Here is a 144,179-nt window from a genome sequence, read left to right as displayed (position 1 = left end):
CCAACGCTTTCCTTACTGTTGCACTCTCTGGAGTGGGAATAGTAATTTTTACCGCTACGCTATCCAACGCTTTCCCTACTGTTGCACTCTCTGGAGTGGGAATAGTCATTTTTACCTCTATGCTATCCAACGCTTTCCCTACAGTTGCACTCTCTGGAGTGGGAATAGTAATTTTTACCCCTACGCTATCCAACGCTTTCCCTACTGTTGAACTCTCTGGAGTGGGAATAGTAAGTTTTACCCCTACGCTATCCAACGCTTTCCCTACTGTTGCACTCTCTGGAGTGGGAATAGTAATTTTTACCCCTACGCTATCCAACGCTATCCCTACTGTTGCACTCTCTAGAGTGGGAATAGTAATTTTACCCCTACGCTACCCAACGCTTTCCCTACTGTTGCACTCTCTGGAGAGGGAATAGTAATTTTTACCCCTACGCTATCCAACGCTTTCCCTACTGCACTCTCTGCAGTGGGAATAGTAATTTTTACCCCTACGCTATCCAACCCTTTCCCTACTGTTGCACTCTCTGGAGTGGGAATGGTAATTTTTACCCCTACGCTATCCAACCCTTTCCCTACTGTTGCACTCTCTGGAGTGGGAATAGTAATTTTTACCCCTTCGCTATCCAACGCTTTCCCTACTGTTGCACTCTCTGGAGTGGGAATAGTAATTTTTACCCCTACGCTATCCAACGCTTTCCCTACTGTTGCACTCTCTGGAGTGGGAATAGTAATTTTTACCTCTACGCTATCCAACGCCTTATCTACTGTTGCACTCTCTGGAGTGGGAATAGTAATTTTATACTTCCGCTATCCTACGGTAATAATATTGTATATATTTTAATTATATTATGTTACTATATATATATATATATTTTAACAAATATTATTGTAAAAACATTTTTTTATAACTTTAATTAATTATTTAAATATTATAAGGTAATATAAGTATTTTTAAGTAAATAATTGTTAATATTAATTTAATTTGACATTGTTTTTAATAAAGTCGATATTTTTACAAACTATATTTTTGTAAACAATATTTTTTACTCGATATTTTTGTGCTTACCTGTTTGTAGATACAAAGTCGATATTCTGTCTGTCGATATTTTGACACCGATATTTTAGGTACTTGATATTATGTCAGTGATCCCTAACATGAGAGAAATTAGGAAGTCTAAGTGCGATCACTTCTTTTGATGACAAGGAAGTGCAGTTTGTAACATCACTTTCTGCTATGTCATCATGAGGTCAAAGAGCAAATGATGTCACTTCTACTACCCTTGTCATCTTGGTGTATCAAGGTAAGTGTTTTTAACAGTCAACACAACAGAAACATGAAAACAAAAAGAAAATGCCAGTTTTCACAGCATATCTGATAGGACAATGTTTCTATCAAAATAAAAGATTTTTCAACTGTTAGCAGAATAAACAAAAACAATTATCAAAATTCATTCCACTCTCTCACGGAGCTGCTACACTCAGGGGAAGATTTACAAGAAACTAACCCAGCGCCTTGTGCTGCGTTAGTTTCAAAGGGCAGTGATCCAACATATCTACAACAATATGTTGCATCTCTGTGCTTCCCCCTGCACTGGTGCACAAACTTCTGCCATGTGCTGGCGCAGGTACCCTTGCACCATGGTGCAAGGATGTCTGTGTAGTGGGGAGATTGTCTAACCGCTTCGCCGTGGTGTGCAGATCCGATGGCATCCGATGCACGCGCCCACCGTGACGTCAGACGGCCAGAGGCCATCCGACACATGGAAGAAGTTAAAAGCAATCAATTGAGGTGATTTCCTCTTGCAATGCGAATCCAACACGCATTGAAAGAGGAAAAAAGCGAGGAGAAATTAAAACATTTCTCCTCGTTGTACCCCGCTACACCACCCCTAGGGTGTAGCATTCTGACGCATTTCCAGATTTATGATTGCTCCTAAATCTGGAAATGCATTAGTGGAAATGGGTGTAGCGTTGGAACAACCACAGCAGCACCCATGTCACGCCCCTAACACGCAAAGTGTTGTGTGAAAAGGGGCGATATTTACAAGCACAGGTAAAGTCACACAGTATGACTTTACATGTGCTTGTAAATATCACGCAGCAGGTTACGCCGCTGGTGTGCCACGCAGAGTGACTCACCAGCAGCACAAGGGGCTTGTAAATCTACCTCCAGTATCGTACCTTCGCTTCTGGATTAACGAGAGAAGAAATCGCCTAAACATTGTTCCCCTCAATTTTATTCGGGGAGAGATCTCAAATGCAAAATACATTTGCGTTTGGGACATCACATATCACTAATGTGCAGATCTTTAATATCTCATTAGTTGCGGCACAGACAGAAGCCGCGGAAGCCCAATGGGTAGCATTTAAATGGGCTCCCCTTAACATATCAGCGACAGTTTATCTGACAGAGATACTGGCATCTTCCTTGGATGCTCTCGCAGCGCGCTCGCCAGAAACAAAATAATTGTGAGCTTGAGTGACAGGGCAGAGTAACCAACTGGTACCGGGTGCCGGGCTGATGCCAGTTACAACAGCTGCCACTGTCTGAACTGTCTCCAAAACACATTTCAGAATGGCGTAATGGCTTTTCCTGCTGATCCCGTGTAACATCTCTTCAGACAATAGATAACAAGCGCCCTCGTAGTTCTGAAGGAAATTAAGCCAATTGGTGCACTTTTTATCTCTTAATTAAGGATTCGGAGCATATTTCCCCCATTATCCAACTGTTCTGTTTAGGTGCTGACTGATGAGGTATTTTGAGCGGACCCAAACCGGATTAATCATTTAACTGCAAACAGCTGCCCCTGCTCAGCACATTAGATCACATCTCCAACTGTTCAAGCATTTAACTGCAGGAAAACCATTCATTGAACCATTATGCTTGATGTGCTATGGTTGCATAGAGCGATACAGTCCATGCACGTGTTATTATTTTAATGCAATGAAGAGAGAGCTTGATGTTTCATTGATTTGCTCACATTCGTACAATTTTAGAAAACATTTACCAGGGCCATGAGGGCAGGTAAGTCAACTGCCTTATGGTATCACCAGTAATGGGCGGCAAAGGGCTCTACACTATACTAAAGGAGCTGTAAATATACCCCTTTTTGAAGCAGGGTACAACATTGGCAACATCTAATTTTGCCTGTGCTCTAAAAATCTCATAGCGTTCCCAGTCCCAAGTGCCCGAATTCACAAATCCTTTTCTATGCCCTTGTGACTTAAATATGGGAAACAATCGGTGGTGATTCCTCTTCAGGGGCATCAGGGCACAGCCCCGACACCTGTGAGGTGCAGTGTAATCCTGTGAACCTCTGCACGTAATGCGAATCATGTAACTGACCAGTGTGTTCATAAAAACAGAACGTTCGTGTTTCCATGAACATTGTCAGTGTGAAGGTCAGTCCTCCCAACCTCATCTCGAGAGTTCTGATGACCCGAGGATTGGGCTGAGGAGGCTGAGCAATGTTCCATCAGCGGAGTGTTGTTTAAAAACACTGAGCTCTGTAGAGGAATATCTGGATTGCGCCTGTCTGCGGCTGTGGTCCGTGCAGGTAAGATCGGTGGGGCTGGGTTTGAGGGGATTGACGAGGGAAAATGAAATAAATAACTAATTTTCCCTCGCCGTCGTCTGTCAATCCCCCCCCCCCCTCCCCTTCCCAACCTGGCCCCACCGCTCTTATCTGCACGGCCGCAGCTGCATGTGAGGGTTGTCGTTCAACGGTGATCCTCTCTCTCACAGAGTCACAATTCAGTTTTATTTAGCAGACATGCTTCACATGACTGAGGTAGCACAGTATATCTGCTAAAACGTTGCTATCAGGGTGCATATGAGTGCATGCCTGATAAACATGAGAATCCACACACAGAGCTGCAGGGGCAGAAGCCCAAGCACTGTCCCAGGTTTTTATTGGACTGGTCTTCCATTACCATCAAGATGCTGGGAGAGGACTTTGTTGCGTGCTTATCTAGGTTCCTGATCGATACTGTGACCTTATGCCCCTATTCGGCTATAAATCCATTTATTCCCTATATTGGCATAACCGTTCAAGTGCGATTTTCTGAAAAGTCATCTCTGGCCTTCGAACAGAGCCACATTCCAGCATGACTCTCTGCTACTTCCTTTGCGACCAATTAGTGCAATGACAGAGCAGCAGTCACTATCTGATATTCCTAGATAACACTCCGAGTTCTTCAACAAGATAAAAACTTAGCAAACCTGGAAATCCCCGCTTGCTATGTTTTGATTAGTAATGGAACTCTAATGAGCAACTGATAACTGTCACTTCCTAGTGACATCTTTAATTGACGTCTTATGTCCAGCAAACTTGCGTCAAACCCGGCACCTGTCAGGTATAAATATTACCAACGTTGCCTTAAGCAATGTGAGTTTGTTGCCTGTTGCTGATGCCAGCTGCCTGCATGACCCTGTGTTGGTAAAAACTAGCACTCTGTCGCTGCAGCCTGCTATCCTGTGGTGGTGAAGCTGCTGATTACCATTATCGCCGCTACAGCGCGAACTATGGTGCAGTACGCTTAAGGAGCTGAAACAGCCGTCCTCTGCGAAGACATCCAGCAGATTCCAGCTGCCCGCGGACGCTGTCACCCCTCCTTCCTCGACGCGCTAAAGAGAGCCGCTGCCTTTCTCGTGCAGAGAAATCCAGTCCCGGCGCTTCCGGTTTACCCTCGCGGGTGACTGGGATATCGAGAGAGACCCCTGAAGGAGATACCAATCCTCCATCATTCTATTCAGAGGTATGGTGTTGACTAAACCCTTAGACGAGAATTCTTGAAACAAACCTTGGCAAAACCAACTTAACTTAAAGCTACTTACTTGCTCCCCTTTTCACGTGTTAGGCTTAGGTCAGGCACACTGGGGTAGGCTTAGTTAGAAGCACCAGTTGAGTATGTTAGCCTAATGTATATATGACTGTATATATGTTTTATTACTTTTAAACCATTGTATGGCTAAGAAACCATATCAATGCTTTTACAGTTCTATTTCGCAATACTTATCTTACTGTACGTACTTTTTATAATAACAATTATTGCAATTGTGGCAATACATTTCTCTTGTACGAGAAGAAAGACTGTTCAATAAATGTTAACCCTTTATTGACTAACGCCCGTCTCTCTATTCTCTACATCTCGTGAAAGTAAACTGCACTAGACTGACTGAGTGAAATCTATGTCTATTGTTTCACACGACCCTAGAGATTGACTCTTGATCTGAGGAGCAAAGTTGTCATGTTGCACGGTTGTTGGAAAACTGAATTCTATGGCAGGACCGGAGGCTTCTGATTATGCTTTCTCTATTTCTTTACTGCACAAACAGCAGCCAATGAAATTACAATAACAGTAAAGAAAAACAACATTTCCCATGAGGCTTTGAACCACGCCTCCAGTAACATAGCCAATCACAGCAATCATAAGCATATAAGGAATAGAGACACTAATCTGGCCTCCTCTTTCTTTGCTGCTCCGCAGCCCAGATAAGTGCTCCCTATCCTTATATGCTTTGACTAAATGTATTTTCGCCTCTGGCGTATGCTTAGTGTGCCTATTCATAATTGTATTGCATAACGTGGTTGCGTTATTGATATTGCTGGCTTTGTTTGCTTTGTTTCACTGTGGCGCTCCCCCTCCTCACGGAGGGCTCAGGTCGCTGTCAGCCTCCGGGTTGCATCCCCGGTGCGGCGCTTTGCCCGCCCCCCCCCCCCCCCCGCGCATTCTATCTCCGGTGTGCTGCGAACGCTGCCCACGTCTCGCCTGCTTCCCCCCATCCCCTCCGATATCGGAGCTTCACTCCGTGTCCCTAGATTGCTGGTAAAGAGCGCGTGTTGCGCTGTTAGGCTTACCCCTTTGCTGCCCGCAGCGCCGGCCGCTGCTTCATCGCGGTCACGGTTGGTGAGGGGTTTGGCCCCCCCCTTGGGGAGAGGACGCACGCGGGAGCCCGGCCGAGGCCCGGCGTGCGTCTGCAGGGGCTCGCGCACGCAGTGTGCGCGCGCAGCCTCGTGTAGTGCCGTGCATGACGCTCTAGCCCCGGCTGAAAGGGGAATACACGCAGTTTCTGGCCAGGAGCCGAGGGCCTTTATTTTGACCGCAGAGGCAGCGTTTTCACCTCTTTCAACGATCGAAGGTCTGGTGCATTAACCCCTAGCTTCCCTGCGACAGAGGAAGCAGGATAATTTTTGTGCACCCTATTTCAGTTGATTAGGGTTGTTTCTCCCTCCATTAGTCCTAGAGTGGGACTTATTTCTTTCTGACATTGATATTTCCGGCTCCTGTGCCTGGCACTTCCCCTACTTGACGCCCCTGCTTGGGCTGACGCTTTTGGCTTCCCTCTGGGGATTTGGAGTGGGATTTCCTTAAATCCCTTATGATGATGGCAGACAATGAGTACTGCGATGAGGAGGGTACTGCGTGCGACTACCAGGGCAATGATGATTACTACGGGGAAGAATCTATGGAGGATATCATTGATAAAAAGCTGGACGCCAAGCTGGATAAGGCTCTCTCCTCCGCCCTGCTCCCACTAGCCAAAAAGTTAGAGATGTTGGTCCCTGGTAAGACACTTCCCATTCCTGGTCATGGTCCCTCTCGACCCCCCCCGCCTAAGAAAGTGGCCCTTGACCCCTCCTGGCCCCACGCCCACTCCTATGAGAAGATTTACAAGTCCAAGGAGTCTTCTTCTGGTGACACTGCCTTGCCGGCCCGACCCCCTCCCTCCCCCCCTCTGCAAGACACCACCACTGACACTGACACAGGCACTGATTCTTCTGACGCCGCTCCCCGCAAACGCTCCAAGAAACGCAAGCATGCTTCTCCGGCTGGTACCCCTTCGCCCTTTTCTTTTGAACCTACAGAGATTGTGCATCCCAGATCCTCGGACTGGCTCCCTCCCCCGGCTGTAGCCGAATATCTAGAAGCTCACCTCCGGAAAGGTTTCGACAAGGAGGTGAGAGCCCGACTTAGATCTGAGTGCCCCCGTCCCGACCTGGCCCACAAAGTAGCCCTTACGCCCGACATTGACCCTTCTATGACAACTTTCCTGAAAAAGTATAAGAAAGACCCCAAGAAAGGGATTGATCGCGCGCTCAGAGCGTGCCAGGATAAGGTCCTTGACCTTTCAGGGCCGTTAGCAAAAATTCTAGAGCTTGCCCTCCAGGCTCAAGAGACTGGCGATGCTATCCATCCGGAAGTCTTGGCGGGCTGGGCTCAACGCGCCATCTGTATGTTGGGGAACGCCAACTGTGCGTTAGCGGCGGAAAGACGGAAGTCAGTCCTGCTCCGGATTGACCCTCAGTTGGTGGAGCTGGCCTCTTCTGAACCAGGACCTTTGGCGGAAGGGCAGTTGTTTGGGGACAACTTTGTAAAGGACATTGCCAAGTTCGTTAACACTTTTGCATCTCTTGATAAGTCACAAGCCTCTTTGAAAAGAGTGTTGCACCAGGTCTCCAACAGGGCCGGGCGTGGTAGAGGACGCTCGACCGGCCGCTACTCGAATACCAGTCCTCAGAGAGGCTACGCCCCTAGACGGGGCAGAGGCTACACACGAGAGCCGGACCAGGCCGGTTTCTATCCATCAAGATCACGCGGCTTCCGGGGCCGATATAATCGAGGAGTCAACAGAGGTTACAAAAACTTCGACAATCAGTCCTCTGGTAAGTCAAATGTGTCCTTTGTTTCCTCTGGGTGGAAGGTTGCGTCATTTTGCAATGAACTGGTCAAATCTTACTACAGATGCTTGGGTCCTTCGGACCGTCAAGGGCTACGAGATAGAATTAGTGGAATGCCCCCTACAGCCATTCCCTCCCAGGCCTCTCCTTTTTTCCCTTCTCGAACAGAGTTTTATCGACTCAGAACTGGAGGAGCTTTTGTCGAAAGACGCGATTGCAGTCGGACCCTTCACTCCAGAGGGCTTCTGCAGCAACGTCTTTCTGGTACAAAAGAAGGGTGGCGGTCAACGCCTTGTGTTAAATCTCAGAGACTTCAACCCCTTTGTAACATACCGTCACTTCAAGATGGAGGGCATCCATCTTTTACGAGACCTTCTGTTGGAAAACGACTGGATGGTCAGATTAGATTTAAAGGATGCATACCTGACAGTCCCCATCTGCCCCTCTCATCAGAAATACTTGCAGTTCCCTTGGAAAGGGTGTTGGTATCGTTACAAAGTTCTTCCCTTCGGACTGTCCTCTGCCCCTTGGGTGTTCACCAAGCTTCTCAAACCGGCGATATCTCGTCTTCGAGAGATGGGAGTGCGTCTCATCATTTATTTAGACGACATGCTCATCCTAGCCCAAGATCAGTCCCTTCTCCTCTCCCACTTAGAGTGGACGACGTCCTTACTAGAGAATCTGGGTTTCGTGATCAATACCAAGAAATCGGTGATGATTCCGAATCAACAGATGGAGTTCCTGGGCTTCATGATAGACTCTGTCTCGGCCCAGTTGCTTCTTCCCCTTCCCAAGATCAGGTCAATCAAGAGGGAAATAACTTCCACCTTGGCCAAGGACAAGATATCCTTACGGGTGCTAGCGAGGATCGTGGGCCTTTTGGCTTCGTCGATCCAGGCTATTTTCCCCGGCCCTTTGCATTACAGGGCCCTGCAGAGGCTGAAAATCTTTTACTTACAGAGGAAGTTTCATTACGATCATCTTATCCCTCTTTCCCCCGAGGCGCGAGAGGAACTCCAATGGTGGCTAGAGCACATGTCGGCCTGGAATGGTCGAGCCATCTTCGGGGCGGCCCCAGATGTGATCATAGAATCGGACGCCAGTCAATGGGGCTGGGGCGCTCGCTGTGGAGATTTTTCCACAGGAGGACGATGGTCAGCAGACGAACTGTCCTTACACATAAATTGTCTGGAGTTGTTGGCGGGGTCCTTTGCCATCAGGTCTATCTCACCGCTGAAGAGCAACTGCTGTATCCTCCTTCGGATGGACAATGTCTCAGCGGTGAGATACATCAACAGACTGGGGGGGACGAAGTCCCGGATGCTAGTCCTCATTGCGAAAGAATTCTGGCACTTCTGCCTGGATCGCAAGATCTCCGTAGTGGCGGAGTACCTCCCGGGCAAGTTCAATCAAGTGGCAGATTGGAACTCCCGTTTTCTTCAGGATTTCAGCGACTGGAGGCTTCACCCATCGCTGTTCTCGCAGATCATGACTATGCGAGGCCCCTGTCAGATGGACCTCTTTGCCTCTCGACTAAACTCCCATCTCCCTCTTTTCTACAGCTGGAGACCGGACCCAATGGCGGTGGGGACGGACGCGTTCCTTCACCATTGGGGGCATCGGAGGAATTATGCATTTCCACCGTTTGCGATGATTCCGAGAGTAGCGGCGCTAGTACGCCGGCAGAGGGCGACGGTAGTGTTGGTGACTCCGTTCTGGTCAACTCAGTCATGGTTTCCCGCACTGCTGGAGTTGTCTGTGGATCTCCCCTTCCGGCTCCCAGTCTTCCCGACGCTTCTGCAGGACCCAGTGGGGGCATGCCACCCCTTGGTCCTGCAGAACCAGTTGACCTTAATGGTGTGGACGCTCTCGGGCGACATGAACGCCTTGCGGGCCTTTCACGAGAGGCTTCCAGCTTTATGCAGCAAGCGTGGGCTCCTTCCACCCGGAAACGATACTCTGCATCTTGGAAGAAGTGGGTGGGTTGGTGCCTTTCAAAACAGGTGGATCCCGTGGGATCAAATGTAACTGAGGTTCTAAATTTTTTATCCCTACAGGCGACCGCTGGTCTGGCTTACCGGTCGGTTAATAACTTCAGGTCTGCAATTTCTGCAGGTCACGACCACATAGATGGTAAGCCTGTGGGGATGCATCCCCTGGTTTGTACATTGCTTAAAGGTGTGCGGGTGGCCAACCCTCCTCGGCCCAGGTATTCCACAATGTGGGATGTTAATAAGGTGCTTAATTTGTTGGAATCCTGGCCCGATAATGGTGATTTGTCATTGAAGCAGCTCTCCGCCAAGCTCACTATGCTATTGTGCCTCATCTCATGCCGCAGGGTTTCAGATGTTAGGGCATTGGATCTAGCTGGTAGAATGTTTTCTCCTCAGGGTGTTTCATTTGTTATCTCACGACGGACTAAGACCATGTCTCGTTCAGTTGAGTATCCTGCTTTTCCGCATAACCGCAAATTGTGTGTGTTGCAATGTCTTAAATGTTATGAAGAATGTACTATTGCTCACAGGCTTGATCCTTTAGGTCAACTGTTGATCAGTGTTCGAAAACCCTTCAAGCCGGTCGCGGCTGCTACCTTAGCAAGGTGGGTTCGCTGGATCATGTCTGAGGCAGGCATTGATGTCTCTGCTTATGGGGCTCATTCAGCGAGAGGTGCGATGGCTTCCAAAGCCTATTTACTGGGTTCCCGATTGGAGGATATCCTCAAAGCAGCTGATTGGTCTTCGGATTCAATGTTTAAAGTGTTTTACTATAAACCTATTCCTCACGTTTCTGATGCTGTGATTGATGAGCTTACTTGATGAGCTTTGAACCAGCATAATCAGAAGCCTCCGGTCCTGCCATAGAATACAAAATCTTCTAGCTTTCGCGACAAGAATTTTAGATTCTATTAAGGACACGGAGGCGAGGATTATCCCACCCGTTGGGACAGTTTGATCACTGTAAAGTTGTTTTGCTATAATGTTGTTTAACAACTTTGTACCCACCCTGTGAGAAATGCAGTTGGTGAGCTTCTTTTCTCAGACTTCCTTTTTCTGTTTCAGGAAATGACTCTAGCAAGAGTTGATTGCCTTCTTTGGATGGTGCTGCCCTGCCTTCCTGTTGGAAGAGGATTCCCCGTGGTTATGGATCTTCTCTGTTGAGAATCCCCTTTGGAACTGTTCTCTCCGTTGAGAGTTAAGACTGTGTTTCACTTCATACAGACTGTTTGCGCAAAGAAAGAGGAGGCCAGATTAGTGTCTCTATTCCTTATATGCTTATGATTGCTGTGATTGGCTATGTTACTGGAGGCGTGGTTCAAAGCCTCATGGGAAATGTTGTTTTTCTTTACTGTTATTGTAATTTCATTGGCTGCTGTTTGTGCAGTAAAGAAATAGAGAAAGCATAATCCTCGCCTCCGTGTCCTTAATAGAATCTAAAATTCTTGTCGCGAAAGCTAGAAAATTTTGTATCCCTTCTTGTCTGTGCCAAGGAAGCTGATCACTTCCTATGCAGAGAAGAAAGTTTCCAGTGACCTCTGAGCTAGTTGGTAACACAACCCAATTAAGTTTAGCATAGTCAGTGGAGGCCTGGAATATAAGCAGTTCCACGTCGATACTACTGTTTATGTTATTCCAATGCGCAGGGCCTAGTGGGAAACTAGGAACTACACTACATGGCGCCCAACCGTTTGGTAAGGCGATAAACTAACGCAAGACTTGTAGAGTAACTCAGTCGTGCATATTTCACACCCCTTTCTCCCGTAAATACTCCAATAGACGTCTGGAGTGGGTGAAAGGTTAAAATCCGCCCGACCTTAGTTGGAAGAGATTCCTATGTAAAGCTCTGGTTTATTCAACGTTGAAGGATACAGTGTTCCAAAATATTGTGCACCTAATCTTTGTCTCCTTGGAGACCTACTCTGCAAAAACTGCATTTATACAATGTCAGTAGAAAACAACGGCACCACTGGGGCCGCAGCAGATGCGACTCAGCAAGGTCCCGAATACACAGACCCGGGTGCTATTATCATCCCGGTCCAGTTAAGAAGATCTATAACTTTAAAACTTATAGAAAACGGACTGACACCTCAAGGTGGTACAGTAATTTTCGTGATAGAGGCTCACGAATATCGGCAGACAGAGGTATTCTATTCATGGATAAACTTTCCAGCGGTAAACGCTATAACACAAGAGTTTCACTATTACAAAATAGAGAAACCTCCGGAAGAGTACGCTCCTTTCGAGGAGATTGAAATTCCTCTTAAATTTCAAGAGCACCTGCTCTGGTTTAATGGCGCCCTAAAACACAATGATCACATTACTAGGCTCGGTCCACTAGGTAGACCAGGAGCCACGTGGCCGGTTCTAGCCAGCTACACACCTCATCCTGACATTGCAAAAATGTCTAAGGAAGAGCTGTTAGCACAGCTAAACACATTAATAAAAATACACAGGCAATTAGTCCAATATGTAATACGGACTGCAACAGTCCAGCCAGCTGTTAATCCTCCACAGCTGACCCCTCATCAGGGGAACACAAATAAAATTACACCACAGAACATACAGTCATGTCTTGGTAAAACACCCGTAAAACAAGAACAAATTCCTTTCTGGTTAGCCCAGAAAATCACTCAAATAGAGGCAGTATTTCCTGATACTACCCCTATTGAATAACACAGAATCTTGACCATCTGCCTTCCTATGGGAATCGCACCACACGTGGAGGACTGTGACACTTGGGGTACAGTCTTTGCTTCCATTTACACAAAAACACACGGTGTTCCGTCTATGGCGGTAATACCAGAAGTGCTAAAACAGATTCAAAATGAATTCGGTCCAGAGCCCGCTTTAAATCTAGGTATGAAATTACTGAAAGATTTCAAGCAGGTCACGGCTATATTATTAGCCAACATAAAGGGAGAAGCAGCATCTGTGGCGATCCGCCAGAAGTTGAGGGAAACAGATATAAAAGATCCTGTTGAGCTAGCAAAAATCATAGAAAAATGCTATGAAGAATTAGGTAGAGACAGCTTGGGTGGAAAACCGGTAAAGCCCCAACTGCTTGAAAATCCTGAAAAATTATTTATTAAAAATAATTCAAACACTCCTAAAAAGAGCTGGGATGGAAATAAACAATCCACTCCCAAGGAAAAAGTTTTCCAGTCCAGAGGAAGGTCTCCTCGACGGAGGGAAAGAACTCCGACTCGAGAACGCCAGTCTCCCCAGCGGGAGCCCTCTGAGAAAAGATATAACCTTAGAAATAGGGATAATATAAAAAAACCTGATAGATATCAAAGTATTGATACACGTCCCTCTCAATCTTTTCCACAGAATTCGGAAAGAAGAGGACGGTCAGACCCAGGAGAGCACACCAAGTCCAAAGACAAGGAACCTGCTCAAAATAGGAAATCTCAATTTCAGAAAAAGAAGGTAGCCAGTATTAGAGTAATCAACCATGCCGAGAATACTGAGGACACAGTTGAAAAACGGGGAGTGGGCATTGACAATGTTGGACAGTGCAGCAGAAATCAGTATAGCGCGCAAGATCTTGATGAGTCATCTGGAGACAGTGGACACGAATGAATACATTCAGGTTGAAACTGCCGACGCCAGACTTAGCGAGCCCCATAAAATATACGAAATAACTTTGCGTATAGAGGGAGATAAGACTAGGAAAATTAAGGGTCTATTTTGGGATAAGCTCTCAAAAGGCTATGATATTCTGTTAGCTGAAAAAGATTGGCCCCCAGAGTTTGTCAGGGAGTGCCCTCGTGGCGAAGAAGTGATTATGCCTGCCTTCTCGAATCACATACCGATTCATAAAAAATACACATATGCAAGGAAATGGGCAGTAGCCCAGGCACCTGCATTGTATAAAAATCATGTAGGATGGGATGAGGATTCACCTCCTCACAAAATCCAATTAAAAAGTGAACCAACTGCCCAACGGCAGTATCCCATAAAGCAAGAAGCTAAAAAACAAGTCAGGGAGATCTTAGATCAACTTGAGTACCAGAGGGTGATTGAAACATGCACCTCTCAAATGAACAATCCTTTGTTTCCTGTCTCCAAGCCAGACAATTCATATCGTCTAGTTTTGGACTACAGACATCTTAATACATGTTGCAAAACTTTTGCAGTACAAAACTCGCATAGTGCAGCCCTAATGAACAACATAGTTAGGAAAAAATATAAAACGACATTAGACATTTCTAATGGTTTCTTTTGTCAAAACATTGCACCGGAAAGCAGATATTTGACCGCTTTCTCTGCATTTGGGTCACAGAAAAAATTCTGTCGACTCCCACAGGGGTTCAAGAACAGCCCAGGACTATTCTCAGCTAGGGTAACAGAGTTACTACAAATGTATGATGATGAAGCATTATCTTACGTAGATGATATTTATCTCACAGACGACGACTTGGATACTCACTTGAAAAGAGTGAACACCATTATACTTGGGTTCGCAGCAGAGGGTTACAAATTCAACTTTAAAAAGTCCCGAATTGCCCATCTGACAGTACTATTTTTAGGGTACGAATTATCAAGTGAAGGGAAAAGCCTAGCGGACAACTTCTTAGAGAAGTGCGCTGTACTCCAAGCTCCAAAAACGCTGAAGAATTTACAATCCATACTAGGTTTTCTGAATTTCGGAAGAACTTACATACTAAATTACGCAGAGAGGGTTAAACCTCTCTACGAACTAATTAAACCTGGTTTTAAACAAATCAATTGGACTCAAAAACACACAGAAATTTTGAGATCACTGCAAACAGACATGTTAGCAAAAACAAAATTAGATACACGTGACAACACAATCGATCTTGTAATCCGAGTCATCCCAGGAAGATGCGGATTCACGTACCTAACCTCTAATGAAGGAGAAAAGGTACCTATTTCAATTAAAACTCACTTGTACACACAAGCAGAAAAAACATTCAGTCCCACAGAAAAAACTGTGAAAGCAGTGCAAATCGCATTAGCAAATGAACGAGAACTAGCACACGGCAAAAGGATTAATGTCCTTACAGCGGAATCCGCCTTCGAGGCGCTATTCAGCCCAGTAAACCTGCCTACAGTGTCACTGGATCCGAAATGGATACAGTGCATAGATTCTCTAGGAGCGGAAGACGGGAAATACTATTTTGCCCCGCAATTTGAAGAACTGAATGATTTAGAATATGAAGAAGAATATCCTCTGCCAATCGAAATTTTGCCTCTCCCACAATATGCCTGTATAATCTACACAGATAGCTTTGTACAGCATTTCAACGTAGAGAGAAAATCCTACGATGCAGCATGTGCGATCATTAAAGGTCGTTGGCTGTGCGGTAAATTCAGACCGAAAGTAACAAAAACTGAATCAGTAAAGTACTGTTCGGCTCAAAGAACTGAAATCAGATCTTTAAAGATGGCGCTCGAAAATGCAGAACGCGAATTCCCCACACTTATAGTGTGCGATTCTCATTTTTGCGTCAACTCTTACAATAACAAACTGCAGAGTTGGATCGAAAACGACTACAAAGATGACACAGGTGCCACAATAAAGCATAAAAAGCTCTGGAACGAGGTAGCTCTTTTACACAAAGAACTACAAAAGACTCACGTGATTCACGCACAGAGTCTTCAACGTGATGGCGTTCACGTTGCAGGGAATTCATTGGCTAATACAGCCACCGCGGAAGCAAGTAACCCGGCTTCCGTAGCCACAAAAAAGCGTACAGATAAGTACATAGACGGGGAAACCATGCTGGCAGTACAAACAACCGTAAAAGGCGACTGTGCAGCACTACCCGTAAACTATCCACTCAATTATGCATACATAATCGATGCAAACTCCGTTCCTTTTGCTCGAATCCCTGGAGTGGGGGACAGAGTAATTCCAAACATGAACAGGAGAATATTTTTAATAGCAGACGCACACATGGGTTTGGGTCTTAGGCACAGAGAGATCAAGGAATCACTGACTGAATTACAATCAGTATTCTGGTGGCCGGGAATGAGTGTAGAACACCAAATATATGCAAACAACTGTGAAAACTGTAATAGGGATCGCAGTAGCGAACCTTGCTACCGGCTACCAGTCAGAAAGAGCGTAACGCTGCCTACACCCCATCCTGCGTCCTATTAATAGTTAAGACGAAAAGCACTTAAAAAATGTGGCCCCAGCGTTTGGCTGACGCTAGAACGGTTATAAAAGATTTGCGAGTCTTTATCGGCACATACGCAATTACCACGTTCCATTCTGACCAGGGTCCTGCTTTCAGCTCTCGAGCCTATAAGGAGGCCATGGCCAGCATGGGAATTGGGTTGCGGTATTCTTGTCCGTCGCACCCCGAAGGGAATAGTGTGGTAGAAAGAAAAAAACGGGACATAAAGCAATCTATAACAGCGAAGGTATTAGGTTCAGGCGCTGGGTGGGTCAAACATTTAATAAGTGTCCAGACTAGTCTTAACAACATGCCAAGAAATTCTCTAAAAGGTTTCAGCCCATACGAACTATTGTTCGGAATTAGAATGAACGTTCAGGACCTCGATAGTCAGATGTCAGTGGTACAAGAAGAAACAACGCAGTTTGATGTAAAAGACCGTTTGGCTGTTTTACAGGAACTGAATGAAACAAGAAAATCATTAAGCAACATAAAGTTAAAGCAACAGCCAAGTACCACTGACGAGGCACCACCCGCAACAGCCCCAGCAAGGCCTGTCTGGATTCCAAAGATTGGGGATCTGGTCAGGAAAAAGATTGCGGTTAAGAAGGAATTTGGGCCTTCTTACAGAAAAGCAGTACCTGTCTTAGCAGTCAACGGAACAAGATCAGTTGTGCTACCGCCCCTTGCTGGTAAAAAGGAGAACAGAGTCGTGTCCATCGATCTGGTAAAACCACAAGCATGTGGCCTATAATCAACAGTAGGCCCAGTGGACTCCCAAGAAACAACAGAATACCCAAACTTGCAACAATCCAAGAGGTTCAAACTGAAAGACTAATCACATTCGATCAGCCTGCAGTGCACAATGAAGGACTATGCAATAATGCCATGGAACTCGTGCCTCTTGAAACACAGATTGAAACAGTTCGTCAAGAAACAGCACCAGTCTACAATGATGTGGCATCAGAAAGTGCTACCGAGAGACAGATTGAAAGAACAATCCCATCAATTGACAGAACTGCCTCTGGTTATTTCATCAACTTCGACAACTTCTCTGAAGATCAAAATGAGCCCGAAGTGATGCCAGAAACTAAAAAGACTTTTAAAGAATAAGCAACGGAACTCTTTCATCAATTGAAGGAAATCTACCTAATTTCCCCTTGGATAGAGTTCTGATTCGGTCTAGGTGTATTTTTCCTCCTGCTTTGGCTCATCATGGTACTGTGTTTGGGAAAATTCATTGAAGGAAAATATATTACAATGGACACAGCAAGTCAGAACATCAACCTAGTCCTGAAACCACACAGATCATCCCACGTGAAGAAAAGAGAACTGTCAACAGTAAATGTCACAGCAATTCCAATACCTGGTGGGGTAGTATGGGAGAAAACAGACTATGAGATCTATGGTCGGGTCGAAATCCTGAAGTATTCCCATCAACTAAAAGTTTCCTTAAGTGACTTTGTGACACCTAGTACATTCTCTGATGATTGGGACTTTAACAGTATTAATGACATGATGTCTGATTTAGTAATGTCAGCTAGATTCACAGATCATGATTATTTACAAGGTTCATCTAGTTATGAGCAGTTATTCTGTTACACCCACTATGGGGATCATTACTTGCATAAATCTGCACAGCCTAGAAATGTTTTTATGTATAATCAATGGGAACATTGTGCTACACCACCTAAAAGCAGTTCTAAAGCATTTTTTGAGAAATTCAAATACTTCTCAGGGTTTAACACCAGTGATGCAGAAACGTTTTATTACAAACTGTTAGATAAAACAGGAATGAAAACAATGCTGACAAATTCTAAATTGATATATTCAGAAGCATTTTATGACAAAATGATGACATTTGGTTTTGATTATTGGAAAAATAATATTGAAACGAAAACAATTTGGGGTACAAAAGATTGGCAGGTGCAAGGCATAGAAGCACTATTTAGAACCTGCATGATACCAGAACAAATGTTATTTTTAAATGACACAATACACCAAACATCTTGTCTTGGCCTAGCTAAGATCAAAGACCTTAAAACACCGTCTATACCAAAGCCAATACCAGAATATATAACTGCAGATATTGAGTTAGACGTGTCAAACATTTTACATTTCAACAGAACAAATCCTGATTGGAAAAAGTGGTTAATCTGGCCTACAGACACAAATAGCTGTCAAGATAGATTCCTGAATAAAACACAGGGTTTAAAAATGACCAGATTAGACTCAAGATATTCCCAGAGACAACATCCAGGGATTATAACAACATACAGTGTAGGGAAACTCTGCCTAGAATGGCTAACTTCGTCCACACTGGCTGAAATTAAGCAACACTTGTCTTTATTAAAAGATGGTGCTGATTTGCGCGATTTCATTCTTGGACCACGCAAACAGCGTCAAAAGCGTTTCATAGCGACCAGTATCTATGCTGCTTACAACGAGGCTTGGAAAGTAAAGCAAATTGAAACTGCTGAAAAAATACGAGAAATTGATCGTATTAATTTGTAGAAATCACTTTCTGTGGTAGACAATGGGTTAACGACTCTGTCTTCCAGAATATATTCTTTGGACAATATTGTATCCTCTGCCTTTGATGTGATAGACAGAGATTTGCTAATGTTACAACATGGCCAGTCTCAATTACGCTCTATTATAGAACTAGTTGGACGCTGCAAAATCTTCGTTCAGGCTATGTGCCTTGGCGTTTAATCAACACGACGTCATTATTTTCCAGTTTTAACCTTACTGATAAACAGATCAGTTTGGCACAGAAAGGAGCAGACTATACAATCCTGAGCATCGAAAAACTCGAGAGATTATCATTGACAATGTCAGAGAGTCCTGTCATTGAATGGATAATACACGGAATTATCACAATTCCGATAACAACTTTCCGATTTCATAAATGCCTTGAATACATACCTGCTGGCCAATATGAACAATTGGGTAAGGGATATGTTAAATCCGAATGGAAATTACCATACACTCATTCTTGCTATAGTGACAGTGACAAAAATGTATTTCTTAGTGGTGAGAACTGTAAACATTCACTAAGCGGTATACTTTTGTGTCAGGGTATTAATTTACACGGAGCATGTGATGGAAATTCAAGCAACCTTTCATGCCACCAGCTAGTCACACCTGCAACTCAGATAGAGCCCTTCTTTATGCAACTCGCGAACGGGAGTTACATTCTTAGAACGGATCACAGGTGTTGTGGCCTCGCGCCAGGGAAAAGTTATCTAGTACAAGTTACGTCCATGGTCAAATGTTGTATGCAAGCATTGTTCCCGAGCGGGCCTCCAGACATAGTGACTCCCCTCTGGCCTCGTCTGAATCTCTATTCTATACGAATTGATACATTAAGCAAAATGAAATCTGTGCTTTTACAGACAACAGTGCCTATAACGTCATCTAAAGAGACGTATGATCTTCTAGTCGCAAGGACGGCTACTGAAGTCCATGACCTTTTATCAACAAATTGCCCCGTGCATTTCGTAGAAATGTTCAGCCAACTCCTTAACATGTCTAGTGCTACAAGCATCCCAGGCATATTTAAGACAGTCTTTACGGGACTGCTAACACCCTTCCAGGCAATTTTGGGAATCTTTCCTAATTTTGTGCACTCCATTTTTGGCGGCATACCACTATTTTTGGGTCTCGTTGCAGGGATTCTATTTTTGACCCTCCTGCTACGTTATGGCAAGCCTCGGCTCAGACATAGCTCCCATGGGAATGGAAGAGACAATCCTAGCAATGCGCTACAGGGACAGGATAACTAACGTCCTCGGATTGGCCAGGCTGAGAGATCTAAACATGACCTGGTTCCTTTCATTCAGACCGATATGGCAAAATTGCATTTTACCTGTGCTACGGTGTATGCTTTGCGGCGATGAATGCGTGTTGGACATCTGTCTTTCACTTCCATCAGCAGTACCAATGGACGTCGATACTTTGCTCAGTCCAATAACGGCTCACGCATTGTGTTGTCCCCAGCGGCTACCAATCCTGATGACGGCATTTGTGGAGACTCCTGTACTACAGCCAAGTGGTAACAGTGGAGCGAGTGACAAAAGCAACATCATCCAGGTACAACGTTCTGTGAGCATTGCTGGTCCTGCCTTCGATGACAGCAATCATTCTCACACCTGCCAAGTTACAGCGCTATCTAATTTGGTTGAACTATCACCTGAATTTGTAGACCAATTCTTTGAGAGCCTGTCTGATACGATGTTCTCACCCACAGAGAAACAATAACTTTTGAGAAGTTTTCCGACACACAGTGTTCCCATGAACTCTGAATTCGGCCTTCAGTTTTGATCAACAAAAACTGCCAAGTGCTTTGGAAATCTATTTTTCTTTGAATTGGACAATTTTTTTAAATATTGACCCTCTCTTTTTGGCACGAACAATTCTTTGCTTAACGTAAAAACTATTCTTAGAGAACAGAAGCTTCACACTTCTATTTCTAAGCACATCTAGAGACATAACAACATAACACCAGCCTCTAGGACACATGCTATTACAATGCATTTTTATGTGATGATTTATCTCGCTTTTCTTCTGTCAGAGATACTTCATGTGTAATTCTTTATGCATAATCGTTCATTGATTTCATATGCAATAATTTTTTGAATGATTACTATGCTTTAAAAAACGTACAGTACCTAAATTCCATGTATTACAAGTACGCCTATTTCGAATGCATTTATGTATTTTGGGGTGGGCAATGTTACACATGCATCTTATTGCTTAGTTTTAGTAATTTTGATGGACATGAAAACGTGGAGTGGGTGTTGCGTGCTTATCTAGGTTCCTGATCGATACTGTGACCTTATGCCCCTATTCGGCTATAAATCCATTTATTCCCTATATTGGCATAACCGTTCAAGTGCGATTTTCTGAAAAGTCATCTCTGGCCTTCGAACAGAGCCACATTCCAGCATGACTCTCTGCTACTTCCTTTGCGACCAATTAGTGCAATGACAGAGCAGCAGTCACTATCTGATATTCCTAGATAACACTCCGAGTTCTTCAACAAGATAAAAACTTAGCAAACCTGGAAATCCCCGCTTGCTATGTTTTGATTAGTAATAGAACTCTAATGAGCAACTGATAACTGTCACTTCCTAGTGACATCTTTAATTGACGTCTTATGTCCAGCAAACTTGCGTCAAACCCGGCACCTGTCAGGTATAAATATTACCAACGTTGCCTTAAGCAATGTGAGTTCGTTGCCTGTTGCTGATGCCAGCTGCCTGCATGACCCTGTGTTGGTAAAAACTAGCACTCTGTCGCTGCAGCCTGCTATCCTGTGGTGATGAAGCTGCTGATTACCATTATCGCCGCTACAGCGCAAACTATGGTGCAGTACGCCTAAGGAGCTGAAACAGCCGTCCTCTGCGAAGACATCCAGCAGATTCCAGCTGCCCGCGGACGCTGTCACCCCTCCTTCCTCGACGCGCTGAAGAGAGCCGCTACCTTTCTCGTGCAGAGAAATCCAGTCCCGGCGCTTCCGGTTTACCCTCGCGGGTGACTGGGATATCGAGAGAGACCCCTGAAGGAGATACCAATCCTCCATCATTCTATTCAGAGGTATGGTGTTGACTAAACCCTTAGACGAGAATTCTTGAAACAAACCTTGGCAAAACCAACTTAACTTAAAGCTACTTACTTGCTCCCCTTTTCACGTGTTAGGCTTAGGTCAGGCACACTGGGGTAGGCTTAGTTAGAAGCACCAGTTGAGTATTTTAGCCTAATGTATATATGACTGTATATATGTTTTATTACTTTTAAACCATTGTATGGCTAAGAAACCATATCAATGCTTTTACAGTTCTATTTCGCAATACTTATCTTACTGTACGTACTTTTTATAATAACAATTATTGCAATTGTGGCAATACATTTCTCTTGTACGAGAAGAAAGACTGTTCAATAAATGTTAACCCTTTATTGACTAACGCCCGTCTCTCTATTCTCTACATCTCGTGAAAGTAAACTGCACTAGACTGACTGAGTGAAATCTATGTCTATTGTTTCACACGACCCTAGAGATTGACTCTTGATCTGAGGAGCAAAGTTGTCATGTTGCACGGTTGTTGGAAAACTGAATCCCTTCTTGTCTGTGCCAAGGAAGCTGATCACTTCCTATGCAGAGAAGAAAGTTTCCAGTGACCTCTGAGCTAGTTGGTAACACAACCCAATTAAGTTTAGCATAGTCAGTGGAGCCCTGGAATATAAGCAGTTCCAAGTCGATACTACTGTTTATGTTATTCCAATGCGCAGGGCCTAGTGGGAAACTAGGAACTACACTACAACTTGAGGTGGGTTTTCCACTTAATCCTGGCACTGCTTCTCTGTTTGGACCCCTGCCGGGAATCACGGCTTACTGGTTTAAATGTCCAGCATCTGATACTTGGACTGCTACTGCCATGGAGCTTTTGAGTGTCCAGCAAAGGAAGGAAGGTAAGCAAATAATAATTAATTCGAGATTAGTAAAGCACGAATTATCACCCCTAAGGGTACTCAGGCGCTGTTAGCCATCCGGGTGACTAAGTAAGCTATTTCCCAGAGTCACATGATGCTCAACTGAGCTGCCACCTATGATCGAACCGTGAGCCCCGTGCTCCAGAGACAGCCGCTCTGGGTGCTGCACCACACCTCTCCCTCTCTCCTAATGCAGTGTTGTTTCTCGATTCTTATGTAATTCAAAGTGTGTTTATGAGTGATTTGGTAAGAATGAGATTGAGTGAGAATGTAAATGTTAAATCAAAGTTTTTGAGAGGGTAAATGAGAGTGGAAAAGTGTGAGAATCATTGAGTGAGTATAAATAAGAGAGGTAAGTTAGGGGTGCTACTACTAACGGTACATGAGGAACAGTTGCACTAGAGCCCTAATGCTTTAGGAGCCTACTGAAACGTTTTTATTAAAACTGAGTGTGTGTAAGTGTGTTTTTCTGAGTGAGAGTAAGTATCAGTGAGGGGACATTGGAAACTAACATTCTGTTAAAATAAGTACCTGTGCTGCCGCCTATCAACTTGCTTCTGCGGGGGGGACTGACTTCTCTTTGCTGGTGAGCCTGCCTTGCTGACGCGCCTCCTGACATCCGCGGACCGTGCGCTGCCCAACTACGACATCCAGAGGGCAGCGCGGTCTCGCGTGAGATGCTCAGTAGCAGCCCCACCCCCTGGGACCTTTAAATCAGTGCGGGCCCACGCGCTGCGGGACATTGGAAACTGACATCCTGTTAAAATAAGTACCTGTGCTGCCGCCTGTCAACTTGCTTCTGCAGGGGGACTGACTTCTCTTTGCCGGTGAGCCTGCCTTGCTCACGGGGCTCCTGACATCCGCGGACTGCGCGCTGCCCAACTACGACATCCAGAGGGCAGCATGGTCTCGCGTGAGGTGCTCAGTAGCAGCCCCGCCCCCTGGGACCTTTAAATTCAGCACGGGCCCCCGTGCCGTGGGACGCGCGTGGGCCAAGGGCGGGCCCGTCCTTGCCCGTCATTGGCCGGAAGAGGTCGGGCTAGGCCCATCCTCTTGGCTGATAACCTTGACTTTAACTGTGCATTCAGTTCCTCTTTCATTTGTATTTACCATCGCTGTTATTTCATATTTTTTATTCTCCCCAAGTAAATTCCAAGAATTGACACTGTGGGAGATTAGTATTGTACAATGGGTAAAAGGAAATTAGCTAGTCCAGGTGAAACTAGTCGTAATACTGACACTCAGCAGACTCTTCTGAGCTATCTAACTGGAGAGGTTGACGTCCTAGATAAGCAAATCCATACAGTAGAAGAGTCAATTGCGGGGTCATCATTTGGCTTAACCCAGGACGTACCCCCAAGTGAAAAATCATCAACCTCCCCATACCTAGGGAGGAAGGCTTTTACAGTTGAAAACGGCAATATTAAATTGCCTTTAGACAGCATCCAGCTAATTAGTAGTGAATCACCCACCCAACCACCACAAAAAAAGTCTAAAAACAAATCAAGAAAAACAGACGTTAGTAGTAACAACATCTATAATGAAGTAGGCCCAGTCGTTATTCACCCTCCTCCTAATACGCCGAAGCAAAAGAAAATTGCCCCATTAAAGAGGAAGTACATAGCAGAGCCCAAGACACAATCACAAAAGAGAAGTAATCGCCTGGGTACTATTACTACACAGGCCCATTGTGAGATATTGAAATTGACACCTTTAGTGGAAAGTCTTGATTCATATATTAGAGTTAGGCTAGATCAGATGACCACAAGAATGACCAATCTAGAAACCATTCTACAGACCAAATTTAGCTCATCGAATCCATTCACAATCACTGAACCAGGCACAAGTACGTCCTTAACCACCAACCCAGCGAACCAAAATATCCAGGAAAACGAAGGATTAAGAATAAAAAAGGCATTCCCTGAGGTAACCACCCAGGAAAAAAAGACCTATAACATCCAGGCTGGTTTGGGGGCTACGCAATTAACATCAATGCGTATTAATGGACCCATTAATCCATCTTTACAGCCAATTATAGCCTGTGCACAAGTCCTCCCCCCCCAAATCTTAACCGAAAACAAGCCCTTCATTTCCCATCAGGCCTGAATCGAGGGCAGCAGACCCTCCTATAGACCTTCCACCGGAAGCTACCCCCTACGTCATTATTTTAGGCAATGTACCCCCTAACCAATCCCCTAGTGAGGAAACCTGGATAGCCCTTAAAAACAAGTCTTTCCATTGGTTGGGTAGAAGGGTTGGACTGCACAGCCATCTTTTTCAAGATTTTAAGATGGTCAGGCGAGTCCAATGGGTGGGGACAAGGAAAAAGGTAATGCCAGGGGACTGCGTAGTGATGACATTTAGCTCCCCCGGCTGGCAAAGGAAGTTTTGAATATAGGGAGGAGCCACGTTGCAAATAATGCAGGGATTAACATCTTGCCGCTGGGTTTTTTCAACCCTCCAACAAATTTAAATTTCCCCTTTTCAGATATGAGAAATCCCTACACACCACAGTGGCCTCAACAGCCGGTGTCCACTTCTAATAGATTAAGCGCCTTATCAGGGTTGGATGATAATGAGTGACTAGGCTCGGTGGTGGCAGGGGAAGCATCCGGGAGTATCATAGAGGCCCCAATCTGTCTGGTCCCTGTAAATTCTGGGCCCACACAAGCAACTTCACCATTAGACATCTTGAATATTCAACTTATAAATGGTGAGGCTCTGAAATTAGTATCCTATGACTCAGGCGACCAGTCCGGAACATGCTCCCCAAAAGTATTAACTGCACCCTCAACCCCATGCAGGGAATCTCATACACAGAAAAGGCTCTCACCCCCCAAGATAAAAGATTCAAAATTGGATATTGTTTATTGGAACATAGCAGGTCTGCGCCCCAAAATTGCAAATGAAAATTGGCTGTCACTAGTGACGAAGTATAACATTGTAGGGTTGCAAGAAACTTGGCTCTGTACCCCCGTTCATCTATTAGGCTACACTACCTTTTTCTCAGCAGCTATACAATCTGTGGCTGGAAGGCCAAAAGGGGGGTTATTACTGTATATATCCAATGTTCTGCCTGTGGAAAAAATTGAGGTGGCGGTGCTAGAAAGTAATTACCAGGTAATTTTGATGTTCATAAATACGATGTCCGTCTACTTTTTGATAAATTTTTATAACAATGTGAATTCAACCGATTTAATGGCTATTTTAATCAAGATTTAATTTTTAATCCAAGGATTAAGATTGAAGTACTCTGACAAACTGGTAGTATTGATATGGGGTGGCGATTTTAATCTGTCCCTATGCAAAAAAAGCAACACAAACATCTGTGGAATTCAGGACGAGGCTGGGGACAATCTAACACACTTCGCACATACGAGCATAGGAGATCGAATTAATGAATTTATAATCTTGCTGGGCCTGGGGTTTGCCAACGAATTAGTTAATACCCCAGTTCCCTTTGCCCCAACCTTCAATGGGAGAGGAGCCACAACCTTAATTGATTATATACTCATCTTCCATTGTAGACCACCAACACTCTTAAATTTTGAGACAATAATTACCCCCATAAGTGGTCACTTCCCTAACAGCATGACTGTAAGCAATCTCTCACATTCGGCTGATACGGATTATTGGAGCCACTTGGATCAACGATATCTGAACCTTGATAGGCTCAATGGCTTTTCTCTAAAATGGGGCAAGGTTGATCAAGAGCACGTTACGGCTAGGATAGTAAAGAGAGCCTTGCCATCACTCTATATCTGCCTAGACCCCTATTCCACTCCTGAAGAAATTATTCGCAGTTATACGACCATCACCAAAATTATTAAACAAGAACTAACTAAGGTAAGGAAACCGGAAGGAAGTACTAGGAAAGGATGGTTCAATTCTGAATGTAAAAAATCTTATAAGGAACTAAAAATGGCATTAAGTAAGGGAAATAGGGATAAGAATGAAATTGTCATACTTAGGAGAGCTTACAATGCTGCACAGAAAAAACGTAAATCTCAGATTAAAAATAATTTATGGAACAATTTGCATGAAAGTTGCCAGACAAAGGATATGACCACTTTTTGGAGAACCGTTAAATCTCCTTTTTTTTCTGAAGCTAACAACTCTCCAAAATTGGATGTAGCAGTGGATTCCCAAACTTGGGTACAGCACTTTACGGAAATTTTCGAACAAGCAGAGGATGATGTACCGGCCCGAGGGGAGGCTGTACCGCAAACAAGCTATCCCATCTAGCTAATGTTCGAATATAAGGAGGTAACTTACGCCTTAAAAACGTCAAAGTCAGGCAAAGCCCCAGGACCTGATGGGGTCCCAGTAGACCTTTTTAAATATAAATCAGATCTATGGTCTCTAATCTTACTCATAGTTTTGGAAGCCGCAAGGAAGGTAGGTCTGGTTAATTAGTGGTTCACATCAATTTTAGTGCCGATTTTTAAAAAAGGTGACCGCCAGAGTCCCACTTGCTATAGAACTATATCGTTACTAAACTCACTTCCCTAACAGCGTGACTGTAAGCAATCTCTCACATTCGGCTGATGCGGATTATTGGAGCCACTTGGATCAACGATATCTGAACCTTGATAGGCTCAATGGCTTTTCTCTAAAATGGGGCAAGGTTGATCAAGAGCACGTTACGGCTAGGATAGTAAAGAGAGCCTTGCCATCACTCTATATCTGCCTAGACCCCTATTCACCTCCCGAAGAAATTCTTCGTAGTTATACGACCATCACCGAAATTATTAAACAAGAACTAACTAAGGTAAGGAAACCGGAAGGAAGTACTAGAAAAGGATGGTTCAATTCCGAATGTAAAAAATCTTATAAGGAACTAAAAATGGCATTAAGTAAGGGAAATAGGGACAAGAATGAAATTGTCATACTTAGGAGAGCTTACAATGCTGCACAGAAAAAACGTAAATCTCAGATTAAAAATAATTTATGGAACAATTTGCATGAAAGTTGCCAGACAAAGGATATGACCACTTTTTGGAGAACCGTTAAATCTCCTTTTTTTTCTGAAGCTAACAACTCTCCAAAATTGGATGTAGCAGTGGATTCCCAAACTTGGGTACACCAGTTTACGGAAATTTTCGAACAAGCAGAGGATGATGTACCGGCCCGAGGGGAGGCTGTACAGCAAACAAGCTATCCCATCTAGCTAATGTTCGAATACAAGGAGGTAACTTACACCTTAAAAATGTCAAAGTAAGGCAAAGCCCCAGGACCTGATGGGGTCCCAGTAGACCTTTTTAAATATAAATCAGATCTATGGTCTCTAATATTACTCATAGTTTTGGAAGCCGCAAGGAAGGTCGGTCTGGGTAATTCGTGGTTCACATCAATTTTGGTGCTGATTTTTAAAAAAGGTGACCGCCAGAGTCCCACTTGCTATAGACCTATATCGTTACTAAACTCACTTCCCTAACAGCGTGACTGTAAGCAATCTCTCACATTCGGCTGATGCGGATTATTGGAGACACTTGGATCAACGATATCTGAACCTTGATAGGCTCAATGGCTTTTCTCTAAAATGGGGCAAGGTTGATCAAGAGCACGTTACGGCTAGGATAGTAAAGAGAGCCTTGCCATCACTCTATATCTGCCTAGACCCCTATTCCACTTCCGAAGAAATTCTTCGTAGTTATACGACCATCACCGAAATTATTAAACAAGAACTAACTAAGGTAAGGAAACCGGAAGGAAGTACTAGGAAAGGATGGTTCAATTCCGAATGTAAAAAATCTTATAAGGAACTAAAAATGGCATTAAGTAAGGGAAATAGGGACAAGAATGAAATTGTCATACTTAGGAGATCTTACAATACTGCACAGAAGAAACGTAAATCTCAGATTAAAAATAATTTATGGAACAATTTGCATGAAGGTTGCCAGACAAAGGATATGACCACTTTTTGGAGAACCGTTAAATCTCCTTTTTTTTCTGAAGCTAACAACCCTCCAAAATTGGATGTAGCAGTGGATTTCCAAACTTGGGTACACCACTTTACGGAAATTTTCGAACAAGCAGAGGATGATGTACCGGCCCGAGGGGAGGCTGTACCGCAAACAAGCTATCCCATCTAGCTAATGTTCGAATATAAGGAGGTAACTTACGCCTTAAAAACGTAAAAGTCAGGCAAAGCCCCAGGACCTGATGGGGTCCCAGTAGACCTTTTTAAATATAAATCAGATCTATGGTCTCTAATCTTACTAATAGTTTTGGAAGCCGCAAGGAAGGTAGGTCTGGTTAATTTGTGGTGCACATCAATTTTGGTGCCGATTTTTAAAAAAGGTGACCGCCAGAGTCCCACTTGCTATAGACCTATATTGTTACTAAACTCTCTCGGAAAAATCGCTGGACGAATACTGTTAGAAAGTCTGCAGGTTTGGGCAAGTGATAACAGTATAATTTTCGATCTACAATACGGGTTCCGAGAGGGTCTAGGTACAGTGGATCAGGCACTGAATCTTTCACTTCTCATGGGGAAGTATGTCTTAGCAAAAAAAGGGTCCCTCCACATGGTCTACGTTGACCTGACTGCAGCCTTTGACTGCGTCGGTCACTCCAAACTGTGGGCAATTTTAATGGACATGGGAGTAGATCTCCCACTGGTGAACTTTCTGAGGGAACTTTATTCAGAGGCAACGGTGAGAGTGAGGTTTGGAAAAGGGGGAGAACTCACTGAGTCTTTTAGAATAGAGAGGGGGGTCAGACAAGGTTGCGTTTTGGCCCCCTTCCTATTTACTTTGTATACCATCGGCCCGGAAATGGAGATGGTGAAGGGAAGCCAGGATATGCCAACAATACGTCGTCGGCTGATCCCGGCGTTACTTTACGCCGACAACGCCGTAATCTTGGCAAGGACGCCGGTCCAGCTCCAGCGGTCATTGAACAAGTACTGTAATTTTATGAACTCCCTGAACCTCAGAATAAACATAAAAAAGACATTTTTCATGCATGCCGGTCCTAGACCAAAGAAAACCAGAGAGATTTTCGTTAATATCAGTAGTTTTGAGTGTACAGCTGCATACCCATATTTAGGGATTCTAATAGATCACAAGCTCAAATGGGCAGCGGCCATACAGGCTAGGAAATTACAGTTCCTTAGGGCCACTTCTGCGTTGGTGGCATTTGCACAGAAGCTAGGCAAGAGACCACCACAAGAAATGCTAAAAATCTACCAGGCAAAGTGTACCAGTGTTCAGGGCTGTGGGGGCATATTAATAAGGATGACATCCAGAGAGTGGAATATTCCTTTCTGCGCTATTTACTTGCAGTCCCACAAAGCACCACTACATATGGTTGCCACGTAGAATTAGGGCTGGATCATATCTCTGACTTCTTAAAAACCCAACCACTTATGCTATGGAGGCGCATTTGGACCACACAGCAGTGCAAACTGACTCGCGTCCTTATCCAGGAATGTATGGCACTGGACAAAAACGGAGAAAATAGGATGGTTAGCATCTGTAAGGCCGTTCTTGGAGGACTTAGGCCTCCAAAGATATTTTATAAATCCATCCAGTATCTCAGAAGTGCCAAGGAAAGAACTGAAAAAACTGTGCCTGTGTCATCTAGGCGAGCTACGACTCTCCCAGGAAATAGGGAAACCCTCAGTTCAACACTCACTAGCAATACAAACCACTCTCTCTATGTAGCCCTATCTGATGTTTAATTTGAACCAGTATGAAAAGTTTCTGTTAACGAGATTAAGATTTGATAGCTTTCATCGGTTGATTTGTTTTCCCCACCAAAATGATTGGACAAGGAATCTGGTACCCTGCCTGTGTGACTCTATGGCCCCACAATCTTCAATTCATACCTTATTGTTTTGTATATATTTTGAAATTTCTCGCAAACGCTGGATAGTTCCTATTTTAAGAACAATGAGACTTCGAGCCTGCCGCCCAGCTTTTTTAGCACTTACATTTTTAGATAATGAACTACATGCTAAATCTGTTGCTTGTTTTTTAATTTCAAATGTGTTTTATTGATTTTAAAAGCAGTAATAGGCATTGTGACACAGTGGAAAGGCAATCGGCACATACAGCGGACGGGACAGACAAGCATGTCTTCCCTGAAAATGGAAGAAAAGGTGAGGTACATATGCCAGAGGAAGAATACGATGTCAAGGAGGCAAATGGTAAACAGTGCAAGAAGGCAGAATAATAAGAACAAAACCCAAATCCCCCCTCCCATTCCCAACTCGTCCCCCCCTCCCCCACCACAACCAGTGTGTCAGGTGTCAGAAACAGGTCGAGGAGTAGTCCAATAGTGAGTGATGTGAATAAACGAGGGTTCACCGAGATTCATGCATGGCATCGGTAAGGCGCAGAACGCGGAGGTATCTAGGGCATGTGATCTCATTGAATTCCTTAGACAGGAGAGATAGCAATGGAAGCCATACCTTTTGAAATGCAGCAGTGGTATGTGTAAGTGTGGCCTGAATGCGTTCCCTCCCCAGGGTGAACCAGAGCTTGTGTAGCCATCCCGTGTGTGTGGGTTTAGTGGTCGAGCCCCATAGTGATAAGACGTGTTGTGTAGCTGCCTGTACGGCGATCCCCATTTGGCGACCCAGCATAGATTTCAAGGGAATGGTGAGTGCGTTAGGAAGGCCCAGTATAGCATAGGCCGGGAACCTTGGGGTTTCGGTATCAAAGGTGGAATCAATGTCATCCAGGACCGTCTCCCAGTAATTCCGGATCTCCTGACAGTGCCAAAGGAGATGGGTGAACGTGCCTCGCTCCGCACATCCCCTTCAGCATAGTGCACTGTGCAATGGATTCCTTTTGTGAAGCCAGGCCGGAGTAAGGTGCCAATACATTGCCAGCTTCACTGCAGTTTCCCTGGCCGCCGTATTGCGTGTGGTATGTGAGGCCCTGTAGTATATGTAGCTCCATTCTTTAGGTGTTAATGCCCTACCCAGTTCAGCTTCCCAACGCTTTTGACCCGGTGTTTTACCTGGAGTGGGTGGTGGCATGAGCATTTTGTAGATGACCGAGATAAGATGTCTGTCCGTATCTTTGGTCAGTAACCATTTCTCAAAAATTGTCATTGGCCGTCCTACCATAGTGGCAATGGCTGGGTTAGTGAGCCAATGTCGGAGCTGGAAATATCGGAAAAGGTGGGGGTTCTCTATCGTGTATCCCTGTTTGATTTCTGAGAGGGGAAGAAAGCCCCGCAAGTCGAAGAGGTCGCTGGCAGAACGGCAGGCGGTACCGCGCCACTGCAAAAATGCATACGGGTCATTGCCCGGCGGGAACTGCGGGTTGTCCAGGATGGGGGTAAATGGGGAGGGGAAGGTTGTCAAGCCCCTCTTGACAGCGACTGTGTCTCAGACCCTCATAGTTGTACGAGTGATAGGCGAATTCAAGAGGTAACACGGCCGATGTTGCTGGGCGAGGAAGGGAACCCTCCAGAGAGGCATCTGAGCCATAGCCCTATCTTTGAAGAGCCACCTCTTCTCGGACTCTGGCCTATACCACTCCACCAGGTAGCGAAGTTGAGAGGCTTGGAAAAACTGCAGCAGATTGGGGACACCAAGACCCCCCTCATCCATGCTCCTGTACGCTAACTGCTTGTGTAAGCGCGCACGTTTCCCTTCCTAGATGAAATGGTGGAGAGCGGCCTGTAGGTCTGTCAGGGTGCCTGCGGGGGGTGCAACCGGGAGAGTCTGAAAAAGATATAGGACCTTGGGCAAGACCGACATCTTCACCGCTACGACCCTCCCTAGTAGAGAGAGGGGCTGCTTTGACCAGCGCGCGAGATCCGTCCAGATCTGGGCAGCGAGGGTCTTGTAGTTAAGTGCTATCGTCGACTCCGTTGAGGAAGTGAGGGTGATTCCCAGGGAAGGGAGTTGTGTGGTGAGCTGGAGACCACTCCTGTGCACAACGGCAGAGTCGACGGAGAGTGTGTTTTTGCCCAGAAGTAATATCAGGGATTTCCCCCTATTAATTCGAAAGCCCGAGACAGTACCAAACGAGTCAAGCTCCTCCATAAAGGCGGGAATAGAGCAGCCCGGATCGTTGAGAGCAGCTATTACATCATTGGCATAGAGGTTTATCGTGTGGGGTTCGCGACCAAAAGTGATGCCCCGAATTTCAGGGTTGTCTCGGATCTTCTGCGCCAGGGGCTCTATGTACAGGGCGAACAGGAGGGGGGAAAGGGGACACCCTTGTCTCATGCCACGTTGAATTTCAAATGGGTTTGAATGAAGGCTACCCAACCAGACCCGAGCTTGGGGATGGTGGTAACAGCAGGCAATCCAAGACCGAAAGCGGTCACCCAGCCGAAAACGCGTCAGGACTCGCTGTAGATAGGTCCAGTCTACGCGGTCAAACGCCTTTTCAGCGTCAATGGCTAGCAGTGTTGAATCCGAGGCCTGAAAATGGGCCTTGTCTATCAAATGGAGTACCCGTTTGGTGTTATCACTGCATTGACGGTTGGGCACGAAACCCGATTGGTCAGGCTTTAAATTCCCAGGCATGCAGGGACCAAGACGCGCAGCCAGAATGCCAGTGAAGAGTTTCAGGTCGAGGTTCAGTAACAAAATAGGACGGAACGCGGAGCAATGCGTGGGTTTTTTAACAGGTTTAGGCAGTACCACCACTTTAGCTGCTTACATATCTGGGGGATGGAACTAGGGCCTTCAAAAGAGTTGAAGAGTTGGGTAAGTACTGGAGCTAGCAACTGGCTGAAGTTTTTGTAAAAACCTGCTGAGAATCCATCTGGCCCCGGGGATTCAGGCGGGCAAAGATGGGATATATCTGCCAACACCTCTTCCAGGCGAATGGGGGAGTTTAAGGCGTCGGCATTTGCTTGGGAAAATTCGGTGATCGCATTTGTGTTCAAATATGTGTCGATCTCCTCAGGGGACGTCGCCTCGGCTCCGTACAGCGAGGCATAACAGGATCGAAATGCTTCGGCAACCTGAGTTTCCTCCGTGAGGACAACGCCAGAGTCGTCTGTAAGGCCGGTGATCTTGGAGCGTTGGGTCCTAGCTTTCAGGGCACTGGCAAGTAAGCGGCCAGTTTTGTTACCCCCGACATAGTATGTATGGCGAAGGCGGAGCACAGCGAATTCTTCCCTGTCAGTGTCTAGACTGGCTAATTGGGCCCTGGCCGCTTTCAGTTGTCTCCAGACACGTGGAGCACAGGCGCGACTGTGGACCCTCTCCAGTTCTGAAACCTGAGCGGTGAGGTCATCTCTTTTTGCTTTACGATCTTGCCCTCTGCGGCGGCTATAGCAATGAGTTCACCGCGGGTGACCGATTTCAGGGCCCCCCAAAGAGCCGACATAGATATTTCTGGTGTGTCGTTGATAGCTAAGTAGTCGACGATGCATTTGTGAAGTATTTTAGTGACTTCCGGTCACTGTAATAGGGTTTCGTGTAGGCGCCACGAACCTCGGGGTCGAGGGGACGTAGAGATTTTGAGCGACAATTCCACAGCGTCATGATCCGAGATGGCCGCAGGCAGTATGCTAACCTCATCAAGGGCTGTGAGCAGCTCCGAGGAGCCTAAGAAATGGTCTAGCCTAGCATATGTGCAGTGCACGTGTGAGTAAAAGGTGAATTGCGTCGCAGTCAGATGTTTGACGCACCAGAGGTCCTCAAGACCCCTCTCCCGCAGCCACTGGAGTCCGGTCGCCGAAATAGCACCTGTCTCCCCGTAGCGGTGCCCCGACCTGTCCTTGTGCGTATCCATGACTATGTTGAGGTCCCCACCCAGGAGCAGAAGTGAGTTAGAGGATTGAAGTGACTCTGAGGTTGCGCCCTTCAGAAACGTCTCTTGTCCCGTATTTGCGGCGTAGATAGGACCAACCGTAAGGTGTGTGTCGTCAATCAAAAGTGTATAGGCCAAAAGGCGACCCTTAATCTCACCTGCCTTGTCCCCCACCCGTCCCCGGAAGTGTCTAGATATTAGAACCGCCACCCCGGCTTTCTTCGTAGGGAGAGAGGAAAAGAACTGCTGTGGGAAGGCGCGGGAGCGCATTCTATGCCAGTCTTTGGGCAGAAGGTGAGTTTCCTGCAATAAACAAATATCAGCCCCTGAGTTTTCTAGGTAGGAAATAACAGCTCTCCTTTTGATAGGATTATTCAGTCCTTTCACATTAAGGGTCAGCACTTTTAAAGTGGAGTCAGCCATGGTAAGGAGGGCATGTGGGGTAGCGCAGAGTCAGAATCAAGTTTTTGTGGCACATAGGAATGCAAGGATCCAGCCAGCCCATGGGCATTCCCGGGAACCTCAGCCCCAGGAAGGAACATGCGTGAAGCGTCACGCACAGAAAGGACACCTCCATAAGCGAGCGAGAAAGAGGCGCTAACGGGAGAAAGCAATCCAAGCAGTGGGGGCAAATGGGCAGTATAACCATTCTGTCCCGGAAATACCCCATGTGGCGCACCGGATCCCCCACAATACCCCCGTGGGCCACAGTCAGCCCCAGCTGAGGAGGGCAAATGAAGAACATAGCAAATCCATCATCGACAAAACCCGTTTGGCACACTGGTTCCCACCCACAGTCCCACTCATAGTCCCCAATCAACTCCAACTGAGCCCATGTTCCACCCTCCCCTTCCCCGTTCCAACTCCAGGAGCTCAAAACTTGAACCCCAATACCCAGATCCAACCACCCGGCCCTCCCCACCCACCACCCAGTCCCCAACACCCAAACTCCAAGAACATGTAGTCCCAGTCCTGTCAGTCCATATAGGGCCATGGAAAAGTTACGTAGTGGGGTCATGTCCAGCGGCACCCATCGTGGCTCCCCGCCCGGAACCCTCCCAGCCCGTGAGCATGGCATGTGTTATAAGTAACCCCCCATCAGGTCAAGGAATCATTTGGAGGGCGAAGTTTCCCTGGCCACTTCTGCCACCGTGGTCGCCCTTTCCTGTTTGATGATGTGGGCCTCGGGTTTCAAACGTTGCGAGGGGGTCTTTCTGCGGTTCACGGTTTGCCATCCATCTCTAGAGGGCCCCTGAGAGAGTCTCACTGGTGGTGCGTCCTCCTCCCATTCAAGTTCCAATAGAGCGCACGTGTCTTTGAGGGAGCCCATTTGATGTAGGGATCCGTTCCATTTAAAGATCAGCCGGAACGGATGACCCCAGGAATACGTAACCCTTTGCTGCCGCAAGAAGTCCGTAAGAAGCCACTTTAAATGCATTCCTTTTTTGTAACATGATAGCTGAGAGATTTTGGTATAGGGCGACTGAGTACCCCTTGAATTGGAGCAGCTGCGCTGCTCTGCCCTCTCGGAGGATCCTCTCTTTGAGCGGAAAGTCGGGGAGGAAGGCCAAGATGTCCGGCGGTGGGGCAGCAGTGCGCCTGAATAGCCCCACTCTATGTGCCCTGTCGATTCGAATGGGAAAGTCAGCGGGTTCTCCCAAGATCCAAGATGTGTCGAAAGAGGTCTTGCAAATAGCTAGTGACCTCTGTCCCTTCCGCTTTTTGAGGTACCCCCCGGACCCGTATGTTATTGCAACGGGAGCGGTTTTCAAGGTCTTCCGCGTGGGTCTGAACGTCCAGTTGTTGATCTGTAAGTCGCAGAACTTCCTGCTGTAGCTGTTCAATTTCGCTGCTTCTGGCCTGGACAGTCTCCTCGATGGAGACTACACGCTCTCCAAGACCCTCCACGTCTCTTCGGAGCTCCTTCACCTCTCTGGCCACGTCTTGTTTCAGGGATTTGAAATCTTCCCGGAGAGAGTTGAACAGAGTCTCCAGGAAGGTCCTAGTAATAGGCGACTGGTCTTCAGTTGACTCCAGCGACATTTTTGCGGTCTCTGGAGAGGGTGGTTCTTTACCGGGTTTGCGTTGGGGCCTCGCCAGCAATTCCGGGAGGGTCTGAGTTGCTCTCTTCCCCTTGGGGTTAGCCACAGTGCAGCCAGATGTTGGATCAGCCGGGCTCGAGGACTTCCAGGGATTCGGGAGTGAAGGCAAAGGCCTGGAGGTGGCAGTATGAGGGCCAGGTACGGTGCAAGGAGGCGACCCAGTTACCGGGGACGGGCCACCACACCAGGGGCCCGTAGGTAAGCAGAAGGCCACACCGGGGGCCAGGCGGCTCCCTCCCAGTCCACAGCAAGGCTCAGGCAGCAGTTGGGGGCAGACCACCAGACTCAAGCACCGGAGCGCAGCCCCTCAACAGGCGGTCACTCACAGCTCCAGCCGGGTCCCGGACAGTCAACCGACCCGAGGGCAAGCACCCAGGGGCTCACCAGGGTGCACACCGCCCCCGCACAGCTCCAGCAGGGTAGTATAGTCTCTAGGCCCAACCTTCGGCCCAGCCAGGACCCGCCCCGGGAGCTCAATTTAGCCCCCCGACAACTCCCACCAGGGACCCTCTTTCGCACTCCTCACCTCCGTCTGTTGGCTAGTCAGGGATGTGCATCCCCCCAGGGCGTGTAGGCCACGCTTCTCCATGGCCCCGACTCTCTGGCCGTAACCGCTGCCCTCTCAGGCCGTTCAGTCTCCTGCTGGGCTCGCTTGTCAGGCTTTGCACCGATGCCCCATGCCCCGCGCAAGAGATCAGTCTGCTCTTGCGGGTGCCGAGGTCCGGGGTTTGGTGTTCACAGCTCCGCCCCCCCGGTCGGTGCAGTCCGCGTCCCGGGGGTAGCGCGGCACAGGGGGGCGTGCCGCCGGGTCGCCCCCGCGCTTCAGGGACTGCCAGCAAGGTCCACGAGATGGGCAATGGCCGCGCGCCTCCCCCAGGCCCAAGACCTGGGCCTCGATTTCCCTGATGCCCGGCCGGCACCTTCACTCCCCGCCGGTCAGGTCTCAGCAGCGGCAGCTTGTCCTCCGTCACCCCCCCCATCTGGGGGGTCGCCGATGCCGGAGAGCGGCAGCAAGGCTCAAGGGCGGCCGCCAGAGTCAGCAAGGATCGAGGGCGGGTGGGAGCCAGAAGGGAGCCGGCTATCACCGCGGGGCGGCCGCCATCTTGGGAGCCACCGCAGATCAATCGTTCAGTGGCAGAGCAGCCCCGGAAGGCGCACAAGCCAGACGGCCACCGTTCGGGGGCGACCGCTGGCCGCAGAGTCCCAGCAGCTGAGGCTTGTGGCGATTTGGGGGGGGTTAAGCTGTTCTGTAGGAAGCCTCATGAGGAACCTGGGCAGGTCGCCATCTTAGCCACACCCCCCTGTTGCTTGTTTTTTGAAATTCTGTGTACGTCATCCTGGTAATCTTAATCTTAACTAATTGTTGGTATCATGTATGTATTGAATTATGTTATTTTATAACCGTCCTTTTAAAACTTGTTTTTTATCTGTGCTTTTATGGTTTTCTATGAATTATGGAAGCCAAATAAAGATGGTTTGGATTTGATTTGAGTGTCAGTGAGTGCGAGTGTATGTGTACATGTGTGAGTGATATTGAGGGGGAGTGAGTATGAATCTGCATAAGTAGGTGAGTGTGCGATAAATTGAATGAGGGGGAGACTGAGTAAATGAGAAAGGGAGTGTGTGTGATCAATTTTTGTATTAGTTGAGGGGGTGAAAATCCACTTCAAATATTAATCAAAATCTTCATCAGGGTGAACCACTGAAGTCAGGAAATAAATTGTGCTTAACTCTGGAAGCTTACACAACCATACCAAAAATTGCCTCGTCACCTACATTTATATCCACACTTAAGGAAAGCTGAACACGCTAACTGTCGTATTCAACAAGGTATTTTTATTTATACCAGAATGACTTTTCAATTAATCAAAGTTCGAAAAAAATGAATTAAAGACACATAAAGACACATTTCTGCATTACATATTTACACCATGAGTGTCATACTCTTAAATTGTACAAATGTGTTTCTAATTACGCTTGAAAAACAGTCAAACACAAAATAGGTGATGAATCTAAAGCAAACAGAACATTTCAAACATGTGCAACATACAACAATACATTTTCTACAACTGTGGGGAGCGATTAAAGCACAAAGAAAAGTAAAAAAAGGAAGAGGAAGATAGAAAAGAAGCAAAGTTAATTTGTAAGTTTTTGCCACCAGCAGATGCTGGTATGGGTAAATGGATCACAATAAATCCTTTCTAACTGGCTGACACGTTTCGATTCCAGTGGGTGATTTCCTGGAATCTCATCAGGGCGCAAAAAATTCTGTCTGTGAAAAAGAAGGGAAAGGGGAGCGAATTATGGTTTTATCAGCTATAGACCCTCCTCCCAAAATAGTGACGCTCAGAAAAGGGAATGAACCTACCAGATTGTCGGAGATGCAAAAATGCACGCAGTTTCTGTCTGTGCAAAGTCGAACTTCTTAGACGTGCAATCAAGATATGGACGGGGGACCACCTAGAGGTTAAGCAATCATTGTAAGACTTGTACCATTTGTCTGTACAGAATCGTACTGAATGTAAAATTAAATGAAACAACATACCGTCAGAAGGTGCATAAATGAAACCTGGCGGCTGCCGCTGTGTCTACGTTGTACTCTCAAGCGGGTAATGGGGGACCAATCAAGTATTCACGCTAGGGGAACGAGGGGGACAGATTAGTACAATGGTGTATGGATCTAGCCAAGCTATTTAAAAAATGAGATAAAGCGGCATACCTTTCCTTGACAACTGCGAGGCTTGAAGCTTCGTGTTATTCTATTTTATGTATTCTCGTTGTTGCTTTGGAATTGTGGAGGCATCCGCTGTGGAAATAGCGGAATGAATTAATCGAAATATTCTTGGTATCGGGGAGATTTTGTGAAAAACAATTGAAAAAACGAAGGAGCGTTGCGTACCTGTGTCCTCTCTTGTCCCTGTCTGCGGCGTTCTGTGCCGAATCCAAAATGGACGCCAGGTGGGTTTACCTGGATATAGCTCTCAGGTAAAGGTGCTATGCATTATGGGAAACGTAGTTCGCGACCCAAAACGCGGATTGAAAGCGTAATGCGGTGCGACAATTGTGGTGGCATTTTGCTTAAGGATAATGTGGGTGGTGCCCCGTGGGTATGAATATGTGAACGTTAAAAGATCAGAATGAGGAATGAGACAAATAGAACAGCCAAGGTCGCTACATGGCGCCAAAGCTCCATAGTTTTACACTCTTGCAATTTCAGACAAAGTATTAAGACCTTTCTGCGCGCTCTTGAATTTAAGGATGAGATATGCTTTTTTTTTAAGAAGCATTCTATCCACATCTACATTTCGGTTTGGAGATCGAAGTGTATATAGCACCGTCCACTTCAGATCATTTGCATCATGTTTCTCCGTCAAGAAATGTTCAACCATTGGGGCATTCACAATTTTTATTTTTTATCCGTGACCTGTGCTGGCAGATGCGGGTGTTAGCTTGTTGTGTCGTTTTCCCTATAGAGATTTTCTCGCAGGGACATTGGACTAGATAGACCACATTCTTGGTCTTACAGTTGGAAAATTCACTGTGTTTCCATCTGGTCCCCCCGTGTTGGAACTCATCTCCCTCAATGGTATTAGGGCACACGACAGAGGTGCCGCATTTGTGATGCCCTGTGATTGGTTTAAGATTCCATTGAGTCAATAAGTCACTTTTCTTTTTGGGTAAAGATACATCCACCCTCATGATTTGTTGCCCTATACTTTGGTTTTTCTTGTATGCAAATAGAGGCCGTGGAAATGAGCATTCAAGATAGGCAAGCAAATGCCAATTACTCAGCACGGCTTTCCTCAATTTATGAGTATCTGGTCCGAAAGTGGAAACACAGACCAGTCTTTGAAGAGCAGGTTTGGGTTGAGTTTGTAAAAGGGTTTCTCGAGGGGTGTAGCGCGTTTTAAGAGAGTGCTTCAGTAGTTTCTTCGGATACCCTCTGTCTTTCATTTCCTGGCAGAATTTCTCTGCAAAGGGATGAGAAGTCCTCCAAGTGAGAGCAGTTTCTCCTAATGCGCAATAACTGCCCATAGGGGAGATTGGATTTCAGATTGCAGGGATGGGCGCTCTTGTGATGCAGGATGGTGTTTCTATCCGTGTCTTTTTTGTACAAGGATGATTTGAGTTCCCCATTGATGCATGTCATTTCGACATCAAGGAAAGTCATCTTTGTATTGCTGTATGCGATGGAGAATTTAATATCTCCATGTCTACTGTTCAGCCAATCATGGAACGCTACCAGATTGGTCTGGCTCCCCTGCCACAGGAGCCAGACGTCATCTATGTAACAAAACCACTGCAGGACATGGTGTTTGAAAGGGTTGTTATTATCAACAAATCTCTCCTCGTATTGTGCCTTATACAATACGGCCATTTCTGGGGCATAAGGGCACCCCATCGCGGGGCCCTTAACCTGCATGAAAAAATCCCCATTGAATGAGAAATAATTCTTCTTTAGAGCAATTTCAGCCAATTCGAGAATGAAGGTGGTGGGCACTTGGTGTGGCCTTTCTCTCATATCTAGATATATCTCCATCACCTCTAACGCTTCTTCCTGAGGGATCTGCGTGTAGAGGGAGGTGACATCCATTGTCACCATTAGATGGATATCCGGATCAAATTTGGTACCCTCTACCTTGAGTAGAAAGTCTGTGGTGTCTCTCAAGTAGGATTTCACTTTGGTCAAGAATGGTTTCAAGAAGAAATCTACATACTGGGAAAGTGGTTCAATATTTGTCTAAAAAATGTCTGAGAACTCCAGTACTCTACCTCTTGCCCAAAATTCACAAGAGTCTTCAAGACCCCCCAGGACGTCCAATCGTCTCTGGATGTGACTCCTGCCTTGAACCACTTTCCCAGTATGTAGATTTCTTCTTGAAACCATTCTTGACCAAAGTGAAATCCTACTTGAGAGACACCACGGACCTTCTACTCAAGGTAGAGGGTACCAAATTTGATCCGTATATCCATCTAATGGTGACAATGGATGTCACCTCCCTCTACACGCAGATCCCTCAGGAAGAAGCGTTAGAGGTGATGGAGATATATCTAGATATGAGAGAAAGGCCACACCAAGTGCCCACCACCTTCATTCTCAAATTGGCTGAAATTGCTCTAAAGAAGAATTATTTCTCATTCAAAGGGGATTTTTTCATGCAGGTTAAGGGCACCGCGATGGGGTGCCCTTATGCCCCAGAAATGGCCGTATTGTATATGGCACAATACGAGGAGAGATTTGTTGATAATAACAACCCTTTCAAACACCATGTCCTGCAGTGGTTTCGTTACATAGATGACGTCTGGCTCCTGTGGCAGGGAAGCCAGACCAATCTGGTAGCGTTCCACGATTGGCTGAACAGTAGACATGGAGATATTAAATTCTCCATCGCGTACAGCAATACAAAGATGACTTTCCTCGATGTCGAAATGACATGCATCAATGGGGAACTCAAATCATCCCTGTACCAAAAAGACACGGATAGAAACACCATCCTGCATCACAAGAGCGCCCATCCCCGCAATCTGAAATCCAATCTCCCCTATGGGCAGTTATTGCGCATTAGGATAAACTGCTCTCACTTGGAGGACTTCTCATCCCACGCAGAGAGATTCTGCCAGGAAATGAAAGACAGAGGGTATCCGAAGAAACTACTGAAGCACTCTCTTAAAAGAGCGCGCTACACCCCTCGAGAAACCCTTTTACAAACTCGACCCAAACCTGCTCTTGAAAGACTGGTCTGTGTTTCCACTTTCGGACCAGATACTCATAAATTGAGGAAAGCCGTGCTGAGTAATTGGCATTTGCTTGCCAATCTTGAATGCTCATTTCCACGGCCTCTGTTTGCATACAAGAAAAACCAAAGTATAGGGCAACAAATCATGAGGGCGGATGCATCTTTACCCAAAAAGAAAAGTGACTTATTGACTCAATGGAATCTTAAACCAATCACAGGGCATCACAAATGCGGCACCTGCGTCGTGTGCCCTAATACCATTGAGGGAGATGAGTTCCAACACGGGGGGACCAGATGGAAACACAGAGAATTTTCCAACTGTAAGACCAAGAATGTGGTCTATCTAGTCCAATGTCCCTGCGAAAAAATCTACATAGGGAAAACGACACAACAAGCTAACACCCGCATCTGCCAGCACAGGTCACGGATAAAAAATAAAATTGTGAATGCCCCAATGGTTGAACATTTTTTGACGGAGAAACATGATGCAAATGATCTGAAGTGGACGGTGCTATATACACTTCGATCTCCAAACCGAAATGTAGACGTGGATAGAATGCTTCTTAAAAAAGAAGCATATCTCATCCTTAAATTCAAGTCGCGCCACATTACGCTTTCAATCCGCGTTTTGGGTCGCGAACTACGTTTCCCATAATGCATAGCACCTTTACCTGAGAGCTATATCCAGGTAAACACACCTGGCGTCCATTTTGGATTCAGCACAGAACGCCACAGACAGGGACAAGAGAGGACACAGGTACGCAACGCTCCTTCGTTTTTTCAATTGTTTTTCACAAAATCTCCCCGATACCTAGAATATTTTGATTAATTCATTCCGCTATTTCCACAGCGGATGCCTCCACAATTCCAAAGCCACGACGAGAATACATAAAATAGAATAACACGAAGCTTCAAGCCTCGCAGTTGTCAAGGAAAGGTATGCCGCTTTATCTCATTTTTTAAATAGCTTGGCTAGATCCAAACACCCTTGTACTAATCTGTCCCCCTCGTTCCCCTAGCGTGAATACTTGATTGCTCCCCCATTACCCGCCTGAGAGTACAACGTTGACACAGCGGCAGCCGTCAGGTTTCATTTATGCACCTACTGACGGTATGTCGTTTCATTTCATTTCACATTCAGTACGATTCTGTACAGACAAATGGTACAAGTCTTACAATGATTGCTTAACCTCTAGGTGGTCCCCCGTCCATATCTTGATTGCACGTCTAAGAAGTTCGACTTTGCACAGATAGAAACCGCATGCATTTTCGCATCTCCTACAATCTGGTAGGTTCATTCCCTTTTCTGAGCGTCACTATTTTGGGAGCAGAGTTTATAGCTGATAAAACCATAATTCGCTCCCCTTTCCCTTCTTTTTCACAGACAGAATTTTTTGCGCCCTGATGAGATTCCAGGAAATCACCCACTGGAAACGAAACGCGTCGGCCAGTTAGAAAGGATTTATTGTGATCCATTTTCCCATACCAGCATCTGCTGGTGGCAAAAACGTACAAATTAACTTTGCTTCTTTTCTATCTTCCTCTTCCTTTTTTTACTATTCTTTGTGCTTTAATCGCGCCCCACAGTTGTAGAAAATGTATTGTTGTATGTTGCACATCTTTGAAATGTTCTGTTTGCTTTAGATTCATCACCTATTTTGTGTTTGACTGTTTTTCAAGCGTAATTAGAAACACATTTGTACAGTTTAAGAGTATGACACTCATGGTGTAAATATGTAATGCAGAAATGTGTCTTTATGTGTCTTTAATTCATTTTTTTCGAACTTTGATTAATTGAAAAGTCATTCTGGTATAAATGAAAATACCTTGTTGAATACGACAGTTAGCGTGTTCAGCTTTCCTTAAGTGTGGATATAAATGTAGGTGACGAGGCAATTTTTGGTATGGTTGTGTAAGTTAAGGTCCAGCCTCCTCACCTGTTCCTAAGGGCCTGGCTCCTTTCGTTTTTCTTAACTCTGGAAGCTTGGCAGAAAGCTGTCAGGCTTTACTTAGAGCCAATATACATAGTAATTGCAGAGCACTAATACAGTAATAAAGAGAAAACAACCCAAGAGAGAATCCCAAACAAATTTTAAAAAATTGAGTACATGTTATTAAACAAAATTACAGCAACATGACAAAACTTCATTGAGTAGATCCTGAGATTTGAATTTTACAATTTTCTATAAAGAATAGCTCCATTTAATAAAAAAATAACTCCACAAAGTACTAACCACAGTCATCGGGGTGCGTTAGACCAGGTCACAGCCAATAGTTAAGGCTAAAAACAATGGAGTGTGAGTCGGATACTGAGACCGGTTTCTCCTAATGGAAACTTTACCTTCAGACTTAGAAACTTTTATGGAAAAAAAGTGGTAATCGACAAGTTGTCAGCAAAGCAAGCTGGGTCTGAAATAGGGCTCAGCGCTGGTGAGTTGCTAAGAGCAAGGTCCTCGTATAGGCTTTGACGAAGGTGAAAAAACACTGAGCAAGCGAAGCCCGGCCTGGGGGGGGGGGGGAGTGTCTTAGTTGCTAGGATGCTGCTTGGAGTCTGTCTGAATGAAGCACTCTATGCTTGGGTCTCTAGTTGGCAGTAGTTTGCACCTTGTCCAAGTAGGGACCCTCATCAACTCAGGGTAAGGGATTCATATAGCTCAGATAACACCTGCTCACCCTCTTGGTAGCTTGCCACAAGAAGTCAGGCTTATCTCAGAGGCAATGTGTTCATACACACACAGTAACACTTTGAAAACACTACAAAATGAGTCCACACCAGTTTAGAAAACTATCCAATATTTATCTGAATACAACAAAACCAAACTGACAAAAATGCAACATACACAAGAAAAGCTAACACTTTTCAAAAGTTAAATCAGTTCAGTCCATAAAAATCTTTGGATGCATTAATTTGAGCGCAAAGTAACTTGGATACGTCAATATTCAAAGATGAAGCAGGCAAAAGGGAGGTGAGGCACCAGAAAAGCAAAGTGATGCTAGTTCCTTACTCCAAAGGGAGGTGATGCGCTGAATCCTTACTGCTATGGGAGGTGATGCATCAGTTCCTTACTGCTACACAGGGGAGTTGATGCATCTGTTCCTTACGGTCAGAGAAGGTGATGGGTCGGTTCATTACTAGGAGGGGAGGTGATCCATCGATCTCTGGACATGCAGCCTTGGTTCCTTACTGCTGTGCAATGTCAATGAAGAAATCGGCACCCAGGAACAATACATCAAAAATCTAGACACACTGTGTCGATTCCACATCGATTAATTAGGCACTGCATTGGAGCTGGAGTAGTGCATCACAGACTTCGGTGATGTGCTTCTCGGAACTCAAGCTGCTGTGGTTCTTCTGACACGCTGCAATGAAAAACTAGGGCCTGCGGTGAAAGCTGTGGATTGTGCGCCTATCAGGAACCATGCTCCAGTGCTGGCAGCAGTGATACATCGAAGCTTGAAGCGATGCATCTATAAAAACAGATGCTTGAAGGTGATGCATGGATTTTCTCCTTCAGTTCACCAGATTCAACATCCAATGGCCCAGGGACTGGATTTGGGATTACCTGACAAGTCAAGGACTTTCAGCAGAGGAGCCCAGGCACTGCTAGGTGAAGTCTTTGATGACCTTGAGACTTATTAACTGCATGCAAGCACACACACACCCTTGGAGAACCTTGGCAGCAGGATACAGGAAGCTAAATTCAGTCCATTCATTCCCAGGACAGGAGCAGCAAGCAGCAGGCCAGCACACAAAGCAACAGGCAGGGTGTCAGTCCATCCTACAGATGTCAGCTCTCCTTCCTGGCAGAATGTGCTTTAGTCTAGAAGTGTTATGATATGAGAGTGTCAGAGGTCCAATACTTATTCCTCTTTCTGCCTTTGAAGTAGGCAAAGTTTTAAGGAAAGTCTTTGTAGTGTGTAGTGTAGTTCCTAGTTTCCCACTAGGCCCTGCGCATTGGAATAACATAAACAGTAGTATCGACGTGGAACTGCGGATATTCCAGGCCTCCACTGACTATGCTAAACTTAATTGGGTTGTGTTACCAACTAGCTCAGAGGTCACTGGAAACTTTCTTCTCTGCATAGGAAGTGATCAGCTTCCTTGGCACAGACAAGAAGGGATTCAGTTTTCCAACAACCGTGCAACATGACAACTTTGCTCCTCAGATCAAGAGTCGGTCTCTAGGGTCGTGTGAAACAATAGACATAGATTTCACTCAGTCAGTCTAGTGCAGTTTACTTTCACAGTATGTAGAGAATAGAGAGACGGGCGTTTATCAATAAAGGGTTAACATTTATTGAACAGTCTTTCTTCTCGTACAAGAGAAATGTATTGCCACAATTGCAATAACTGTTATTATAAAAAGTACGTACAGTAAGATAAGTATTGCGAAATAGAACTGTAAAAGCATTGATATGGTTTCTTAGCCATACAATGGTTTAAAAGTAATAAAACATATATACAGTCATATATACATTAGGCTAACATACTCAACTGGTGCTTCTAACTAAGCCTACCCCAGTGTGCCTGACCTAAGCCTAACACGTGAGAAGGGGAGTAAGTAAGTAGCTTAAGTTAAGTTGGTTTTGCCAAGGTTTGTTTCAAGAATTCTCGTCTAAGGGTTTAGTCAACACCATACCTCTGAATAGAATGATGGAGGATTGGTATCTCCTTCAGGGGTCTCTCTCGATATCCCAGTCACCCGCGAGGGTAAACCGGAAGCGCCGGGACTGGATTTCTCTGCACAAGAAAGGCAGCGGCTTCTCTCAGCGCGTCGAGGAGGGAGGGGTGACAGCGTCCGCGGGCAGCTGGAATCGGCTGGATGTCTTCGCAGAGGACGGCTGCTCGGCTCCTCAAGCGTGCTGCACCATAGTTCGCGCTGTAGCGGCGATAATGGTAATCAGCAGCTTCACCACCACAGGATAGCAGGCTGCAGCGACAGAGTGCTAGTTTTTACCAACACAGGGTCATGCAGGCAGCTGGCATCAGCAACAGGCAACGAACTCGCAGCTCGTATCTCACATTGCTTAAGGCAACGTTGGTAATATTTATACCTGACAGGTGCCGGGTTTGACGCAAGTTTGCTGGACATAAGACGTCAATTAAAGATGTCACTAGGAAGTGACAGTTATCAGTTGCTCATTAGAGTTCTATTACTAATCAAAACATAGCAAGCGGGGATTTCCAGGTTTGCTGAGTTTTTATCTTGTTGAAGAACTCAGAGTGTTATCTAGGAATATCAGATAGTGACTGCTGCTCTGTCATTGCACTAATTGGTCGCAAAGGAAGTAGCAGAGAGTCATGCTGGAATGTGGCTCTGTTCGTGTGAGGCCAGAGATGACTTTTCAGAAAATCGCACTTGAACGGTTATGCCAATATAGGGAATAAATGGATTTATAGCCGAATAGGGGCATAAGGTCACAGTATCGATCAGGAACCTAGATAAGCACGCAACAAGTGCACAAGACTCTGTCTTTCCCTGACCTGGCTCAGGACAGGCTGCAGGAGTTTGGAGACAGCTTTGTGTGAGGACTAATGCAAAAACAACAATTGATGGACAGAATAATGTCGTATATTCACCCCAGAACAAAGATCTGGGCCTAAATCCATAATTTTTTTGCTCATCATGCCATCACAGTTTATACCCAGCCATATGCAAATCAGTCTTGACCCTGTGCCCAATGAGAACAGTCAAGCCTGAACTGCCAGGCCAGGTCCTCCCTGGACTGTAAACAAGCATCCTAGAACCGGTTTCGGGCTTTCTCCCCTCATCAGCCAGGATAGCTTGACTCCAGCGGCATGGAGAGCACGGGACGCACGTCTGGGCATACCCGTCCCACTCGGGGTGACAAATGCAAAAACAACAATTGATGAACAGAATGCAGAACACATGAGGCACAGGGTCAAGACTGATTTGCATATGGCTGGGTCTTAACTGGGGTTGCATGGTGAGCAGAAGAACAATGAATTTAACCCAGATCTCTTGGCTGGGGGTGAATGTATGATTCATTCAGCATTCCGTCCATCATTTGTTTGTGTAGCATTGTGTAAGGACAGGCACAGCCCTATTCAGGATTCAGTGACAACTCCTCTCACAGCTCTAACTCAGGAAGGCTTTTCAGCCTGGTGATGGCCCATCAGGATATGCAAGGCACACCTCAGCTCACTTTGTGTGACTGTCTAGAGTGAATGCACAAGAGCCCAATTGTCAACCTAACCAGACATGAATTCTACAGACCGGCAGAGGCGCAGAGTGGTTCAGCAACAAAATGGACACTTTCTAAAACTGGCATTTTCAAACATGCAATTTATAATACATTTGTACAAAAATATGCTTTTTGAAATTGTGAGTTCAGAGACCCCAAACTCCAAATCTCTAACAGCTACCAATGGGAAATTACACTTAAAAGATATTTCAAGGTACTTCCCATGTTACCCTATGGGAGAGATAGTGAGCAAGCATTGGCATTGCCAATAGTTTGAACCTTTGGGACCTTATAAGTGTGTAGCCAGAGCTATTGGCTTTGCCAATATCTTTAAGCTATGTTGTAGAGCAGCATGGGCACTGGGAATTATGTTGAAAAGTTATAATAAAAAAGTGTTATACGTATTTTTGTTACATTTTATATATATCACTATTAGACTTGCAAGAAAACATTATGTACAACTGACCTACTCAATTAAAAAAATTATTAACTTCAAAAATGTATTCTAGTTTTTTGTCCTTGCAATTCTAGCAACTTCTTCCTGCCTGTTCTAATGCTTGTTTGTTATAGTTTTATTTTTTTGTTATTGAGGGAACAGAAACAATGGAAGGGTGGAGGCTGGGAAATAGTACCTGAATTACAACACAAGCAGCGGACAGACTTTAGGGGAGAATCAACAAAGGTCAGATTCAGAGGGAAGACTGAGGTGGTGCTGAGAAGGTGGTATGCTGATGCCGAGGTGATGCGGAGGTGATGCTAAATGATACTCTGGTGTTGCTGAATTATGGTGAGGTGGTGCTAAAGTGGCGGTGTGCTGGTGCAGAGGTGATGCGGAGTGATGCTGTGGTGCTGAGTCATGCTGAGATGGTGGTGCTGCACTGGTGCTCAAGTGGTGCTAAGTTTTGCTGAGTTGGTGTTGTTCTGAGGTGATACTGTGCTAATGCTGAGGTGGTACTGTGCTGAAGCTGAAGTGGTGCTGTGTTAGTGCTGAATTGCATCTGAGGTGCGGCTGCGCTCGTGGTGGTGCTGTGATGAAGCGGAGGTGGTGCTGTGCTGAGTTGGTGCTGTGCAAATGCTGAGGTGGTTCTCAGGTGATGCTGAGTGAATCTGAGGTGGTGTTGAGTCATACTGAGGTGGTGTTGAGTGACCACTAGGTGGTGCTGAGTGGTCGTTCTGAGCTGGCACTCAGGACGTGCTGAGTGATGCTGATTTGGTGCTGTGCTGATGGTGCGCTGTTGCTGAGGTTGTTTTACTGTGATGCTGAAATGGTGCTGAATTGGTAGTAGCAAAAAGCTGACAGCAAAAGCTGATGCAAAATAGATACATATTGCATTATAGTGGTTTAATGTTCCTCATATGGAAAGGGATAAAGGCACTACATATTGCAGGGAGCGACTCTACAAAAAGTCAAAATCATTTCATGTGTGCTTTGACAACATGCACATACCTGCTTCAGCAGCCACACAGGAGCATCACCAATGCAGCTCTTCAGGGGATCAGGCAGATGAAGTGGAACCCCAACAGATATCCTCCTCCGAAGCTGCATGCCAACATAAACCACCCACCAGGTGCTTTATTCTCAAACATAAAAATTCCTCTGTCAGTCAAGAAGACATTCCCTGGGCCACATTGTTTCATAAGAAATCCCAATGAGCTCATCACACTTGAACCCTGGTCCCTGTGCCAACCAAACCCATCCCTCTCTGTGACAAGGTTTGTGGTAGCTTCCAATAGCTGAAGGATGTCAGACCAGCTTCATGACAATATTAAAACACAAGAAGAGAATTACGCTGCTATCTTACACAAAAGTTGGCTGTGCCAACTCTAGACGAGCTATGTTCAGTAATTGTAAATGTATTTATATAGTGCTGACTGCCCCTGATGTGGAATCAACGCACGTTTTGGCGAGTAGCACAACACTCTGAAACCCAAAAAGGATTAGTGATGAGTTAGTATAGGGAAATATAAAATGTATTTGAGATGTGGAAACATGAGTCTGTTATTTGGGTTGAAAAGGATACTAGAGAGATAGAAGAGGGAGGGTTTTACATTTATATAATGCCTGCTACCCCTGAAGAGGCTACAACGTGCTTTCGAGGAGTAGCACTGTACTCCTGAACGCAAACAAAATTAGTAGTCAATTACATTAGGGAAATATTAAATTAATTTGAGCAGTGGACATGTGAGTCTGTTAGTTGGATTGAAAATTATAGTGGAGGGATAGAAGAGGGAAGAGTCTAGAAAGTGTTTATTTGGCAATCATAGCATCTGGAGCAGGTTTGTGATGAGTAAATGGGGTGGGAAAAGTTAGAGGGAATGTGACAGAGGCTGGATGCGGCATTTTTGAGACAAACCCTCACCTGAAGCAAATTGTGCTCACAGGGTTTATGCTGCATTTAAATTAACTAGGATGAAAGTATTGGTGATGGGGCTTAAATTGTATATTCACCACTGTGTGCATCTGCTTCTATATCTCCTCAGCTAGCCAAGACGGTATAATGGCACTTGAGTTATACAGCTTGGACTGAACACCTCCCATACGTTGTAGCTCATGCTTCAATTTACCCCTCATTACCCTGCATTACTCACCTGTTGGATCCTATAGTTGCTCCTGACCTCAGTAGAGCTTCTCCTAGCACTGGAAGGTCAGCTGATTTGTAAGGTTGACCAATTTTCTTAATGAGATTTCATCCAGACTACCCACAAACACGTTCAGTGGGTGTCTAAAGCAACCAAGCCATCTTTCGGGGAATAGAACAACTGACCTGCATGTTATCTACAAACCACCCCAGCAGGCACTGGACTGCCTGATTTTTCTTAATGGAACTGGACTGTGTAACCTGCAGTTGACAGTTTATGGCAAGGGCTCTACTCAGCTATTATTCAACAGCTTTTCTGTGGCTCTTTTTGTTTAACTCACAGACCTCAATACTAGGATATGTTTCAAGGAGGATTTGACCTTTTATACTATAGTCCACACTGACACTTGCATGGTCCCTCACAACTCACCTTAACCTTCACCTCCATCTCCTATTTCTTCCATTCTTGTGGGTTTGGTATGATGCCTCAGTGAGGTTGTATGTCGTTACAACGCATACTTTTAACATGCAAAGCTTTTACCATACGTTTCCTTTACCACGCCAGTCTTTACATATAGAGACGCACCAGGCAGCACTTCAGTGAGCAGTGTATAATCTACAAGTGTTCTCCAGGTTAACGACTGCCCTCAGTCAGCTGTTGCACCAGAGCTGGAGTGTCCTTCAGTGAGAAATGTCCCCAGCGTGTAGCACATTGTGCACAATTGTTGTCCAGTGAAGAGAGCCCTCGGTGAGCAGCTGTCCCAGAGTAACAACAGAAAACATGCACCTCAGTAAGAAGTGTCCCCCGCAAGTAGCACCTTCCCAGTGAGGAGTGCCACCAGCGAGAATGTACCCTTCAATAAAGAGTGCACTTCAGTGAGAAGTGACCCTCTGTGAGAAGTGTCACCAGAGAAGAGTGTCATCAGCAAGGAGGGCCTCCAGCGCAGAGTCCCACCAAAGGATCCACTTCCCAGTGAGGGCTGCCCTTTAGCAAGGCCTGTCTCTCTTCAGTGAGCGCAGCCCACTGATCCCATCTTCCACCTTACTGGTACTTAAAGGAGCTCTATGGCCTTCAGCCCAGTGGAACCGCAGAGTTTGTGGACATCTTGTAATGCATGTTTACTGTGTCCTCAGGGGCTCGCTCAGGGTTGTACCCACATTTATCGAATAGAGGTTGTGGTGACTGTAATGGCCTGAGCTTCGGACTTCAAAACTGAGGAACAAGGTATGAGTCTCATCTTCTGCTCAACATCCTGTGAACCTGGTCAAATTACTTTACCCATTCCTTTACTTCCTCACTCACCCACCTTTTCACATTAATTATGAGCTGAGCCTTTGTCTACTGAGTTGTAGAGAGAAGAGGCTCATCAAGACTTCAACCCCACTGTCTGTAGATCCTAAAGCAAGGAGTGGGGAGGGGGGTCACCATGCCCCTGCACATAGGTAATCTGAAAACTTGAAAGTCATGAGACGGAGAGTGGAGAAGTGTGGCTCAATGGTGAGAGTGGCAGACCCTGATGCAGAGGTCTAGCCCGGGACCAGGGTACAATTCCCCACCTCGGCAGCATATGGGCTCAAAATTACACAGACCTGATAATTCTCGCCTCGGTGCCTATTCCAATCATGGAGTCTCACTCTGCAACTCTGGGCAATAGCTTGCTTAATCTCCACAGCGGCCCCCACAACGCTAAGGATGCCTGGCCTCCACCTTGGGGATGCCCAGGAGTGGACGCCTCACAGGGAAAGCCAGGATGGGTTCCACAGCGGTATTCGTACAAGCGCCTTGAGACCCTTGCGGGTGAGTAGTGCGCTATACAAGTATCAATTTACATTTACATGAGTTATGCATGATGTGCAGTGCCAGGACATGCGGTGACTGTGACATGGGGTTGTTTCCAGGGCTTTAAGTGGGATGAAAAAACGGCGGGTCTCTCCAAGGGTCATATTTGATGTAATTAAGGATGTGGCTTAAAACACCTAAGCTAAAAATATGTGCTGAGCTTGACGTGTCACCCGACTGGTATTTTGCTGTTTCTATAATTGTATACAGTAACATTACATTAGACCTACAAAAAGGTATGACTATTGGCTTTGTCAATGAGAGTTAGTTGCATAAAATAAATAAAAAAGCTGCAACTATGGATTCCTTGTATATAATATTAAAAATGCTTCAGTTCTGAAATAATGAGACTGTGAAAGAATGATAACCTCTTCTTTTTAACTTCTTTCCCCGGCTTCTTTTTATGAACTGGCACATAATAGCATAGGCATTTTTGTACTTTACTTCCATCTAACAGATTGCCCGGGCCTAGACCATGACAGAAGGAGGCCCACCACATGCAGTAATAGCCCAGACTGGCCCATTGTCATTCTGTATGTGACAATCAGGCAGCATACAGAATGACAGTAGGTGGGGTGGGGCTGCTGTTGTGCTCAGAGGATGAGTGTGAGGCAGCCCCATTAGGGACCTGAGGCTTCTCGCAGGGGAACAGCTCTGCTCCCTGTAAAGCCCAAAATTATGGACAAAGGGCATCTGTGAAAGGGATCTTCACACGGACAGCAGACGTGAGGTCCAAATTATGGATGGTCCGTGAAGTTTACGGGTGGTTGTTCATCCTAGCTGGGACAGGAGGAGGCAGAGGCCTAAAGTATGCTGGGGTTCTACCTACATTTATGAAATAGAAGTGGTGGTGACTGTAACGGCCTGAGCTGCGGACTTCAAAACTGAGGAACAAGGTATGAGTCTCAGCTACTGCTCAACATCCTGTGATTCTAGTCAAATTACTTAATTTCCCCATGCCGGTCTTCCTACCAAAAAATGAACGTGATCCTGTGTAATGTAACTGAAGCTTACGTGAATACCGTCGGGTAGAGTTGACCTTATATAAAAACTACCAAAAAAAACAATAATTAGTCATGGGAATGCATTCGTATTCAGGATACAGACTTTCGACTTTTGAAAGCAAAAACACAAATTTATTGCAGATTAAATTGCATTTTCATAGCGCTTACTGCCCTCCACGAAGCAATGAAATGTCAGTGACCTAAACGGGCCCCCCTTCAACTTGTTGGTGGAGACAATAAACTGCAATGGCTTCTTAAAGCTCTCGCTGCCTGCTATGTCCATGTGTTGGGTGTGCACCATGTGCCCCAGCCCCCCTCACCTCTGCGGACTCAAGGCCGGGCATCTCTCCCTCCAGTCTCTCCAGCAAGGCATGGATGTCAGAGCTGCTTTGTGTGCTGAAGAGGATCATGTCTGAGGACCGGGGCTGTATCCGGAGCCCCGCAGTGAAACTTTGGCTATAGGGTGACCAACTGGCATGGGTTCAAATTCAGGATGCTAAGTGTAAAAATTTAGGACAAAGGGTCAAAATTCAGGACAAAAATTCAGGACAGAATGTCAAAATACAAGACAAAACTTTGCAATAAAAGATACATTTTAACGACACATCAGAGGAAGTTGCGCGAAAGTATATAAGTAAGTAAATAGACAACCACTTAAGTACAAGTCAAAATAAGTTTATATTAGGTTGAGAAAATCGTGCACTTTACGGTTTTATGGTATGCGCGCAGCTTTGAGCAACTGTGCAGGTCTTTTTGTGGTATTTCATACGATAACAATCTTTATATGGTTACTGCACTGGGTTGTCCAATCTGATATTTTGTTTACAACTCATGGTCCTGAGCAGGCATGTTTGGTGAGAAAAGTGGTAGGGAAGATCTGCTCGGATAGACTTTGTTACTAGCATCTAATATATGAGTGCCATTGTTAGATGTAAAGCGGCACACATAGGTGAACTAAAGGGAGGAGTGCTGTGATGAACGCACTATAGGGAACACATTATATGTATTTCAGCAAGTGGAACTTAAAATATGGAATCTGACCTTGCTTATGGGGGCTTCGGAGAGAGGTGCACTAGCTGATGGAAGTCACAAAGGTGCTTTCCCTGCAGCTTCCTTAAAGAAGGAACTGATGATACACTGTACATAGTTTATTTTTGATGCCTTGCCTACTGCTACAAACAAAATAAGCATCTCAAGCACAGCTCATGGCACTATGAGGTTCTCCCTAAAACCTTACACCTAAAACAAAACAATCAAACATTTACAATTACTAGCGTAACATTCAAGTAGCAGTTAGGTGTCACTCAAAATGTCATATGCATAATGTATAGATCCCACACTTAAGCACACAACAAATGCAGAATAGTAACACATAGGCATGGGAGTCGCTAGAAAATGAAAATACCTTTTACTTTGAACTAAGGCACTCATGGTACCAAGAAAGCAAAGCAAATAATCACAACCCTCCCAGAAGAGCACTCTTGTCTAAGGATCCTGCCATTCAGCCTTCCATCAAAACCCTGATATCCTCCATTTCAAATTTACCTTGTCATCTATTAATTATTTCATCCATGATTCAGTCTTTCACCGTTCATTCTGTTTTTCCATCTGTGTGCCCATCCATTTCCAAACCTTTTCAACCATTTGCAAACCTATCCATCACCTACCCTTCCATCCAGCATTTTACTCATCCATCCCTCCATCCACCCTTTCACTGATCCATCCATCCACCCTTTCACCCAGTCCATCCTTTCACTCATCTATACATCATCCATCTATTCACCCTTCCACCCAATCCATCCTTTCACTCATTCATCTACTCTTACACCCATTCACTCATCCATCCAATCATTTACCCTTTCACCCATCCAGGAGTACTTTCACTTACTCATCCATCCACTCAGTCACTCATCCATCTACAAATTCAACCTTTCACTCATCCGTCCATCCATGCATCCTTTCCTCTAGCTCTAGACCCTCCCTTTCACTCATGTGTGCATTCTTTCACTCATGATCTTTACATTCTTTTTTTTCATTCATGCACCCATTAGCCCATCCATTCTGCCAATTATTCATCCATGCTTTCACTTATCCATCCATCCTTCCTTTCTCTCTCCATTCCCTTTTCACTTAGAAATCCATCCTTCCATCCACCCACCCATCCATTTACTCATCCATTCATAAATCCATCCATTGACCCTATCACACATCTGTCCTCCCACTCATCCAACCATCCTTTCTCTCATCCATTCACCCTTTAACTCATCTATCCATCCTTTTGTATATCTAACCTCCCTTTCACTCACTTGTTCATCCTTACATCCACCCTTTCACTCATCCATCCATTCACCCTTTCACTTATCAATTCATAAATCCATACATCACTTCTCTCATCCACCAACCCATTTGCTTGCCCGTCATCCACCCTTTCACTCATCCATCCATCCTTTCACAGATCCATCCACCTTTTTACCCACCCATCTACCCTTTCACCCATGCATCCAACTATTTACCCCAACCATCCTACCACTGACTCATCCATCCATCCTTTCTCCCATTATCCATCCATTCGCCCTTTCACTCATCTCTTTATCCTTTCACTAATCCATCCATCCTTTTACCCATTCCTCTGCTTCCTCACTCACCCACCTTTTCACATGAATTATGAGCTGAGCCTTTGTCTACTAAGTTGTAGACAGAAGAGGCTCATCAAGACTTCAACCCCACTGTCTGTAGATCCTAAAGCAAGGAGCGGGGAGGGGGGTCACTATGCCCCTGCACATAGGTAATCTGAAAACTTGAAATTCATGAGTCATGCATGATGTGCAGTGCTAGGACATGCGGTGACTGTGACATGGGGTTGTTTAATGGCTTTAAGTGGGATGAAAAAACTGGGGGTCTCTCCAAGGGTTATGGCTGATGTAATTAAGGATGTGGCTTAAAACACCTAGGCTAAAGATATGTGCTGAGCATGACGTGCCACCCGACTGGTATTTTGCTGTTTCTATCATTATATCCAGTAACATTACATTAGACCTACTAAAAGGTATGACTATTGGCTCTGTCAATGAGTGTTAGTTGCATAAAATAAATAAAAAAGCTGCAACTATGGATTCTTTGTATAGCCCCCTATGGATTCTTTGTGTAGCCCCCTATGTGAAAGCTAATGAAAACTTCATTTTACTTGGAGATTTCAATTTTCATATTGACATTGCTGACCTTCAGGATACTAATGCTTTCCTTACAGATCTTGCTCTGCTAGGGTTACACCCTAGAAATAGTGGCTCTACTCATTCGGGCGGTCACACTTTAGACCTGATCCTTACTACCCACCCTAATGTCCATTGCCATCCCCCTAAGCATATTAATTGGTCAGACCATAAATTGATTGCCTTTTCCATACCACATCTACCTAATTCCACGTACCGCCCGGCCACTCACTCTATTAAACGTAGGCCATGGCACAAAATCACTCTTCCCAAACTTACTCAAACTTGGGAACAGCCTCTACTTACCAAATTCGATAATATCGATACTGCTCTTTCCATGTTTAATTCCACTCTGATGACAGCCATTGACTCTCTGGCTCCACAGAAAAATGCCAAAAAACCCACCATAGCTAAAAGGGAAACATGGTATACGGAAACTCTTAAAACAGAAAAGAAAAGATGCAGAAAACTGGAAAAACTTTGGAGACGTACGGGCAATAGGGAAGATCAGAATCATTATCTGGAGGCCATGTCCTCCTATTACAAAAATATTTAAAAAGCAAGGAAAATAAGTCTGACCACTCAAATTGCAGAGGCAGGCAACTCTACAAGAGAGCTTTTTAAAATCATCCAAACTTTCACCAGCCCTGAAGTATGTGAGAGCCCAGACACCTCCACCCAAGAACTTTGTGATGAGATATCCCAGTTCTTTGAGGACAAAATTGAAGGAATTTATAAAAAAATCACTACAGTCTCAGACACTTTGGGACCTGAAGTCCTTGAAACCTCCTTGAAACTGACCTCTGGAAAAACTCTTCTGGACATTCCAGAAATAACCACCAAGGACCTGACTATACTCATTAACCAAACTAAGTCTGGTTCTCCCACGGATCTGATACCAGCTAAATTCATCTCCCCGCTAATCGAGATACTGGGTCCTCATATTCAGAACTTGCTTAACCTGTCCTTTGCCAAAGGTCAGCTTCCACTTGCTTGGAAGGAAGCGGTAGTGAACCCTATTCGCAAAAATTCCACCTTGCCCTGGTCAGCACTCTCCAACCTTCGCCCGATTTCTCTCCTTCCTTTCATCAGCAAACTGGCAGAGAAGCACGTTAACACCACTCTCTCCAATTTCATCGAAGCGACAGGGGGCCTGGACCAATCCCAATCTGGATTCAGGCCCAACCACAGCACTGAATCTGCCCTCCTCTCTGTGACAGACCAGATCAAAATGTCACAAGATAGAGGGGGCTCCATGATTCTAGTGCTGTTGGACCTGTCTGCAGCCTTCGATACCGTGTCTCATAACACCTTACTGAACCGGTTGCAGGGAGTAGGAATCGGAGGCGTAGCACTATCTTGGTTGGAGAGTTTCCTCTCCGGAAGATCACAATCTATCAGCTTGGGCCCCTTCCGTTCCATCTCAAGGGGGTTCACGAAGGGGTGCCACAGGGCTCATGCCTTAGCCCTACATTGTTCAATGTCTATGTGGCCCCCCTTGCTGAGATTGTGCGGAAATATGGGTTCATTCCGGTTTCCTACGCTGATGACACCCAGCTCCTCTACCCTTTCAGCTCCCTTGACCCCCAAATCAAGGGGAACTTTGCTGAGGGTATGAGAGCGGTGTCACACTGGATGGCGAGAAATTGCCTCCAGTGCAATGTTACAAAGACAGAGGTTTTGCTCTTTGGCAAAGCTAGTATCCTTTGGTCCCCTGACTGGTGGCCACTCGACCTTGGCCCAGTACCTGTACCCAAACCACATGTTAAAAATCTTGGAGTGAAGTTGGATCAAAAAGTGACCCTGAAAGAACACACTAACCACATTGCGGGTCTATGTTTTCACACCATTGGTCTACTCAGGCGCGTCTTTCCTTTTCTTCCTGCCACCTGTAGAAAGACACTTGTACAGGCCTTGGTAACCAGTCGCCTGGACTACTGTAACGGCCTGCTGACATTGGCCAACGCAGATGCAGTAGGCCGTTTGCAGGTGGTCCAGAATACGGCAGCAAGACTGGTCATGGGTGCACCTGCCAGGACTCCCTCCAAGCCCTTGCTGAAAGAACTGCACTGGCTTCCCATACGGCAGCGCATCAACTTTAAGATCTGCTGTACGGTGCATAAATGTCTGTATGGAGCAAGTCCTAAGTACCTATCCCAGTCTTTGGAACTATACCAGCCCAGCAGGTCCCTCTGTTCTTGCAACCAAGCCCTGTTAAAACCTCCCATTACAAAGAAGACTAGACATGGAGACCGTGCTTTCTCTGCTGTTGGTCCTGCCCTCTGGAACAATCTTCCCATCAACCTAAGAACAACCACAAATTACTTGTCCTTTAGAAAGGCATTAAAAACTCTTCTCTACCAGGAAGCATTCCTATCCACATAATTCTTTTTAGGTTGCTCTACTTACTATCTTCTTAGCTGGCAAAGCGCGGAGATACCCTTACGGGATTGATTCCTGCGCTATAGAAGAAATTAAAATAAAATAAATAAAATAAAATAATATTAAAGATGCTTCAGTTCTGAAATGATGAGACTGTGAAAGAATGATAACCTCTTCTTTTTAACTTCTTTACGCGGCTTCTTTTTATGAACTGGCACATAATAGCATAGGCATTTTTGTACTTTACTTCCATCTAACAGATTGCCCGGCCCTAGACCATGACAGAAGGAGGCCCACCAGATGCAGTAACAGCCCAGACTGGCCCATTGTCATCCTGTATGTGACAGGCAGCATACAGAATGACAGTAGGTGGGGTGGGGCTGCTGTTGTGCTCAGAGGATGAGTGTCAGGCAGCCCCATTAGGGACCTGAGGTTTCTCGCAGGGGAACAGCTCTGCTCCCTGCAAAGCCCAAAATTATGGACAAAAGGCATCTGTGAAAGGGATCTTCACACGGACAGCAGACGTGAGGTCCAAATTATGGACCGTCCTTGAAATTTACGGGCGGTTGTTCATCCTAGCCGGGACAGGAGGAGGCAGAGGCCCAGAATAGGCTGTCCTGCAGTTACAGAACTCAGGGGTCTTGAGGGGTGGGGGGCCAGCTCGCTCCACTATCCAGAATTGCAAACAAAGGGTGTTCATGAAAAAGATCATCACGGACAAGAGGCCCAAATAACTGAAGGTCTGTGGAATTTACGGGTGGTTGGTCACCCGAAATGTTATAAATCCTGCACACTGTAGTTTAAACATGAGTACTTGTTGTCACGAATAGTTAAACGTTTCCACAGTGAAATATCTTGGACTAAAATTTTAATTACCAGGCAAGATAACTAATATTTGGATTGATTAAGGGTAGTTCACATTTTCTAATAATTGATCCATTGTCTGTATTATTTGGAAACCGATCAAGATGCTTTCAGGGTGTACATGTCTACCGCTGCAGATCCCTTCTTTGATTATAGCCTCCTGAGGTTTAGCATGGTAAGTAGACAAGGATGCTTCGTTGGTGTGACTTTGACTTGGAGGTATCCAAATATTTAAGCCAGCAGCGATTCATAATTTCAAGCTTACTTCAGATGTCTTATTGCCTGCTGGGGTGCGCTCACATTGAAGTTTATCTGTATTTGTGACTCCTGTTCATGATATTCATTGGCAAGGTGGAATTCATTTAAACTTTCTGAACCCCTCACACAGCAGGCCCACCCTGAACTTGTTTACGTTTTTGCGTAACTTTATCAAGTCCTTTTTATTTGAAGCTTCCGCTCAGTTTAAGACTTTCATATATTGTAAAGTCAACTTGTGTCTTAACTAAGAAAAATGAGTGGTAATTGCTTGAGATAAATGTAGTCTCAGATAGTTACCCAGGCATTGAATTTCTTTGTAACATATGGCATACAGAACTACAATTTCTCCCAACTTTTACATTTATCAGTGCATATGTCTCTGCACAAGTTTGTGTCTCCAGGCAAAGCATAATCTGTTGGCGGTGAATGATGAATAATGAATGAGTCTTGTAGCCCTACTTGCCAAAGGACTGAGAAGGATAGGGCGGCTGTATTCTACGTGCGGTGGGCAGGTTTGGGGTGGCAAGTTTTGAATCGTGGGTGCCCATCGTAGGACTTATAATCGAGTGTGCAGTTACAGGGTCTGTCCTTCAACACAGCGAATGAGCAGCAGTTTGCAGCATGCAAAGGAGAGAACTGCCTCAATCCTTATATGTTGCACTGGAAGAGCTGAGCAAGCAGTGGAACTGAAGCGGATTTGCACCCTAAATGACACATCTGCATTCATATCTTCAATTAACGGAAATATGCTTCATTTTATACTTGGAGGTATGTGTATGGATTGTTAAAATCATGACATTTCACAGCTGAGCTTAGAACACCCTAACAATACATCGGCAAAAAAGAAATCTTTCACTTCAGGCAGGTTAAATCTAGCAATTAACACCCATTCCGCATTGCAGCAGCCTTTACATGCGCAGACTAACCTGTTCCTACATTTGCATTTCTCTGAAGTGTTCCTGACTAAACCTTAATCTTATTAGAAATTCTCTTCTAAAAGTACCTCTTGGATCCTGGTCTCAAGCTTCCAGGTTTGGAATGTGTTACTGTTCTGGGATGTGCTTTCTTTTACTGTAAAACCTCTGTAAAAACAAATGAATATCATTATCAGAAGTACCAATGTCTAACATTCACCTTAATATAACTAAAGCCTACATTCTTAATAGCAAACTCACTTTTCACACATTTCCAGACTTTTTATAAAACAAATACTGTACTTTTACATCAAAATACAGCACGTGATTTGTGCAAGTGCTTGATTTACTGTTTGCCTTGCTGTCAATGGTTTCCTTTGTTCGATTCTTAAAAAAGTTCCATGTAAAACAATGTTTATTTCACAAAGTTCCACAAAGTATTCTTGTAACAAAGGGTTTGAACCACAAAGTTTGTGGGTGATATCTTGTTCCAAATTGTCTAAACATGAATCCAGAAATCGCCGATAAAGTTCTTTCAGGTAAAAAAAGGGTTTGCACTTACTTGTTGCTGAAAAGGGATACTTATCAGTCTAACATTGACCTCTTTCTCTTTGCAGGTCGATTGGAGTGGACAGAAGAGGGGCTGAAGCAAGAAGTAGCCGGAAACCAGAAGAAGGAAGAGCCAGAAGCCGTGCCCATTGAAGTCAATGAAGGTCTGGAGAGAGCAGGAGTGCCAGCGCCGAAGGATCTGTTCTCAGGTAAGTGGGAGGTAGACAAGCACAAGCACTGGGTGAGGCTCGGGGGCTGCCTTTTATAGACAGGGCTGGCTGTGGTTCGAAGAGCTGGGTGTGGTTCGAAGAGCTGGGTGTGATTCAAAGAACTGGGTGTGGTTCTCACAAGCAGGTGTGCAGAGCTTCAGTTATTATGCTAATGAGTTGATGTAACACATGGCCTAGAGAGGAGTGTTCTAAATAAGCCTTGGTAAAAGCAAGGTCCAATATTTAATAAATAAGCCTTGGTAAAAGCAAGGTCCAATGTGCAAACAAGACAGCAATGTCCAAACTTGTGAATACTTTGAGCAACATACAGAGAAGTCTTAGGGAGGGGCTGAGATAACAAGAAAGGTTTTCAGTAGTATGTTTAAAGAGAGCTATTACAGAGACCACTAGTGCAATGAGAGGGGACATGCTCTTTGCTGTGCACAAACCCTAACAGTCGCCCCCCTCAAAGGCCCTCCTACTGGACGGGGTTTCCCTGTATTTTTTAGATAAAACTGTCTAATCAACCGTGGGGCATGTACATAGGACGCTAGTTCCCATGAGTTCTCAGTTTCATCATATCCTTTCCATTCTACAAAATAAAACAGACGTCCATGAATTCTTTTTGCGTCTTTTATGCTTTTCACTTCATATTCTAGATTTCCCTTAATTGGTATGGGTGGAGGTGGTGGTTCAGGTCAGGTATTTGGGTTGTATGGCTTAAGCAAGGCCACATGGAATGTAGCATGTACTGGGTATTCTTTTGGTAAGTCCAATTTTACTGTTACCGGGTTTACTATGGCAGTTATACTAAAGGGTCCATTGAAACGTGGTTGCAGCTTTCGGGATCCCTCTATATTTAGGTTCTTTGTGGAGAGCCATACTTTGTCACCGATTTTATACATTGGGGCCTCAGATCCTTGTTTGTCTGCTTGTTTTTTCATGCTTTCTTTGTACTTCAATAAATGTTTCCTGGCCTTGTCTTGTATGTCACCTAATCTCGTTAGTCTATCTGTTACTGTAAGCAACAGGGAATCTTCTAATAAAATGGGTATAGGTCTCGGATGATACCCCTGCATGAAATATAATGGTGAGCTAAGTAGAGCTGCATGCTCAGTATTATTATAAACAAACTCCGCTACAGGGAGAGCTTCCAACCATTCACTAGAATATTCAGCCAATAAACAATGTTGCGTTTGAAGTAAGCTTTAGTTCAGTCGTTCAGTTTGTCCATCTGTTTCTGGATGGAAAGCAGTGGATAATGCCACAACTATTTTCAGTTTTTCGCATAATTTTTTTCAAAGTATAGAGTTGAACTGGCTACCTCGGTCTGACACCACTTTACTTGGCAAACCATGTAAACGCACAATTTCTCTTATAAAAATATCAGTAAATTCTGCCGCAGTTGGCAATTTCCGTAATGGTACAAAATGTGCCATTTTAAACAAAAAATCCACTATCACTAATACTGTTGTGAAGGATTTTACTGGAGGTAAACCTACAATAAAGTCTACACTCACAGTGTGCCAAGGGTGTTGTGTGATGGCATTGGTATTAACAAACCGTCAGGGGCCTTATGAGAAGATTTATGTCTTGCACAAACTGGAAAAGTAGTGACAAATTGCTTTATATCCTTACTCATATTGTCCCACCAAAAGTGTTTTCGCACATTTTCCAGGGTTTTTACCCAGCCAGGATGATCTGCCAACAGTGAGGCGTGATGCCAAATTATCACCTGTGTTTGTAATTCTGTGGTGGGCACTAACAGCATGTTGTCATGATACAATAAACCTTGTTGTATTGAGTTATGGGAATCCTTTAACAATCTTGAGGTGTCATTTGCATGTGTGCATTATATAGATCTGTGATGAAATCCTTCTGTTGTGCAGGTGCTAAAAGTTTTTGGGGAGGAATAATGGGTTCTCCTATTTTTTCTTGCTTCATGTCTGAGGTATGTCCGTATCTAGATAACACATCAGATTGAATTTGTTGTGCACCTGGTATATAGGTTATAACGAAGTCAAATGTACAAAAAAAATGTAACCAGCGCATCTGACGTGGAGTTAATGCTTTTAGTGATCCAAAGAACTGTAGGTTCTTATGGTCAGAAAAGATGGTAACAGGGTACTTGGCTCCCATTAAATGGTGCCTCCATTCGGAAAAGGCTACATTGATAGCTAATAGTTCTCTTTCAGCCACAGTGTAATTTTGTTCAGCTGGTAATAACTTTTTGGAATAGAAGGCTATAGGATGTAATTGGCCATCTACTGCATCCCGTTGAGAGATAACTCCTCCTAAAGCTACTTGTGAAGCATCCGCTTCGACAAAAAATGGCAAGTCAGGATCAGGATGTTTCAGAATTGGGGCTGAAGTGTACGTTTGTTTCAGGAGTTGAAAGGCGTGAGCAGCCTCATCAGACCAAAGAAATTGTTGCCCTTTCTGCAACAAGGTGGTTATTGGGGTTGCACCGTCTGCAAAATGAGAAATAAACCTCCTATAAAAATTGGCGAAACCCATAAATTTCTGAACATCCTTCACAGATGATGGTTCTGGCCAATCAGTAATAGCACTAATTTTCTTTTCATCCATAATTATACCTTGAGGTGACAGGAAGTATCCTAAAAAGTCCACTTTGCTGACATTAAAAGTAAATTTTTTTAATTTAGCAAAAAGATGATTTTCTTTTAACTTTGATAATACTGCATGAACATGTTGGGTATGTTCTTCCGGTTTCTTAGAGTAAATGAGGATGTCGACTATGTATACTATGACACAAACGTCCAGGAATTTGTGTAGGACCTAATTTATAAAGAATTGAAAGGCTGCAGGGGCATTACACAACCCAAAGGGCATTACTGTGTACTCAAATAGACCAAACTTTGTCTTGAAAGCTGTCTTCCACTCATCCCCCTCTTTTATTCGGACCAGGTGGTAAGCTCCCCGCAGATCTAGTTTAGTGTATACAGTAGAATGTCTTAATTGATCCAACAACACAGGTATTAGAGGAAGAGGATATTTATTTTTTTATTGTAGCCTTATTTAGTCCTCTATAGTCGATACACGCGCGCAGAGATTTATCCGGCTTCGGGATAAAAAAAAGTGGAGATGACACCGGAGATGTGGAATTTCGTATGAACCCAGACTGTAGTAGGTCGTCTAGATAGGTTCTTAAATATTTGGTCTCTTCGCCAGTCAAAGCATATACTCTGTTATTAGGTAACGGGGCCCCTGGGATGAGACCTATACGCCAGTCATTTGACCGATGTGGGGGTAACACACTAGCCTTCACTGGATCAAAAACGTCTTTAAAGTCAAAATATTTAGGAGGGAGACTTGGTTCGTCTTGTGTAGCACTAGCACAGTGTATTACTGAGCTCTGTTCTGTACCTGATTCTTGATAGCAATTGGTTCTACAGAATGAGGAATCCAAAGTAACTGTTCTGTTCACCCTATCAATTTTTGGGTTATGAGTTGTTAACCAGGGTACCCCGAGAATCAAGCCAAAATTAGGGGTATCTATCAGATCAAAGCTAATCATCTCTGTGTGCCCGTTTTGACAGACCATGACAAGGGGACTTGTTTGTTTTGTGATTAATCCAGAAGTCAATTCTGACCCATCCACTGCACATACTGCTTCTGGACTAGGGTTTAGGCAAATAGGAAGACCTAATGTGTTAGCTAACTTATTATCCACAACATTTCCTGTTGCTCCTGAGTCCAGTAGGACAGGGAGATAATGTCTAACTTGGGTGGTAACAATTAAAAAGATCTGAATTTTGAAATGCCTAGGTATGTGCGGTACCATGAAGGCTGCAAAATTAGAGGTTTGATTAAGATGTTTTCTCAAACAAGTAACCTCCCCCCTTGTCGAGCTTAATCGCTTCCCGACTCAGTTGAGGAGATAGAGGAAACAGTACCCTTTCGTGAAGTTTTAGATTTTACTGGACATTCTCTGGCAAAATGTCCTGCCTTTCCACAATATAAACATAATTGAAGTTTTCTCCTTCTTTCTTTTTCCTCTGACGTGAGTGGACCTCTGAGTGTCCCTATTTGCATAGGCTCAGGTTCAGGGAGTTTATCATCTGTGTCTTTCTTCTCATATCTAATAAAAGTTAACCGCGATTCCAGTTTGGATTTATCTCCCTTTCTTTCTCCTAGTCTGTGTTCCAATTTCACGACTAAATCTACAAAGTCAGAATAGTCTTCTGGCAAATCAACGATATGAGCCAGTGCGTCTTTTAACTTGTGTCTCAAACCTTTATAAAAAAGGGAGACACGCTTTTCTTCTGGTCAACGTGTCTCGGTGAGTAAACAATTTAAACTAGTGAGATAGGTCAATAAATACTTGTTACCTTGTTCAAGATTTAAAAGCTTATCATCGCTTGCCTGCATAAAAGTGTGTTTTGCAAAAAGACTGGTCATAGTACGTTTAAATTTATTCCAATTATGGAGGATGGGATCATCTCTATCCACGAAAGGAATTGACCAATTGGCTGCTGTAGCGCCCAAATAAGACAAGACGAATGCCACTTTTGTAGCATCAGTAGGGAACTGTTGTGGTTTACAAATGAAGTGTAATTGACATTGATTGATAAAAACATGAAATTTGTTACTATCTCCATGAAAACGTTCAGGTGCTGCTAAAGGCACAGCATTAACAGTAACCTTAACTGTGGGGGGTGGAAGTTGCATGTTTTGCTCGCGCCCCTGTCTCTGAGAAGGTTTTAAACAAAGGCGTAAAAGCTGTGTTCCACTGAAATTCCCTAGGTTTATACCTGCTTAAATCCTGTTTTGAAAAGGTGTTTTCCAACTTTAATTTCTCTATTTCCTCTTGCATATGTTGCAAGATGCCAGACACTGATTCATTATGGGCCAAGTCCTCGTTTAGGGCCTGCGCAATATACCCGGCATCAATGCCCTCTGTTTCTTCCCCGGCATTCATCGTCCAACAGAACTGAATATTTTAAAGGCTTGTGCTTCTGTCAAAGCCTAGCTCACCTAAGTTTCTGTTCAGTTCTGATGGAGGTTGAAGACAGTCCGACCACACCCTGAAACTGCTTGTTCCAGCACACTAGTTTCAAAACAGTGCACTAAGAACCAGAAGCTCAAGGGAAGGGGGGAAGTGGATAAAATAAAAAAAGAGAGACAACACCGTTCTTGCGTTTCCGCTGTAGAAGAGCTGCTAAAATCTGCGGCCCTCTCTGACTTCTTTAGAAACTGGTGCCTAATGAAACATAAACAAAGAACAGATACGTGCAACCTATCCCTTATTGTATTCCTGACTACATCTTAATCTTATTAGAAATTCTCTTCTAAAAGTACCTCTTGGAACCTGGTCTCAAGCTTCCAGGTTTGGAATGTGTTACTGTTCTATGATGTGCTTTCTATTACTGTAAAACGTCTGTAAAATCAAACGAATATCATTATCAGAATTACCAACGTCAAACATTCACCTTAATATAACTAAAGCCTAAACTCTTAATAGCAAACTCACTTTTCACACATTTCCAGACTTTTTATAAAACAAATACTGTACTTTTACATCAAAATACAGCAGGTGATTTGTGCAAGTCCTTGATTTACTGTTTGCCTTGCTGTCAATGGTTTCCTCTGTTCGATTCTTAAAAAAGTTCCATGTAAAACAATGTTTATTTCACAAAGTTCCACAAAGTATTCTTGTAACAAAGGGTTTGAACCACAAAGTTCGTGGGGGATATCTTGTTCCAAATTGTCTTTACATGAATACAGAAATCGCCGATAAAGTTCTTTCAGGTAATAAAAGGTTTTGCACTTACTTGTTGCTGAAAAGGGATACTGATCAGTCTAACCTTGACCTCTTTCTCTTTGCAGGTCGATTGCAGTGGACAGAAGAGGGGCTGAAGCAAGAAGTAGCCGGAAACCAGAAGAAGGAAGAGCCAGAAGCTGCACCCGCTGAAGTCAATGAAGGTCTGGAGAGAGCAGGAGTGCCAGCGCCGAAGGATCTGTTCTCAGGTAAGTGGGAGGTAGACGGGCACAAGCACTGGGTGAGGCTCAGGGCTGCCTTTTATAGACAGGGCTTGGTGTGGTTCGAAGAGCTGGGTGTGGTTCGAAGAACTGGGTGTGGTTCTCACAAGCAGGTGTGCAGAGCTTCAGTTATTATGCTAATAGGTTGAAGTAACACATAGACTAGGGAGGAGTGTTCTAAATAAGCCTTGGTAAAAGCAAGGTCCAATGTGCAAACAAGACAGCAATGTCCAAACTTGTGAATACATTGAGCAACACACAGAGAAGTCTTAGGGAGGGGCTGAGAGAACAAGAAAGGCTTTCAGTAGTGTGTTTAAAGAGAGCTATTACAGAGACCACTTGTGCAATGAGAGGGGACATGCTCTTTGCTGTGCACAAACCCTAACAGGTTTGTGGAGTCTACTTTTATGCTCAGTGCAAGCGTTTGTCCACCCCAATCCAGTTCTGGTCAGTTTCTCCAACTATACTTTGGAGCCAACCTACCAACATATGGTAGGTAGGCCTAGGTATGAGATTCATCGGCCTGTGACATGGAAGAGATCCATTGAAGCTCAGGAAGGGGATGGACATAGCCCCTAGGCCATCCTGTTGAGGAGGGAGCCCCACTCACAGTGCCCTTTGTCCACTGACTGGGAGCAATACTGCAGAGAAGCCATCAGGATCCAGGTGATAGATGGACACCGGTAGGACAGCTTGTTGGTTTTAGGAAGGAAAATGTCAATTTTCTAAAAGTTGTAATTGCAACAAAGTCTATACAAAGTCTGACTTGACCATTAAGTTGGATTTTAAATCACTATAACACTGAGCCCCTGAACCATTTTACTAGCTACTCCCAAACTTATTTCAGCAGTTATTAAAGGTAAAATCGTAAACCAGTATTAACTTATGGGTGGGCAAGACTGAAAAGTGAACAATTTAATTTTTTATTTATAGGACATGCAAAACATTCAACAAAATACCCTCCTCCCTGCCCAATAGGCATTTAGGGGGTACCTTAGGGGTAATGTACAAGTATAAAGTTACTGACTGGCAAAAGTTTGTTTTGCCAGGTCAAGATACACTGCCCTCTAGGATTCCGGTTAATTTCTTTAAAGTCTGCCTTTTCCTAATTATTGTTTAGGTGACACTGCTTGGTCAGTCTTGAAGAATCAAAACGTGTATCTTCCTGCCCCCTTTAGAGAATGTCTTTTTCTGAACTAAAATTATGAATGTCCTATTACTTACCGGTAATCTTCATTACTCCGGGTCCCGTTGTCCTCGCCCCCTTCATACTAAACATTTAGATTAACCATCTCTTAGACAGAAAAAAAGAAAGCAGGAATGCTGCTACGCCCCTCCCTCTCCCTATAGGGAGTACATAAGCGTACAGTACCCAGCATGCCTCCTGAACCACCAAGCCCAAGATGAGGGCCGGAAAGCCCGGGAGGGAGGGAGGGATGGTATGAACGGGACAAGGACAATGGGACCCGGAGTAATGAAGATTACCGGTAAGTAATAGGACATTACCCCAGGTCCCTCCTGTCCTCGTCCCCTTCTTACTATACATTGAGAATACCCAAGCAGTAACCGGCCATCATCAAACAACAAACCACCAGGACACAGCAGCACAGCACAACCCAGCAATATATTGAAAATAACAGCACAGCAAAAAGGAAAACAGGGGAATCAGGAACACACAGCTCTAAGAACTCTAAGAGCTCTAAGAACCCCCAAACCAAAGTTAGTGTCATCCCCCAGAACATTCTGGATACAGTAATGCCTATTAGCTGAAGCCCAAGTGGCGGCCCTACAAATCTCAGAAAGGGACACCCCACGAACCTCCGCCCAGGAAGCAGCCATCCCCCGAGTAGAACACCCCTGAACCCCAGCCGGGGGAGGAGCACCCGAAAGAGAATAGGCCACAACAATAACCTGCTTCAACCAACGCCCAATGGAAGAAGAAGAAACACGGCAACCCATGGAGACAGCACCAAAAGAAACAAACAGGGAGTCAGGAAGCCGAAAGGCACGGGTCCGATCAACATAGACCCGCAAGACCCGGCAAACATCCAGTAAGGACCAAGGAATGTCGTCTTCATCCACCTGAGCTGAATCCAAAGCCGGCAGGACCAGCTCCTGAGAGCGATGAAATTGAGAGGAAACCTTAGGAACGAAGGAGGAATCCAGACGAAGCACCACCCCATCAGCAGAGAAGGACAGAAAAGGCTCCCGAGCATTCAAAGCACCCAGTTCCCCCAGGCGATGAGCAGAAGTGATAGCCATCAAAAAAACAACCTTCAGGGTGACAAACTTCATATCAACCTCCTCCAAAGGTTCAAAGGGAGCAGCAACCAACCAAAAAGCAACCAAAAAGATCCCAGAGAGGAAAAGAAGGACGCACCACAGGGCGGGAATTCGCAAAACTGCGCAACAAACAAGAAACCAAACCATCATTTCATTTCATTAAAACAATAAAACATTAAAAACATCACAATCTATCCGGATAGATAAAAGTTTTCCAAAGATACAGAGTTTCAGATTTTATGCTACAGTCAATCAATAATCAATGACCAGCCTTAAGGCACTGACTTCTCAGGAACCACATTGCACCTAGATATTTAGCCACAGCAAAGACAATGTGGTCAGTCAAATCTGTTTTCAGTACTCTGAACGCGGCCAAGCACTCCGCAAATCCCAGGCTCCTACATATGGGCACAATCCATTTCTTGCGGGAAACATTATAGGCCGGACAGAAAAAGATTATGTGGAGCTCTGATTCATTGGCCACTCTACAAGCCGGGCATAGACTAGTTGCTGATTCACTCCACTTACTAGTTAGAGCTCGTAGTGGAAGGGTCCCATGCCTCCATTGCAAGTAGAGTTTCCTGAGTAGAACAGGATATATTTTGTCCAGGGCTGGTTCAAAACTGTAGTTGTCCTTAATGCATAAAAATGACTCCGTAAGTGTCCCCAGGGTTTCCTGACGATAGAGTGCCACTACCAAACTATCAACATCAGGCAGGTTCCCCCAAGGAGCCCGAAAAGCCCTGATAGCAGCCCACTGAGCCCGGAGAGTAGAGACAGACAAACGCTCCTCGAACACATCCCAAAGGAACTGAAGAACATCCGGCAAAGGACAAACCACGGGAGACAATGCCAGGCCAAGACACCAACGCTCAAAGTTACCCCAATGTCTACCATAGGACTGAAGGGTAGAGGGTTTCTGAGATCGTTAAATAGCCAAGGCTAAATGCTCCGGGAGGCCCCTATTCCACCACCCCTGCCTCTCAGCGGCCAAACCGACAGCTGAAGCCGACACAGAGGCAACATCGGAGAGGACTGCAACGGAGATGGTGGGAAGGGGAAGAACCACGGACCCTGAACCGCCAACAGCAACAGAATGGGAAACCAAGACCTGCGGGCCAGAAAGGCACCACCACCACCACCTCCCGATCCTCCATCAGCAGCCGAGACAGAAAGCGAGAAATCAGAACCATAGGGGGAAAGGCGAAAAGCAGGTGAGAAGGCCAAGGAAGGGACAGGGCATCCACCCCCCAAGACCCCTCCTGAGGAATCCGGGAGAAGAACCGGGGAAGCTGCGCATTGAGCCGGGAAGCAAAGAGGTCCAGAAATGGAAGACCAAACCTCACGCATACCTGACGAAAGGCCACCTGAGTCAAGGCCAACTCCAGGGAGGCAGGAAAAAAACAACTGAGGGCATCCGCCACCTCATTGTCCACCCCCCGGACGTGTACAGCCACCAGGGACAAAAGATGGCGATCCGCCCAGCAAAACAAGGGTGACACCACCGCGTTCAGGGACCGAGAATGGATACCACCCTGGTGATTCAAGTAGGCCACCGTCACCGAGTGGTCCGACCGAACCAACACATGCTGGCCGATCAGAAGGAGCCGAAACCCCCGGACAGCCCGACACACAGCAGACAACTCCCGCCAGTTCGAAGACTGACGACCCTCCAGGAGGGACCACCGACCCTGAAGGCACTCCGACCCTAAAGTCGCCCCCCAGCCCAGAGCGCTGGCATCCGTCGTAAGTACCAACGGAGGAGGACACTGTAGAGGCAAGCCCCTGTCCAGATTGGATGACAGAGACCACCAATGTAGGGCAGGAAGTATCGAAAGAGACACAGGAACCAAAAGGGCCAAGTCCCCCGAAAAGGTATTCCACTGAGCCAGCAGGTAAGACCACAGAGGACGAAAATGGAAACGCGCCCAAGGCACCGTGAACACAGTGGCCGCCATCAGACCCAGAAGTCGTAACCAAAGACGGACCCGGAAGGAGCGACCCACCAGAAACCGATGTGCCAGGGAACACAGGGTCACAGCACGAGCCACCGGCAGGAAGACCCGATTCAAATCCGTGCGGAAACGCGCCCCTATGAACTGCAAGTCCTGAGACGGCAGGAGCTGGCATTTGGGGAGATTCAACAGGAACCCATGGTCCCGCAAGACCACACACACCAACCTCTGATCCAACAACAACTGAGCCGCGGAAGGAGCATGCAGGAGCCAATCGTCCAGATATGGATAAACCATCATCCCCTGGAGGTGCAAGAAAGCCACCAAGGGAGCCACCACCTTGGTAAACACCCTCGGAGCCGACCTGAGGCCGAAGGGAAGAACCATGAACTGGTAATGCACCCCCAGAAGACAAAACCATAGGAAAGGACAAGAAAGCGGATGCACAGGCACATGATAATAGGCATCCTGGAGGTCCAGAGAGCACATGAAATGACCCCGGAGAACCAGGGGAATCACCCTCTGAAGGGTCTCCATCTTGAATGGAATCCGCATCACATACTTGTTCAGGGCTTTGAGATCTAGAACAAGATAAAACCCTCCAGTCACCTTGGGCACCAGAAAAATGATGGAGTAAAACCCCGACCCAGCTCCCCCGGAGGAACCAACTGAACCGCCCCCTTGTCCAACAGAGACTAGACCCCCAGAGACAGCTCCGCACGTCTGGACGGGCAGGACGACCAAGGAGTCGAACGGACCCCCGACTCCGGAGGCGGGCTGGAAAACTCCACCAGGTACTCCAAGTGGATCACGTCCAGGACCCACAAGTCTGAATAGGAGGACATCCGGGCCGGAAGGAACAACCGAAGACAACCTCCTACCAAGGATCCGACCTCGGACCCCAGACAGTCAAGAACGAGGCTTAGCAGGAGGGGACTTCGCCTTCTTGTCCCGACCCCGACCAGGCTGAAAACGACCACATCCCCTGGAAAACTGCCTGTGAGATGAGGGCCGAAAAAAGGCTTAGGCTTAGAAAAAGCAGGAGCCGCTGAGGGCTGCTTGAAAGAGGAGGAATGTTTCTTTTCCTTGAAAAGCCGATTAAGCCTGCCCTCCAACTCAGCCCCAAACAACATGGAACCCTGAAAGGGCAAACGCAGCGCAGCAGACTTCTGAGCTAAGTCCGTCTTCCAATCCTTGAGGACCAAGTTCCGACGAGCAGCAATGCAAGCACCCCCTGAGAGGGCAGAGGCACGCACCACATCGAAAGAAATGTCAGACAGAAACTCCACCTGACGCTCCACATGAGCCAGAATATCAGAACAGTCAGTGGCATTATCCATGGAACCATACAAAGTCTTTAAGTCTGAAAGCAGAGACTGAGCCACATAAGTTCCCTAGATGCTAGCCCGCAGAGCCAGGTGAGAGCCAGAGTACACCTTACGCAGGCAAGCGTCCACTCTCTTGTCCACAGGATCATGCACCACAGCATCCTCGGCCAAAGAAGTGCGCCCCACCAGACTCACCACAAAAGAATCAACAATAACAGAGTCCGGCAAATCCTTTGCCATATCCTGAAGAGGATAGAGTTTCGCCATGAAGCGAGGAAGCAGAATACGATCCGGATCCTTCCACTCCCGATCCAAAACCTCCTTCACACAAGGATGGACAGGCACAACCACAGGAGCAGCGTACTGGAACTGGTGAAGCAAGGAACACCCAGAAGTACCCGGGACATCATCCGCAGGTAACCCCATATTCGCCTTCACATGGCACGACAAGTCTGGCAACATATCTTTATCGACATATTTGCCCTTAACCAATTCACTGTCCAACCCTCCATCCTCCGATCCAGAGGAAGAAGAAGAAGACGTCGGAGGCGGAGCACCACCAGACCGTGACTTCGATTTGGACTTGGACCCCTTTCAACCTGGGACCCCCCATCTCCAGCAACGTTTCCTTAATCAGAGCTTTCAACCTGGCATCACCACCCCTGGAATGATGTCTTGAACGGGCGGGAGAAGGAGAAGATGAAGACGAAGCAGAAGAAGAGGAGGACACATCAATATACCTGCTCTTCTTAGCATGTTTCCCCATGACCAATTCCAGCAGGAAACACAGGGCAGAGGAAGACCAGGAGTCACACCCCAGGCAAGCCAGTAAGCAAGCCAGGCAACGAGGGACCCAGAACCTCAAGGAAAACAACACGAGCCAAAGCAGAAGCACCTCGCACTCAGCCACAGCAAGAAACAAATGCAGAGACACAGAAAATGAACATCCGCATATAAAGGGGAAGAAAAAACGCTATGCGGTACTTATTAAAAGGACCCGCAACACTGCCACGAAACTGCCGCCAGCCGATCACCTAGAAGCCTGACTTCCTGCCCCAAACAAAGGAAGTCAGGCACACACCAGAAGGAAGCGCCCCAGCCACACTGGTGCCGCCGCATCACCGGAGCAATCATCCCAACACAGCCGCGTCTCCGAAAATCCCGGCAGAACGGAGAGGCTGCCTGGACACTTCCAGCTCCAAAACCAGAACCAGCTCCCACGAAGAAAACAGGAAACAGCCAGGAAGCACAGCATGGAAACTCCCCAAGCCCGGCAGGAGGAGAAACCCGGGAAGACCAGCCCTACCCGAAGCTCAGCAACAGGTAAGCCCCAGGAGCCAACAGGCTCCTGGATCCACGCAGAAAAACTGTCGACAGACAGAAAAAAGAACAGGAGGTATGCTGGGTACTGTACCCTTATGTACTCCCTATAGGGAGAGGGAGGGGCGTAACAGCATTCCTGCTTTCTTTTTTTCTGTCTGAGAGATGGTTAATCTCAATGTTTAGTATGAAGGCGACGAGGACAGGAGGGACCTGGGGGTAATGCGTATTCAGACCTGACCCAACACTGCCATGTTATATAATGCACACACAGCTGTAAAACACATAAGCCAGATTAGGATACGATTTGAAAATGAAATGTATCGATATTCGCAATTAAGGATTCTAGGACATGATGTACGAAGCAACCTCTATTTGCGATTATCAAATTGCGAATTGGTACAAATTGCAAATAGGTAATACTCATGTACAAATGAACGCAAAAAAAGTTAGGGAATATTTGCTTGTTAGGTTCGTTCTGGGGGAAATCATAATTTGCAATTCCTCAAATAGGAAATTAAGTGACAAATAGCGAAAAATGCATTTGGCATTGATTGATGACATCAGAACCAGGAAGTAGTGTTGGGTTTAATACTGGAGTTAATTGCTGCTGGGGACTCAACTGTGGGTTGCCATCCACTCGGTTTACACATTCTTGCCGCCATTACATATTGAGCCATCATTGTTGAATTTGAAGACGCATTGTGAGGCTGTTTTTTATAGCTTGCACATAGTTACCATGTACTTTAAGTAGGAGGTAAATTGCATGTCTAAACTGATGTTTTATCGACTATTCACTGTTTACGACTGTGTTCAACATACGGATAGTGATTCGAAAATAATGATTCCTTATTTGTCAGTCGCTATATGTTGTCAGAAAATTACTGATTCACTCTTCATTCACATCGCTACTAAAACAGCTGGGAATAGCTTTTGTACATAAGAAAACTCGGTTTCTGCGACCAGTCATCATTTCTAGACTGATTAACAATTTGCTAACGCTTCATATATCTGGCCTTAGGTAACGTGAAATTAAATGCAGAGAACCTCTCCAAGCCTTGTTACCTTTTATCACAGCACATGTGTTCGTGCCTCAGCAGTGCTCCAGTAACTGTGTGTTCATCATAATATTCAGATCCAGGCCAAGGCCAGCCTTGCTCACCCTTTAAAGTGTACATGGTGCTTCAGCCCTGCACACAAGTGTTTGAGGCTGCCAAGTTGGCCAAGGGCCAATACATCTACACGAGGCAACGCCAGGGTTAAACAGCAGGGCGAGCATATCTAATTGTGCCATCATCTATCTGGTGGGGCTTTTCATTTTATGTTGCATTGAGTGTTACATGACATTGCTGCGAGCATAGACCACTGTTTCAGTCACAATCTCAGTGGCAGTTAATCCCCAACTCCTGAATAGTATATTGCTTTCCTGCAAATTGTATTTCTTCTCACCCCCAGGAAGTGAGCCTAGGTAGCATGCCCCTTCCCTTAATAACACAGATTGGACTTCAATTTTCCGCGAAATATGCCAAATGATAGAGCAGGAAGCACAAGCCAGGCCAGGCAGAGCAGCAGCACCATTAAGAGGTGTTTGTCCCTGACATGTTTTTCACATGAGCTTTGAAGCTCTTTAGTTTCAAAGTGGGTTTCACATTAGCCAGTATGATCCCTCTGTTCGTGTTGTAATGATGTGTTTTCGACCAATTATTTTTCTTTATCATTTGAAGGTGAAAAGCTTAGTGTATTTGTAGAAGCTGAGATGTATTTTTATTCTGTTGATAGAAACATGTCTGTGAAGTACATGGGAATTTTTCATTTTTGTTTTTGCTGTACTTACGTTTGTAGTTTGTTATATTTGTGTTTCTGTGTGAGCACCTACAAATCCACCTTTTTGTTTTGTCCTCTGGTGTTCTTTCTTGTGTACCTCTACATATTGTGTTCGTTGAAATGTGTGGTACAACAGAGTTGGGAGGGGTGGTTCCAACAGGAGTCATCATTCCTCCACAGAATGCTCATAAAGAGATGGGTGTGGCCGGACAAATATCAGGTCGTGGTAGAGTGTGAAACTATGAAGTTAAGATTATACCAACTGCCTTTCAATTTGAGGGGAAATATACATAAATGTACATCCAAGCAGCTTGACCTCTATTCGGTGCAAAGGAAAACTATTTGAGTTTTGTATGAGCCATTCTGAATCGAAGGCATTTTACTCTTGTTTCTGATTTTAAAATGGCTTTAGTGCAGTAATTCTGCAATTGAGGGCCATTTGTCAGCACTAGGCTCCTAGCAGTAACACATGAATGGGAACCCGTTGGTTTGCATAAGGACATTTTTGTTTCACCTCTGCAATTTAAGGGCACATTTGCCATGTTTACTAACACATTTGTAGGATTATGGCATTAGTCATTCATTTCACTATAAGAAGCCTATGAGTTTAGCGAATCCGCAACATCGATATCAAGTGCAATATCAATATTCCAGTGTAAGCCATGTTACAACACCAATTGGACCCTGAGTGCCTAATGACGTGTCAGGACAGATTGAGTACAACATCTACATTACACAGTGTGTGGCAGCCAGCATGTTCCTCTTGTAAGCAGTAAATATGTGGCGTGGAGGCATTGTACAGAGTAATCCCTCTCTGTCAGGGTAGGTAGGAAAAAGGTTATGTGGATTGTTTGCCATCCGTCCAGCCATTTCCACCCATCCCTTCATAGAAACGCCAGTGGGAAATCAATCAATCCACCTTGAGAGAGGCCCACTTGAAGGATTTGGAGCTTCTGGCCTCAACTTTTTGAAGGTGGATGACATCGCCTAGATTTCAACCACCAGCCTTTTGGCATCAGTGACACCCTCTGGCACATACTCATATGGTGCCCTTGGCTCTGAATAATCTACTGATTACATCCTACCCTAATCTGTCAAACTCAGCAACAGTGGGTGCACTAAAGACAAGTGCTACCTTCCTGTACCTCCTGGCACTATGCACTAGTCCACCTTTCCCCACACTCAGTGCCTCTCCCACTCGTCCCTCCCTTTCACTCTCTGTACCATCTCTTACCTATCTCTCCCTCACACACACTCTTCCCGCCTATCTCATGTGGTTCATTTCAGCCTTCGAGCACCGTTTATTTCCCATGCCTTTTCAAGATTTCCCTCCCTCAAACCCACCCTTGTTTATTCTGCTTACACAGGGGCACCCTTTTTATGCATCTGTTGCCTGCTCTCCCTTCTTTCACTCTTTCTCACACACTCTTTCTGCTCCTCTATCTGGAGTTCATGCACCACTTCATGCCAAACATTAACTATCCCTCTCTATCTTCCTTTCTAACTATTGTGTGCAGATCCCGCCCCTATCTATTCACCATGCCACATAATTCCACAGCACAAACACACTCCACACCACACAATTCCACCACACACAATTCCACAACTAGCAATTCCAATCCAACACAGATAATTCCACTCTACACCACATACATCCACTACACTGCAAACCAAAAGACATGGGTAAAAGACATTCAGGTAGATTCATCAATGTCCCGATTTGTGAGTCCTTAATAGCGATTATTAAGGAATCGCTATTAAGGACTTGCAAATCGGGATTCATGTAGAAATCACTAAATAATTTGCTATTCCTACAGCCTCCTTATTTGCGATTAGCAAATTGCTAATCGCAAATAAGGAATAACTCCCCATTCATTCCTATGGGCCTAACGTCATTCCTTATTTGCGATTAGCAATTTACTAATCGCAAATAAGGATGCAATTTCAAGGGTGCCAGGGGTGTCCAAAGGACATCCTGTAGCACCCCTGAAATGTAATCTACATTGGTGTTGCGCACACACATGTCCAAAGGACATGTGTGTGTGTAACATGCAACTTGAAAAAATGCATTTAAATGCATTTTTCTAAGTTTTCGCTATTTACCACGAGGTTTGACCTCGCGGTAAATAGCGACCCAAAATTGCGATTTCGCAATTTTTAAATGGTTCATGAATTGCATTTATGGAATCTCAAACAGAGATTCCTTAAATGCAATTCCTCGCAAATGTGCGAATTCTTTAATAGCGAATTTTGCATTTGGGATGATGAATCCCAAATGCAAAAATTGCACTCGCAAAGGGCCAGATTCTCAGAATCTGGCCCTTTGCGAGCGCAATTAAGCTTGATGAATCTGGCCGATAGTAATTTACAACGCCAAAAGCTGTAACTCTCACAAATGCAAGATCGATTGCATTGCAAATGCTTGTTCTTATTTTCAAGCATCAATGCACGTTTTTTTATTAACTTGCATTGAGTAACATGCCAAAGGCATACAGTTTGAAGGAAAGACTGGCGGCTTCTGTATTTCCAATTAAATTCTTCTTTTATTCTCAGTTGCAAATCCCAGAGACAGTTCTAATTAGGACCCCGCAATGCAGTGCCCTTACCACATTCCGCAAATGTATCTAAGAGACGGAGAAATCATGTATGCTCTGCAGACGTAAAACCTATTTCCTTTTCCTTTTTAATGAGGCTGATAAAACGTTTTTTAATTACTTAACAATTTGCTGATAAAATAGCAATTATGGTTATTTTTACACCGTGTAACAGTGCTCACAAAGTGTAGCTAATCTAATCAAGTGAGAAATACCACAATAAGAGATTTCTGTTTTTTTCTGAAATGTATTTGCAGAAGTAGAAAATTGTTTGCACTAAAGTACAATACAGTAGAAACATTACAATTACATCTATAGAAATGTCCTAATATGCATGTTAATTTCCGTCTGATAGAAAAATAACTATGCTTTGATAATCACGTCTTTGTTTTGTGTCTACATGTATATGCCTGAACTGTAACTCAAGAAAAACCTCTGTGGTTTTCTATTTGTGGGTCTTATACATTAATAATCCTTACAATCATAGGGCCTTATTTATGAAGGCCTTGCGTCAGTTTTGCGCCACCGGTTTTTATTTAAAAAGTGACACATCTAGGTAGATGCATCACTTTTTAAACCCTTGCGCCACATTATACCTGCGTCAGGTATAATGTAGGTAGAGGGGGCGTTCCCCCGCAAAAAGCCTCGTAATAGTGACGCAGTGAAATCTATGAGATTTCACGGCGTCACTTTTAGGACGCTGTTGCGTCAAAATCTTACGCCTGCCTCACAGCAGGCGTAAGACTGACGCAAGCCCTTTCACATGGGGCTTTCCCCATGTGCAAGGACGCATTGCTGGAGTTGTGTCACTTTTGTGACACACTCCAGCAATGCGTCACTTTTGCTCTTACAGATACGTCAGAAATACTGACGTATCTGTAACTCCTTGTGACATGATGCGTCATACATTAAATATGACGCATCAGGAATGTTGTAAGGAGTGCGCAGTGAAAAGTGACGCATCGCTGTTTTCACGCAGCGATGCGTCACTTTTCATAAATGAGGCCCTATAGTACCTTCTGAATAGTTTAACGAATCGAAGACAGCAGCCAGAGATTAAAGTTCAAAAACGCAAAAACAGTAAGGCTTAATTGTTGTCTTCAATATATGCTTACACAAAACCCAACTCAATTCTAGGAGGGAAAAACACATAATGAGTCAATGTATGTCATTCAGGTTCGGTTATAGGAAAACCAATGAAAACTTAAGACATCCTTACTTTAAAAAAATGTACAATTTTGATTTAAAGTGGCATTACACTATTAAAAACAGAATGTATAGTACCTTTCATGTCGCAGGTGAAATTCTGAAAGGAAGTGTACTGGAGTTTAGTACAAATACCGTAGACTGTTTATATCAACCCATGTCTAAGCATTTTGTGTATGCTACACAGGTTTTCTCCGTTACAAAATGTTAATATAGATCAGAAATGTTAATGGTCCTTCAGTGTAATTTATTAGCTGCCTATGTCTAGGACTCCATAGTGGTTCATTTGGATTCATTTGAAAAAATTAAGAGAGCACAGAGACAAATTAACAAGTTGCTCGGCGTTCAGGTAAATAGACTAGCCAAACGTCTGAGCGCTCCCTGACGTTGACGACCTGCACTATCTAGCTACATCTTGCTCTCTAATTCAGGGCCTGATATATATATTGGTGGAAAGGAAACTCCGTTGCAATGCCATCAGAGTTCCCTTCATGCTAACATATTGAGGAACGGACTGAGAATTCAAACCAGCCCTGGCAATTAAGTAGGACTGGCCGGAGGGGTTTGGAGGGGAGGGTTTCTGGTTGGAAATACTGCTACTGCATTTGTTAAGGAGAGACAATTTTGTAACACTGCTGCATAACCATCCTCCATCAGTCTGAAACCGGCCCCCAACCTTCCGTCCCACCGGGAAAATGCCCTGTGCCCACTATGGCCAGTCTGGCCCTGAACATAATTGTCTGCCCGTCCAATTTATTTCAGGCGGACCACGGTGGAGACTACTCCATCTCTGCCGTGGTCAAACTTTTCCAAAGGCTCAAAAGAGTAAGGGCTGTCAGAGAATTGACTATATGTCCATCCACACAATGTAGGTGGGCTGATGTATAGCCGTTTTTCAATGCTTTTCACTGCATGGAAAAACCTGCCGCTAATTGGCACTGAAAAGTGCTAAATGCCCCCCTTGCCATCGGAATACACTCCCTGGTGAGGGGTCCATTTTTTTTATCTTGCTTTTTTTTAATTTTCAAAAAGAAAATCCTGCTTTGGAATTAAAAAAATAAATAAAGTTATCTCTGCAATACGTCTCCATCAAGTTTGATGGAGCCATTCAGCAAAGTTACAATGCACTGACAGGAACTACCAGTTCACAGTTTGGCCATGTGCACCTCCACCGGGGTGACCGAGTAAATAATTACTCCATCACCTTGTAAAGGGACGGGCCATCCATCAAGGTTCAGATGAGGCATTGAGTCTGATTATCACTTTCAGAAGATTATATTTTGCCTTGACCCAGTTGACATATGGGTCTTCGCCCAACCCATTTTTTGTCCTAACGAAAACCTGATGTATCAGCTTAATTTAGGTTTTGGAATGATATGGTCTGGTCTGCTAAAAATCAGAGTATAAATGCACAAGTGTTGATACTTCATTTCTGAAATTTGATGTTAAAAAAGTCTAAGCTCACTTTTGTTGGCATATTTTGATTTTCATGCTGTCTCACACTCAAAAACTCATTAGAATTGAGCTGTCATGCACACTTTGTGTAGCACCTTAAATGACCGCATTTTACCCTCATTTTGAAACTGAAACTGTTGGCATAAACCTTCCTCTTTTGATGTTTATACTGCCTTGTGGTCATTTCAATTCAAACTGTTTACATGATCTTTTTTATTTTGGTTCATTGGTTTATTGATCTTCACACTCACTAAATTGTGCAGCCACTTTTCATGGAGTAATTATTTGTATCCAGGTACCTAGAAATACAGGGGTGCCCTTGTTTCTTCCGAGGCCTATGTATAGGAGCCCAGTAGTTGTTAAATCAGGAAGCACTGAGTGGCACAAGCTAAAGATTCTCTTAAGATTATCAGTTTAATTGCTCTAAGTAATGTCAATCGCCACCTCTCTAGATACCATCTGGGTACAGGACAAAACAATAGGAAATGCCTTATAATTATCGTCAGAGTCCATCAGAGACAAAGAGGACTTACCTGTTTGTTAACTCATATCGGTCAGTCTAATTACAAACACAGGTCCAACGTTGGTAGGCCATTTACTATACCCAAAATACGTATTACCCTGGAATCAGGAATTTGCAGAGGAGCAGTAAATAGCTCATATTCTAGTTTTCCATCTAGAAATGAGGCATTACATGCAGAACCAGAATGTAAAGGACTGACTTCTGCATATATTGTTTTTAAAAGGCTTTTTGCCTTGATAAGTTTAGACAGGTTAGGCTTGCTGAAATCTTAACGAGGAAAACAACCGGGAGTGATATACTTGCACAGCTTTAACCTCCTATCTCTGTCCAAACTGATTTTACAGTGATCTGAATTTAGCCATGTAATCAGGCCTCCATTGTACATAATATCAAGGGTGTAGCTACACAAATATAATTCAGAATGCCTTGGATTCACTGTACTGAAGATGATTGATTCTGTCGTTAGCTATACCCTTTTGCATCTTAAATCATACTTGCTAGACCTGTCTGCTTCTGGGGAGACTCTAACCATTATGATTTATTTTTGTCCCCCTTAGCCTCCCAGAATTTCTATTTTTATTTTTACATGTGTCCATCAGGAATTTTTAATGCTGTCAGGGGGCTAGGTGTTCCTTGGCGATGACGCCATTTTTCCCTCATAACTTGTGAGGCCTAGTCACCCCCTTGAAAATCTAGGGATCTCCAGAGACCTAAAATGGTGTCCACCAACTGCCATAACGGACACTACTGGAGGACAGGTCCATAGGATAACATTAGGGAACTTTCTAGAATTAACTAGAGACTTCTGCAGGTCTCAGGCCACCCTATATAAGGCCAGTGACCAGCAGCCATTTTGTGCTGACCCCAGAGTAGAGGAGTGAGGCAGTGGTGAGAGGAGGTGGACACACTGAGAGCAGCTAGTTTGTCTCTGAGGCTGACAGTTTCTTCAGAGGATTGTTCCCCCTTCAACCTTTGACCGATCCCTCTCCCAAAACAACCATTTACTGATAAGAACATTAAGCTACTTGAGGAAGAAGATTCTTCTACATTGGAGCCCCAGTGAATCCTCTCAGGACACCCTTAACTGAGGGTATCCCTGACCTCCCATATTCAGCGCTGCGCTTACCGGTGTTGTGGAGCAGCTGTGGTGAAGGCGGGTGCCTGTGGCCCCTTAGCGACCTGAAGAGCGAGGGCGCCGTGTGTGCACATCCTTCCTGAAAGGCCGGAGTGGGAAGTGTCTGAGGAGGAGTAGCGGCGCTGTGTTAGCTGATTGCGGGACCCCGGGGGCACCAGCCGCGTCAATTGGAGCAGGAAGCGCTTCCGCGCATGCCCTCAGCGCGCCCGCTATTGAAAGCAGGAGGGGCCTAGGGTCGGGCAGGCCCAGGAGAGCAGCGTCGACGTGAAGAGCAGTGTCCTTCCTGTGAGCGAGTGCGGAGGCGGGACAGGTACGAGCGCTTCCGCGCATGCCCGGAGGTTCATCGCGACTGCCGGCTTGGCTGAGGAGGCGCCGGAAGGTTTCCAAGAGCGCCGCCTCGGCCTCAGTTATCCCCCCTGCATGTGAGCGCTATCTGCGAAGCCAGCGCTCGGAACGAAGACTGACCGGCCAACCCCTAGCGTCCTGTTAGTCAACAAACCATCGTGCTGAACTGCAACGAAGCCCCGGAGGCGGGTGCCAACTAAAGATCTGTGGACTGTGGCGTACCGGCCACCAAGACAGTAAGGAGAGAGGGGGGTTGAGAAAGGAAAGGGCTAAATCCTCCTTGGTGTAGCGCTAGAATCACAAATCAAAGCGCCTAGCCGGGTGACCTGTTATCCCATCAACGTTAAGACCTGAACTGTGTCAGAGTAGGCGAGGGGGAGGGGAAAAAGAGTCACATAACCCCAACCTCACTTCTATAGGCTTCTGACAAGTGGCTATTAAGCTAGAAATTAGTGGGGAACTTAAACTAACATCAGAAGAGCGCTGGCAGGTCTTGTTAGAAGGGAGCTTCCTTCAGAAACTCCTAGCAATAGTTGTGAAAAGCAGTAAAACCAGTGGAATTCTTGCAGGTCACTCTGTGTGTGCAATCTAGCACTAAGTTAAGGTGCAGATAAGGGGATAAAGAGCATAGCCCTGAATGTGGTAAAATAACCAGTGAATTGGCAAGTTTTGTTGATGAAGTATTGCTGACATTGTGTACTAATGTAGGTAACCCTGCATAGGGTGAAACTAATGGGTTTCTCTTAAATTATCAAACGAGTTACTTTTATACATTACTGAATCCTTGACAATTGAATGTGGGTTACTGCCCTTTTTCCACAGCAAGAAGAGTGAAATGTATTTTCCCAAAGCAAAAGTGTAATGTTTACCCCTGAAAGAAATTGATGTTGTATCCTGTATGATTTGAATCCAAAGAGACATATTATTTTTATAAAAGGTAACGGTATTTTTCCAAACAGTGGTGTTGTGTCTTCATTTTAGTGGTTCATCACTGAGTTACTGTGAATGAGACTTGTAAGTACTTAGCCAACGCCTTGAGTTAGCTGCAGCCTCTACTGTGCCAAGCTACCGTATGTAGACTTGGGTAATCTAGGTCTAACATAATTGGTGTTTCAGCGGTGGGATCACGGATTTGTACTTACACTCACTTATTAGTAACGCAGTGCCAACCACGAGACCTCACCTGGAGTTTTCTCCCTGCGGCCCTCCTAATTTACATTTTGATTTTTCTAAATTTACTTCTGGCGGTGGGTGGAGGTTGACCTCAGGTCACTGTGTGGATTTCTCCTGTGTAGCAGTTTATACTCCAAATAGAAATGGAGATAAATGTGGAAGAGCTGGAAAATTATACTGTGACCCAATTGAAGGAATGGTGTCAGCAGCAGGGGGTGTTTTTCAAGAAAGGCGCCAGAAAAGTTGAGCTGCTGACCAGTATTCGGGCATGGGTAGAGGCTCATTCCGGGGAGGAGGTAGATCCTGAGGAGAGTGACAAGGACACTGTCCTGGAGACCGCAACACTGTACCAGGCGGGAGGGGAGAACCTTGTAACAGGTCCTAGAACACCTTCCAGAGTGGGCAGTAGTGTGTCAGAGAGGGGCCTGACCGACGCCGAGTTAGAAGATAGGAGGGAGGAGAGGAGGATGAGAATAGAACTAGCCAGGATGGACATGGTGAGGGAGGAAAAGAGGTTGGAGCATGAGCGGACCATCAAAGAGATGGATTTGCAAGCCCTAAATTTACGTACCCCCAAACCAGAGAATGGTGGCAGCGATATCCAGACCAACACCAGGGAACCTAGACCGTACCTACCAAAAGATATTATGGCTTGTTATGTACCCAGTGACGACATTGCTAAATGGCTAGCCGCCTACGAGGTCTCGCTGAGGGCCCGTGGGATTCTGGAAGTCCACTGGGGAGGTGGGTTATACAAATACATGCCCCCCACTGGTAGGGATACTTTGTTGGCCCTTGATCAGAGTGAACAGACCTACTACCCGGCTATGAAGTCAGCGCTGCTCAGGAAGTTTGGGTTGACCCCTGAGAAATATAGACAAAAGTTCCGGGGCAGCTACAAGCTGGGCACGCAAAACTGGGTAGATTTTTTAGACTACTCCAGGAAGGCCCTGGAGGGTTGGGTAAGAGGCAGCGAAGTAGGAGACTATGAGGGACTATATGACCTCATACTCAAGAAACACCTACTCGAGAAGTGTCTTCCCGAACTAAGACAGCATCTGGTGGACAGCAAGCTGACCAGCCCCAGGAAGCTTGCTGAGGAGGCGGACATCTGGGTTAGTACCCGGGTGTCGACTAAGGGGACTGGAGGGAATTCCCAGAAGCAAGGACAGGGCGCCCCCCAGAAGAAAGAGGGAGGGGAAACTAAGAGGGAGTTCTCAAAAGGGCCACAAAATACTTCACAAGGAAGGGGCAGAGGATTCATCCCCAAGAGTAACCCCCCTCGCAACCCTACCCCTGGCCAGAGCCAGCAGCCAAGGGTTGTTCATTGTTTTGAGTGTGGTGGTGTGGGACACTATAAAGGAGATGTGAGATGCCCAAAAAGACCACCCCCTCCCACTGGAGGAAAAGCCCCGGGAATCACTAGTGTAGTGCTTGGGGAGGAGATGCCTTTGGTTAATGGAGGGGAGCGGGCGGGTGTCACTATAGTGTCCCTGGGAGATAAGGAGATGGTTCCAAAGACCCAACTGCCCTCTAATACTACTAAGTATGAGCAGTGGGTCACCATCAATGGCCGTAGAGGGGAGGCTCTGAGAGACACAGGAGCCAGCATGACTATGGTAAGGAGTCAGCTGGTGTCTCCAGAGCAGGTCATCCCAGATGTACTCCATCCCGCCGTAATGGCTGATGGCAGATTGGGCCACTACCCTGTGGCTGAGGTTCCCTTTGAGTGGGGAGGGGTTGCAGGTCCACTTCGAGTTGCCGTAAGCCCTGCCGTGCCTGTTGACTGCCTGTTAGGGAATGATATGGAGCACAATGCTTGGAGGAGGGTGGAGTACCAGACTCACTCTGAGATGCTGGGACCCCCTGACTGGACTTGTGTCAGCACAAGGTCAGCGACTGCCCGAAGGGGGAGTTCACTTACGCTGGAGCCTGGAACAATGGCCCAGCCGGTTGCCAGAGAGGAGAAGGACAGGAGGCCGGAGGACCCTGCCTCGACATCTCCACCTCGTGAGACAGATGGACCACCTGCGGAGGTGGATCTGGAGTCCACAGGGGAGAATGTTGCTTCCTTGGAAAACCTACCCATCCCTACTGAATGGCATGTGGAGGGAGGTCCTTCCCGGGAAGAATTCTGTGAAGCTCAGAAAGAGTGTCCTACTCTCGAGGGGCTGCGGCAACAGGCCAATGCCCAGGCAGCAGGAAACATTGAAGGGAGCTACCGGATTTACTGGGAGGATGGACTCCTCTACAGTGAGCCCAAGGCACCTGGCCATGGTTCAGCCAGAGCCTTGGTGGTCCCTCAGTGCTTTAGAGCCTTTCTACTGGAACTGGCTCATGAGATACCATTGGCAGGACATCTAGGACAGGACAAGACCTTTGCCCGGCTCGTCCCCCACTTTTACTGGCCTCGAATGAAAGTGGCGTCTGATACATACTGTCGGACGTGTGTGTCCTGCCAAGCTAGTGGGAAAACAGGGGTGAAGCTTAAAGCTCCCCTGGAACCACTACCTGTCGTTAGCACCCCCTTTGAGAGGGTGGGCATCGACATTGTGGGGCCATTGGATCCACCAACTTCAGCTGGTCACCGGTTCATACTGGTTTTGGTGGATCATGCCACACGGTACCCAGAGGCAATACCTCTGAGGACCATCACTGCACCTGTAGTGGCAAGGGCCCTGATGGGGATCTTCACCCGAGTGGGTTTCCCCAAGGAGGTTGTGTCCGACAGGGGGACTAACTTCCTTTCAGCGTACATGCGGGCTATGTGGAAGGAGTGCGGAGTTACCTATCGGTTTACCACTCCTTATCACCCACAAACCAATGGTCTTGTGGAAAGGTTTAACAAAACCTTGAAAGGTATGATACGGAGTCTACCTGAGAGCCTGCGGAGGAAATGGGACATCCTCCTACCCTGTCTCTTGTTTTCTTACAGGGAAGTGCCGCAAAAGGGAGTGGGCTTTAGCCCCTTCGAACTTTTGTACGGGCACCCTGTACGGGGACCTCTCAGCCTGGTGAAAGACGGATGGGAACGGACTCCCAGGAAGCTTCCCCAGGACGTGGTGAGCTACATGCTGGCCTTCCGGAGCCAAATGGCTAAGTTGTGGAAGCAAGCTTCAGACAACTTGGAGGCCAGCCAAGCAGTTATGAAAGAGTGGTATGACCACAACGCTCACCCAGTGGAACTGGAGCCTGGACAGAAGGTGTGGGTGATGGAACCTGGAGAGCTAAATGCCCTCCAGGACCGTTGGACAGGCCCCTTCGAGGTTTTGGAGAAGAAGGGGAAGTCCACCTACTTGGTGGATCTTAAGACCCCGAGGCAGCCCCACAGGGTGCTGCATGCCAATCGCCTCAAGCCACATCATGAAAGGCCCGAGGTTGTCTTGATGATGGTAACCGATGGAGCAGAGGAAGAAGAAAGCGAACCTCTCCCTGATCTTCTCTCGTCCCAAGAAAAGGATGGGTCGGTGGAGGGAGTAATTCTCTCGCCATCCCTAACTCCTGAACAGCAGAGTGATTGCCGCCAGATCCTGGAGCAATTTTCTTCTCTGTTCTCCCTTGTCCCGGGTAGGACCCACCTGTGTACCCATGACGTGGACACAGGAGACAGCCCACCTGTGAAGTCTAAAATCTACCGGCTGTCGGACAAGGTGAAGGCCAGCATCAAGAGTGAAGTCGCCAAGATGCTGGAGCTGGGAGTGATTGAACCTTCTGGAAGCCCTTGGTCTAGCCCGGTGGTTCTGGTACCAAAAGCTGCCCCACCCGGCACCACACCTGAATTGAGGTTCTGTGTGGATTACCGAGGCTTGAACTCAGTAACCAAAACTGATGCACATCCTATCCCACGGGCGGATGAGCTTATTGACCGGCTGGGAGCTGCTCAATACTTAAGTACCTTTGACCTAACTTCAGGGTACTGGCAGATTTCCCTTACCGAGGAGGCGAAGGAAAGGTCAGCCTTCTCTACACCTGAGGGACACTACCAATTTCGTGTGATGCCCTTTGGGCTCAAGAATGCCCCTGCCACTTTTCAGCGGCTGGTGAACAGGGTCCTTTCTGGAATGGAAGCTTTTTCTGCTGCATACCTGGACGACATTGCTGTCTTCAGTAGCAGCTGGGAGGACCATTTGCAGCACCTGCAAGCTGTTCTTCATGCCCTGCAACAGGCTGGCTTGACAATCAAGGCCAGCAAGTGTCAGATCGGACAGGGGTCGGTGGTGTACCTAGGTCACTTGGTGGGCAGAGGGACGGTGCAGCCCCTCCAGGCAAAGATTGAGGCTATCATCGCCTGGGAGCCCCCCAAGACTCAAACAGAGGTCCGAGCCTTCCTGGGCCTCACTGGATACTACCGTCGCTTCGTGAAGGGGTATGGCACTATCGTGGCACCCCTCACTGAACTTACTTCCAAGAAGCAACCCCGACGGGTAGTCTGGACGGAGGCTTGCCAGCGAGCCTTCATGACCTTGAAACAAGCATTGTGTTCCGCTCCCATTCTCAAGGCCCCTGATTTTGCTAGAGAATTCATTGTCCAAACAGATGCGTCAGAACATGGCATTGGGGCAGTGTTATCGCAGCTAAATGATGAGGGCTTGGATCAACTCGTGGTCTTCCTGTCCAGAAGGCTACTCCCCAGGGAAAGGAGGTGGAGTACAATTGAGAGAGAAGCCTTTGCGGTGGTTTGGGCTCTGAAGACGCTGCGGCCATACTTGTTTGGCTCGCACTTCCTAGTTCAGACTGACCATCGCCCCCTTCGTTGGCTGATGCAAATGAAGGGGGAGAATCCCAAGTTGCTAAGGTGGTCCATCTCCCTACAGGGAATGGACTTTAGGGTGGAACACCGACCTGGGGCGGACCATGCCAACGCAGACGGTCTATCCAGGTATTTCCGCCTTAGTGATGAGGACTCCCAAGGGGTTGGGTAGTTCTCCCCACTTTCAGCTGGGGGGGACGCGTGTTAGACCTGTCTGCTTCTGGGGAGACTCTAACCATTATGATTTATTTTTGTCCCCCTTAGCCTCCCAGAATTTCTATTTTTATTTTTACATGTGTCCATCAGGAATTTTTAATGCTGTCAGGGGGCTAGGTGTTCCTTGGCGATGACGCCATTTTTCCCTCATAACTTGTGAGGCCTAGACACCCCCTTGAAAATCTAGGGATCTCCAGAGACCTAAAATGGTGTCCACCAACTGCCATAACGGACACTACTGGAGGACAGGTCCATAGGATAACATTAGGGAACTTTCTAGAATTAACTAGAGACTTCTGCAGGTCTCAGGCCACCCTATATAAGGCCAGTGACCAGCAGCCATTTTGTGCTGACCCCAGAGTAGAGGAGTGAGGCAGTGGTGAGAGGAGGTGGACACACTGAGAGCAGCTAGTTTGTCTCTGAGGCTGACAGTTTCTTCAGAGGATTGTTCCCCCTTCAACCTTTGACCGATCCCTCTCCCAAAACAACCATTTACTGATAAGAACATTAAGCTACTTGAGGAAGAAGATTCTTCTACATTGGAGCCCCAGTGAATCCTCTCAGGACACCCTTAACTGAGGGTATCCCTGACCTCCCATATTCAGCGCTGCGCTTACCGGTGTTGTGGAGCAGCTGTGGTGAAGGCGGGTGCCTGTGGCCCCTTAGCGACCTGAAGAGCGAGGGCGCCATGTGTGCACATCCTTCCTGAAAGGCCGGAGTGGGAAGTGTCTGAGGAGGAGTAGCGGCGCTGTGTTAGCTGATTGCGGGACCCCGGGGGCACCAGCCGCGTCAATTGGAGCAGGAAGCGCTTCCGCGCATGCCCTCAGCGCGCCCGCTATTGAAAGCAGGAGGGGCCTAGGGTCGGGCAGGCCCAGGAGAGCAGCGTCGACGTGAAGAGCAGTGTCCTTCCTGTGAGCGAGTGCGGAGGCGGGACAGGTACGAGCGCTTCCGCGCATGCCCGGAGGTTCAGCGCGACTGCCGGCTTGGCTGAGGAGGCGCCGGAAGGTTTCCAAGAGCGCCGCCTCGGCCACAGTTATCCCCCCTGCATGCGAGCGCTATCTGCGAAGCCAGCGCTCGGAACGAAGACTGACCGGCCAACCCCTAGCGTCCTGTTAGTCAACAAACCATCGTGCTGAACTGCAACGAAGCCCCGGAGGCGGGTGCCAACTAAAGATCTGTGGACTGTGGCGTACCGGCCACCAAGACAGTAAGGAGAGAGGGGGGTTGAGAAAGGAAAGGGCTAAATCCTCCTTGGTGTAGCGCTAGAATCACAAATCAAAGCGCCTAGCCGGGTGACCTGTTATCCCATCAACGTTAAGACCTGAACTGTGTCAGAGTAGGCGAGGGGGGGGGGGGAAAAGAGTCACATAACCCCAACCTCACTTCTATAGGCTTCTGACAAGTGGCTATTAAGCTAGAAATTAGTGGGGAACTTAAACTAACATCAGAAGAGCGCTGGCAGGTCTTGTTAGAAGGGAGCTTCCTTCAGAAACTCCTAGCAATTGTTGTGAAAAGCAGTAAAACCAGTGGAATTCTTGCAGGTCACTCTGTGTGTGCAATCTAGCACTAAGTTAAGGTGCAGATAAGGGGGATAAAGAGCATAGCCCTGAATGTGGTAAAATAACCAGTGAATTGGCAAGTTTTGTTGATGAAGTATTGCTGACATTGTGTACTAATGTAGGTAACCCTGCATAGGGTGAAACTAATGGGTTTCTCTTAAATTATCAAACGAGTTACTTTTATACATTACTGAATCCTTGACAATTGAATGTGGGTTACTGCCCTTTTTCCACAGCAAGAAGAGTGAAATGTATTTTCCCAAAGCAAAAGTGTAATGTTTACCCCTGAAAGAAATTGATGTTGTATCCTGTATGATTTGAATCCAAAGAGACATATTATTTTTATAAAAGGTAACGGTATTTTTCCAAACAGTGGTGTTGTGTCTTCATTTTAGTGGTTCATCACTGAGTTACTGTGAATGAGACTTGTAAGTACTTAGCCAACGCCTTGAGTTAGCTGCAGCCTCTACTGTGCCAAGCTACCGTATGTAGACTTGGGTAATCTAGGTCTAACAATACTATTTATAGCCAAGCTAATATTTATACTTAATAAAGTTTAGGTTTGTAGAATATTCTGTGACTTGTGCTGTATCTTCTCACATTTCTCTACCCTATAGTTTGTAAGATAGCAAGTACACATTAAAATCCATGTTATACTATAAATGTGTACATTCTCAAGCTTACAATAATGTAGGAGAAAAGGGACTCTCAATAGAGACAATGTCCTCTTGTAGTGATTTCCCCTCTGCGCCCACTTTGGTTATCCCTAACTTTAGCATTTTCTGCCTCTGCTCTGCATAGTCACATGTAATACATTTGTATTCATTACATTGCTCCAGGAATATGCTCTGCATTTTGCTTGCTATTCTGGAACTATTCCTGGGATTTAGTCTGCACATATTGTACAAGGTGCTCTGATTCCATAAAACATAGGGGCAAATTCTCAAGGAGCTATTGCCTAGTTAACAGCACTTTATCGCAGCCAAAGTCGTGATAAATTTATCACCCCATTCACAAGCTGGTCCTAACAGCCCATAGCACCATTTTACCTGCGATAGCAGCCGCAAAAAACATCACCGCAACTATCACTAAAGAGATGCAGAGTAGGTGTTCCTGAGCAAAAAGCCACAACAACACAACTCTGCAACATTCTCAACTACCAGCAAGATTGGCGATAAGATTACAAAACACGTGATAAGGCGCGTTAGCATCAGGAAACTAACACCTGCTCTGACCTGGTGTAAAGTTGGACCACAGCCGGCACCAGTAAAGGGAGCCAAGCCCAGAGCCACAGCTGAAGATCAAAAGATGCCATGGAGCCACTGACCATGCAGCTCAGAGCCCCAAGAGGGCCACAGCACCCATCGCCACCAACCCCAGGACGACCCCCCACCCCTCCGGACTCCCCCAACCAACACCAAGGCAGCGCAGACAAAGTCAGTGATCGTCCCAAAATGCACCAGCTCACAGACCCAACACCAGAGAATGTCATAGCCCACCAAAGGCACAAAATATCCTCATCCTGACCACTATTGCACACAGGCTGATGGTACCAACACAGCGGACAACCAATATCTCACCGCAGACCAAGCTGCTGGCCGTGATGCACCTATTGGCCACTGATACCCTCCAACCAACATCCCCACAAGTCAGAGGAGTCACACAGCCAGGCCAATCCAAGTCCCTCACAACGGTCATGGATGACACCATCAGCTTGGTACCCCATAATCTAAACCTCCCCCAAACTGTGCAGGGACAATTGGAGACCAAGCAAGGCCTCAACGCCACAGCTGTCTTCCCCGATGTGTCAGGGGGCAATTGACTACCCACATGTCCTACTTGTGCGGCCTGGCAACACTGTACACAATTAGCGCAACAGAAAGTGCACACATCCTACCATTGTGCAGGTAATATTGTACCACGGGGAATCCCTGCCAACGTCGCCGCCAACCCCCCAGGCAGTGTGCATGAGCCCTACATCTGCCAACAGTCCATCATCAACCTATGCTACCAGGATGGCACCCACAGAAATGCACAGCTCCTTGGCCAGTACCTAATGAACACACCACACAACTCAACTCAACAATCATGCAACTCACAACACAGAAAATGCACACATCACAAGCTCACATACAACATGCACACCCACCAGACATGACAGAACAACTTACTGTGGGAACCTGGGCCAGCCATGTACATTAGCCATCAACGGCATGTCACCTCAACCACACAATAGTAGGATGTGGGAAGAGGTGGGGACCTGGCATGTGTGAAGGTGGCAAGTGACCCAGGAATGAGAATGTACACATTTCCAAATGTGGAGTGGATGTGATGGCCACACTGCAGTATGCAGACCACACACATATCCATGTCGACACACACCTTTGGTGTATGGAGTGAGTGGACAGTGGACGCAACCATGTCACCCCAGCCAGTGGGGAGGAACTCGGAAATGGAGCTTTTTACGCCCCCCGTAAGCGTGAGCGGAGTGGGCTGACCCGGCGTAAGCCAAGCCAGCGTAGGGGTGTAAATAAAAGGCACGTAGCTCTGGGCGTGGTTCTCTTCCGGAATGCCCAACATCTCTGCTAAGGCGGCGCCTCTCACCCCACCACGAGGCTGATGCCGTCGCCATGAGCAGAGTTTCCTGCAAACTTGTACGCCTGCTGCACCCCTGGGCACTGGTCCCCGAACCAGGCCTGCCCGCCCCTGCGCACCCAGGCCTCAATGTCCACCTGCCAACACCGGCGTGTGTCGAAGAGGGCCCACCACGTGCCAGTGCAATTTCCATGCCTGATGGCCGTGACCCTGGCAACCTGCTACAACCATCACATCCCCCGCGAGCAAGGCCCACAGTACTCCTTTCTCGTTGACGTACTCTACCGGCATACACAGGGTACTGGTAGGTCACACATTTGGAACTGAGTCTTGATTACACTATGGTTGAGGATGATGTGTATGGCTGAGCTGAAGTCACTATACTTTGTTCGATGTTGTGCCACCAAGTTTGTGCATAGCAGTACAACCACACATGTCTGTGGGCCCACGCGGACTACTGCTCCAGGGCCACACTAAGCTCGAATAGGTCACACATGTGGAACTGAGTCTTGATCATGCAATGGCCGGGTTCACATGGCAATGCAGACTTTACATCACTATACTCCCTTCGATGTGGTGACACCATGTCTATGTATAGAATCACAACCATACGTTCCTGTGACCCCTTGCTGGAAATGCCTACCGCCTACACTGCGTTCAAGTTGGTCGCACAATTGGGACTGAACATCGATTTTTCAATGGCAGAGTACATATTTCACGCAAGGAGAGGTGTAAGAGGATGACGCTTTGCAGTCCGGAGCACAAAAGGATCATCCTTATGGAGGTGATCGAATAATACTGACAACTGCCCTGGTGTCACTAACTCTGTGCATCGCCAGCCAATGACACGTGGCTGTGGACCACTGCTGACCACTGCCTCCGGCCTACACTGTGGTCCAGTAGATCACAGAGTCTTGATTTAGCAATGGCAGAGTTCATATCAGTGTACCGGTAGCATCGCTAACTGCATCCCCTCTCAGCCCCAGTGCCACTAAGTCTGACATTCCCTGACATTCATGGACACTCACTGGTCGTATATTGGTGGCGTCTGAGTCTATGGACTGGGGTAGTTTCATCCTCATGTAGCTCGTAGAAATTGGTCCTGGCCACGAGGCTGTCACCATCCACTCCACCATTTGCTGCTTCCGGATAAGATCAAACCTTCCGCATCATGCCCTGCAGGACACCTTCCACTGTCCACCGCAACCGCGTGCCACATTCACCTTTGACATAGATGAGGACTCGCCCAGTCAGCGTGACTCTACCTCAGTGCACCGCAAGACAAGGTCTAGTGTCAGGGTGCCTGTGCTGGCTGCTGTGCATTCAGGGCCACTTACTCTGTGCTGGTCAGGTCCAGGACCCCTTCTACTGAGATATTGAATGGCCTCTGAGGCGATGGCCTTGGGGTCATCTACACCATGTCTATGTGACCCTGCACTGTCCGCTGCCTTCAGCCTCAACTGCGGCCCACCAGGCTCACACATCAAATCGAGTCCTGAACGGCCGGACGTCGCATCGCCACAGGAGGCACATGTCACCATTGCCAGGACCACCTCCAACCCGTCTTCATTAATTCCTTCGCTGCTAGGCCTCCCCCCCACCCCTGTACTAAGCCTTTTTTGGGGTAGTTTGCACTAATCACACAATATACACTGTGTCAACTGGCACTAGGCAATATTTACAGGTGATTATATACACGTGACAGGGCCAATCGGGCTACTCTCAGAACCATCACAAAGCAAAAAAATTCAATGCAGAACACAACCAGTAACTACTGGCAAAATACTGTACTCAGCATTATATCCTGCAACTTAAATCATATTTTGCAATCAGCATCACATTATGCGCCAACCTCATAAGCACAAACACATTATGCAATAACCTTACAAGCAGAAATCACATTAGAGGCATAAATCAGGGTGCATAAGTCACATTTATCATAGGTCACCACATAAATCACATTAGGGCCTGGCGTCCTACCAACCTAACACTAACCCCCTGGCCAACTGGCCTTCTCTCTGGGGCTCAAGTGCCTTTTGTCCAAAATGTCAGGGCTGGGCTGCCAAAGCAGCAGAATCAAAGTGCGTAATTGCGCTGGCACCACTGTGCCTCCCGGGTCCCTACTGGGACTCTTCACAAATTATCTGGCCTAAACATTGTGGCTGCTGCTAATTGCAGTGCAGCTGTGAAAGTAACTGTAACGTTTTTTGTTGTTGTTTTTTTAACACCGCAGAGGATACATTGTAATCGTTGTGAAATGCCATGACTCGGGCACAGTAGCCATTTATTATGAAGCGAATATGCGACCATTAGAATCTTTGAAATTGGGAATAGAAATTGAAGATATTGACCCTGTCCGTTGACTGATTGCAACGTAGACCAGGAGATTCATTACCTCGGTTTACAGCTTCTCTACTGAAAGTTTAGGAGCCATTGAATGCCCAAGCAGGATCGAACATTGATTGTCTTTCCTACCTGCAGTTCTCTCCACACAATCTTGTCCTGAAGAAGACCCCACAGTGAGGAACAAATCACCCTCTACCCAACAAAGGTCGAAACGTAGACCATCCACTGCTTACCTACAAACTCATAGAAACAAAATAAGTCAATAAATATATGCCTATGAGTTATATATATATGGGAACTATAGACCTGTATAAGGCTGGAAAGTTTCTATTGTATATAAACGTGATTGTGCCTATGTCACCATACCTTTACCCTGTCCCTCACTCAGCAATTCACCCCCATTACCCAAATACCACCTTTTTTTTTTTTTCTATCACACTGCGAGACCTGTAAATACTACATGACCATGAATGTATTTATGCTGATACTTGCAGTATCAATAATGCTTTGAGTAATAATTGCATTTAATGAATGTATCACTCGTGGAAATTAAATTTCCTTATTTCTGTTGAAGACAACCAGATCTATATGTGGTGAATTGTTTGTTTCTATATGTTAAAAATATCTTTAAACGGGCGTGGCTTGGAGGGCGAAGATGGCGGTCGCAGCTTAGAGGAGCTCCCGCCGGCCCACACGTTATCCGATCATTATCCTGGCCCCCGAGCCCTGCACACTGCCCTACCTGTACTGGGAGTGTTCCGGGTGGCACCGAGACCTATCCGGTGTGCCGCCCCGCTTCATCAGCTGCTCCAGTGACCCACGATTGTCGGCGACGCGGTGCGGCCTACTGTCCACGAGTGGAGCCGGGGCCTCGATTTTCGGGACCCGGGGCCGACGGCCAGTGGTCGGGCCGTTCGGGGGATTCCCCACCCAGCAGCATCGGCGCCGGAGCTCACGAGGACCACTGGGGGCACCTGGAACGTCGGAGGCTGCACCTGGGGTGTTCCTGGGACAGCGTGGGGGCACCGCGGCCTGTGCGGACCCCGGGAGACCGGGGCCTCGAGTTTTGCGACCCCGGGCCGGACCGAGTCTGAGAGACTGGGGGTCGCAGAGGTTGGCTCCTAGGGTCGGTGTGGCACCTACTGTGCGCAGTGACCACTGACCACGTCCAGGAGGACCCTGGGGGCTGGGACGCGGACCACACCCGACTGTCCGGTGGCCTTGCATTTTGCTCATACCGTGCGCTCTGAGGCGCGCCTCTCCGGGCCTGTTCCCGGGACTGCTTGGGGCCAGTGAGACGACGGAGGGAGCCCCCCGCTGGGTCCTGCCTCGGATACTGGTGCTCTGGAGTGTCCTTGAAGCTTGCCTGGCCCTGGGGACGCCGGGGCCTCGAGTTTGGTGGGCCTCGGCCGGATGGTATTCTCCCTGGCTCCTGGACCGGGAGGTGGGCTCGGAGCGGCTGGAGAGCTAGAGATTTGCACGCCACGTCGGACTTGGATGGCTGGAGCTGGTGGTGCCTGGAGGGACGAGCCTACTGCCCGGATGGTGCGTGGAGGTCTCCCACGGATAGCCCGAGACAAACTGTGAGTGGCCCCCCCCCTCCTCCTCCCCTCTGGTGGACCGGCGCTGGGGCGCTGTGACGGGACTTGTGACTTGTGACCCGGGAGGTGTTCGGGGCTAGTCAGTCTGAAGACCCGAGTGTCTGCCCTGCATCGTCTGCTGCTTTGGGACACGAGTTGGGTGTGGGGTGGCCAGGCAGACGACGGAGCTGGACGTCCCCGGTTCTTGAGACCTTCCTCTGCGCGTCCTGGCTTGCAGATCCTGGGTGAGGTCCGGACTGAGATCCAGGAAGCCCTAACCTGGTGAAGAAACTATCCTGTTGAACGTTCCCGCTGGGGCTTGCTGCCCGGAGCTGAGCTGCGGTGTCTGTGTTCTGGGGGTGCCCACTGGGGACGGCATTTGAGCCCCAACGGAGTCTCCTTGGCCCCCGAGTGGACGATACTGTTGAATTGCTGTTGACGAGGGGCCCACCGCTGGGGCAGTGAGGCCCTTTTCCTTGCCACTAACCATGACGAGAGGTGGGGGCGGCACTGGGTCCACCAAGCAAGGGACGATTGATAAATTCACAGGGCCCAGTGGAGGCTCCGGGGCCTCCGGCGGTGGTCAGACCACAGGCCCTGATAATGCGGCCCTGATGGCCGCCATTACGCAGTCCAGAGACATGCTTGATGCCAAAATTGGGGCGGTTGGCGCCGATGTCATGCTGCTGCGTCAAGATCTCCGCAATGCTGTGGCCCGCATCACCGAAAACGAAACTCGGATTACAGGGGTGGAGGACGATGTGGTGGCTCTGAAAAAGAAAGTGGAGGACATGGCCAGGATCCAAAAGGGGCTAGCGCTCCGTGTCGAGGATGCGGAAGGGAGGGCGCGAAGGAATAATCTGCGCTTTGTGGGCTTTCCAGAGGATTGTGAAAAGGGGTCCATGGATGTATTCTTGACACGCTGGTTGGAGAGCTGGCTTCCCCCGGACGTCTTGTCACGCTGCTTTGTGGTGGAGCGCGCCCATAGGGCCTTGGCGCAGAAACCGCCGGCCGGAGAGCGACCACGTCCAGTCATCGCCAAGATCCTTAACTTTCATGACAGGGACGTTATTCTCCGAGAAGCAAGAGCAAAGGAGGACTTGTCGTTCGAGGGTCACAGGATTATGATTTTCCCGGATTATACCAGGCTGGTGCAGCAGCAGCGCCGATCCTTCCAAGATGCGAAAGCCAAGTTACGTGGATTGAAAATTCAATATTCACTGTTGTACCCTGCTCGTCTGCGGGTTGTGTTTCATTCCAAGACCCACTTTTTCGACACCCCGGAGGCGGTGTTTAGCTGGACAGATGAGACAGTCAGGATCCGACCGAATGCCCAGCCGGGCCTGAACTCCGGAGCATCGCGTGGGTCGTCGCAAGAGAGGGGCGAATCATCCAACAGGAGCAGGAGACACAGGAAGTCTAGGTCACGGCGACGCTCCCAATCCGGGGGTGGCCAGCTGGATGGTGCACAGTCAGACACTGCTCAGTCTGGGACTGGGACCTGAGAGCCGTGGAGCCCCCCTCTTGTCTCCTAAGCGACATTTCGTTTCTGGCCTTGGCAGATGGCCATTGGGGTAACACTACTGATTGATGGGCGGGTGCTTGGTGTGGTGTGGTCTAGGCCATAGCTGGACACAGGAAGGGCATAATGTCTGTTGTAGTTCTGTCCCGCTGCGCTTAAGCGGTGGGTCACATGTGCTTAATGGGGTTCGGGGTGCTGACCCATGGGCGGCCTACTCCTCTCATGTTCGAAGGGGGCCCTAAGGGGAGGTACTGTTAGTTGGGGAGTGTGGGGTGAGCTTGCTGTTCTCTTTGGGGATGTTGGGATCCATTGGTATGGGTGGGCCCGGGCCCTGCGTTTTGGTCTCGGGACCACCCATGCCGCGACAGGTACTTCATAGTTCATTGAGGTATAGGGTGGGGGGAGGTGGGATGTGGGCGGTCGGGGTTGGGACCGCTGAGTTGGGGATTGGGACTGTTTGGGGCTGTGGGACTGTAGAGTTGGGGTTTGTTTTCCTTGGGGTGGGCGGTAGTGTGCATGTGTGTGTCGCAGAAATGTTCCTCATGGCGTGTGGTGGGTGGCGCGGGTGTGGAGGGCTTGTGTGGTGGATCTTCATGGACCATGGCTGAACTGACTCATAGACTCCCTGAAGACTCTATGCGGGTGATTACGTGGAATGTCAGGGGCTTATTGGACAAAATTAAACGCGGGGCTGTGCTACGCTGGGGGAAAAAAGAGGTTGCAGATGTTCTATTGCTACAAGAAACCCACATGATGGGCACAAAGGCTCTGGGCCTACAGAGATTTGGTTATCAACAAGTTTTCCATGCGGGTTTCTCCAGGGGATCCAGGGGTGTGGCCATTTTGATCCACCGTAGAGTGGCGTACACCCATGAGAAGCAGTGGGCTGATCCCCAGGGTCGCTACTTATTTGTTAAAGGCATGGTGGGCACGGACTCAGTGGTGTTTGGCAGCGTTTACGCCCCTCCCCCCCTCCAATGGGCCCTGGCTGAGAGGTTGTTTGCAGTGTGGGAGGACATTGCCGGGTCGTTGGCTGTGATTGGGGGAGATTGGAACGATGTGATGAATATATGCATGGATCGCCATAGGCGCCGAGAGGGGATCGAGGTTCAGCCCCCTTCCCCTTCACCCACCAGACTGCGTGCAATGAGTGAGGGTTTGGGCTGGGTAGATGCTTGGCGACATATGCACCCCGCAGCCCGGGAATATACTTATGTCTCAGCTGTGCACGGCTCGTTCTCGAGGCTTGACTGTGTGTTTGTGCCTGGGGAATGTTTGTGTAGAGTAAAGGGCGCTGACATCCTGCCTAGGGGCCTGTCCGACCACTCCCCTGTCTCTGTTGATGTGGAACTCACCCGGAAGAGGCAGCCGTTCCGTTGGAGGATGTCCTCTTGGCATCTCCTGCAACCGGAGTATGCTAATCACCTGCGCGAATCCATTGACCACTACTGGCGGGAAAACCTAGTTGGGGATGCCGATGTAGGAACGGTATGGGAAGCCATGAAGCCTACCATACGGGGAATAGATATTGCATGGTGCTCGGCAGCTCGGCGGAAGCGTCAGGAGCAAACTACCGAAGCGGCCGCACGAGTGGCGACCCTGGAACAGGAAAGCCGCGAGGGTGACGATGAAGTCGGGATACGTCTGCTGTTACAGGCACAGCAAACATACGGGTCCCTCCTGATGGATGAAGCCAAACAGGCATGGCTAGCCACCAGAAGTAGGGTGTATCAATGGGGGGACAAGTCGTGTTCCATGCTCCATCGACTGTGCCACCAAACTTTCCAACCCCTCCTGCTGCCAGGCCTTACAAATGGTGAGGGAGAGGTCTTGACCGACCCGCACGAACTGGCGACGAGCTTTGCTACGTACTATTCAACCCAGTACGCCCCGCGCGACCACCTGTCTGACAGTGAGCTGGCTCGCTTTCTCGCAGAGCTGCCACCGGTGCCGTTATCGGATGAGACCAAGACGGCCCTAGAGGCGCCTCTCACAGCAGAGGAGTTGGGTGATGCACTGGGGCAACTCAGCACTGGCAAGGCCCCTGGCCCTAACGGCTACCTGAGTGAATTTTTCAAGAAATTTCATGTACAGCTTGGTTCTCCGTATCGTCAGGCGCTTGAGGTGGTGCGTGAGCGAGGGGTGTTGCCCCCGGACTGGCGCCACGCCGAAATAGTGGTCTTCTTGAAACCGGGCAGACCCCCAGATCGCCATGACTCCTATAAGCCCATCTCGTTGATTAATGTTGAGGCCAAGGTCTTGGCCAAGGCCCTGGCGAACAGGCTCGCTCCGCATATCACGGACTTGGTCCATCCTGACCAGGCAGGCTTCATGCCTCGCAGGGCGACGCGGCATAATATCCGTCGCGCACAGGCGGACCTTAGGGGACCAGGCGGCACTGTTACTGGCCGACATTGATAAGGCGTTTGACTCCGTCAGCTGGTCGTTCCTATTTGCCTTGCTGCGCTGTCTCAACCTGGGCCCGGTCTTTCTGTCGTATGTCCGGCTCCTCTATACAGATATCACGGCCTCGGTGCGGGTCGCCGGGGCAGTATCGGGGATGTTCCATATCGGCCGCGGGACCAGACAGGGGTGCCCTCTTTCCCCTTATTTATTTGCACTCGCCATGGAGCCTTTGGCTGCCAGGGTGCGCCAGGACGCGCTGATACGGGGCTTCCAGTGGACTGCCACCCTGTCCGACAAAATCGCACTGTACGCCGATGACGTCCTCTTCTTCCTTACCGACCTGCGGCGCTCAGGCCCGCGTGTCCTAGAGGTTATGCAACTGTTTGGGGAGGCTTCAGGCCTGTTTCTGAACCTCCATAAATCTACGCTGTGGGTGTTGGAAAGGGGCGAGGTGACGGACCCCTGGGCTTCGGGGCTGCGAGTGGCCACGACCGGGCTGAAATACCTGGGCGTGTTTCTCTCAGACTCGGCGGACATTGCATGGGACCGTAATCTCATACCAGTCTGGGAGCGGGTACAGTCAGATGTTAAAACCTGGTCTCGGATGCCCCTATCAATCTTTGGCCGCTCCGCTATATTTAAAATGGTGGCGCTACAGCGCCTATTATACCAATTACAGAACCATCCGTATCCCATCCCGCCTCAGTGGTTTAGGCAGGTCAACTCGGTGCTGGGCCGCTTTCTGTGGGCTGGAGGTGCTGCCAGAGTTGCATTGCGTACTTGTTTTTTGTCCACCTACTGTGGGGGTTTGGCCACTTCAGATTTACTGTCATACTATCAAGCCGCACATCTTCTCATCCTGAATGACTGGTGGTATGGCGATTGTGGAGACCCAGCTTATGCCCTGGAGCGTGCCTTGATGGGTGACAACTCGCTTCACACCATCCTCTATTCACCCAGACTGCGTCGCTCGTTGCCGAGGGTTACGCGACTTGTTTTTGCGGTGTGGCGACAGGCCTTGCGTCGCATGGGCTGGTGGGGCAGACTGACCGCGGAGACGCCCCTGTGGCATAACGGTATGCTGCCGGAACTGTCTAAGCTATCGGGCTTCGACGGCTGGGACGCGATTGGTATCTCGCAATTAGGCCATGTGCTGTCCGGCACGACGCTCAAATCTTTCCAGGCCCTTCGTACCGAATTTGATATGCCCCAAACTCAATTCTTTCGATATCTACAACTCCGGCATGCGCTGCTGCCCAGTCTTACCAACCTCGACTCACTCCCTGATTTCAGCCCGATCGAAGCGAAAGTCTTCATGGGCGACCTTGGAGATAGAAAACTTTCGCGCATCTACCAGACTATGGTCATCCATTGCTCCTCCACCCTCCTCCCGCTGAAGGCGGCCTGGGAGGCCGACGTCGGTCAGTTGGATGAGGATGATTGGCGAGAGGCCCTGGAGTCCCCGAGGGGTGCGGCTATTGCGATGCGTTTTCGACTCATACAATTCAAAATTCTCCATAGGGCCTACTATACGCGCGAGCGTCTGTGGAAGGCGGGACTGATTGGGACCCCGGACTGCCTGCGGTGTGGGTCGGAGATAGGTACACTACTCCACACAGTATGGTCGTGCCCCAGACTGATTGGCTTCTGGAGAGGTGTGTGGGGCTGTTTGTCAGAGGTATTGGGCTGGACCCTCCCCCGTACCCACCGTTTGGGCCTGCTGCACATCCTAGAGGGGGTGGGTGGAAATATCTACAAGAGGCACCTGCTCCTCCTGGGGCTGGTGGTGGCCAAGAGGGATCTGGCCCGAGCATGGAAGGATGTGAGGCCCCCCCCCCTGAGTGCGTGGAAGGCTGGCATTGACTTCTGTATGGGTTTGGAACGCCCGATCTTCGAGGCTCGGGGATGCCCCCGTAAACACTTTAAAATATGGAAAAGGTGGGCAGACCACAGGGGCTTGCAACTGGACCCCCCTGCTGAACCGGAGGAAGATCTTTAGCCCCATGTGGCCTGGTGACCCCGCTCCCCCACACCTACACTTGCCGCACTAGGAACTTACGTCGATACTGTATATGCGCACATGCCTGGGGTTAGGGTGGGATCCAGGGGAGGGTTCTGGGAGTTGGGTTGATGGGTAGATGAAAAGATAAAGACGGGGTTAATGTTTCCTGTATCCTTGTATTACATTGATTTCTTGACTGGACGCTTAGTCCTATCTTCATGATTGTCTCGGTATGTTTGGTGGTGCCATCCTGATTGTAGGGGGCCACTCTATCACATGTGCTCATCTTTATCAATAAACTTGTTGTGAAAAAATATCTTTAAAATTAAAAAAATCTACTACGACTACTCCTTGAATGTACCATGAAAGTAACTGTAGGCACTGGCACTCACTGTGCCCTCTGGGTCCCCACTGGGACTTTACCAACAAATATGCCCACTGTTGCAGCTGCCCGCGCTGGTGCGGTGCAGCTGGGGAAAATAAATCACCACTGACACCACTGTGCCACCTGAGCCCCACTCTTGGACTCTTTAAAAACAAAGAGGGCCCACTTTGGTGCAGCTGCCCACTACAGCGGTGCAGCTTTGCAAGAAATGGGCAGCGGCATTCTGCGGCCCGTTCTGGTTCTCTCTAAACAAAATTGCCCCCAACGTTGTCGCTCAGGACAAGCAGGCACCGGCAATGTGCCTCGACAAGCGATGCTTGCTGGGAGCCCCTCTCACTGGGTCACCTGGGGGACTCTGCTCTGTGCTGATCACGGCAGCCTGAGGAGCCCACAAGCTCCCCCTTCACTGGCCTTCACCCGGTCCCTCTCCTGGGACACAGGGCATCGGAGAGGAGCCTGCAAGGCTCTGGATAGCTCCTGTGGTGGGCGGGACTTCCTCTTCCTGCTCTGCTGGATGGCTCCTAAGCCCCGCCCACAGTCAGGCGGACTCTGCCTGGCTTCCGGGTCGGGCTTTTCTTTATCTGCTGCAATGTGGGGTGGGCACCCACCTTAAAAATGAAAGCATAAAGTGGGGTAGGCACCTGCTCTAAAGGCACCAAAATGCGAGGTGGAAACCTGCCTTTAAAATATTCATAAAGTGGGGTAGGCTCCCACTTGGCTTGGCAAAGTGTGGGATGGGCTCCTGCTGAAGAAAACAGCGCAGAGGGAACCCCATACACCGCGATTCCCTCACAGCCCCGCCCTGCCAGGCCACACGCTCTCCTAGAACAAAAAGCGAATCGCTCACAAGGCGCTAGAATCCAGAGTCCTTAGAGGTTAAGGAGGCAAACCTGGGCTGAGGCAGACCAGCACACAGGGCCATCCAGCAGGGAGGCAGTCCCTCGTGATGGTTCCTCCTGAGGCCCAGCAGCAGCAAGCCCACCAAGCACATGAACAACACCCTACACATAGGGTCACAGACCCTACATTTATATCCACATTTCCTTTGTTCTGCCCTGGCACAGGGCTGGGGAAACCAGTTGCAATTAGTTCCTGGGGGTGTGGAGCACTTTGCATACAGGGCTCCTACCCTCCTTTGTCAGGTTGGGGCTCTGTCATGAGACACACCACAGGGGGGCGGTGCCAGTATTCACCCAGGCAGGCACAATCCCATTCAGGGTCAGGGGACTACACCTCCCACTACTCCAAATGCAGATGCCCTATTAAGCCTACTTCTGACTCCCCTGCCCCTCCTGAAGCAACACATACCTCAACAGCCCCTGTCACTCAAAAGTAAGACATGCAATTCACATCAGGCAGGCAGACAGACACATTGCACACAGAAATTCCAACTTCTAAAAGTGGCATTTCTAAAATAGTTATAATAAATCTGTGCACACCATTGTGTAGCATTTATTATTACTGTTCCAAACATACCAAACTTGATCACACTGCTCCTTTCACATCAGGAATTACCACTGAAACGCCTATCAGGGAATCCCCAATGCATTCCTATGGGAGGGCAGCCTCACAGTTGTGAGAACTCAAAATGGCTGTTTGTCACTACCAGGACATGTCACACACTTAAGGTACATGTCCTACCTTTTACCTACAATGCACCATACACATAGGGCTAGCTAGGGCCAACCTTAGGGGTGACTGACATGCAGTAAAAAGGGGGGCTCAAAGACATGGCACACACTTTAGGTGCCACGTCACAGTGGCAGTAACACTGCGTGCATAGGCCCTGCAATGGCAGAGGCTTGAGATAGTTTTGAAAGGCTACTTTGGCGGGTGGTGCAATCAGCGCTGCAAGCCCACCAGTAGCATTTAATTTACCAGCCCTGGGTATATGAGATACCACTTTACAAGGGACTGACAGGTAAATTAAATAGGCCAAACAGGTGTAGACATATCTTACCATATTTAATAGAGAACGCACGCACTTTACACTGGACAGCAGTGCTAAAGTGCCTAGAGACCTAAAACCACCAACACCATGTCATAGAAAAGGCTAGGAGAAAAGCAAAAGGTTTAGGGATGACCCTGCCAAAAAGGGCCAAGTCCAACATAAACCTAAGCTCTTCCCTGGTAGCTATGGCACAGAGCAGACTGGTATAACTTAGAGAAAGTTTGGAATGTATTAAGAAGTACCAAACCAGTTAAAAAGTCGAAAACACAACATAATAAAAATCCTATAAGTTAGAAAAATTGAGAATTTAATTAACAAAATATTACCAAAATGGCAAAAATTCTATTAGGGGAATCTGAAATCAAATTTTTTAAACATGTGCGTGGAAACAGCCCCAAGAAAATTGAAGGTGCAAATGATAGTCAATGGTAGTTGTAAACTGGGTACATGGTACAATTTCAGGCCAACCACAATGGAGCTTGGGTCAGAGTCAAAAAGTTTGATAACGTTTGTGAAGTCCCATTGGTCTGGAGCAATAATTTGCAGAGCTTGCCAAACTTTCTTCTGGTGCCCAAGCAAACAAAGGAGTTTACTTCCAAGACCCATTGGACCACATGGCAGGCAATGACAGACTCGCAGTGTATCAGGCAGAGGCCAACAGCAAATTTCAGCTGGGCACTTTACAAAAATGGCCACATGAAGCTTGTTGTGTCCCTGGATCCACTCAGGAGATCAGCGAACTGTCTCTTGGAGTCCACGTCTCTGCTATGGGTACTTGTAGAAGCAGGACCAGACCTTAGGGGTTCCTCTGTGGTCACAGACAGCATGGCCAGTCCTCTTCAGTCCTTCTGCAGGCCCTGAAAGTGTCCTCATAAAGTACCTTGGGGAGCCACGTGTGTGCATGGCACTAGCTAGAGGGTGGAGATGACTCCTGGGTACTCCTTAACCAATGGGGAAAATTTCCAGTAGACAACTCTACCCAGTTTCAGTAGCCTTATAACAAACCTGATCAAGATGACAGTTTTCGGCCTCACTAAACTTGGTCTATGAGGGTTGCGGGTGTGTGGTGGAGTACACTATAGTAACCACTAGGAGACAGTAGTTTTGTAGGACAAAGGCAGGGTCCTACCACACCCAGATATAAACTACTCAAGAATTGTCGTGGCATCCTTTTTCCATCCTTTCAAGTGAACCAAACTGCTGCAAGTGGCTTGAATAGACCTTTCATGGATAATTTATCAAGGTGCTGTTAAGAGGATGCCCATAGCTACCACCTTGAAGATTCTGCAGAGCTCAAAGGAATCATCCCTGCCCATTCTTGTAAAGCTATAATGTAGCTCGGGGGAAGAACTTCACACCTTATTGACACTAGGGTTGGACAGAACTCGTGGAGTTTCATTTCACGAAAATCCACAGAGGTACCGAAAAACTTTGCTAGATTCCGCAGAATTCCACTAATTGGTGGAAAATATGCAGCTTGTGCTGTAATTTAGCACCGCTGCATGAGCTGTTCTGAAGTTCTGCATAGATGCCACCATGTTCTGCACAAAAGGGTGTGGCCTTTAAAACTGATTTTGCTGCAGCTCGAGTAGAAAATCTACTTGAGCGGCAACAAATCTACTAGAACGGCACCCCTGTGACTGCGAATGCTTTCAAATGTCAACAACTATCCATCTCAGGAAATCACTGTAAGGGACACCAATTCTCGCTCATGCATGCTAGATCACATATTGTGGAGCCTTGCAGGGATTTGAGGAATTTAGCCTCAAGTGGCCAAAATTGAGCCAATTCCGCAGGTGTAATGAAGCAATTCGCCCACCCTTAATTCTCACCTATTCAAGACTAAAGACAATCCCAGCGTTGGCATAGACTACTGCTAAATAGCCTTCTGAAAGCTTAAGCAGGTGAAGGGTAATTTTCTAAAAGTTACTTTTCTTTAATATTGATATAAAATCTGACTTCACCAATTAATTGACTTTTAATACCTACTATAAATAGTGGTTTCATTATTTTTCTAGATAGCCCCATTACTGATTAGCAGCATCACTATTTACATCTTTACTTTGATTTTCTACACAGGAATGCGGCCTGCTTCAGTGAAAATAGCTTTGAGGGTCTTGTCACTTTCGGGACATGTCAGCATTCATTTTCTAAAAGTCTCACTTTTAAATATCATGTACTCTATCTTGTGGGCTACAAGGCCAACATAGGGGGACTTCATAATATATAGAGGTTGGCGGTTTTAAGCTGTTTAAAAGTGTTAATTTAACAGGTTACACCGCAGTTTCAAGCTTAGCAGTCAGACTACAATGGTAGTCCTGAAGTAATTTGCTCCTTTGCCACACCAGTGGATTGTTCAATAAGTGCAGATATTCACAGGTGAAATTTAGCTCTTCATGCCATGGGAGTATTTCTACACCATGTACTATGACCTTAAAGATACATTAAGTATGCAAATCAGGGATTAGTACATTTGTTCCTGTTTTAGGTGTCAGAACGCAAATACTGGGTACTAAATGGCAATGCTCCAGAGTCTAAAAGCTAGCAATAAAGTTCAGCAATAAATGTGCTCACATACAGTCAACAAATGATTAAATAGGTAGCTGGGTGCGGCATGTTGCAGTATTTTGTAAAGAGGTGCATCATTATCTCTTTCCTAAATTGGAGCAGAGTTGCGGCGCTCCTGATGGATGCAGGGATGATGTTCTAAATCCTACATCTATTTTCTTTTTTACACTGTTTTGCCTAACATCTGATATTGTCCTGATTGTGGTTATGCTGAAAGAAATCAGAGATGGTGAGCTCATCAGCCAGATGGGTGGGGGTACTGGCTGTGAAGTCTTTGTCACCTATCTAGCTTGCTTTGAAAATAGAATGAGCTGGCAAAGAAGGCGAGTGGAGTGCCATCCTGTTGGCTATGACATCTATTTCAACAAATGAATGATGAGGTCACTGGCACCTTCTTCCTGAAACCTTAGGGTCCTTCTTTCCACACCCAAATAGAAATAGTCACCAGGAGTTTGTCATGAGGTTGGTTGCAGGCAAACTGTCTGAATGAAGATTCCTTGTAGGTATGGAAGTGAATGAGAATATTGTACTTGCTTTGCTATATATCTATAGTTTTATTGAAGCTAGATTACAGAAACTGTAAAAGTGTTTTAAAAATGAATGGTTCCTTAAGTCATGGAAAAAGTCAACTTGGATGTTAGCAGTGTAGCACATGATCTCAAGGATGGCTCCTATCTCACTGCTTCTTACCCAATGATTTCCTTTTGCATGACTTTAAGTTGACTATAAGTAGTGAAAGTAAAGTTAAAACAAAAACCTTGCCAAACTATTGAAACTTTAATGTATTTTCACCAGATTAGTGGTAGCAAACACTTCTAACATTAGTAAGTGTGTCCCCTGATCAGGCATTGCTTCTTATCTCAAGCCAGTCTTTTAAACCTAGAAAAAGGGCAATTTGCAATTTAAAGTGAGGTAGTAAACCTTTAAACTTGGAACCTATTCCCATGTTGATATGTTCTTTATATAATTTACCTTGGGGGTTAATGGAGAAAGACCTCATTCTTCGTTTGAGCAGTGGGTGAGCTTTCACAAAACCTAAATAGCGAGCCTACTTGGATAAACCTGTCTCACTCAAGTTATCCTTTGGCTCATCTTTGATAACATGGTCTCAGCATAAAGGGTGTTTTTCAGAAAGATATGTGTAGTATGCATGATATAACAAAGTAGAAAACAACAAAACAATTGAGAAGTATGGAATCTGCAGAAGAGGCTCAAAAGAAATTGCTATTGAAACAAATAAATGAATTTAAAAAGACAGAAGAATTAAATTCTTCACCTCTCCCGCTTGTAACTGAGTGGTTGACACTCAGATGTTTCCCTGAATGTAAAGCTTTTGGACTTGAGCTCCTGTTCCCTAGGCTCCAGTCTCCAAGCAGTGGGGAACAAATCCTGTGAAAATGTCTAAAATAAAACTCTTCAAAAATAGAAATCCTCAACTGCGGAAATTGATTGATACACTACCACACTAACAAATGTCCCTTTGAGCTAAGACCATACCTTCCTACCTTCATATCTGAATCATAGTGATAAACCTAGGTCTTATCATGGATACCGACCTTTCCCTTTTTTCACAGATCAATAAAGTTTGCCATACCTTATGTTAACCCAAAGTGTGCAGGCACACTGTTTTCTCTTGCCGATCACCATATAGGCCTCTGTTGGGAAGGTAAGTTTCCTACGTAGCTGCAATCACATCACCCTCACAATTCAAGCTCTTCTCTGTTTCCGGGTACCAAGAAGTATGTCTGCTAATTATGGGCCCATATTTAGTTTTCGGCTAATCTAGCTGCAGCGCAAATTCAGCATATTGCAAGCAAGAGGCATCCTCAACTAATACTGGACCTGGCCACAATCCCTCCATCCTCAATTTCAAAACGGTACATCAGTAAATCTCCTATTCTGTGCTGCTGCCCAAGCTGCCCAAGCTCTAGTAATCCCTTCCAAAAAAAACAGCAGTCTTCCTAACCACCTGGAATTTCTAAGAGCAATAAAATATCTTGACCATTCCCAGATGGCTAACCTTTCCGCTCAACCATGGCTACTTTACAACATGGATACCAACAATAATCCAACCCTGTACCTACATTCCAAGAATCCAGCTAAAGATAATAAATAAAAACGAGCACAAATATGTATGCCTTACAGTCTTCTCTATCGCCGAACTGAGTAAGCACCTCACAAAGCCCACAGCAATATGAATGAAGCACCAAATTTGTTCACATATGTCACACCATACACAGACACAACCCTAACTACTCATACCAGAGAGATTATTCACAAGCATTGCTTATCAATTTCATAATCTCTGCAACACTGACAGACCTAAGCACAGCAGCCATTCTGCAACAACATGCCTAGAATATCTCTGTTGCTCCCACTCACAACATACTTTGATTTCCAGAAATGCCACACAATAAGTAAACAGTCTTTACTCTCCAGTCCAAACACGCCAGGTGGGTTGCCTCAAACCAAAATGTTTTGGGCAGAGCTTCAGGCTACAAAATTGAATCAAGACTCTGCATAAATTATAGATTACAATGCACTAAAATGAAGAAATTTGAATAAATGATGGAGCTTGAATCAATATTCATATTCAATTAGACATTTTAGACTTAGAACACCTCGTTCAGTAGATACCTACACTTCAGGCTAAATGTCAGCTATTCAGGATTCAAGGTCTTGGTGTAACCAAACAGTTAGCCAGAAAGATTAGCAGGAAAAATATTTGTTTTGACATCTGAGTCTCAAAGAGGCGTATTTGAATGTAGGTTGAACCTTCCCTTGGTCAAGTTATCCTGTTTCAAGATTATTTGTAATTTTTCAAGCCCTCTGAGCACCTCCTATTGATTTAATCTGAGGATGGTTCTGTGACATTATTCAATGTTTCAGAGGGCTCCGTCTTAACAGCTTTTGCAGAGCTTAAAGTTTAGAGAGCAGAACAACACATTTGTCTGTCCGCCACCCCCGAGGAAGAGGGACAGTCCGCATGGGCAGCGGCGGTCCCTCCATGCAAATTAGGATGTGACCGCCACCCTGGCGGTCACATCCTGTTCCTTTAACCTTGCGGCGGGTGCTGCTTGAAGCAGCACCTGCCGCAAGGTAAAAATGCATGTTTAACATTTACATGCACAAAGCGGCAGGCACCGCGCAGTGCCTGCTGCTTTGTGCATGTAAATGCTGGGGGTACCATAGGTACCCCCCATGTACACCCCCCACCCCCGACACCCTGAGGACCTGCAACGGGCCCCAAAACACCAAAGACCACATGCTTTTCCACGGCGGAAAACCCGCAGTGGAAAAGCATGTTTCCGCATGAATCCTAATATGGCTGGCGGTGTCTGATAGACACTGCCACCATCTTGGAGCTTTTCCGCCGCGGGACCGTGGCGGAAAAGCGGCGGACGGTCTTCACATCCGCAGATGACCCCCCTGCCATCCTAATCTGGCGGGGTGTCTTTGCAATCACCGCAGCGGTGAATCCACATCCTACGGGCCGGCGGTGGCTTCCGCCGGCCCGGAGGATGCGGATTCACTGCAATCCTATTCACCCCTAGGTTACACCTGCATCTTTTTTTGTGAAACATGATATGTTGTATTATGGTTGTATCTCATCTTCAGTGGCTTGCAAAGCTAAACGTTCATGGTTTCAGGCTGTTAGTTCTTCTTTGGATGCCTATCTGGCATCAATTGCATGTTTTCTTTCAATATACTAAGTTGTATCAAGTGTCGGCCTCTGAATATCAGCACCCTGGCAGAGTGTAGTGACAGCCTCAATTGCCCTTATTTAGACTATCTAAGTGGGTACCTGCTCTTTGATTGTGTGTTTGAGAATGCTGACAAGGAATGGCGCTGTACATGACTCCATACAATTAAGAGGGAACCTCTGAAGTGTGGAGCTTGCATAATGGCCGCTCTCTAAAGAGGCTCTACCGGCCGAGTCTGTAGTCAGACAAGAAACCAGCGTTAAATGGGCTGCACACCTGCTAAACAGACTACGATAGCAATCCTGGATCTATGCCAGCGTAGCGGGGGCACATTGGATGCCAATACACCGTCCTGATGGCCATGCTGTACGGGAGTGAGCAGGGCCGGACTGACCGTAGCAGGCACTGGGCATTTCCCCGGTGGGCCGTCAGGGTGGGGGCCGGTATTGGGCCCCTGGGAGAAGTTTTTGTTATCAGAGTCCTGCAATATCATCCCTGGGTAACAAAATCGGGTGAAACTGCCCCTTGCAAACAGCTCAGCCGCCCTCCTTCAGCACACCAGGGGGCGGGCCGAGATGTATGCCAGGGCCGGTTCCGGTTCCCAGTCCAGCCCTGGGTGTGAGCTGACTGACAGCATGGCTGGGCCTCAAGCACTGGGGCGATCTCAGTGTTAGTTTCACAGAGGTTGCGACGGAGCGGCACCCACAGCGAGGAAGGTGGCTTAGTGTCACGGACCGAAGAAGAGATGGAATACCTCGAGACCTACGGCCCTAATGAGTAGGAGGAGTTGAGCGGTAAGCTGCATGGTTTGGATGTGGCACCGCGGCAAAGATTGTGACTGCTGAGGCAAAGAGCGGGCCTAGAAAGGCTGCAGGTGCTGTACCCTGTGGGATCAGAACCATATCGGCCTACATGATGGCAAATATGGATTTTTAATTGGCCGGATAACCAAAGAATTCACTGGAGTGGGCCCTCCTTCACAAGTCTGTAATTTGACAGCCTGCATAGCCGCTGCACACACTGGGAGAGACTGGCTTTGCTTGGATGAGTTTAATACGGTCCCTCAGCAACGTGCATAAACCATTGGTTTCACTGATCTGGGGAGAAAGACTCCTGTTTGACGACTCCTGGTGGCCGACATCACTGGGAACAGCCCCGACACCCACTGACCATGCACGCAACCTGGGGGGTCATCCTCGACTCCACCCTCTCCATAACCAAACAGGTAAACGCCGTCTCCTCATCCTGCTTCAACACCCTACAAATGCTCCGCAGGATTTTCAAGTGGATCCCCACCGGAACGAGATGAACCGTAACCCAGGCCCTCGTCTCGAGTAGGCTGGACTACAGAAATGCCCTCTACGCAGGAACATCAAACAAGCTCCAGAGATGGCTGTAACGCATCCAGAATACCTCGGCACAACTGATCCTCGACATCCCCCGTAGCACCCCCTACCTGAGAGACCTACACTGGCTCCCCATCAACAAGAGGGTAACTTTCAAGCTCCTCATCCATGCACACAAGGCCTTCCACAACGCCGGCCCAGCATACCTTAACAAACGACTCAGCTTCTTCGCCCCTACCCGCAAGCTCCGCTCAGCTGGCCTCGCCCTCGCCACAGTGCCGTGCATTCGAAGAGCAACTACCAGTGGCAGATCCTTCTCCCACCTCGCCGCCAAGACCTGGAACACCCTTCCCATGTCCTGATTGATTGATTGACTGTTTGGAAACTGGTTCTCCACAGTATCTGGGTACTACCAGGCCAAATACAGAGGAGCTTGAGACTGAATGCAGTATTTTGCTGGTGGTGCTTGGCCCCCATTGGGCGTGATGTGACTGGTAATGATGCTGTGCCCCACTGGACTGCTTGTTCGGGTGGAGCTTTGGATTGTGGCCCTCTCATGACCCCTGACAAGGGACCTGACTCAGGAAGTGGAGGGGCCCGACTGCATAGCTTTGTGGCACTGCCCCTCTCCCTCTCACTCCCCCTCTCCCCCTTCCCTCTCTACTGATCTCTCCTTCTCTCCTGTTAATGCGTCTCAAATATTTTGATGTAACGTAAATTGTTATTATTGTTGTAACTTTGCTGACCTTATGTAAAGCCCTCTGATGCCTACGGGTCTAGCCATCGCTATATAAAACTCTTTAAATAAATAAATAAATAAACTGTGGGTCTGCCCTAAATCCCGCTGATTGCCTCCAAACTGTTACCCACCCACACCAGAACTCTCTGCCAATTCTACTTGTTCGTATTGACATTACCTTTAATCAAGGGGAAATACGTCGCCAACTAATAAAAACTTCAGTTTGAAAGCAGGTGCCTCATGAGACAAGGAAATATGGGATTGCACTCTGGGGTGTCACCTGAGCGCTCTGAGGTCGACCCACAACAGGAGATCGATATAAAAGAAATCCAAGGTAGATGTAAGGTCTACCCTCAAGGCCTTGAATGGAAGGCTCGACATCCTCACAAGCCACCTAGTTCAGGTTAAACAGCGGGTGGATAAGTATGAGGATCACTTCGATCACTTAGAGCACTACTTATCAAAAAGAGAGGAAGCACAGGCGGATTCCAGGGAACAACTATTGAAAATAGGCAGAGTGCTGGAAGTGATTAGGGCTCAAAACGAAGATCTTCCTATTACAAGCATCCCGGAATCCAAAAACATTACTAAAGTCGAAGACTATGGTGAAACTATGCTCCGTGAACTCTTTGGGGAAGGCTTATCTACTGTGTTTATTGTGGAACGTGCACAAGGCTCTTTGGAATGGTTCCCTGGCCTCCCTCAGGTGCAAGGAGCAAGGCTCAATCCGATTCCAAGGAAAGAGCCTATAATTTTTCCCAGACTTTTCTATAATACTGCAGGCAGCCTGCCGTGAGTTTCTGCCAGCTAAACAGATCCTCCAGAAAACAGAGATCAATTATGTCCTAATCTACCCAGTCAGGCTGAGAGTGAATTGGAGGGACAGACAACATTTCTTCCAGGACGCCAAATCATCTTTCAAATTTGCTAATCAGAACACTAAGGACAAGGGCTCCCCCGAACTTCGACGCATGCAGCTGATAAAAACATGTTGAGTGATGATGACTGTCACAGTCCCTTCCTACAGTGGCGTGACAAGAGCTTCCTAAGATTTCTTATGCTCGCTTTGCTGTTTGTGAATTTCATACCCTTGCTATTCCAGTTTCGAAGCCAGAGTCCTGGGCACCCCACGATTGCTATCTGTTCTGTTGTATTAAGTAGCTCCAAAACATGGTCCTATGTAAAATGGAGTCCACTGATATAATTTTCCCAGCCACCCTGCTGTACATGGTAGGGGCTATCCACTCGGATCCTCTCTGCCTTACGGGATTATTCCTAACCAATTGTTTATGTTGGGGGAGTTTGGGGAGTGTGGGGAATGGTACACAACAAGGTTTGGGGGTCAGTGTGGGTGGCGGACGGGAGGTTCTATTTCACTATTTATACATTGGCTTCTGATCAATCCGATACTTCGGCGATTACCTCACACAATTTGTTGGTTGGTTTTCACCACCATTGCACTCTTGCATTAAGCCCGCATGTGTCCACTTAAATTGCTAACATTGAACATCAGCTGCCTCAATGACCATCGCAAGACGGGACAAGTGCTTGCTTATTTACAAAGGCACTCCATAGATATTTGCCTATTACAAGAACTTCACTTCACAGGAGAATCACCAGAATGTGATCTGTGTGGAATGGGGAAAAGTATGTAGCTACCTATTCCAATTATGGTTGCAGTGTGGTGAGGAGGGATATAGGTCGGGTATGTTCCGGGCCCAGTTGCTTCATAAGCACTGGGCGAGCGACTACATAATGGAATTGCAGGATGACAATTCACATGTACATATTCGCATGGAGGCAGTCCAAAGGGTTATGGTGGACTATATTTCCACCTTATTTAGAACAAGGCTGGACAATGCAAGTCTTCCTGATTACCTGGACTCGATCCAAATCTTGTGACTTAAAGATGTCATAGAAGATATCTGAATTAACTATTTAGAACTGAGGAAATTATTGGGGTGATCCGTCCAATGCCAGCAGACAAGGCCTCTAGTCTTCATGGCTTCATTGTTGCAGTCTATGAGAAATACGCCGCCTTGCTTGCGCTCCACCTATTAGCGGTGTACATGAAGGCTCTCTCCTTTGGTACTCTACCCCCCTCCTTGCGAGAGGCTCTCTTTATTACCATACTTACTTAAGCCTGGTAGGGATCCCCGCAGTTGTGATTCATACCGTCATACCCTAATTAACACAGAAAATAAAAATCTTGCTAAACTCCTTCCCTCGTGCCATCCCCATTTACTTTCTACTACGGTGAGACCTGACCAGGTGAGATTCTTGACGAGCAGGTCTACGTCACACAACCTCCGTACATTTTTTGCATTGCTCCATACTATTGACCAGCTTTACATGCTGTGGCAGTGTTTCTTAGATGCTACTAAAGCACTTGGGGGCAGATGTATCAAGAGATTTTTTAGTCGCAAACGCTGCGATTCGCAAAAAAGCAGCGTTTGCGACTAAAAATTCTCAAATTGGTATGTATGATGCAAAAATTAAAGAATTTTGCGATTCCTTAATTTTGCGAAAGCATTTAAGGAATCGCAAATTGCAATTCCTTAAATGCTATGTAAGAAACATTTAATTTTTGAGATTTCACCTTAAGAAATCGCAAATTACCACCAACTTGTAATTGGTGGTAATTTGCGAATTCTTTTACAAATGCACTTTTTGGCATTTGTAAAGGTGCCATGCATGCCCTTAGAGCATGTATGTGCGCCATATGCGCACACATGCAAATTTCAGGGGTGTAGCAGGGTGTCCTTAAGACACCCTTGCACCCTTGAAATTATTCTCAATTTGCAATTTGAGAATACCTTACCATTCCTTCCAATGGGCCTCCTGGAAATGAATGGGAAATTATTCCTTAATTGCGATTAGCAATTTGCTAATTGCAATTAAGGAATTTTAAGAAATCGCTAAAAAATAGTGAATTTTTACATACATACCATTTTGCAATTCTCAAATAGCGATTCTCAAAAAATCGCTATTTGAGAATCGCACATAAGTATATTGATACATGTGCCCCTTGGTTCCTTGAATGGCCATATCTTTTTACTTTGCTGGTTTGTCTAGGCCTGAGTGCTACCTTTATTAAATCTAATGACCTCCTCTATTCCCTGCCTATGGCCAGCTTGAGAACCAATGGCAGCATTTCTAATCCTTTCATAGTCACCGGGTGTACCCGGCAGGTGTGCTCCCTCTCCCTTATACTCTTCACGAATCCGATGGAGCTGCTCGCGGCCCATCTCCGTCAGCATCATGCACAAGCGTCGGATTGATAACGTGGGCCTTTGGGCAATGCCCGAGGGGCCGGTGTCCGAGTGCTGCTGTGGGCCACTTTTTTTAGCAGTCTGGGGGGCCATTTGGGCACTGTCTCTATTGTTCAAATACAGCCAATGGCCCACTAGGTGTCTGAGTGGCCTTTCTAGAGGCAGATGGGCACTCATTACCTCCGTTTAGCAAGAGGTGTCACTCCCTTTGTCTCCGTGGCCGGCCCAATAATGTGTGCACATACTGAGTGGTGGCAGGGGGGCTGATTAGAAGTGGCCTAACTTGTTTCACCACTGTAATCTAACACATGCATTTTTTTTACCCCCCCTCCTAAAGTTTTTTTTATAAGATTACGCCAAAGCAGTGATTTGAGGAGTGATTATGCAAATGTGGGCCGATTTTTTTATTTTTGCTTGCTCGGACCGATTTTCAATCCCAATCCAACTCTGTCATGCACACCCCTTGCGGAATAATTGTGTCATTATATGCGGATGCTGTCACTTTATACATCACGGACCCGCATCATAACTTGAGCCCTCTTATTAGGGAATTCAGCAAATTTGACCGGATAATAAGGATTGAAATCAACTGGGCAGAATCTATTGTCTTCTCCTGAAGAACCTGACTCCTCAAACAGACTAGGAGTTCCCCCTGGTATGAGCGGATAGCCCTGACCAATATCTGTGGGTGTGGCTTAGTATAAACACTGCTGAACTGTGGGAGAATAATTATGGCCGTCTGCTAACTTAGCTGGACAACAAGCTCAATAGCTGGAAAAGACTCCCTCTGTCACTGACTGCCTGGTCATAGCCAAAATGGTAATTCTCCCCAAATTTATCTACCTTTTTATTCGTTTACCACTACTACTGCCCCATCACTTTCGTTTACAAATTAGATCGCGTCTTGTATCCTTGATTTGGGCGGGTAGACAGCCGCACATAGCATGGGAGATTATGACACTCCATTTTGAGCAGGGTGGCCTGGGTGCCCCTGATATTAACTTATATTATTTCAGAGCACAGGCCCAGTTCTCCCAATATTGGGTGTTTCCCATCCATTTTCTGGTCCACACTGCCCCTGAGTGTGATCGTGCAGCCCCTTGCCCTTTCCTTTGGGCACTATTTGTGCCTCATGAGAGTCTGCATGAGTGTATTGACATTCTGGCTTGTACGGTGTAGGTGGTGGGGTGAGTTGAGGTGCAGGGCCCCTATTGAGACTCTCTTTGCTCCACCCATGCCACTTATTGGATACCTCCTGCTACCCATCAAGAGCGACGCTGGTACATGTTTAGATTGCGTAAGCTAAACCTCACTATTACCAGTGTGATTGATCCCAACTGCACCTTTCTCTCACCATAAGAGGCCTTGGAAGGTGACAATATTACATTACTAGATACATTTACTTACTACCAATTACTCGCCGCAATCCATGCACTCTGCACATGCCATTCCTGAGTCCTCACCTGCATTACAGGTGCTGGAAATGCTTCTGACCTCCCCCTCCACTCCGAGACGTCTCAAAATTATATTCTGCACTGCAAAACTCTCTACGCCTATATACTTTCCTATGAGCAGAAGTGGATGGGATGCTGACATTACGCGCCCACTGATGGACACACAGTGGCACTCTTGTGTCACAATCCTTATCCCTTAATTATCCCCTCCACCTTATTCATTTTAAATTTATATACCGACTGTACCATACCACCGTGAGACCTGTGGCGTTTTTTTACACCTCACTTTGGACTGTGCAGGCATCTCAGTTCATTGGGATGACATTTACACTATACTTATTGACATTACGTGTTATATTTTTGATTGGTCCCCCCCATGTCACAATTTTGGGGTATGTTCAGGAAGTGCCACCTGAGAGGTGCAAACTAGCAGCACTCCTTCTGCTGACCAATCCTAGGATATCTGTGAGGTAGGGGGGATTCGCATTACCCCTTCCAGCAGGCTGGTTCAAATATGCTGCATATTGTCTGGAGCAGCTTACTATTTTCTGGGAACTCATGCCTGTACGTCCCGGCCCAAAGACATTTGGCTCCCACTGGAGGAATATTTGCATGCTCGTGCGGGCGCGACTGGGGCTCATAGTGTAATGTCTGAACCAGTGGCGTAAAATGAGGGGAGCCACTGCAAGGTACATGGAGGGGCCCTCTCCAGACTCTATCAAGGAGCTCTCTCGCCGAAGTGCTGTGCTGTGGGGGCCCTGGAGCTTGGTTGCCCCCGCATCGTGGGAGCTGCGGGGGCCTGTGTTACACCCCTGGTCTGGCCCTTTGCATTAGCCTGTCGATACTTAAATGAACTGTGTCTCGTAGCAGCCCTGTGCTAAAAGGCTGCAGTAATTTAATTGTTGGATATGAATATTATAGAACTCGCCACCCAAATAGTGGATATTAATGTAAGAACTTCTGGGAGGATGTCATTTTCTTTTTGTTTTCAGTGTTTTCCATTTTTTCTGTACTTCCTATATATGGAATGTGGTGAACAATATTTCCTTCAATGTAATGCGATATCATAATCTAAGCACAGATATACTTCCTATTACTGATTGCTGTAACCACCGTATGGGTTTATAAACGCAATAAAAAAAGAATTACAAAAAAAAGTGGGAACCTCTACCATATTTACTGTTAGATGAAGGAGCTCCTAATACAGAGCAAGGGGAAAATGTTCTACTTTTGAGAGGGTCAAAGCCCCCGATGAACCTCACACAGGACCATCTTGACTCCATGGAGGTTTAAGTGGTCTTTGTGATCTTCCCTTCACCCCACAAAGATCCCTTGAGTGAATTATGTCTCTGCATCATTTGTGCCATATTCTTTCTTTGAAAGCATGTATGCACCTGCATATATATTGTAATGAGAACAAGTGAAGAGGCAAAGTGGATTCCTCTTTTTAATGGTAAATTACACCATACAAATAAAATATAGACCCTAGTCTTAAAGCCGCTTTTAGGCCCCTTGCTTAATATGAAATTATTTTGGAAGTGCAACAAAATTCTGTGGTTTGGAAATTTTGCGCAACAAATGCATTTTTGCTTTATGAGCAATTCTCATAATACAGCCTGAGTTCCCTTCTGTGTCTATAATGTTCACGATCATTGAATACATATCAATTTAATGCTGCACGTGGAGGCCTGTATTAAAATATCTTTAATTAGATCCTCAAGTAGAATAAAGAAATATCCTCAATGCCAATTTTGGAGAGGAATTGACAAATGAAGGAAAGAAGGATTCACAACGTTAAAGCAACTCAGTAGTGTTTGTAATCTAGCACTTGTGGTATTTTAATAAATGGAAGTTCAATTCTACAGATGGGTTTAATTTGGTGTAGAAATGTAAGCCTATCTTTGGGCGGCTTCGTATCTATTTCACATTGTCTCTGATAAATGTATTTCATTAGTCACATTGCTGTAGGAGACATTCTTCCGAGCTGAGTAAAAAGATATTTCAAACTGAATTGATCTCCAATACGTAGTCCCTATTCAAGGTGTTTCATTCCTCTTTTGCTCAGTGTAATTCAACATCAAGCCCATATTTATTTTATCAGGTCTCCTGAAATTTGCCAATAAAACAGGTTACCTACTGATCAAGAACACTAGCAGGACCATAACTAACTAAAAGTATCACAATGCAATGAATTTGTTAGCAGAATAAACAAAGCAACTAGAAACAATTTTTAATTATATCTGTGTTTTCAAATGGATGCTCAAAAACTTTTATTTAATGTATCTATCTCTTTGTGAGATTTGTGAAGCAATTGTACATGCTTTTTGCATTAAGGATGTGCATCTATTTTTTTTCTCACCTTATTAAATAGGTTAGCCGTCTTATTCCGGGCAGGTAAAGGTTGTGGGTCCACAGACGCGGCTGGCACAAGTAAGATCGGTGGAGCGGTGCATTGGCGGGCGTTGGCGGGTGGGGAGGGAAGTTGACAGACGAAGGAATAGGCAAAAAAATGAATAAAAAAATAAATATAACCACTTACCTTGCACTTACTGCATCATCGACTCGGCAATGCGGCAAGCGCACGGTAAGTGGTTTAATTTATTTATTTAATTTTGCCTATCCTGTTGTCTGTAGAATTTCATCCCACCCTGTTCCTTCCCCGTCCTGCCATTCAATCTTACCTGTGCCAGTCGCGCACTCGGACAAAACACTGAGGGGCATTGCATCACACTTGTATCACAAAAGGTGGTGAAAGTACAACACAAATAAAAAATCAGGTATATGAAGTCATTGCAATGCGACCTTGCGCGGCCCTGAGTGGTTTCATAAATCTTGAATAACACAACGCAGCGCAAATTGCTGCGTTGTGTTACTCTGCCCTGGGAAGGCATTTTAAAGGCGTTGCCTAGATGTTCTACGCAACTCCCATGGTTTTTGACGCATTCCCAGATTTTCCAGAACTGGTAAACCTGGGAATGCGCCTAAAAGATACCCCTTCCCAGGGGAGTCATAACAAGTAGAAAATTCTCCTTGTTACTTCGCTTTCCACATATGCTGCATTCTGTGGCACACGTAGAAATAGGAATATACCTGTAAGGTTTGTGTATGAGTAGGAAGGTGTCCCTTCCTGCACAAAACAATCCTGCATGCAATGTAGGTACCCTTGTACCAAAGCGCAACAGTGCCTGTATTGGCGCTAAGAAGCCCATTGTGCGTCAGTGCTTAGGAAAGGACAGGCATGTGCGGTATAGCGTTCAATACTGCACATCCCTGCCATTTCCCTCTGATGCAGCCCAGCAAGGTGACTTGCTGCACTCCGCTGCACCACAGGACTCAACAATATTCCGCTAAGTGAGGTACTGTAGGAAAGTGTCTCTTTTTGCATAGTGGCCCCCACTTTTTGCCTAATCTTGATGCACTTTCACTGCGTATGCCCTGGGTTCCTGCCAACCAGGTACCCAGGGCCTACTTTCTTTCCCTAAACTGTACTGTTGTAAAACCCAATTGGCAACTTTCTGGCCACATCTAAGCCCCTTGCAAAAGGTACCATAGGTACCAAGGGCACTGTGACCAGGGAAGGCCTCTAAGGGCTGCAGCACTTACTGTGCCACCCATAGAAGCCCTAAACCTTTACACACACACACACACTGCCTCTGCAGGCTGCGTGTTTGGCGCAGACCAAAGTGAAGAGTCGACATGGCACACATCCCTGTGTGCCATGTCTACAACCCACTGCATATGTAAGCCTCCCCTCTAGCTGTGTGCACTATACGAGTGGTGAGGGTACAGGTGTATGAACCCTGTACCCCTACAGTGTCTAAGTAAATGCTTAGACATTGTAAGTGCAGTAATGCCATAAAGAGTATAGGGTTTGGGAGTATGTAATTACAAACTCCACAGCACCACAATGGCTTTACTGAAAATTAGGAAGTTTGGTATCAAACTTCTCAGCACATTAAACCCACACAGATGCCAGTGTGGGATTTAATTAGATGAATGGGCCTGGTTCGCAGAATGCACACATCAGTCAAACTAGTTAGGCAAAATCAGGAAAAATAGGGATCCTACACAGCAATAAATGAAGGCTGAATGTCCCGTGTTTCCAAGGTCAGAATCAATCCATCGAGACCAGCTTGTTTTGCTTAATGGTTAGGCTGCTCGGAGTTACACATGTGGCGCGGGACGTTCATACAATAAATACACTCCAGCGGCTTCCACAAACGAGAAGTTTTGCAGGAACCCGGCCAGCTGAAGTGTATGTATTGTATGGACATCCTGCACTGCATGTGTAACTCTGAGCAGCCGTGTTGGATCCCTATTTTTCCTGATTTTGACTAACTAGTTTGACCTCTGTGTGCATTCTGCGAATCAGGCCCGCTCTGGTTGCGATATCTCTTTTTGTTCCTCTACCGAGATACTGCTGTTGCTGTTTTGCACGCTAATCCTGAAGTCCAGGCACGTCCCACGGCCATTGTTTTTGGTATATGCACCCTGAGGAAGTGAGACCCATAATGGGGTCTAACACTAAAAAGCACTAAAACGCACACTCAGCGCTGAAGCATCTTCATGGACCTCAAATGTTTATGGTCTCTTCTCAATTCCCCTGAGACTTATTTCTGAAAACGCTGATCTGTACTCCATTGATTATTTGATCATATATCGTTTTTCCATTTTTATCTGTTCCATCTAATTTTCATGTTGTTTCTGTAAAAAATGTGCCCTGCTTTTTGGGAAAATAATTGATGTTATTCTTGTGGGAGGATATTGGTCCACTTGCTGTTGTTCTTCCACATGGGATTCATGTATTGTCAGTTTCCTGAACTTCAGGACTTATGAGTATGTGTGGGAATGAATTTGGATGTCTGAATGGCTGAGTGTGTGTGGTGTGGGATGTGCTTTGTCTTTATTATGTTTCTATTTAAAAACTAAATATCATGAATTGACAATAATAGATTTTGATATATATTGATACCTACATTTTGGTGTGTTCTTGTTAGCAGGCCAGCATTTCAGGTGACTTTAAATGTGTGATGTATTGCACATAATGATTTATAGAGTTAGAGAATGTTTCTTTTGAGCAGTTTGTTGATTTCCCCTGTTTTTCTCTACCTATATTTTGCTTAAAGGGCAGCCTCTGTGATAATAGGGGGTATACCCACCTGATGGAAGGAATCTATTGGTCCCGACCTATACCTACCTGTTACACCCCCAAATGTAGTATTTAGGGGCAACCCTGAACCTTACCTCTGCAGACAAGAAGAAACAAGAAGAAGAGGGACTGAAGAGCTGTGCCGAAGAAGAGAAGGATAACTGACTTGGCCCCCACTCTACCGGCCTGTCCCGAACTCGACCTGCTTCAGCTAAATCCCGGTGTGTCCTGCAGCCTGCACCCCCCAAGAACCCGGAGGACCTGACCTGCCCTGCCTTCCAAACCATACTTTGTCTCCAGTGAGCACAGGATTTGCTCACCCACAGAGTCTGCACCACTCTGCACCCGACACCCAAGGCCAAGTTCAAGTGGCCCAACACCACAAGTTAGTCTCCCTGGTGATCGGGACCTAGGATATGGTGATTCCTGACCCACCTCCAGTCTCCAACAATGTCTGCAGTCCCTTTCAGGAGGATCCCCCCACCGCGACCGGAGCCGGTAGGAGAAACCAGACGCCAAAAGGCACCCCTGCACCCAATGTACTACAGTCTTGGGTGGCCTAACTGACGATGTCCCGGCATCCCAACTTACCATTCCAACCGGTGATTGCAACTGGAGAATCCTCATTGAAAATAACAGCTCACCTGATGCCATAACAGCACCCTGTATCCGGCCGCCCCTCTGCCGCTGTGGGTGTACCTTGTGTGCTAAACCAGATTCCTCTTTGCCCTGAGCCTAAGTCTAGAGGCTTTGCTCCAACAACCTTGTGACCTGTTTATGAGCAGCCACCAGCCGCAGACCCCCATCCCCCATTGGATAACTTTGGGCCTCAGCACTCAGCACCTGCCTGCACTAGTGCCGCTGAGGTGCTTTGAGTGTGCATCCTTGATCCTGGGGGAACCCTGGTCCTAACCCCAGAGAACCAACTCCCAAACCTAAGTACTTAACGTTAAGTCGATTTCTGACATAGGACTGTATTGGCTGCTTTCTTGTGAACATTGTTCTAAGTGTGTAGCTGGTTTATATGAAACCCTAAGAAACTGCAAATGTGCAAAAACTGATTTACTTACCTTTTTATCTAGGAAATGTCCCAGTGCGATATCTAGGCATATCACACTGAGTAGAAAAAGTAACTTAAAAAGTAATCTGAAAAGTAACTGAAAAGTCATTCCAATTGTTTTACAAACAAATGACTTACCTGTTATTGTACTTACCTGTACAAGGCCTGGTTTGGTTCTAGAAAATAAAATACAAATAAATAATATTTTTATACTAAACAAATTGGTCTTAGTTTTGTCTTTGAGTATGTGACACCATTTCTTGCCTGAGTTTGTACAATAAACTTACAATAAATGCTTAACAATACTCTCTGATAAAGCCTTACTGCTCAAAGCCACTAAAACAAATCAAGAGTAAAGTATTATCTACTTTTACCTCCTCCTACATTTGGGGTTCCACTGAACTCTATGCACACTATACCTTACTTTGGGATAGTATATACCGAGCCAGCTTCCTACAGGTACCTAGATTGGCAGGAGAGAGTGACAATGCACAGTAGATGGCGTTCCGTGAAGGAGACTTCCCATTTCGTTTTTACTGTAGACCACCAGAAAAAGTGAGTTTCCTTCTCTGTCATTTCACCCTCAGGAATTCATATTCTATCCTGTAATGGCAATCAAGTGGATTCTTGTGTCTAGTAATTGTTTTCCCAGTAACATTTGCATTTGGATGCAAAAGCGCAAGGGGGTTTAGAGGGTTTGACTGTCGGCTTCAAGTTGATTGACTAGGCCACAAGGGTTTTGGATTGTGGCCTTTCTTTTAAATGGAGACTCTTTACTGTGGAGGTGATATGATGACGTAGGCTCTACCTGAGGTTCAGCAATACTCTCTGGACAAAGAAAATTACAGTTTATAGGTTATAGGGACCTTTCGACTTAGGTCCTGTATAGATTATGCTGGAGTAACCCTTTGTCTTTGGTCACACTTAAGATCAGACTGATTCTTTGTTCAGGGGTCAACAAAGGGAGGTTGCCCTGGAGCAAAAAAAACTTGACAGAGCATGTAACAAATCCCTGGAGTAATTTGAAGGATGGATGATAACAGTAAAATTCAAGAGCCATCTAGACGTTTTGCACCTTCTCTGTAAAGACAGAATGAAGATCAGTGGAAACTGTTCTGTTTAAGATGGAACAAAAGTACCACTGTTTAAGGTGGCGGCAGATGGATAAGCATACCGCATACCGCAGGAGATGACCTATCTTTTTGAAGAGAAAGAATCTAAGGCTTATTTACTGTGTTTAGCTTTTCGGGATGAAAAAAATACAGTGATTGGCTAGGCGTGTGATCATAGTGTTTATAACCTTATGTTCAATGGTGGAGAGAGACCTGAGGAGGCCAAGCAGTATTAACAGGCATAAATTGCCTTCATGTACAAATGAGGGATATTTTTCAATGTTGTTAATGAAGCTTTTTTGTTCACCTTTAGCACTACTGGAAGCCACACTGGAAGGTGCTTCCATTTCAAATATGGACAGTTATCTGTTGCCAGTTGTTTGGATGAGATCTTCTTGATTCATAGTAGGCCCACAATAGGAAATCATTTTAGAAATATGTCAAGGTCTTTGTCTAGTTTCGTCTACAGCGTCATGATGAGCAATGTTTCAGTCTATTAGTCAATGAATACGTTTGGTGTTGATGAGGAGCGAGGGCTGGGAGGCCCTGATTGGCCTTTTTCTTTTGCAGTGCAGATTTTAATATAAAGTGATGTTAATTTAGGGGCACGTTGCATGGGGGAAACAAAATTGGAATGAGGAAGTGGAAAGGCTGGCTGCTCAGCACAGGTTGTTCCTCACTGTACAATGAACCCCTGGCAGAATGTTGGTCTTTGAGTTAGGCGGCCAAGTCTGTATTAGAAGGTTGTAATCATACAGTATGGTGTCACCTCCATGGAAATGCTAAAGTCGATCCTTTGACATGTTGACAACGTTAGAATCTTGAGCCTTGGTAAAAGCTTGTTTAGTGCTATTTATGGCATAACTGATGCTCCAATGATTTATCGAACACAATCTGAGGTGAGGGTTCTGTAATCTCTAACAGTGGATCTTAATCTTTTGACTTCTGTGGACCCCACTTAATCGTTACTAGGACCAGGGGGGCCCTACTGAGTCATCACTGGAAGTGGGGACCATGAATAACCAATATCAGTGGCTTGAACTGCAAAACAATACACACAAATATGGAAACAAGCATTCATCAAACAAATAAGCAAATTATGAAATATTTTCTTTCATCCATAAATATAAAAAAACTTACATTGTAATTTATGTGGGAAGCTTGGAGCTTTTCTAAATTCAACTGAGACCTCCCATCATCCATTCTATATTCTGTTTGATGCACTTGCACCGCTCCCACAAATCAATTTGAGAATGTCGATTTAGGGCCTTATTTACAAGAATTGATGCATCACATTGGTAACACATTGATGCGTCAACATTACTAGCACCTGTGGCAAACGTTCGTACAACGCCATGGATGCACCGTATTTACAATCCTATGGCAAACGGATCCACAAATGTGTCAGAAATACTGACGCATGTGTGGGAAGTATGCTGCAAGGCATGAGGACCAAAAGTGGCACATTGCTGTAGACTACAGCAAGGCATCAAAAAACAGAGACAATGCCTTAGTACTGGCTGATGCAAGTAGCCTACTGTATGGGTACCAATGTAATAAAGTGTGAAAAGTTGAAAAACTAACCTTGGACTCTATTACATTGATCCTGTATGTCTTGCATACAACTGGGCAAAGTGCACTTCTGTGTATCAATCAATAAATCAATCAATAATCCTTTATTCGGTATCTAAAAAACACCATAAAAGTACATATTTATACATTTCATTTTAAAAACAATTAAAATACAATTCATGAACCTCACCTGCCCGCTACAAGGTTAAATAGAGATAATTTATGGGAAATTCATTCAGCACAACCCTCTTGTATTCCTTAGCCTTAAGGCAACCTTAATAAAATTCATATTACAAAACAACGTAAGAGGATCATTGGCCCTTTGCAAAAATAATAGGGTGACCTTAGCATGTCTGAACTTGGCCTGTTTTAAAATACCTACTAGAAAACTGTGCCTGGGTAATACATAAAATGGACATAATAATACAAAATGAAGGGTGTCCTGCGGAGACCGATTGTCTCAGCCGCAGGCACCCTTCTGCTCAACAGTTAAAGTAAGACCTGGTGGATCCACCAGTAGGTGATGTACAAAGCTGAGCCTGAAACGGGTAATTAAAAATCTGTCCTGCGCATTAGACATAAAAGCGAGATTAGGTTCCATACCCACCCCTGTCTTGACCATACTGTGGGCACAGACTGTGGGTTTGCATACTTCCACTACTGCTCTACGTGAGGCTACCTGATCCAAAAAGATTCTCTTAACTCTGAGTTTATATTGAGGGATAATTTCCATTGGTTTTGTGAAGAGATTATTACAACCAATTCCTTCAAGGGACGTCTTCACATACTTTAACCATGGGATACTCATTCCTTTATCCCTGTCTAGGCAATCTCTGATAATTTGTCTGCTCAAGTCTGCCTCCCTGTTGGTCCAAATCTTTAGCCAAGCCATAAGGCGTCTGACCTTTACCAAATCCTCAATGTATGCCCTACCCAGTTCCTCATGGACAATAAAGGCCGGTGTGCTTTATGGGGTTTTGAGCACCTTTCTCAAATATTTGTTCTCCTCCAACTGTAATTGACGGATATTTACAAAACCCCAAACTTCGGACCCGTAAATCATTTTTGAGCAATATATTGAGCTATACAAATTCATTATTTGCTCCGGTGACCACCGACCCAGCCTGCGCCGGTAATTCATTATAGCACCGGTCAAGGCCACTAGCGTAGTACATCGCTCTTCAATTAGTGTTTTAAAATGTAAAAATCCATCAAATAGCAGGCAAAGATAGGAAAAGGTTTGTACCTGCCCTATTTTATGTGCGCCTATTTTATAGGAGAACTTCTTGCAGGGTTTGGTTCCAGCCAACATAACATAGTACTTGGACAGGTTGGCCGATAGAACTAGGGTATCCATAAAACTAACAAACCCATCTATCAAACACTGAAGTCCCTTGGAGGTGCCGGCTAGAAGTACTGCGTTGTCCGCGTACAGCAGCACTGGGACGGGTTGAGTACCTTCTCTTGGGGAATCCACCTTTAGCTTGCCTAGCGCTTGATCTAAATTAATAATGTACAGAGAGGACAAAAAAGGGGCCAGAATACACCCCTGTCTGACCCCGCTAGTACAGGGAAAAGGTTCTGTAGTGCCCCCCTTCAGATTAAAACGCACTTTGGCGGAGGTATTCCAATGCAATACTCTAAGAATATTTACCAAACCCTGGTCAACTCCCAAACTGTTCATCAGGGTCCACAGCTTCTCTCTGTTAACATGATCAAAGGCTGCAGTGAGATCCATGAACCCTAAATATACCGCTTCATTGCTGGCTATGGTATACTTGGCCACCAATAAATAATAGTTCAGAAACTGATCCGTTGTCGACTTTCCTGCCCTAAATCCGTACTGGGCACCAGTGATAATTTGTTGTTCGTTGGCCCAGTCCATAAGGCGCGTAAGGACCACTCAGCCCAGGACTTTACCTGACACTTCAATCAGTGATATAGGTCGATAACACTGAGGGTTATCCCAGTTCCCTTTTTTGAAATTGGGAACTATTGTTGCAGATGACCATGAGCGCGGGAGGCCAGTTGCAACAGCCGCATTTATCACCCTTGTAAGGATGGGGGCCCACAGCTCGACATTACTTAAAAAAAGGTCTGGTGAGATACCATCTGGTCCCGGTGCTTTATTTTGTGTTAGATGCTGGATGGCCACTATAAAATCCTCCAAAGAAAATTCTACTGAGGAAACCCACTGGCAACCCCTCCCTACATCCTGATTGTTCTCCTCCGTATGGTTATACAGGCCTTTGAAATGGTCATACCATTGTTCAGGCAAAATAGTTGTGCCAATTTCTGGGGTATTAGTGTCCTGGAAACACAGGTTATTTAATATTTTCCAGAACCCAGTCATATCCCTTATATCTGCTGCGTCCTTTAAATCTTCCCAAACTTGTGATTGAAGGGAGGTCTTCCTGCATTCTTTTATATGCATTCCTACACTGTGCAATTCTTGACTTATCCCATGGACGGGTTTTCAGGCTAGTTTTTAGATCTTTCTGTGCTCGGGAACAATCTTTATCAAACCATCTGGGAGTAGTTTTTGCCCTCACAAGTGTAGTGGATTTTAATAGACCATCTATCAGGTGTGCCACTGCTTCAAATGCCCTAACCACAGACGGCCCCTCCACAGAGAAATCTAAACACTCCCCAATTGATTCTTTTCCTCTTTCCATTAATGATGGAAGAATATCCTAAAACAGTAGTTGAATCGGGAGGACTCTTAGTGAGGTACTCCATTGTTGGGGCAACCTCTTCTATTGTTGGTAAATTCAGGATATCATTCTTATGCTTCAGTTGAAAGCCCCAGCTTAGATTGTCTTCATAGCTAGTGATTCAGAAAAGGGGGTGGTGATGGACAGAGTATCTGAATTAAACAGAACACTCGTACCCAGTCAAAAGATCAGGGCTTGATCCATCACCATTTTTTAGCTCACTGCACCATCCCAGCTCAGAACCTGGCTACATGCAAATTAGTCTGTCCCTGGCCCAGTGCATCATGGGAACAGGGCAGACCAAACTACCAAGCCAATTCTTTTACTGGAAAGGAAACAAGCCTCCGGAGACCAGTTTCTGGCATTACAGCCGTCTTCGGCCCGGCTTGCTTGAATCCTGATGGTGCAGTGAGCAAGGGACTAATGTCTGAGCATACCCTACCACGCTTATGGTGGACAAAACGATTCAGAAAAGGGGGTGGTGATGGACAGAGTATCTGAATTAAACAGAACACTCGTACCCAGTCAAGAGATCAGGGCTTGATCCATCACCGTTTTTTAGCTCACTGCACCATCCCAGCTCAAAACCTGGCTACATGCAAATTAGTCTGTCCCTGGCGCAGTGCATCATGGGAACAGGGCAGACCAAACTACCAAGCCAATTCTTTTACTGGCAAGTAAACAAGCTTCCGGGGACCAGTTTCTGGCATTACAGCTGTCTTCCGCCCGGTTTGCTTGAATCCTGATGGTGCAGTGAGCAAGGGACTCATGTCTGAGCACACCCTACCACTCTTATGGTGGACAATACGATTCAGAAAAGGGGGTGGTGATGGACAGAGTATCTGAATTAAACAGAACACTCGTACCCAGTCAACAGATCAGGGCTTGATCCATCACCGTTTTTTAGCTCACTGCACCATCCCAGCTCAAAACCTGGATACATGCAAATTAGTCTCTCCCTGGCCCAGTGCATCATGGGAACAGGGCAGACCAAACTACCAAGCCAATTCTTTTACTGGAAAGGAAAAAAGCTTCCGGGGACCAGTTTCTGGCATTTCATCCGTCTTCGGCCCGGCTTGCTTGAATCCTGATGGTGCAGTGAGCAAGGGACTCAAGTCTGAGCATACCCTACCACGCTTATGGTGGACAAAACGATTCAGAAAAGGGGGTGGTGATGGACAGAGTATCTGAATTAAAAAGAACACTCGTACCCAGTCAACAGATCAGGGCTTGATCCATCACCGTTTTTTAGCTCACTGCACCATCCCAGCTCAGAACCTGGCTACATGCAAATTAGTCTGTCCCTGGCCCAGTGCATCATGGGAACAGGGCAGACCAAACTACCAAGCCAATTCTTTTACTGGAAAGGAAACAAGCTTCCGGGGACCGGTTTCTGGCATTTCAGCCGTCTTCGGCCTGGCTTGCTTGAATCCTGATGGTGCAGTGAGCAAGGGACTCATGTCTGAGCATACCCTACCATGCTTATGGTGGACAAAACAATTCAGAAAAGGGGGTGGTGATGGACAGAGTATCTGAATTAAACAGAACACTCGTTCCCAGTCAACAGATCAGGGCTTGATCCATCACAGTTTTTTAGCTCACTGCACCATCCCAGCTCAGAACCTGGCTACATGCAAATTAGTCTGTCCCTAGCCCAGTGCATCATGGGAACAGGGCAGACCAAACTACCAAGCCAATTCTTTTACTGGCAAGGAAACAAGCTTACGGGGACCGGTTTCTGGCATTACAGCCGTCTTCGGCCCGGCTTGCTTGAATCCTGATGGTGCAGTGAGCAAGGGACTCATGTCCGAGCATACCCTACCACGATTATGGTGGACAAAACGATTCAGAAAAGGGGGTGGTGATGGACAGAGTATCTGAATTAAACAGAACACTCGTACCCAGTCAAGAGATCAGGGCTTGATCCATCACCTTTTTTTAGCTCACTGCACTATCCCAGCTCAGAACCGGGCTACATGCAAATTAGTCTGTCCCTGGCCCAGTGCATCATGGGAACAGGGCAGACCAAACTACCAAGCCAAATCTTTTACTGGAAAGGAAACAAGCTTCCGGGGACCGGTTTCTGGCATTTCAGCCGTCTTCGGCCCGGCTTGCTTGAATCCCGATGGTGCAGTGAGCAAGGGACTCATGTCTGAGCATATCCTACCACGCTTATGGTGGACAAAACAATTCAGAAAAGGGGGTGGTGATGGACAGAGTATCTGAATTAAACAGAACACTCGTACCCAGTCAACAGATCAGGGCTTGTTCCATCACCGTTTTTTAGCTCACTGCACCATCCCAGCTCAGAACCTGGCTACATGCAAATTAGTCTGTCCCTGCCCCAGTGCATCATGGGAACAGGGCAGACCAAACTACCAAGCCAATTCTTTTACTGGAAAGGAAACAAGCTTCCGGGGACCAGTTTCTGTCATTACAGCCGTCTTCGGCCCGGCTTGCTTGAATCCTGATGGTGCAGTGAATAAGGGACTCATGTCTGAGCATACCCTACCACGCTTATAGAGGACAAAACAATTCAGAAAAGGGGGGGGGTGATGGACAGAGTATCTGAATTAAACAGAACACTCGTACCCAGTCAACAGATCAGGGCTTGATCCATCACCGTTTTTTAGCTCACTGCACCATCCCAGCTCAGAACCTGGCTACATGCAAATTAGTCCGTCCCTGGCCCAGTGCATCATGGGAACAGGGCGGACCAAACTACCAAGCCAATTCTTTTACTGGAAAGGAAACAAGCTTCCGGGGACCGGTTTCTGGCATTTCATCCGTCTTCGGCCCGGCTTGCTTGAATCCTGATGGTGCAGTGAGCAAGGGACTCAAGTCTGAGCATACCCTACCACGCTTATGGTGGACAAAACGATCCAGAAAAGGGGGTGGTGATGGACAGAGTATCTGAATTAAAAAGAACACTCGTACCCAGTCAACAGATCAGGGCTTGATCCATCACCATTTTTTAGCTCACTGCACCATCCCAGCTCAGAACCTGGCTACATGCATATTATTCTGTCCCTGGCCCAGTGCATCATGGGAACAGTGCAGACCAAACTACCAAGCCAATTCTTTTACTGGAAATTAAACAAGCTTCCGGGGATCGGTTTCTGGCATTACAGCCGTCTTCGGCCCGGCTTGCTTGAATCCTGATGGTGCAGTCCACCACAAGCGTGGAAGGGTATACTCAGATTTGAGTCCCTTGCTCACTGCACCATCAGGATTCAAGCAAGCCGGGCCGAAGACGGCTGTAATGCCAGAAACTGGTCCCCGGAAGCTTGTTTCCTTTCCAGTAAAAGAATTGGCTTGGTAGTTTGGTCTGCCCTGTTCACATGATGCACTGGGCCAGGGACAGACTAACTTGCATGTAGCCAGGTTCCGAGCTGGGATGGTGCAGTGAGCTAAAAAACAGTGATGGATCAAGCCCTGATCTCTTGACTGGGTACGAGTCTTCTGTTTAATTCAGATACTCTGTCCATCACCACCCCCTCTTCTGAATCATTTTGTCCACCACAAGGGTGGAAGGGTATACTCAGATGTGAGTCCCTTGCTCACTGCACCATCAGGATTCAAGCAAGCCGGGCCGAAGACGGCTGTAATGCCATAAACCGGTCCCCGGAAGCTTGTTTCCTTTCCAGTAAAAGAATTGGCTTGGTAGTTTGGTCTGCCCTGTTCCCATGATGCACTGGGCCAGGGACAGACTAATTTGCATGTAGCCAGGTTCTTAGCTCGGATGGTGTAGTGAGCTAAAAAACGGTGATGGATCAAGCCCTGATCTCTTGACTGGGTACGAGTGTTCTGTTTAATTCAGATACTCTGTCCATCACCACCCCCTTTTCTGAATTGTTTTGTCCGCCACAAGCGTGGAAGGGTATACTCAGATGTGAGTCCCTTGCTCACTGCACTATCAAGATTCAAGCAAGCCGGGCCGAAGACGGCTGTAATGCCAGAAACCGGTCCCCGGAAGCTTGTTTCCTTTCCAGTAAAAGAATTGGCTTGGTAGTTTGGTCTGCCCTGTTCCCATGATGCACTGGGCCAGGGACAGACTAATTTGCATGTAGCCAGGTTCTGAGCTGGGATGGTGCAGTAAGCTAATAAACGGTGATGGATCAAGCCCTGATCTCTTGACTGGGTACGAGTGTTCTGTTTAATTCAGATACTCTGTCCATCACCACCCCCTTTTCTGAATTGTTTTGTCCACCATAAGCGTGGTAGGGTATGCTCAGACATGAGTCCCTTGCTCACTGCACCATCAGGATTCAAGCAAGCCGGGCCGAAGACGGCTGTAATGCCAGAAACCGGTCCCCGGAAGCTTGTTTCCTTTCCAGTAAAAGAATTGGCGTGGTAGTTTGGTCTGCCCTGTTCCCATGATGCACTGGGCCAGGGACAGACTAATTTGCATGTAGCCAGGTTCTTAGCTCGGATGGTGTAGTGAGCTAAAAAACGGTGATGGATCAAGCCCTGATCTCTTGACTGGGTACGAGTGTTCTGTTTAATTCAGATACTCTGTCCATCACCACCCCCTTTTCTGAATTGTTTTGTCCGCCACAAGCGTGGAAGGGTATACTCAGATGTGAGTCCCTTGCTCACTGCACCATCAAGATTCAAGCAAGCCGGGCCGAAGACGGCTGTAATGCCAGAAACCGGTCCCCGGAAGCTTGTTTCCTTTCCAGTAAAAGAATTGGCTTGGTAGTTTGGTCTGCCCTGTTCCCATGATGCACTGGGCCAGGGACAGACTAATTTGCATGTAGCCAGGTTCTTAGCTCGGATGGTGTAGTGAGCTAAAAAACGGTGATGGATCAAGCCCTGATCTCTTGACTGGGTACGAGTGTTCTGTTTAATTCAGATACTCTGTCCATCACCACCCCCTTTTCTGAATTGTTTTGTCCGCCACAAGCGTGGAAGGGTATACTCAGATGTGAGTCCCTTGCTCACTGCACCATCAAGATTCAAGCAAGCCGGGCCGAAGACGGCTGTAATGCCAGAAACCGGTCCCCGGAAGCTTGTTTCCTTTCCAGTAAAAGAATTGGCTTGGTAGTTTGGTCTGCCCTGTTCCCATGATGCACTGGGCCAGGGACAGACTAATTTGCATGTAGCCAGGTTCTGAGCTGGGATGGTGCAGTGAGCTAAAAAACGGTGATGGAGCAAGCCCTGATCTCTTGACTGGGTATGAGTGTTCTGTTTAATTCAGATACTCTGTCCATCACCACTCCCTTTTCTGAATAATTCATAGCTAGTGGGTACATTCAGTGCAGGATGGGAGGATAGGTATGCTATCTGGGGGGTGATAGTGAGACCTCTCTCTTCCTGTGAGAGCTTCTTGGGAAGAGCTCTATTGCTCTTTAGTCAATCAATCTCCTCTAATGACATCGAGGGGTCAAAACTATTCCTTAGACTCAATACACCCTGATTTCCCGGAAAGACACCTGGCATTGGGTGACATGGGCCCGTCCTGTCATTAAGACTTTCCATTCTTCCTGGATGTAGGGGACCTTGGTTGTAACTCAAAGTTCCCATTGGATAGAAGTAACCCAAGGGCAAAGGTCTTATGTTGCTTGATAGGTTTACAGGTCCCCCTCTTAATATGTGGTCAACTACTCTGCGGTCCCTAAAATTTACTACCACACAGTTACCAGTGATGTCCTTGTTCCTATTTCCCAACCAGCTCACCCTCCGGACAAACAAAATTTCCCCCTGTTCATTCCCTAAAAGCGGCCTGTTCTTATCCAGCCAGAACATGGTCTTATTCCTTAGTTCTACGTTAGATTCTGTATGGTCTGGCTTCAATTCTGCCCCCCGTAAGTATAACTACATCTGGGGATGCCTCTGGGGGTAAATCTTTATTCACCATCTGGGCACAAGGGATCTCCATGGCTGGTGACGCTAATATACTATGTGGGGATTAAATCATAACATCGGTCTGGGCTCTTGAGACATAGTGGTCAGGTCAATTTGCGGGGTTAATGATAAGCGCCTTTCAGTGCGCTCAATTTCACTGGATACCGCCCCCAATAGCTTTTCGCAACATTCGATCAATTGCAGTTGGCTGTACAGTTGTGGGTGGGAGTGTTCACTTTTGTTTAGTCGCAGAACGGGAGTTAGGTGTGATACTATGACACAATTTGGCTGAGCTTGTTTGCACGATACTGGCCATTGTATTAAGAGTCTGACAAAGGTCTACAAAATTAGATGAATACTTTACAGAGACAACTGAAATGCGACTCCAAGCCCCAAGTTCAATCTGTAAAGCGGATCAGAGCCACCCCTGCTGACCAATTTATCAAACCGCCCAACTCCATCCCTCTGTTTATACTTGAAGCAAAAGTTTTGGGGTAGCGGCTCCACCTAGTCACTCACAGTCAAAGGCGCCAGCTCTTTTCTCGTCGGCCCAGAGTCAATACCAACGGAATCTATCCCGCCCTCAATGTTCCAAACGCTGAAACGTTTGAAATGGCACTTTACAAGGTGTAACCTTTACCTTAATAATTACCTGTAAAATCAAAGTCAGATCCAAATCTGAATCATCCAATTCTAGAATGTTACAGTGTTCCTTGTGTGCTAGTGTGCTTGGAAGGCTGAATGCTGGTCTGTATCACACTGAAATGCATCTTATTGTTCTCCACTACTTTGTATTGTGCGTCTCTTCAGGTGGCAAGAGAAGGCAACTATGGGGTTGCTGGCATGGCCAAAGTGATGAAGTATTTTATGGGAGATGAGTTACCAAAGAATATGGGTATTCCCCTCACAGGCCATGTTTAATTATTTTGTACAGCATGATATAACTAGTTGCTGGGAGATGTCAGAGCACAGTATTGGACAGTTTCTGGGTAGATAATGCTGATAAAATGTTATGGTTGTCTAAGAATTCTAATGAATTTTCAGTGATTAAGTAATGGACTTTGGATGCTTTTTAAAAGCCATTATGACGTGATCCCAGAAGTAAATAATGTGGGTTAAAGAAATATGAAAGAAACAGAAAAGTAGAGTACAAGAAATAAGAAATGGTACTTGCTATGAAATTATTAAATGAGTTCCATTGTACAAGGAGCCTTTCATTAAGCAGGAATAAACCCAATCTCATTCATTTAAAAGTATGTGAATGTAATATATTTCCAGGACAACAGTTCGACCTTTTAATCATTCACTTCTACTGTTCGGGTTCATTCAGGGTAGAGACAGAATCCTAAAATCAGTGTTTTGTTGGGGGAATTAATCACAGTCCAGAATTTTTGGATTGTGCTGTGACCTGCAGATTGTGGATGCCAATTGCATCTCTTTTTAAGTTTTATATAGGTTACAACGGAAATGTAGGCATCACAACCTAACATTTAGAGCCTCTCTAATGGTTGCATGGGCTAGGTGCCAAACCACAGGGGTGTCAAATTTACTGCCTCAGCTGCAACCAACCACTAAACTTTGGATCCGCTGCTTGTATGGGAACGGTTTTCTCCAAAATGTCTTCTTCAAGGAACTCTTTCAGCGATATTGCTGAATGCTTACTGGAGAACCGGTCAGCATTTTCTTTTTGTTTTGCAGGACAAACTTCAAAGTGGACGTTTGTTCTTAAGAAACAACATATTAATGCCCCTGATCAGCTGGTAGATGGGGGCTTTCAGGGACATTTATTTTGCACTGCTTGGGAACATCATGCAGTACATGGCTATCCTGCTGAATAGGAACAGCCCAGCAGACATGGTGTTGAAAAGCTATGTGATCCAAAATCCACCACTAAATGTGCAAGTGTCAACTTGATGAAAATGTTTATGATGGAGAATTCAATAACTGCTTCCCTCTCACTGAATAGTAGACGAGAAACGGCTGACCTATCCCGTCAATCACCTTAATCTTCGAAGATGGTATGTATAGCACAAAAAATCTATAGTTTTCTGTGGCACCATTTCATGTTTTTCAGAAAAAACATTTTCAGTTCTGTCTCAATAGGCAAGATCTCTTCTAATTTTCTAGCTCTTCTTTTAACTTTGTGGCCAGTGCATTGTCAATGCATTTTCAATGCTTCTTATCACTGGATTTCAGAACTTCTCACTCTTGAATTTCATTTAGAAACATATACACATGTGCATTTGCTGCCCAGTGTAACACCTTGGAGCAGCAACATTCTCTGACAAAGCAAAGTAGCATTGTGCTGGTTTGTGTATATTTTTGTATATAGTTTTTGATTTGAGTGTGGCAGATGTAGGTCATAGTTTGTAAGGCTGTTATTGGCCATAAAGGTGTATAAAGGAAGGACAGGGGGATATCAACAAAGGGCCACGGTAATCATCGCAAATCGCACTTAAATCATGCTTAGCGCGATTTGCATTATCGCCGGTTCACATCGCCATGTTAACGGAGTATTTACAACGATTTGCTAACAGGCGATGTGAAACCTTCGATATACAACCATTTAAACCAATATCGCCTGAAAACCAGCAAAGCCAGCATTGCGCTGAGTAAAATGTTGATAATAGGGAGAAGTGGATGTAACCTTACAATCCACCTCCCATTATGCTCATGGCTAAGCCGGAAAAGTTCCAGATGTTAGTTTTCGGCGATGTCAGCGGTTAGCGCGTCTTTTTTCAACGCGTTGTCTGGACCGGCTTGTTGATACTGCGATGTGCGGTTAGCAATCAATTTTCCTGTTCTTTCCTGAAGATACGCCTACTTTACATCTCATTAGCAATGCAAAGTGAGGTGTTACTAAAAAGGCAGAAATATGCGCTAATGCATGTTTGTGCTGCCTTGTTAATAGGGCGATGGCATTATCTCTGCTTTAGCGGCGAAAAGTGCAGCTAAAGCGGAGATAAAGCCCTTGATAATATGCCCCAAGGATCTCATATCCGGTACCAGAGCTTCATCAGCACCACATCAATGGTCATAACAGATAGCAGTGATCCAAGACCAAGATAGCTCTTATTCTACTTTTAATGACGTGACCAAGATCAAGAAGTGAGCCTGCAAAATATGCTACAGGAGTGAGAAGCAACACACTCAGTGTAAAATATACAATAGATAAATAATCACAGATTCAGACTGGGACTTTAAAACTGTAAGCGTTTAATTAGAAAATCAACAAAACCAGAAAGCGCAAAAAAAGGCACCAATTTAGAAAAAAAAGAACCCGCGATTTTCCGAGATTGGTTAATTAACGGTTTCCTAAGAAGAGCCTTTTAAATCTGCAGTTTCAGAAAATGATAATGTGCCCTCAGTCAGCAATAACTATTATTCAGGAGATGAATTGTTTTCTTCATGCTTTTTTTTTAAACAATTTGTATTATTAAGATAATCAATGCATTCCCAGGATAACATAATTGACATGACGAATAAATAGAACACAGTATTAGATATACAATTTCCCCCCCATTTACCATAGTTCCACATTTCCAGGACAACATAATTGACATGACGTGCACTTAGGTCACAGTAGTTAAATATGCAATCCTCCCCACAGTTCTCATAGTTCCAAATGTGAATATCAGCCTTTCGCACCCTTCCCTCATATACATGATCATTTCCCAACAATCTGCTTCTCTTAGTGTATTCAAGCACTTGCATCCAAATCAGAGTCCTCAGGAGGCGGTGGTTCACATATATTTCCCTGAAAGGAGTTCCAGCACCAAAAGACCCTTTCCCACTTTTTCGGAGAGCCGCGGTAAATAAAAACTGACCTTTCCGCTACCATTGCCAGATCTATATCCTTGCACCACTGGGCAATCGTGGAGCCCAGCCTAGACCCCCAACGTTGGGCAATATTCCGCTTCGCTACTGTTATTCCAAGGGTCACCCATCCATGAGCTGTCGTGTTTAAGTCTGTTGGCTCCCATATATTTAGCAGGCAATACAGCGCCTCTGGCAATACGGTGACTCCTGTGACCTGGGTGAGCGTCCTCATCACTGCCCTCCAATATCCCACTATCCTGAAGCAGCCACAAATGGTATGGAAGAATTACCCTAGCTCCCCGCACTCCTTGAGACAGTTCGGCATGTCTGACCGCCCGATTCTATGGAGGAGCACCCTCGTATAGTATGTAAGGAGGAGAATTTTAAGTTGAACAAGCCGTAGCTGTGATGGAATAGCCGCCTCTCTAGGAGAAGAGAGCGCCTCCCTCCAGTCTGCCTCGTCGATATCACCCACCTCCCTCTAACCATTTGACCTTAATAGTCTCTGTGGGGTCAGGTCTATTATTATTAATTTTTTTATATGTCTTCGAGATTGCCTTTTTTTGATGATGGTCCGTAAGGAGTCTGTCCCCTAATGGCGAGGATTCCTCCGGGGTCACGTCTGGTGGTAATACTGACTGTAGTGCATGTCTGATCTGCATATAGCGGAACCTTTCAGTCTCAGCCAGACCATAAGTGGCCTGCAGATGCGCGAATGAAACCTTACCCTTCTGCCACATGTCCCCAACAGTTGATATTCCTATGGTGTCCCAGTTGCGAAACTCTTTGGTGTTACCCAGCATTCCCAGCTTCTTTCTGTCCCATAGTGGCATTGTCTGTATGATCACTCCTTCCCATCCCAGCGCGCGCTGAGCCACAAACCATGTGTGTGCAGTGTGCAGTGTGGGTCCGGTGATAGTGTACTTTCTTTTTTTATAATATAGGGCATTCATGATCCCTGCCGGCGCCAGAAGATGTCGATCTAGCCTAAACGCAGGCCTTCTTGGGGAACATGAAGCCACTGGTTGACCGGGACAAGCTGGGAAGCCCAATAATACGTCTTCATTATTTTAAATTTTTTTCATTTTATATGCTTTAATGTTTAAGGGAAAATGCTGATTTAGCGTTTGTCAGACAATTTCCTCAGTCACAAATGAGATGGATATCCCTTCTGTCCCACTACAAGTGTATTTGATGCTTTGGCACTTGTTATAACACAGAGGCCTAAAGGTCTAAACTGTACCTCCCAGAGCCAAAAACAGAAATCCCCTTGGCTGTTCAGCAACTAGGCATAAAAGTTCATGGTTCTTTCCAAAAATATCTTCTAAGTCAAACTCATGCCTTTGACTGACTGAGATCTTCATATCCTTCTGGCTTTAAGAGCTGGGGAACAGCTCATGTAACACACACAAATGCTTTATTTCTAGGATATATTTTACTGAAAAGTTAGTCACATTATGACTCCAATGACACCGCAATGGAAGATCAATTATTACCTGTCAGGTGAAAAGCTTACTTTATCATAGAATTCTTGTCAGCTGTTGCCGTAATTTTTTGAAAATGTAGGTGTTGCTTTCAAGATAGTACAGAACACAGAAGTAAATAGATAAATAGTCCTGTGAGGTAACTACAGTCAGTTCAATTTAAATGGAGGGACTTGTGTGGCCATATGTACAAAGCATTTTTGGGGTCAGAAACGGTTGATTAGGCCGTTTCCACCCACAAAAATGCTTTTAAATATGTAAAAAACACAAATTGCAGTACTGTAACATGTTACCGAATCGCAATCACTGTTTGTGATTTGCTTTTTGGAAAGGGCGTGCTTAGGATGTCCCTTCGAAATATCGAATCTGAATGGGATGTATGAACGTTTTGCGAGCGAATGATGTTGCAAATCATTCATATTTTAATGACTCCTTGAAGGAGGTGGGGACCCATTCACAAATGAGAAGGGATCTCCAGGGGAGATCCCTTCTCATAAAGCATTTTTTAAGAGACTGCTCTTAAAAAATGAAACTGCTAAATTAAATTTTTTCTTATTGAAGGCATCCTGTTTTCGTTTAAGGAAAACGGGTTGCATTTTAGAAAAAATATTGTTTTATTAAAAAGCAATCACAGGTATGCTGGTCTGCGGACCTCAGCAAGCCACCATCCCTGTGAAGGCTACGATTCCTAATGGGTTGCAAATTGTTACCTACCTCATTATTATGCCTACCTCATTAATATGCATAAGATAGGCCCACTAGAAATGCTAATGGAACTCAAAAGAGTTCCATACATTAGGAATACCAATTTCCTAATGTTAGTACATCAGGCCCTTGGTTCCTATTTCCTAAAATCATTGTTTGTGTTTTTTATATCATCAACTTTCTTGGATGGATATCACTCCTTATCGTAACAAAATGGATGCTTCTTTCAGCTGAGTTAACCCTTCCCAAAAAAAACACAAGGATTATCACATTCAACTGGTGTCATAATGGATCTCCATCTAGCTTTGAAAGTCGGCTTCCAAAGTGTGAGTATTATGCTTACTATCCTGTCAATGGGAATGACTCCAAAACACCAACGTCCTTTCCATCTCTGAGGACTAAAGCTGATAGTGAATTTGGAGAATCGCCAACTCCAGAAGACCACTACCTTTAGCAACAGTTTCCTAAAAATTCTGACATCCGGTCCTACCCCAATATTCCAATAGAATCATAGAGTTTATGTAATCTGAGACACCACACAGACCTTCCCTATTAATTTCACTTGGAGAATATTTTTTTTGTGTCGGAATTTTTGTATTATTGCAGTAGAGGTGCACAAAGGGGTTTCAAATACAGGGGAAATACTATATTGAACAACAACATTAAATAATGCAATATCAAGAAACTGGTGGGAGAGAGGGCGAGGAAGGAGGGGAGGGGAGGAACGGAGCAGGAGGGAGAAAAAAGGGGGACAGAGAGTGGCTAGGGTGTTTAGGGGCGGGGCGTGGGACAGTAGTCAATAGCTGTCATCTGGTCTTTCATCCCATTGTTGTATGTTGGGCCTCTGCCGTGGATAATGGTGCAGTGGAAATTAGCACTTATCCAGCACTGGCATTGCAGTGGCCCTTATTGAGACGTCATCTTAAGAAGCGGGGAGATGGGGCAAGAGAAAGGGATATATGTCTGGAGTTTGCAAGTGGTACAGGCGTGGATGCTGAAGGGGTAAATTGGGGAGCAGAGACAGACCGTCGTCTGAGACACAAGGTGGGGTAGATCATGAGTCCCAAATCAAGTAAAAGAATGCTGCTGCTGAAATGGGGGAGAGGGAAGGAGGGAAAGGAGGGGTGGCAGAGTGTTTGTGGCGAAAGAGGATGGGAGGGTGTTAGGGGTCGTCCCATCACTCTGGGGTAGTAGTGTGTTCACTGTGCAGATACGGCATTAGGAGTCTCAGCCAGTGGTAGGGAGATCCCTTTGTCGTCCTA

The sequence above is a fragment of the Lissotriton vulgaris genome, chromosome 9, assembly GCF_964263255.1.
Source record: "Lissotriton vulgaris chromosome 9, aLisVul1.2, whole genome shotgun sequence".
Lineage (NCBI taxonomy): Eukaryota > Metazoa > Chordata > Amphibia > Caudata > Salamandridae > Lissotriton > Lissotriton vulgaris.
The sequence above is the reverse complement of the archived record's forward strand: the minus strand, read 5'-3'. Positions refer to the sequence as shown.